The sequence below is a fragment of the Colias eurytheme genome, chromosome 21 (genome assembly GCF_061535395.1).
Source record: "Colias eurytheme isolate Ceu_HAF_F1 chromosome 21, ilColEury1 Martin Lab GWU primary, whole genome shotgun sequence".
Lineage (NCBI taxonomy): Eukaryota > Metazoa > Arthropoda > Insecta > Lepidoptera > Pieridae > Colias > Colias eurytheme.
In genome coordinates, this window is record NC_143000.1 from 7,510,228 (window position 1) to 7,626,599 (window position 116,372).

General features: G+C 34.3%; 10 protein-coding genes, 3 long non-coding RNA genes and 1 pseudogene across 14 annotated transcripts; 7 read left to right on the top strand and 7 right to left on the bottom strand.

Moving 5' to 3' along the window:
- The first annotated feature begins 536 nt into the window (after positions 1-536).
- On the top strand, positions 537-5,193 carry LOC149899277 (phosphatidylethanolamine-binding protein homolog F40A3.3-like). Its single transcript, XM_090114153.1, has 5 exons — positions 537-552; positions 1,498-1,577; positions 3,525-3,648; positions 4,336-4,549; positions 4,878-5,193. The coding sequence occupies exons 2-5, from the start codon at positions 1,503-1,505 to the stop codon at positions 5,014-5,016; spliced, it is 552 nt and encodes a 183-aa protein (XP_089970279.1). The 5' UTR covers positions 537-552; positions 1,498-1,502; the 3' UTR covers positions 5,017-5,193.
- Positions 5,194-5,322: 129 nt separating this feature from the next.
- LOC149899278 (protein D1-like) lies at positions 5,323-8,036 on the bottom strand. The gene is made up of 5 exons (XM_090114081.1): positions 7,982-8,036; positions 6,891-7,081; positions 6,476-6,614; positions 5,972-6,179; positions 5,323-5,712 (listed from the first exon to the last, which is right to left on the bottom strand). Exons 2-5 carry the CDS (start codon positions 7,065-7,067, stop codon positions 5,529-5,531), a joined length of 708 nt encoding a protein of 235 aa, XP_089970207.1. The 5' UTR covers positions 7,068-7,081; positions 7,982-8,036; the 3' UTR covers positions 5,323-5,528.
- Positions 8,037-10,793: 2,757 nt separating this feature from the next.
- Positions 10,794-11,723, top strand: LOC149899279 (uncharacterized). Its single transcript, XM_090114633.1, has one exon. It carries the CDS (start codon positions 10,794-10,796, stop codon positions 11,721-11,723), a length of 930 nt encoding a protein of 309 aa, XP_089970759.1.
- A 26,177-nt stretch (positions 11,724-37,900) lies between these two features.
- LOC149899280 (protein D2-like) lies at positions 37,901-42,275 on the bottom strand. The gene is made up of 5 exons (XM_090114725.1): positions 42,191-42,275; positions 41,498-41,686; positions 40,212-40,335; positions 39,632-39,842; positions 37,901-38,238 (listed from the first exon to the last, which is right to left on the bottom strand). Exons 2-5 carry the CDS (start codon positions 41,672-41,674, stop codon positions 38,121-38,123), a joined length of 630 nt encoding a protein of 209 aa, XP_089970851.1. The 5' UTR covers positions 41,675-41,686; positions 42,191-42,275; the 3' UTR covers positions 37,901-38,120.
- Positions 42,276-54,302: 12,027 nt separating this feature from the next.
- On the top strand, positions 54,303-55,789 carry LOC149899281 (gustatory receptor for sugar taste 43a-like). Its single transcript, XM_090114399.1, has 3 exons — positions 54,303-54,399; positions 55,081-55,245; positions 55,704-55,789. Exons 1-3 carry the CDS (start codon positions 54,388-54,390, stop codon positions 55,770-55,772), a joined length of 246 nt encoding a protein of 81 aa, XP_089970525.1. The 5' UTR covers positions 54,303-54,387; the 3' UTR covers positions 55,773-55,789.
- Positions 55,790-58,328: 2,539 nt separating this feature from the next.
- LOC149899282 (uncharacterized) lies at positions 58,329-61,323 on the top strand (annotated as a pseudogene). Its single transcript, XR_016457976.1, has 8 exons — positions 58,329-58,494; positions 58,699-58,898; positions 59,049-59,135; positions 59,239-59,413; positions 59,733-59,915; positions 60,239-60,348; positions 60,692-60,853; positions 61,263-61,323. The product of XR_016457976.1 is annotated as an uncharacterized LOC149899282 (transcript).
- A 955-nt stretch (positions 61,324-62,278) lies between these two features.
- On the top strand, positions 62,279-66,295 carry LOC149899283 (uncharacterized). Its single transcript, XM_090114635.1, has 8 exons — positions 62,279-62,444; positions 62,705-62,808; positions 62,880-63,015; positions 63,297-63,449; positions 63,918-64,097; positions 64,486-64,595; positions 65,011-65,172; positions 66,284-66,295. The coding sequence occupies exons 1-8, from the start codon at positions 62,279-62,281 to the stop codon at positions 66,293-66,295; spliced, it is 1,023 nt and encodes a 340-aa protein (XP_089970761.1).
- A 5,185-nt stretch (positions 66,296-71,480) lies between these two features.
- Positions 71,481-73,923, bottom strand: LOC149899284 (uncharacterized). Its single transcript, XM_090114636.1, has 8 exons — positions 73,812-73,923; positions 73,447-73,646; positions 73,149-73,278; positions 72,624-72,776; positions 72,307-72,489; positions 71,980-72,089; positions 71,636-71,797; positions 71,481-71,537 (listed from the first exon to the last, which is right to left on the bottom strand). The coding sequence occupies exons 1-8, from the start codon at positions 73,921-73,923 to the stop codon at positions 71,481-71,483; spliced, it is 1,107 nt and encodes a 368-aa protein (XP_089970762.1).
- A 6,808-nt stretch (positions 73,924-80,731) lies between these two features.
- LOC149899285 (uncharacterized) lies at positions 80,732-84,413 on the bottom strand. The gene is made up of 7 exons (XM_090114637.1): positions 84,267-84,413; positions 83,715-83,844; positions 83,332-83,484; positions 82,646-82,828; positions 82,419-82,531; positions 80,898-81,059; positions 80,732-80,809 (listed from the first exon to the last, which is right to left on the bottom strand). Exons 1-7 carry the CDS (start codon positions 84,411-84,413, stop codon positions 80,753-80,755), a joined length of 945 nt encoding a protein of 314 aa, XP_089970763.1. The 3' UTR covers positions 80,732-80,752.
- A 2,053-nt stretch (positions 84,414-86,466) lies between these two features.
- Positions 86,467-87,646, top strand: LOC149899286 (uncharacterized). Its single transcript, XR_016457997.1, has 2 exons — positions 86,467-86,733; positions 86,819-87,646. It is a non-coding gene; the product is annotated as an uncharacterized LOC149899286 (long non-coding RNA).
- Positions 87,647-88,879: 1,233 nt separating this feature from the next.
- Positions 88,880-89,879, bottom strand: LOC149899287 (uncharacterized). The gene is made up of 3 exons (XR_016457943.1): positions 89,778-89,879; positions 89,318-89,479; positions 88,880-88,998 (listed from the first exon to the last, which is right to left on the bottom strand). It is a non-coding gene; the product is annotated as an uncharacterized LOC149899287 (long non-coding RNA).
- A 3,965-nt stretch (positions 89,880-93,844) lies between these two features.
- Positions 93,845-95,334, bottom strand: LOC149899288 (uncharacterized). The gene is made up of 3 exons (XR_016457996.1): positions 94,941-95,334; positions 94,450-94,611; positions 93,845-94,322 (listed from the first exon to the last, which is right to left on the bottom strand). It is a non-coding gene; the product is annotated as an uncharacterized LOC149899288 (long non-coding RNA).
- On the bottom strand, positions 95,116-98,124 carry LOC149899289 (uncharacterized). The gene is made up of 6 exons (XM_090114639.1): positions 97,959-98,124; positions 97,600-97,799; positions 97,360-97,489; positions 96,160-96,312; positions 95,473-95,655; positions 95,116-95,261 (listed from the first exon to the last, which is right to left on the bottom strand). The coding sequence occupies exons 1-6, from the start codon at positions 98,122-98,124 to the stop codon at positions 95,116-95,118; spliced, it is 978 nt and encodes a 325-aa protein (XP_089970765.1).
- A 3,012-nt stretch (positions 98,125-101,136) lies between these two features.
- On the top strand, positions 101,137-104,228 carry LOC149899290 (uncharacterized). The gene is made up of 8 exons (XM_090114126.1): positions 101,137-101,248; positions 101,503-101,699; positions 101,917-102,043; positions 102,183-102,335; positions 102,409-102,594; positions 102,868-102,977; positions 103,515-103,676; positions 104,014-104,228. The coding sequence occupies exons 1-8, from the start codon at positions 101,137-101,139 to the stop codon at positions 104,080-104,082; spliced, it is 1,116 nt and encodes a 371-aa protein (XP_089970252.1). The 3' UTR covers positions 104,083-104,228.
- Positions 104,229-116,372: the final 12,144 nt, after the last annotated feature.

Below are 116,372 nucleotides of genomic sequence, written 5' to 3' on the forward strand. Positions count from 1 at the left end.
AAATATCAAACATGCTCAACGTTAATAATCAAGTTTTCACTTCTGCCGGCACTCCTGGAGTGCAACCCGTCTTTTTTTTAACAGTCTTTCTCAGACAAGATAATCCTCGACCATATAAATTACATACGTACATATACCCTTTAAAACGTATAGTATAACATAACAAGTATTACATTTTTTCTTATTAGCAGGGATAGTGTCCTGGAATCTGTCAAGACTCCGTTGTTCCTGAGATTAGTGCGTTCAAACCAACGACGTCATATTGGTACAAACTAAAAGAACAAACTTTTCAACTATAGTATAGTTTTTATAGACATTGGGAATAAACGAGGAAACCCGTCCCATAAATTCTAATCTCACACGTGTTCAAATAAATATTTAGATTTTTTTCACTTTTTTTTCAACTTAAAACATAATCAAAACCGCGAAGTTCAAGAACAAGGTGAACATTTATCGCACAATATCCATTGTTTGAGTAGATTTTTATCGCATGCGTTAAATTTTATAGATATTTCATTCTCGTCACTTGCGGTTTGGCTTCGAGCACATAAGGTATAATTTTTTGCACTTTAATAAATTAGGAATTAAATAAGTCTAGAATTTGCTAGAATAGGATCTCAATTTTGTTTTTAAAGATCAAATATCTTGAAGAATTAAATACGAGCTTTTGTTTTTTTAATTACAATAGGTATGTATTCTTGAAATATTTAATTGACAAGAAATTTGGTATATTAATAATTGTCGAAAAAAATAATAGCGCAATAAATATTTATGAATTTAAAAAAATTCGCCGGATTAGCGAGCGATTTTTTTACAAGTAAAATTTTAGTAATTTTTTAGATACATTTCTTATTTTTCTTCTTGACTATTAAATCAAAAAATTATTTTATCCATGTATCCTCGAGTGTGGAAATACAATCATAAATGTTATTTATAATTTATTCATTACTGTAAGTACTTACCTAAAAGGAAGTTCAGAAAATTGGTGCTCATATTAAGTTTGCACTTTTATTGTCAATGAAAGGTATAGAAATTATACTCGCATGACGATATTTTACAATTTCGTCCGACACCTAATCATAAATTTCTATAAATGAAATTAAGTAATTGAAATAAATTTATTTGTCCATTTATGTTTTAAAATTATACGACAGTGGGTCCCAAACTAAGTTAAATAAAACTTCTTCAAATTCTTCTTTTATCTCTACGAAAAGCATTTAGTCCCATAAGAAAAATATTTTCTTCATATATAAAATTTCAAATTGAAAGGCTCATGCACCTACCTACTACTTTGGTTGGTTCTTTATTTTAGTAATATTATTTTGTCCCTTAGACAAACTGAAAGAATTATAGAATAAATTCGATCGCTCTGTCGGGTCAAGGGTGGCTGAGTTGGTCAAGCGTCCGCCCCGGATTGGCGTGAAAGGATGCGGGTTCGTGTCCCGCCTCGTGATCGAATTTTTTCTATTCTTTATAAATTAATTTATTTTATTCTAGCAATCATGGCTTCTAGCGCATTTCAGTCCAGCAAAATTGTACCAGATGTTATCCCATCACCACCAGCTAAAACTATCACGGTAAGTTCCTCTTTTTAATAATTTAATCGATAGCAAGAATGCTTTAAATGAAACTATGAATATTTCTATGAACAGCAAAAGACATTAAAGTTTTCATTCCCCTGCTTGTCAATTACTATTTACTGCATTCTTTTATTTTTCCTCTTTTAACCAAAAATCATTAAAATCCGTTTAGCCGATCTTCAGTTGTAAATGGTATAACTAACACGACTTTCTTTTATAAGCCTTTACCCGACAGACGCAGTCCTATAAAGTTAAAGTAGTTAGCCGTTAAGTTTTCTCATTTTATTATTTTTATTTTTAACGTAAATTCTTCAGATTTCTTTCATAAGATCGATCTCCTGGTAATAACGTACAATACACCAAAAAAAGAATAATCGAAATCGGTCCATTTGTTCACGCATGATCGACCAATGGAAGTAGGGATTCATTTTTATATTATGTATATACATACTAGCTTTCCGCCCGCGGCTTCGCCCGCGTTTTCAAAGAAAATCCCGCATAGTTCCCGTTCCCGTGGGATTTCCGGGATAAAACCTATCCTATGTGTTAATCCATGTTACCATCTATATGTGTGCTAAATTTCATTGTAATCGGTTCAGTAATATCTGCGTGAAAGAGTAACAAACACACACATACACATCCTCACAAACTGTCGCATTTATAATATTAGTGTAGCCTGTAGGATTGAAAAAATAAATCTATATAGATATAGCATAGGTACGTGAAATGTCGTTTGATAATAATTAATATAATAGGTATAAATAAAACGTAAGGGCAACTGAAAAAGGCAGTTATAGCTTGAAACAATTGAAAATAAAACGCGCAATAGAAAACTCGTAAAAATTGATTGTTAAATAAAATGTTTTTTTACAAATGGGAATTTTGAGCACTATTAAGATTCTAATGATAAAATATGTGTCAGGATATGATTGATTTGTTCCGTTTTTCAATATATTTATACTAATTGTGATAATAGAACAAGATATTAAAATGCTTTGTCTTATCGTCGTACGTAGTTACGTAATTCATAAAAATTATATCGATTGAGTGTTTGATCTTAAATTTATAGCCTTGATAATTAATATATTATGATGACATGGCAGTTATATATTTACTATTAGGTACGATATAATATATCTTATCGTTTGAATTGCAAAAACAATGATTAGAATGTCTGAATTGTTAAAACAAATAATAATCTTAATCAACGTAGACTCGTAAATTGTAATCTCTAGTTATGTGGATATATCCGGTTTTTTATTATTTTTATATGATAAATAATAGTTATATATAAGTTTTTGCTCCAACCTTTCATATATAGAGCAATCGTATTTACATACAAATAATTTCTGGTAGTTAATAAAAATCAATTTAAAATTATCCCGCTCTTTTACTATGGAATTAGAGAGCTTCTTCTATATTTATAACTAGCTTCCACCGACGACTTTGTATGTGCATCCCCGATTTTCCCCATTTCCGCAAGAATTTCGGGAAATCCTTTCTTAGCGGATGCCCTACGTCCTAACATCTACCTGCATGCCAAATTTCAGCCCGATACGTCCAGTGGTTTGGGCTGTGCGTTGATAGATCACTATAGGTATCAGTCACCTTTGAGTTTTATCTTATATATAAAATTCTCGTGTCACAATGTTAGTCTGCATACTCCTCCGAAACGGGTGGACCGATTCTCATTAAATTTTCTGTGCATATCGGGTAAGTCGAGAATCGGCCAACATCTATTTTTCATATGTACCACGGGCGAAGCCGGGGCGGACCGCTAATATATATAGATTTTTCTATCATTGTGAATAGCATTAAATATTAGATATTTATTAAAATTAGTCATGTATTTCGCTAATTTTAATAATAAATTAATGGTATTCACAATCTGGGATTGTATGATAAAGTATTAATCTTTGTTATTCAAACAAATAAACATTTCAGCTGAAGTACCCGAGTGGTGCAGAGGCTCAGCTTGGTAACGAGCTGACTCCAACCCAAGTGAAGGATCAGCCTACAGTCTCGTACGAAGCAGACCCCAATGCGTACTACACCCTTGTATTTACAGGTAATAACAATTATCTCCTCACAGCATACTTGCATCCCGTAATGTAAGGTGAAAATCGATTTATCGATGCAGTTCTAACATTCCTTTTGATTGTAACTGGATGAAAAATAGTAAATGTTGGTTGTAAAATGCAGAGCTATAACAGTGAAGTCCCTTGTCCCCTCGTGGGGTTAGGGGCAGATGCATTATACATCTGTTTCACTGATCGATTTTCCTTAGGGACAAGTAGATGATCAGCCTTCTGTGTCCTACCAGACCAAGACATTTTTTTTTCTTTGTCTCCACCGGGAATCGAACCCAGGACCCCTCGGTGTTACGCTCACGCATCAACCACTGTATCGAGGAGGTGGTGGAAATGTAGAGCTATGCTTAAAGGCAAAGACGGACAAACAGACGATCTTTTTCTTTGCTAATAATAGGCAATATAGTAAGATGCAAATAGAAAATAATATATTATATAGTATATTAGTAATTCCTTCGTAATTTTTGATTTTATGTACCTAATTCACACGTATTACCAACGACGTATCTAACTTTAAAAACATCTTAGCATATTTGATATCCCCTATTCTTTTGAATTCCATAAAAATAGCTGTCTAATTTCGTATTTTATAATGTAACTCACACACACATAACTGCGTGAAACCTCATCAATATAAAGACAAACCAACGTCTATTCACTTCCAGACCCAGATAACTACGATGGCCCTGAACTAGTATACCGTGAATGGCACCATTGGTTAGTAGTGAACATTCCCGGCAGTGACGTAGCCTCTGGGGAGGTCCTCTCTGGTTACATCGGTTCTGGACCGCCAGAGGGCACCGGTATCCACCGATATGTCTACATTTTGTATAAGCAGCCGAAGAAATTGGTCTTCGATGAAAAGAGACTTAATAACAAGTAAGTTTTTGCTTGTTGGATGATATTATTATTGTTTATGGTATTTGGTTTAGAAGGAGCATGAGTACTGTTATAAATCAACAAAAATTAACACCTGGCAATTATATTAGCAAATTTAATTACCAACAAATATGTCCTGTCTTTTTTTAACTTGTACATCTTAAAATCTATTACAATATTAAGCATCAGTAAAAGTTTACTTCACGAAGATACACTTATAGGAGGCCCGTGTCTTAGCCGTGGGATTGAACATATATGGGCCGATGATGATGATGATGATGATAACAGACTCAAACAGAGTACATAATATTAAAATAATTGTTCACAGATCCATAGATGGCAGAGCTGCGTTCTCCACCAAGAAATTCGCAGAGAAGTACAATCTGGGAACCCCAGTAGCCGGCAACTTCTACCGTGCTCAGTTTGACGACTACGTGCCTCTTCTGTATAAGAGCTTGGGAGCATAAACTAGACATTTATTAAGAATATTTTGAAGAAATGATATCATATTTATTGTATGTATTGTGGTTAGATAATCTCAATGTAGGTATATTTTTTTACAATCTAACGTAGTACGCCATGTAAATACTCGTAATTTTATATGTATTTATTGAATTTATTTAAATATTTATTAATTTGTAATATGGTTGTGTTTTTTTTAAACCGTACATACCCCTTTAATTCGTGACCTATTTTATTATGATTATTTCACTAATAAATTAAAGCCACTCTCGAAGCATTGACGAAAAGAATGGAAAGAAAAGGCATTCTGCTTTCTGAAAGAATTTTATTTTTCAACATCTAGTAACTACCTCATAAGTATGTAGTTTGCGTATGTAAACGAAATATAAAAACTAAAATGTTCCAATCAATTTCATCCAATTTGTTTCAGTGGTTTAGAAGAAAAGAGACTGACTTTCGCCGTTATAGTAGGAAATAATAGTGATAAGTTCAAAATACCTCAATGATTGTTAATAGTTTAAAGAATTGATCTTATTCTATTAATAACGTCACGTAGATTAATTCTGTTACTAAACAAATTTTCTTGGCGACTTTCACACATCGTATATTGAGCGAGGAAGAAATTTCCGGCCATGGGTCCTGTTAAGTTATATTCTTTGGCGAAATTGACGACGGAAAATCTTTCACGATTTTTGGCTAACCTGCAAAATTAAATTAAAATTAATTTTATTATTTCTGTTGCCGTTTATTGAAGAAATTCAATGTTCCGTATATTTCAGTACTTTGTAGTAATAAATATTATCTATGCTTTATTTTAAAGAATTTTTCGCCCTAATTTATAATACATTTAATTGAATAATGATTGGTATCTGGTAAGTAATAACAGTTTTTCAATGTAGCCCAGTATTTTCAACTATATATAAAACTAAAACTAAAATAACATGCTAACTAGGTACTTACATAAACAGACTTGTTGTGTTAGGATTAATATTTCCTGATTGTCTATACACCAAGCTAACGTATCTATGGTACCCGCTGCCCGGCGTTGGCTGAGAAGCGACGTAGGGTACAACTATGTTCCCGCCCAGAAAATCGTCAAAAGGACAATTCAGGAATAGCCCTTGTATATACGCCCTTTTAGGATTTGAAGGCGAAGGCGCATCAATGTCTAAAGAAAAGATCATTTGGATTAGACGTAAAAATATCATGAAATGTTTCTATGGAAATAAAAAAATCTATTGATACTTCGATTCATCAATAGGTTCAATATAATGATGAAAAATGTGCACAGAAAGTGTTTTTATTAGAAACATTAAGCGCATTATTAGTCTAATGTAGTATTTAAAAAATCATAGCAGTAAGCTAAGTACGTATTCCAATGAAAACAATATATTATGTATGTGTTAATCTGAGGTGTTAATACATGTATGAATATAGTTAGGATAAATCAATATTTTATCTCACCCAGTAGGATTAAAGCATATCGTTGACCTTGAACTGCTTTCGGATACCTAACATATGTTTGTTCTCTCCCTGTGGGGTTGAAGGTCCTTGGAGGAGAAAACTTTGTTCCAAGTTGTATGTTCACTGAAATATAACCAGCCTGGAAAAAAATATCAAATTACGTCAATCTCAATCGTTGCTCTATTTTAATGGTAGGCGATAAAATTTAATATTTCGTTTTAATACATTAAATAGTTAAGAACATTTTTATCGGTAATGTACATAAATTATTGGGTTGTAAATTAATTTAACATATTATTGTTATCGGTGATTTATATTCTGTTGAAATAAATGTTTAAATAGTTACCACTTATAGAAGAGTAAAAACTGGAATTGTGTGAAATTTGGACATGGAGTAACTGAATTGTATATTTACCTCCAATAAATCCTGCGGAGGGACGGGTAGATAATCTTTTACTATTTTATACTTGATGAAAGCCATAGGAACGCTTAAATTATATGATGGTTGTACTGCATCTCCTATTTTATAGCACCCATCGGAAGCGTACACAGAGCTTAATGCTATTGAAATAACTGTTAGCAATAATAACATGTTGGTTGAGGAGGCTGTAAAAGAATAAATAATAAATAAAAAACAATCAAAACACTATTAAAGGGCTGTATTCATGCTTATGATCTTGTGCTTACAGGAAATAGTACGATGAAAAATTGACTTTACACAGACGCCTTTTAAATTTTAATTTAGAGAGCAGAAATTAACAAAACCAAATCATTTTCGTTTGTATTGCAACTTGCAAGGAAGTTAAATAAATAATTATTTTTAAAGTCTTTTGATAAACAATGAAGGATTTACTCGATTTTATCTCAACGAAGTGAGATGCTTCGGTGGCTCTTTTCCTATTGTATAAAAAATAGGTTAGGTGCTATTTTTTCAGATGTAATTTCTCTCTAAGTATCCATGGAAAGCTCTTTCATATGGATGTTGTTTTTTAAACTGTTTTCGAGAAAGCTTGTGTTAAACATGCATGGAGTTACATAATATAACTAGAATACTTTTAGTCTTGATAATTATTAAATAAAGTAGACTTAAAAAATCTGTTTCCGAAAAGGGAGAGCATTTTCAGGAATATATCAGGGTTTTATATTCCGGGGTCTGAGGCATTAATCTTAATGAAACACTAATTTTCGTAATGCAAATGTTTCCTATAACCTTAAAAAAATTAACTAATAAATTGCATGCTACCTACGACTTCAAATTTCAAGTTTATGTAGGTATTATCTAATCCTAAAATTAATATCCTCAACATGGACCACCGTAGGCGTTTACATCTTGCATCTCTTCTCTTCGATGTGATTAGTACCAAAGCCCCAGCGTATCTTAAATCTTTATAGTAAGCTGACATGGATGGGAAGTGCGAAGGGCATGACTACTTACTAGGGCGACCCTCGTCAAACTGGCAGTACAGTCATGGTCAAGGGGTTAAAGATAAAAAGCCATTGACTTACCTTGTCAAGCAGAAAATAATATAATAGGAAGAAGTTGTATGATCGGCTCTCTCTTAAACAATAATATATGAAACAATTTTTTATGGCTTTTATACGTGTTATCATAATAGTATTCATTAAAAAAGAACCAATTATACAATCTAATACAGAACTAATTTTAAAATAGACAAATAGCGAATGCAGAAGTAATAACTATGTATTTTTACACATAGATATAATTAATTTAATAAATTAGATAATAAATACATTTATTATAAAGTAATTGAGCGATAGTCTTTAATTTTTTTTTAGAGTAATTTCAATCGAAGGAGACTTTGAAGTTGGAGGGTAAAATACGCCTATACTTTTTAGGGTTACGTATCGAAAGGGTAAAACGGAACTTTATTACTAGACATCGGATTATATGCACTAACAAAATGCTAAAATATGCATGCAAATATGCACTAAAAAAGGCCGAAATATGCACTAAAAACGACTGATATGCCTAAAATATGCACAATACAAAATCAAAAAAACCTTTATTATTTTTATATATTAAAATCAAAGATTGTACAAAAACTAAAATTTTCTTGAAATTAAGTATAGTTTTTGTGCCAATAGGTATACAATTAAGCATTTTTACTAAATTTTCGAGCGCAAATTTGTGACGTTTGTCACCCGCGAGCCCAGTGTTGCCACCTTAGACCTTTCCGGGCTAAATCTAGCCCTTTTTTGGAATTCAACCCGTGTTTTAAGTTTTTAGCCCCAAAAAGGTAATCTAGCCCTATTTTGAATGGCTCAAAATTTACTTAAAATGGAGCCCATTTTGTAATTTTTTGCCATTTTACCATGCCAAAATAGGGTTTGTTTACTCGCTGAGCGTTCTGATTGGCTAATAAAGGTTAGTCGACCAATCAAAACTCCCGCTACTTAACGAAATATGCACGATTGGGGGAAAAGGCTAAAATATGCACTAACGCCGTAATTAGAGAGTTTTATGCATTTGCATATGCAAATATGCAAATGCATATAATCCGATGTCTATTTATTACTGAGCCTGGCTGGCTTTAAACTTTTCTGTTTGTCTATCTGTCCGTCTGACAATAGGTTGTATCACACGAAACGAGATAGTAAAACATTTTAAAAATTCAGTGATGATATTGCCGCTATAAGAACAATAACTGAAAACAGAATATAGTAAATATTTAAGGGTGCAAAAATACCGCAGATATCTACGGAATCTATCAGAAGTATAAAACAAGATGTACATATTTTATTTTAAAATTATTATTAATACGATAATATCTATTAAGAAATTAAAAGAGGTCATTAAAAAAATATTTGCATTGAACCCTAGTGTCGCCGGACCGAGTCGCAGTTATTCAATTTTAAATATTAAATAATATTATATCTGTCATAATATTTCGTCATATCTTTAAAGATATTTAGCATAACTATACTAAAAGGAAATTATACCACAATTATGAATATTGTCAAGAAAAATACTCTAAGATCCCTGAAACATTGGCACCACGAACTCGCTTTTATTGCACGCCTCATAAGCGAAGCGTTGAGGTGGGTACTACTGTCACTTCGCGCAAAACATCTGATTTTTCAAACTTAAAATGTCTTTATGTATCATACATTGCACTTGTAAGATAATACATACACACACATATTAAGAAAAAACACTATTTTTAACGTTCATGATATTTTTGATGTCATTTTTGTTATTTAAACTAGTTAAAAAACAGTTTAAAAAAGTTCTGTCTTGGACGTCCGTGTGTCTGTATGTTTTTTTTTTTTTTTTTTTTTTTTTTTTTGTGTGGTGTCTCTCAATGTTAGCCAGAAGGGCTTCTACATTTTAACGCGGACGCGGGGGTGAACTGAAGGTTCACCCTGGTAGCGACATGCACAAGGGCGTCCCCCCTTGACGGGGACCACGAACCTCGGCTTGAGCTGTCGCTTGAGTGGAGGAGGCCAGAAGGGCCCTAATCGGACGGGCGCTCACCCGGGTGGGCGCGGGAACGCGGAACAAGGGACCTCGTCTTCGCCGGCGAAGACGGTGTACGCTTTCTGCTGTGGTGTGTGCGGTGTCGCGGTTGGTTCGACGTTGGGCTTCAATCGCCGAGTCTAGCCGTGCGTTGGCTTTGGTAATGTCGTCGTCGGAGTCGTCCAAGACGTGTCTCGGCCGCCTGCGACGACGAGTGGGATCGGGATTCGCGACGTATGCGATGGCCTTTGTCACCAATGGGTTGGGGTGGTTTTTAGCCTTGTCGAAGTAGCGCTTAGACGCTTGCTTCATCCATTGGGCTATGGTGGGGAGTTCTAGGTCCCTATGTAGGTCCACGTTACGCACGAACCAGGGCGCTCCAGTCGCCGTTCTCATGAACCGCGACTGAATCGTCTGGAGCTTGTGTATGGAGCTGGGAGCGCAATGCGCGAAAACTACACTACTATACGTTCAACGGAACGTTCAACAGCTGTTTTCTGTTCTGCCTATTTTATTTTACATTTATATTTAATTTAAGTGAATCTAAGTATCAATCTTCTTTGAAAACATTTTTAAGTTCAATCTAAATAATAAAAATAAATAAAATGCAGTGCTCAGCGTGCTCACAACATAATAAAAAAAGACGAAGTCGTTTGTTCTAAGTGCAATGAGTGTTATCATCTGCTATGTATAAATATGAGTGTTACTTATTATAATATTCATTATAATAATTCCAATCGAAAATGGTTATGTCCAACTTGTTCTAATGTTACGCAACGTAGAAAAGGCGAAAATACACCTGTGAGGAGACTGCATGAACCAGGTATGGAGGACAGTATAATGTCTTGTGAGGACATGGCTCAGGATATGTCAATTACAAGTGTCCCTTTGGAACAAGCCTCTATCACACTAAACCAATTTTCTGCTTTACTTGAGTCTAAATTCGTCGATATGGAGACAAAACTTACCAGTAATTTTAAAACCGAAATTAACATGGCCATGAATGGTTTAAAGAAGGAATTAAATGAAACCACCGACTTCCTATTTTCACAATTAAAGGACCTCAAAAGTGAATTATCAACTTACCGTGAGCGCATAAATAACTTAGAATCCGAGAACACTTCATTGCATTTGAAACTGTCTCAACTATGTAAACAACAGCCCACTTCACAGGAGACCGTAAATATGCACACTACTATCAAACAATTACAACTAGAAATTAATCAACGCGATCAGGCGGGCCTACTTAATGATGTCGAAGTATCAGGTATACCGGAATTCGATGGAGAATCAGCCTCACATATAGCGATTACTTTAGCGAACAAACTCGGGATATCTTTAGATGAACGCGACATCGTGTCCGCGCGTCGTGTCGGCTCTAAACGCCGGCTGACAACTGATGGAACTAATTATGATTTAGATGTAAACAACCGTGTGCGCCCCCTGTGCATTAGTTTTTCAAGACGCTCGCTGCGTGATGATTTCTTAAAAAACGCTCGAGTACGGCGTGGCACTTCAACCACGGACCTTGGTCTTCCGAATCATGATGCAAGACGAGTCCATATTCACGAAAGGCTGACACCTAAAAATCGTGTCATTTTCGGTAAAGCCAGGTCTATGGGCAAAGCTTTGCAGTGGCGTTATATTTGGTCCCGTGAGGGCCGTGTTTTTGCAAGGCGTACAGATTCTAGTACAATAAATAGATTACAAACTGAAGAAGACATTGACCGTGTTTTTAAAATGCATTCTGATCCCCCCTCTAGCTCTTAATTTTTATGATAAATTTGTTTTAATTTTTTACACTTTCAGTTTACTTTGTTTCTACACAAACAACTACAAATTCATTGCAATGTGTAATATATTATATTATCTTTTAAAATGTTTCGTATCCAGTTCATGCTTCTGTTATATTATGTTAAAAATTACTCACCTAATTCTATTGTCTTACATAACTATTTTCTGGAAACATAGTTGTAATCAACATGAAGTTAGTATTGCATTTAAGTTTGAATATTATGATGCTAAACTCTTTTGTTTTATACAAACTTTTAATAATGTTTATTTTGTTTTAATTAAACTACATTTTTACTTTAATTGGATATCTATAGTTTATAAGAAATTACTGCCAGTGCACCGTGTTCTTATATTTATTATCTTTTTAAGTAATTGTAAATTAGCCTACGATTATTTATCATTTTATATTAAATATAAATATTATATAATGTTATTAGCTTATGTATGTATCTATTATATTCTTAATACGAATTATTTGCTTTTATATTTATTATTTAATTATCCTATTAAAGTAATCAATTTGCCTTATATATTTTTAATATTATATACTTATTTACCCATGTTTCTTTCCTACTTCATTTATTCAATTCTTTTGTTATGCATCATTAAGCTAATTTCCTATAAAAATGGTTAAGAATAAATTTCTAAAAATTGGTCTCTTTAAGGGCGCGTATAAAGTCAAATCACCAATCAACTTTTAGTTGATACGTGTAATATTCAAGACCAAATATAAAAAATAAAATATATGTAAAACTTGATGATATTTTCGATGATATTGTCAGATCAAAAACATAAAATATTGAAATTGACTCGATAGAAAAAATTCACGAAGTTACCTCTAAATTTCACAATTTTTCGTTTTTTACTGGACATGGTAATACTTATTATGATTTTTTTTTCATAAACAATTATATAAAAAAAATAGGCAAGATATTTGTCAGAGCATTTTGTGTAATTACTTTTAGTTTTGGTTTAATCACGATAAAACACTTTTGGCGCTTACTATATTTTTAATTACGCAAGAAATCATCTTCCATCGCACGTTCCGGGAGCTAAAAACATAATTCTATTCAGCGTTCCCAACCGTACGATAATTATCGTACAAATACGATAATTTGGTGCCTACGTACGATGTACGATAGCATGTTATTATCGTACGCTGATTTTACGATAATTTCTATCAGGCAAAATTCGAGAATTTATATTATTTCACCCATAAAAATATGAAATTTTGACGTGTTTCATATCGAACTTTCATGGGAACCTTATGGGAACAGTGAAATTTTGTCAGATTGAATTTTAAACTTGGCGCGTTTATTGAACATAAAGTGGAAATGGAATCGGTTCAGGTCTGTAGTCTGTACCACGCGTAAAACCAAAGAGTATAATGAATAATAAGGCACGTAAAACGTTTGGGTTTCAGTGTCCCGTTGATTTGACAGCGGTAGTTAAACAAAGATTAACTATAGAGAACTTGCATACTTATCAATATTACAATTTATATGATTTATTTATTTATAATTGACTTTATTCTAAAAAGTACGATAATTTCGAACCAAAAACGCCTAATGTACGATAATTTTACGCCCCTGGTACGATAATCAGCTCACTTCAGGTTGCTAACACTGATTCTATTTCATACATCAGACGCTATCGCTCCGTTGAGACGAGTAGACCACGCTAAAATTGCTGCGCCGTGTTTTATAATTACGCCGAATATTGATTTGTTGAAAATGGTAAACAACAAAATGAAAAGACTTAAGAAACGAGAACTAAAGAAGATTCAAATTGAAAAGATAACTAAATGTCGAAGGTTATAATAGTATTGTTATAATATTAATAAATAATAATTATAATATAAAAAGATAAGTCTTGATTTACCTATTTGAGAAAGTTTAGTTTCTGTAAAATAATTTCCGCGGGCTGAGTATTGACGCGATAGCAGCAGCAATTACTATAGATAGGTAAATAACATTCATATCCTTATTCTTACAGTCGCGGTGCAATCAATCAAGTCAAGAAAGATTTATAATATGTTTATTACTATAGGCAGATCCTATGTTCGCTCCAGTAAATAATAATATAAATAATATGTAAACCGGTTGTGAATAGTACATATATTATATTATATTTACAATCTGTATTAGATAATCATACATAACATCTATACATAGGTATAACAAATTCGTACGAAAGTCAAAACTGTACTTACATTGAATAGGTATTTTTTTATAATATACATATGTATATGTATATATATATATAATATATTCATAATCTGTATTACATAGTAATATGTAGTACATATCTATACATAAATATAGTTTTTAGAATTTTTGTATGTCTGTCTGTATGTATGTCTGGGCTCTAATTTTGGTGCAGATATAGCTTGAGACCTGAGAAAGGTCATAGGATGAGTTTTATCCCGTAAATAAAAAAAACTGTCTGTGTTTGTCTGTTTGTTTGTACACGCTAATCTCCGGAACTACTGGACGGATTTGAATGAAAGTTATTTTGTTGTGTAGGTACTATTATATTATCCGGGAAATATAAAATAATAATTTATTTTGAAAACTGAAACACCTGATGCAGAACCGCAACAGACCACCTAAACTATAGATTCATTTGAGAAAGTTTATCCAGGCGAGTTTGGATATTATTATTTGTGTAAATTCTGTAAATTCGTTTCCGCGAATTGAGTATTCATGCGACGATATTTATAGATACCTACATTCATAGTGGGTACCTACAATTTACAAAGACACTTTTTATACTTAGTTATGTAGGTACCTAATTCCTACGGTCGCCTTGCAAATGCAATCAATCAAATCGGGAATGTTTTATAATATTATTGTAGTAATACTATAATATATATATATATATATATACAGGGTGTCCCAAAAAGTAGTGATGAACGGAAGCTGGGAGGTAGAGGACCTAGAGAGCTATCCGAATCACCCCCATGTATGTTATGCGATTTTTCGTATTTTCGGAGTTATGACATTTTTTTCAATTTTTCATCTATCGCTGAGTACGATGAGATTTTTATTTATGGTGACGTGACTTATTGCGCTAGATGCTTGATTTTTTTTGTGTGGTAAGCTGAAAGATAGGCCAATTCAGTATGGTAACATTTACTATCGTTAGATCTTCGAATGGAATAAAAAAAGAATTAAATGCCAAGAAAGATAAAATTACCCAGTATGTTCACAACTTCAAGGGCCCATAAAAAAATAAAATCACATAAAAAAAGTTTTCCATTTGGCTTTTAAAAACTCGCTCTATCTATCAGGTAGCTACCCTAAAAATTTCATTTTATTATTCAGAAGGCTTCAATCGAAAAATTGAAATCTAAATGTGGTAAGTGCAAAAATTTTATTAACATGATGATCATTAAAACCAAATTAAAACCCATAAATAGGTGTTTAATTACCAGAAATTTTTAAAATAACCCCGCTGTTGCTCAATGCAAGTGCGACATCACCGTAAAAAGTTGTCTTTTAAATGTCTGAATGCCCTTTTATCATTTTTAATGGTTTCTTCTGCTACTATGAATTTCCGGGTTATTTCGTCCAAATTGTAGCATTCTCTCAAGTAGCCGAGGTCTTTTTAGTATCCCCATTGAAACAAATCAATGGGGTTTAGGTCGAGGGACCGTGGAGGCCAGGATTTAAGGCAGGCGTCACCAGCGCATGCGCAGGCTGCAACGACCAATCCATCTTTCAGGGTATCTTTGCCCTTTAGCCTGGCCTCGACGGTCCCCGGACATAAACCCTATTGATTTTTTTCCGTGGGGATACTACAAAGACGAGAGACTGCCACAATTTGAACGAAATAACCTGGAAATTCATAGTAGCAGAAGAAACCATTAAAAATGATAAAAGGGCATTCAGACATTTAAAAGACAACTTTTTACGGTGATGTCGCACTTGCACTGAGCAATAGCGGGGTCATTTTAAAAATTTCTTGTAATTAAACACCTTGTTATTGGTTTTAATTTGTTTTTATTAATCATCATGTTAATTCAATTTTTGCACTTACCTCATTTAGATTTCAATTTTTCGATTGAAGCCTTCTGAATAATAAAATGAAATTTTCAGGGTAGCTACCTGATAGATAGAGCAAGTTTTTAAAAGCCAAATGGAAAACTTTTTTTATGTGATTTTATTTTTTTACGGGCCCTTGAAGTGGAGAACATACTGGGTAATTTTATCTTTCTTGGCATTTTAATTCTTTTTTTTATTCCATTCAAAGATCTAACGATAGTAAATGTTACCATACTGAATTGGCCTATCTTTCAGCTTAGCACACAAAAAAAATCAAGCACCTTCCGCAATAATTGACGTCACCATGAGTGAAAATATCACCGTACTCGGCGATAGGTGAAAAATTGAAAAAAACGTCATAACTCCGAAAATACGAAAAATCGCATAACATACATGGGGGTGATTCGGATAGCCCTTTAGGTCCTCTACCTCCCAGCTTCCGTTCATCACTACTTTTTGGGACACCCTGTATATATATATATAGATTCCTATGTTTGCTCCAGTAAATAACCAATACAAGTTGTGAATAGTAACTACACATTATATATATTTACAATCTGTATTAGATAATAATATTACAATCACATAGGTATAAAAAAAATTGTACGAAAGTCAAAACTGTACATTGAATATTTTTACGGATACTTGGGGCGTGATTTTCAATCGATATAGGAGCCAAAAATATAGGTACATAGTTTATAGAATTTTTGTCTGTTTGTCTGTATGTATGTCTGGCTCTCTAAGCTCTAACTTTGATAGAGACTTTTAGCTTGAGACCTGAGAAAGGACATTGGATAGGTTTGTTCCCGTAAATCCTAAAAAAACTCTATGTGTCTGTTTGTTTGTACACGCCAATCTCCGGAACTATTGGACGGCTTTGAATGAAAGTTATTTTGTTGTGTAGGTATTATCTGGGCAATATAAATATACAAATTCGAAGATCTAGAATGTATGATGAGGGACCCTGAGATCACACTCTAACATTTATAGGAGTGACGTCAACAAAAATTGTTGCGTCTGATGGAAATTTTCTGTTGATTAAAAAAAATCAAAGATCTGGAACATCTGATATAGACCCATAAGAGCCCAGCTACACATTTATAAGAATGACGTTTTACAAAAATTTTTCAGTCTGATGATTCAGTCTAATTTCACAGAACAATTTTAAATTTGGAAAATGTGGACCCTCACTCTCAACCTGTGTCTACTGACTATTGCCACGCAGAAAAAAATACTCCAGAAAGGTACCTGCTAAAGTGACCAGCTCTCGATAAAATAATACGTAAATTTCGAAGAACTTTGTAATATTTTATAAAGGATAATTTTTATTTTTATTTTTAGAATAATTGCTGAGTCGAAAAATGTCGTACAATCTAATAGTCCATTGAATAAAAAGTTCTAGCCCTTAACACGGCAAGCCCTGAAATAATGTACCCAGATATGACCTGAATTGGTTTTAGTGATAGTTATTGATTAAAAAATACTATAGTAGAGAAAAAATAAAAAAAAATTTCCTGTAAGTAGGTTTTTCAGGATGTCCGTTAAAACGGCCTTTGCCAAGAACCCCGTCTTCATTGTTGTCTCAAAAAACGGACAACGCTGCCATACAGCTTATAAAATAAGTATGAAAAAAAATAAAATTCACTTAATATAACACAATTGAAAACAATTTCAAGTAGCATTTTATTGTTTTATTGTATCACAGTATTTTCACTATCTATTATAACAAAAAATTCTTCAATTTTAACTAAATACCTAACAAATGATAATTGAGCCCTCTCGAGCTCAATCACACTATTTAGTTGTGTGGAATGTTATATAACATTTATTATTTCGTGTCAAGTAACCGTTAGTTTCATTTAATACAAATAATAATGGTTTTTCTAAAATGTTAAGTGATATTTGGCCGATGATTAGGACATTTAGACGAAATGCATGTGGAGGTCGAGGAACTCCCGGTTCTACTGTAGACCCAACAGATTTAACTGGTCTTAGATTATATTCGTCATTTTGAACTTAATTAAAAATAATTCTAATAAACGTGATATTTTATTAAAGTACGAATCATGGCAACGTCCGTTTCTTGGGACATGCCAATGGGTTCTTAGTTACCTGTATCTACGGCACTGTCCTAAAAAACGGACCAGCTATATTTCGAATATTTTGTCATAGAATTATTTGAATATTTAATAATCTTTATAGCAAAACCAACAGTTTATCTCACCTGAAAGTTAAATCAATAGCAATCAAACATGGAAACTATTTCATTAAAGCTATTATTGACCAGAAACACAAACGATCACTAATTCCGGGATTCCCTAAATTCAACAGTCACCTAGCACACGAATTAAATGTTTTCTATAATTGGCATGTAGGAGAAAAATAAAGGATTGTTATCGTACTTTCTCCAACGTAGTCAATTTTCTAGATTTTTTGGAACGTTCAAGATTTACACGGCAATAAGTACATGTACTAAAAAAGTGACAGAAAAGCTTTAAGGGTTAAAGTGCGTGAGTTAGTAACGTAAGATGTTTCTTCGGAAACATGTCCAGAGTCCCTAGGTAATAAACATACTAAAACCCCGGGCCACTAGGAGGAGCCCCGGAGTGGGGGGAGGGGGAAAATGGGTCCATTTTTTCATTTTTCGCTTAAATCTCAAAAACGGTACATGTTAGAGAAAAACTTTCAAGGAAAAGTTGAAAGGCCATAAAATTATCTACAAGTTGTACCTGAATCATTTTTTCCTATATCCTACCGTTTCTGAGTTATACGCAGTAAAACATGATTTTGGCTCAAACAATTTCCACATCAATCGATCAAAAAATATTTCTTTCTTCCAAAAAACTCAAAAGTACAACTTGTGACCAGTACTGATAGATTGCTCTTAATTAGGTCTATAATTGGTAAAATAAACACATTCCTCCATGGAAGCCTTTAGGAGGAATCGATTGTCAAAATATTATATTATGGTAGTTTGAGTTACTGAACTTGATCTTTTTATTTTTTTCTTCCAAAAAACTCATAAGTGCAACTTGTGACCGGTACAGATAGATTGCTCATAATTGGGTCTATCATTGATAAAAATACCAGATTCCACCATGGAGGCCTTTAGGAGGTATTGAATTTTATTAGGGTAGTTACGATACATGAACTTTTTAACTAACTACCCTAATAAAATTCAATTCCCCGTAAACGCCTCCATGGTGGAATCTGGTATTTTTATCAATGATAGACCTAATTATGAGCAATCTATCTGTACCGGTCACAAGTTGCACTTTTGAGCTTTTTGGAAGAAAAAAAATAAAAAGTTCATGTATCGTAACTACCCTGATAAAATTCAATTCCCCGTAAACGCCTCCGTGGTGGAATCTGGTATTTTTAGCAATGATAGACCTAATTATGAGCAATCTATCTGTACCGGTCACAAGTTGCACTTTTGAGTTTTTTGGAAGAAAAAAATAAAAAGATCAAGTTCAGTAACTCAAACTGCCCTAATATAATATTTTTACAATCGATTCCTCCTAAAGGCTTCCATGGAGGAATGTGTTTATTTTACCAATTATAGACCTAATTCAGAGCAATCTATCAGTACTGGTCACAAGTTGCACATTTGAGTTTTTTGGAAGAAAGAAATATTTTTTGATCGATTGATGTTGAAATTGTTTGAGCCAAAATCATGTTTTACTGCGTATAACTCAGAAACGGTAGGATATAGGAAAAAATGATTCAGGTACAACTTGTAGATAATTTTATGGCCTTTCAATTTTTCCTTGAAAGTTTTTCTCTAACATGTACCGTTTTTGAGATTTAAGCGAAAAATGAAAAAATGGACCCATTTCCCCCCTCCCCCCACTCCGGGGCTCCTCCTAGTGGCCCGGGGTTTTAGTATGTTTATTACCTAGGGACTCTTGACATGTTTCCGAAGAAACATCTTACGTTACTAACTCACGCACTCTAGACCCCCCTTGGAGGGACTCATTCAATGGACTATAACCAAATTAATCAAAATAAAGTTCTGGAGGAATGTGTGTCGTCGACTGCGTATGTTTATTTAAAAATAGTATCTATACTCGCTATTTCGACAGACTTTTTTTACGGATTCGTGCTCTATACTGTTTCCCTAATATTGTTTTTTTTTTATATATTACATACAGACAGTTTTTTTATTGTTTTATAATATGTATAGATTATCATTAATAATTATAAACAAATGATAATAAAAAGACATATTACATCATTTGTGATGATTTCAACTTCACTGTTTTATACAATTATTTTAGACAACATACCTACTAACTACCGAAAATACGCGTTGAACGAGCGAAGAATATTGTGTATAATTTAGCGTGCGATGAACTTTACGTACGTTGGATGAGCCGGGTGTATGAGGGTATTGTGAGGGCGCGCGGCATGGTGCGTAATGGGCGAGGCTTAATCGTAGAATTATCTGGCTTTATACGCCCTCTTAACGCTGGGTCTATCTGCTCAAAACAAGATGAATTTCAAGTTGCATTCGAAAAACATAAGCCTGATATTTTAGCTATAAATGAGACATGGCTTCGTTCTGGTCAAGACGGTTGCGTTCCACGCATACCCAATTATACGTTTCGCCATATACCACGTCCTCCGGGTGCTCGCTCGCGAGGAGGTGGTGTGGGTTTTTTCATCAGACGTGACATGTCAGTTCGTACTTGTTCCCATCCGACCACCTATCCCTCAGTTGAGCAATTTTGGATTACAACCAATATCAACTGCAACAAAATCTTAATAGGTACAGCTTATCGACCGCCCTGGCAAAATGTTGATCTGTTTTTCGATTCCCTCACAGAATCAGTTTCTTTCTTTTCAGATTATGATTTTATTATCCTACTTGGTGACTTCAACATAAATACTTTAAATGAGAAGGATAATAAATGTAATAGACTTGCTGAATTCCTTCAGTGTTGTGGTCTAGTAAACCACATTAAGGAACCTACTCATTTCACATCTCATAGTGAATCATTAATTGATTTGCTATGCACCAATATGAATGTTACCTCCACTGCTGTACATCACATACCGGAACTTGGTGGCCATGCTATGATTTTCGCTGATTTCAAAATTAAAAAACCCAAACCTATTACTAAATTTTTAAGTTACCGACCCTTAAAAGATATAAATTGTGAAGCTTTCAATGCTGACCTTATTTCTATTCCATGGGACGATATTTGTCGCATAAAAAACGTCGACGATATGGTGAATACCTTTAATTCTAGTGTTTTGTCATTATTCGATAAACACGCTACTGTAAAGACTATTACTGTTAAAGAGAGGCAAACTCCGTGGTTGACATCTAATCTTCGTCTAATGATGTCGGTTCGCGATGAAGCTCATTTGAAATATCGTAATAGTAAATCAACTGAAGACAAATTGTATTATAAATCGCTAAAAACTTTTGTAAACGTATGTATGTATCAAGAAAAGTTGGCTTTTTATGATACTCACATTAATGCTCATATTCAGAATCCAAAGGTTTTATGGAAAAATTTAAAAAGTAAGGTTATACCCAGTTTTAATAACTGTACGGATCTACCTGATCATCTCGCTGACCCAAATGCTATTAATACCCACTTTCTTAATATACCTGGTACCGGTGATGCAGATGTAAGCACACTAAACTACTTCAAAAGCCATAAGTTTTGTCAAAATACTTTTAGGTTTAGTACTATCAATGAAAATATTGTAGGTAAACTTATAGTTTCTATTAAATCAAATGCGCGGGGCTCAGATGATATATCCAGAGACATGATTTTGCTCACTTTGCCATCTACACTAAAAGTAATAACATCTATTATAAATAAATCCCTGGAAACGTCAATTTTCCCATCACAGTGGAAATTGGCTCTTGTTCGCCCACTTCCTAAATCCAATAATCCCACAGACCTTAAAGATCTTAGGCCTATTAGTATTCTCCCGTATCTTTCCAAATTATTGGAAAAAATTGTATATAATCAGGTGGTTGAGTACTGTGAAAATAATAACATATTACCGGAACTCCAATCTGGCTTCAGAAAGTCTCGTAGTACTAGTACTGCTTTGCTGAAGGTAGTTGATGATATCCTGTCTACCCAGGATAGTGGCAGCGCATCTATACTTACACTCCTAGACTTTTCGCGTGCTTTTGACTCTCTAAATTTAACCCTCCTTACTAGTAAACTTTCCTATTATGGTTTTAGTGACTCGTCGGTTCAGTGGTTCGATAGTTACCTCAATCATCGCGCCCAGAAGGTTGTCGTCACAAAAAATGATGGTACATCTTCTTTTTCCTCGGTACTCCCAGTTACCCGCGGAGTTCCACAAGGTTCGATTCTTGGGCCCCTTCTCTTCACCATCTACGCCGCGGACATAACTGGGTGTATTAAATATTCAAACTATCACCTTTACGCGGATGATTTACAGGTATATGCGCCAATAAGTCATGTTAATGCCTCGGAGTGCTTAAATGGGTTGTCGCAGGACTTGGATCGCGTATCTACATGGGCTTCTAAGAACTCACTGATATTAAACCCCAACAAGTCCAAATTTATGGTAATTGGTTCGAAGCGGCAGGTGAGATCAATCAAAGATTTGAGTTTATCTGTATGTATAGACAATATTCCAATCGTTGAGGTGGATGAGGCTAAAAATTTAGGGCTACTTTTTGACAATAATCTTAATTTTGAAAGCCATGTGCTGGACATTGTTCGTAATTGTTTTTATCGTTTGAAAGTGATTTATAAACTGCGTCCTTTCATAACTACTGACCTTCGATTACTTTTATGTTGGTTGTTGGTTGGAAAGCACAATTGATTCACGAATCAATTGTGCTTTCCAAACTAAATTATTGTATAAACACTTACGGGCCATGCCTTCTTCAGCGATCACAACATTTGATTCAGAGAATTCAGAATGCTTGCATTAGATATTGTTTTAATGTCCCACCTAGATCTCACATCACACCTTTCCTAAACTCAGCAAATATTCTAAATATGAAAGGTAGACAAAAACTATTTATGGCTTGCTTTCTGTTCGACCTCTTGAAGACCAAACGCCCAGCTTACTTATTTGAGAAGCTTATGTGGCGAAAAGATGGTGGTCGTAACCCAGTAAGACTCGGAACCAACATTTTCTCTGTACCTAAACACAGAACTATGGCCTTCCGCGGCAGTTTCAAGTACTGTGCAACAAAATGTTGGAACGACATTCCTCCACCCATGCGCAACATTTGTAGTATGTTTTTTTTAATTAAGTTTATTTATTTTTCTGCCCTCTAGAGGCTTTGGCAGAATATCAGCGTCGGGGTTTTTCAATCCCGACATTCATGCTGAGCCAAGGCCTGTTTGTAGAACACTGTGCACATTAAATGTATCCGTTTCTTTTAATATACCGTGTGTTTTTGTTTCTGTTAATTGATTTTATGTTTTGTGTTTATATTATGTACCTGTAGGGCGATAGACCCAGTGATGGGCTGCGTGGCTAGTGTTGGAGGGATTTGTTATAAAATTAAACTAAAATGTTCACTAACTAATTTATTACTAAAATCACTGTTCTGCTTGTTTGTTACAAAACACTGTTATACTTTTACTTGCTAATGTTTTACTGTTAATGCTATTGTTAATAATTGTTAAATTATATATTTATTATTCTGTTAGATTTTTATGTTTTATGTTATGTTATAATATGTTTAATGTTAATGTTATGTACGCGTCGCGACGGTAATATGTTATTTGGTGGACTGTTGATTGTGGACTCAATTAATTTATGTTAAACGCCGCCCGCGATACCTAGTATTTGCTGACTAGGCTGTTCGGTGGTCATTGCACCGAACATGCTCCCGGGCGACAAAGATGAATATGAGATGAAAATGTTACAAAGATTGAAATGATACAAGTATAAGACGTATGAAATATGTTAAAATGTTTAAGATTGATGTTTGCTTAATCTAAAAGTAAAATAGTACTTAGACTTTAAAATATGATAAACTTAAAAATATTATGTTAAACTTTAAAGATCTAAAATGTTATAAATTGTTTGATCTAAAATAAAGTGTAAAATATGAAAACTTAAAATTCTAAATGTATGTTTGTTAAATCTAAAAGTAAAATGTTAAAAGCTTAGAGTCTCTAAGCACACGCTAACACACACTAACACTATCACTAACACTATGTTCTATGTCCATTCCATATTGTTCCGCGAATCGGCCGTCCAATACGCCGAATTTGCAACATAACCCACACCATTGATAAGGCCGCGCCGCTGTCTCGCGTGCCTGTCGCGTGCGCCTTGCTGTGCCTGATTCAGCAAGACGTCGTTGTAACATAATAATGTAGTTGTGTTAGAATCATATGATTTTTGCAAATATTTTGTAATCTTTTCGGATGCTTCTACTCCTTCCTAGTAGGGTGACATGTTGTACTTGCGGTAGTTAAGATATTTAACAATAATAAAAATGAAATTGCTAGGGATAAGAAACTTTGTGAGCCTTTTCGTGAACTGTTTTTAATTTGTTTTTGTGGATGTTGATCTTTGTCTTCTGTTATTGTTTTTCAGAGCTTACCGGTAAAAGTGATATTTTATTGCAGGGTCTTTTTACAAACCCATTTTTTGTTTTTAACGTGACTACTCTAACTAACCCATCGCCACCTGGATGTAACTCGACCACTCTTCCCATAGCCCATTTTCCTGCTGGTAAATTATCGTCATGAATTATCACTATATCATCAATTTTTATGTTATTTTGTTGTTTTTGCCATTTTGCTCTTGCTGATAATTGAATGAGGTATTCTGACTTCCATCTTTTCCAGATGTCATTAGAAAGTTTTGTTACCAGTTGCCATCTCGTTCTAGCGTCTTCTGCTGTTTCGATGACCGTAGTACCAGCTCGCCCATGAAGAAAGTGAGCTGGCGTAAGGCAATCTATGTCTTCCACACTCTCAGTTAGCGCGCAAAGCGGACGAGAATTTAAACACGATTCTATACGAGCTAGAAGCGTGCTGTACTCCTCAAATGTTAATTTTTGTTCACCGATAACTCTCTTCAAATGATGTTTAACACTACGTACTGCTCTTTCCCACAAACCTCCTGCTGTAGGCCAGGCTGGTGCGTTGAAATGCCACTCAATTTTCATATCTGTTATTTCTCTGTAGAAACTGTTGTTGAATATCGTTTGCAGCTGTTCGTATTCCTCTGACATGATGCGGTTAGCTTTTACGAAATTTGTACCATTGTCGCTATAGATATGTTTAGGTGTTCCTCTTCTAGCAGCCATTCGGCGTAGGGCTGATAAAAATGCTGAGCTAGTAAGCTCCGAGACGATTTCTAAATGTATGGCTTTTGTTACCATGCATACAAATACTACTATATAGCCCTTTGTTGTCCGTACAGATCTTCCTTGGCTGGCCTTCACGTCCACAAATCCTGTATAATCCACCCCTGTATGGTAGAATGGAGGGGCGGGGTTACAGCGTGAATCTGGTAGATCTCCCATAAGTTGGTTTCTTAACTCCGGATTCTGCTTACGACACGTCACACAGCTTCTTATCTGTTTCTTCGTTGTTTTGTATCCACCCAAAATCCAATATTTTCTTCTTAATGTATATAATGTTAATTTAGCGCCTCCATGGAATGTAAGACGATGAGCTTGATCAATTAATAAATATGTTAATCTATGATTATGCGGGATGATTATCGGATGTTTTGTGTCGTAAGGTATGATGCTATTCCTTAACCTTCCCCCGACACGTAAAATGTTGTCCTTATCTAAAAATGGATTAAAACTTAATAACTTGCTAGTTGAACTTAAACGATTATTTATCTGTAAATTATGTAGGTCATTATAAAATTCAGTCTGTTGTACGTGACGTATTATTCGTAATTTTGCTGTATTGCATTCTTGCAATGTAATATGTTTACATGTAGGTCGATGCTTGCTTTTCGGTGTCAATGCTCTCTGTATCCATGCTAATATTCTTGTTATTTTATTAATTGAATTATATTTTTCTAATAACTTGTTAATTATGCTTTCTTGAATTGTTGTTATAGGTACCGATACGTATGTTTTTGTTTCATGGTTGGTTTCGTAATTATTTTTACTAACTATATTTTCTAGATAATTATTTTGTGATAGCCACGATGGACCCTTCCACCATAGGGATTTATCCCTTAATTGTGAAACTGTTAGGCCTCTACTCGCCGCGTCAGCTGGGTTCTCTGCACTTTTCACATAACGCCAGCACTCCGGAAACATTACTTCTTTAATTTTCTTTACACGATTCGATACAAACGTATTCCAACGAGCTTCATCACCATATATCCATCCTAAAACAACCATAGAATCACACCATCCATACATCATAATTTTGTTTTCATTATAGCATGAAATAACTTTTAACATTAGCTTTGAAAGTAGCTGAGCTCCGCATAATTCGAGTCGCGGTAGTGAGACGGACTTGTTGTGTGGTACAAGTTTAGTTTTCGAAGCGATTAAAACAGTTGTATAATTATTTGTTCCCTTTGAAATCCTTCCATAAATTGTTGCTGCGTAAGCCTTTATTGATGCGTCACAGAAACCATGCAATTCGATGAGTCCACCCTTCGAACAGCCTATCCAACGTGGTATATTAATACTGTTGATGTTTTCAATATCCGCTTTTAACTTAATCCATTCACGTTGTATATAAGTTGGTATGACGTCATCCCAATTGAGCTTTTCTTGCCATACGGATTGAAATAATAATTTTAATTTCGTGACTACTGGGGCTAACCAGCCTAATGGGTCAAAAATTTTTGAAATTTCAGCCAGGAGTATTCTTTTCGTGATTTTATTTGTGTTATTGAATTTAATGTTGAAATTGAATGTAAACATGTCTTCTGACGAGTCCCATTGTAATCCTAACGTTTTAGTGATCCCTTCAGCTTTAAAGCTAAAAATGTTTGTGTCAGCATTTTGTTCGTTATTCAGGCTACTTAATAATTCAGATTCATTTGATGACCATTTCCTTAACGTAAATCCACCTGATTTCAACAATTGATTTAATTGGCAAATTTGTTTTTGACCCTCTTCAATAGTATGTGACCCATGGAGCAGGTCATCCATGTAAAATGACTCCATAACTATATCTGTTACTTCGGGAAATGATAACTTTTCATCTGTTGCTAACCTCCTTAACGTCATCATAGCCAAGAAAGGTGCTGATTTTGTGCCATATGTGACTGTTGTTAGTTGATGTTCTTGTAAACTTTGCTCCGATGAATCTCTCCATATAATTTTTTGAAATCGTTGATCCTCTTCGTGAATTTTGATTTGCCGGTACATTTTTTCGATGTCAGCAGTGTATGCGTATCGAAATTGACGCCATTTTAATATTAATTTTTGTAGATCTTGTTGTAAATTGGGCCCCTTACACATAATATCATTCAAGCTTTTCCCTGTTGTTGTTTTCGCTGAAGCGTTGAATACCACCCGAAGTTTTGTTGTGGTGGATTCTTGTCGTAGAACTGAGTGATGTGGTAAAAATATTTCACTTGGTAAATTACTTGTTGATCGACGCATATGATTTAATTGTTGATATTCGTGAATAAAATCTCTGTATTGTTGTGCTAGCTCTGGTTGTTTGTTAAATTTCTTCTCTAAATTTTTGAATTGTGCTATTGCTAATTCCTTTGTTGACCCCAATTTTTGTTCATACTGTTCAATAAATGGAATTCTTACTTCATATCTTCCATCTGCTAATCTTCTCGTTGTTTTGTTGTAAAAATCTATACATTTCTGATCGTCTGTTGATAATTCTTCTGTTTCCGTGATTTCCTCAATTTCCCAAAATTGTTTAATGTTGTCCATGTTTGTTAACACAATGTTGCATTGAAAAGTATGCACATTACCACATAAAATCCACCCTAAATGTGTTTGTTGAGCGAGTGGTTGTGTTGTGCAGCCTCCTCTGATCATCCCTTCTAAAACGATTGTTGAGTAAATATCTGCTCCAAGCAATAAGTCCACTGGTCTACTTACATGAAAGTCCGGATCTGCTAAATTTATTTTATTTATGTAATTCCATGTTGGTTTTTCAAATGTTAAACTTGGTAAATTTTTAATTAAATTGTTCATTATATATGCTTCTGTGTTGAATTCAAAGTTGTTGTATATCGACGCGCATTTAATGTTAATTTTTCCCTTGCAATTGTTTCTGTTTTGTCCAACCCCGAATATAACCCCATGACATGCTTCCCGTTTCAACCCCAATTGTTGTGCACCATTTTCTGTTATCAGTGATATTTGTGACCCCTGATCTATGAGTGCTCGCATAGTTATATATGTACCATTGCTGCTCCGTACCCTTAACATAGCTGTTGAAAGCAAAATTTCTGAAACATCATTTTGCGACACGTGTGACATGTTGGCCCCGTTTTTATTCGAAGAATTATTGCTTATTGTTTTGGACATTACTGGCCGTTCTGAGGTCGACGATCGCTGACTTATTGCGTCATGCAAAATCGTATTATGCGCTCGGTTGCATACCCGACACCGATGAAGTGATGAGCAAGGCTTTCCATTATGCGAAAATAGACAATTTATACAAATGTTTAATCTATTTAATGTTTTAAATTTAATTTCATTCGGTTGGTCTAAAAATGTCTTGCATTTGTATAATCCATGTTCTAAATTACAGAGAGGGCAAGTTATGTTAATCTTAGATGATAAGTGATATGTTTTCATAATAGGCTTTGGAGAGTGGCGATTTCCAGAGTAGTTTTGCTGGTTGATTTGATAATTGTTATTTCTCACATAATTTGGCAGACGATTGATTTCTTGAGAATATGTTGGATAGAAATTAGGCTTTATATACGAAGGTTTTTGAATGATAGGTTCTTGTTTTCTTCTAGATTGTTCTAACATGGTAAATTTACTCTCTAAATAATCCAAAAATTCTTGTAGGACCGGTAGCTCTCTTGGTTGTTTTAATGATTCCACATAATCGGAATGAGATTCGTTGTCTAATTTGAGCGCTAAAATATGTACTATAATGGGGTCCCAAGAGCTTATGTCGACGTCAAGGTTTTTAATTGCATTTAAGCTCTCCTTTGTGGCATCACACATTTTCTTTAGTTGTACTAGCGATTGAATTTGCATGTTTGGCAGGCCTAAAATCATATTCATATGTGATGCAAATATTAGTTTTTTGTTTTCATATCTATGATTCAAAATTTCCCAACATGTTATATAATTCTCCGAACTTATTTGTAGGTGCTGAATCAGGCGTTCAGCATCGCCCTTAATTTTGCTCTTTAAATATTGCATTTTCTGTGCATTGGATAAGGTGGGGTTGAGGTGTACTATTTCATTAAATAAATTTTTAAAGGAAACCCATTGCTGATAGTTGCCCGTGAATATTGGTATATCAACTTGTGGTGTAATATGTTCTCTGTGGGATACAGACCAAAGCTTGGTGTTGATTGCTTCTTTGAGTCGGTCAAAAATACCTTCGTGATGAGTGAAGGCATTTTCATACTCATGGTCTTGCCCATCTAAAATACTATCAATCTCCCAGTGTAGAGAGTCTATTACGCCCCATCGCGAGTTCAATTGCTGTAGTACATCCTCAAATTTCCATTTAGTTGTTATTTTTTCTAAATCAATGCTGTTCACTGTTCTCATTAAAGCTTTAAAATTAACTGCTTGCTTATGCAACATCTCTTTCAATTTACTTGACCCTATTGAAATGGGTGCGGGTGAAATTGCACCTTGTTCAGCCTGTTTATTTGTTTTGTAAATACCCTCCATCATGTTGTTAGTTAAAAAAATAATGGAACGAACTCACTTGTTCTGGAACTATCAACAGCTTTACACCTTAGACCCACTTAATTGTTCACTCACTGTTACTCGCAACACTAGCGCGTCAGCCCGGCGGCGCTGACTCTCAACGAGATACGAGAGGCGTAAATTCCCGAATCCCGTGATCCCGCTACGATAGCTCGAAGGACCAAGATGTAGGGCGATAGACCCAGTGATGGGCTGCGTGGCTAGTGTTGGAGGGATTTGTTATAAAATTAAACTAAAATGTTCACTAACTAATTTATTACTAAAATCACTGTTCTGCTTGTTTGTTACAAAACACTGTTATACTTTTACTTGCTAATGTTTTACTGTTAATGCTATTGTTAATAATTGTTAAATTATATATTTATTATTCTGTTAGATTTTTATGTTTTATGTTATGTTATAATATGTTTAATGTTAATGTTATGTACGCGTCGCGACGGTAATATGTTATTTGGTGGACTGTTGATTGTGGACTCAATTAATTTATGTTAAACGCCGCCCGCGATACCTAGTATTTGCTGACTAGGCTGTTCGGTGGTCATTGCACCGAACAGTACCTATATTTTTTGTGTTCTATGAATAAACGAGTTATCTATCTATCTATCTATCTATAAGTGAGGATTGGACGGACCACCGTTTTGTAAAGTGTCACCTTATGTCTAAGGGACATTTTACTGCGACTGTTTATAAGGTAATAGAGCCGGCTAAGAACATAGCTGGCTTTCTTACGGACTGCCTTAATGTGGGCTTTAAATGACATGTGTGCGTCTAGAGTGACGCCTAAGAATTTGGTGTGCTTTTGCCACGGAATGACTTGGCCATAGAGTTTGACACTATCTATGGCCTCGGGGCCGCCGCGCCTGAAGAGCACGGCGGCGCTCTTGTCAGGGTTCACAGTGATACCCCATTTGCGAAACCATTTGCCTAGTGCATCGGTCGCGGATTGTAGGAGTGGAGTTATTCTTTTGCGGTGTGGACTCGACACGTAGAGTGCCGTGTCGTCCGCGAAGAGGGATAGTTGCACTTTATCGTGCTTAGGGATGTCGCTAGTGTATAGCGCGAATAGGAGGGGCGACAAGACGGAGCCCTGAGGGACTCCGGCCTGTATGGGACGTGAAGACGAGAGCGTGCCGTCTAGTCTGTAGCGGAAGGACCGGTTAGACAAGTAGTCTCGTATGATGAACACGAGACTGTCTGGCACGCCGAGAGTGTACAGTTTGTAAATCAAACCGTTGTGCCAGACCTTGTCGAACGCCTTCGCTACGTCAAAGAAGACCGCTCCCGTTCTGTGGGGTGTGAGGCGGGTGAGGCCCGCGAGAATGTACTCCGTGATGCGGTGTACTTGGTGAGGACATGAGTGAGCTCGCCTAAAGCCGAATTGTTCGTCCGGGAGCAGCTTTTTGGCAATGACTGCGTCCCAGAGGCGTTTGGAGATGATTCTCTCATAGATTTTCCCCAGAGAGCTGAGGAGACTGATGGGACGGTAACTAGATGCCACGTTCCGGGGTTTGCCCGGTTTGTGGATCCCGATCACAATTGCTTCCTTCCACTTAGCGGGGAAGGTACAATTGGCCAGGAGACAATTAAAGGTGGCTACTAGGAGAGCGATAAGGGCGGGCGGCAGGCTTTTTAGAGCTCTATTGGGAATAGAGTCTCCGCCTGGGGACTTCCTATTGGCAAGTGACTTGATAAGTGATTTTACTTCGGTGGCCGTCGTTGGTGACAAGGGCTCGGCATCGATACGAGGGGTTTCGGTAAAACGTGCGATCTCTTGATTAACTACGTTAATGTGAGTCGAGTCGGTCATGTCGAGATTGGGGGAACATTGTTCCTCTAAACTGTCAGCTAAGCATTCGGCCTTCTCAAAATCGTCAAAAGCGGGAGGTTGGTCAGGGCGAATGAGCGGTGGCGTGGCGGCAATACCATCAGATTTGAGAGTCCTCGCAAGCCGCCAGTAGGCAGTGTGCGAGGGAGAGAGATCGCTAAGTAAAGAGTCCCACCGCTCGTTGCGTAATTCGTGAATTCGCTCTCTTACCTCTCTCTGTAAGGAACGAAGTATTCTACGGTTTTCGTCTGTCGGTGCTCGGTCGTAGGCGCGCGTCGCCGCGTTCTTATCGCCCACCAGCCTTCGTACGTCCGGAGGCAGATCCAACCGGTGGCCGAGGCCAACGGGGACCCGCCGGGACGCGTATTCAATCTTGGATTGAATGTGGCTGGTGACCGAGGAGACCGCGTCGAGCGCCTCTACGACCGTGTCGATTTTGTCAGGTACAGACTCCAGCTCTGGCGAGTCGACGGGCTGTAAGGCCTCGTGCAACTTTCGCCAGTCTACCTTCGTCATGTACTCTACGGTGGTGCTATCGGGGGGACCCAGTTCGAACAACACGGGCCTGTGATCAGAGTCGAGCTCGTGCAACGTTTCAACGGAGCGCAACTGTAGCGTCACGTTCCGCATCACCGCCACATCGAGCACGTCCTGTCTGTGTCCCGTGTTCTTCGGAAAATGAGTCGGTTCTAAGGGGCCTACAATCGTGACGTTAAGTAGGTCAGTCAGTCGGTCTAGTCGTTTGCCATTGGCATTCTCGTAGGAGCTATTCCAGTTCCAGTGCTTGCAGTTGAGGTCGCCGGCCAGAATGACCGAGTCGCCCAGTGCAAGCAAGGCTCTGAGATCGCTCTCCAAGATTGCCTTTGACGGTGAGAGATAGACCGAGGCGATTATGACGGGCTGATGACCGGTCATAGACACCTTGATCACTGTGGCTTCTAAATTAATTAGAGGCGGCGTGTCGATGGGCGTGCAGTGCAAGGCCCTTCTGTAATATATAAGTGTGCCGCCTAAGGGGCTGTTTTCGCGGTCGTTACGCACCAACATGTAGTTGGCGATACGCGGATTACGGTTAAATGGTTTAAGGAATGTCTCTTGCATTACTAGCACATCGACACGCCGTCTGGTGACAAAGTCCCTAACTAAGTTAGTCTGTTTGAGAAGGCCGTCCGCGTTAAAAGTAACTACGGAGATCGCTCTAGGTTTAATTCTACTTGTGGTAGCCATTAGGGAGTCTTGTTAAGTTTTATTACCAACTCCCTATGAGCTGCTAATATATGGATTCTCTCTAGGCCGCTTTTGGCATTCCTAAGTTGGTTTGCAACTAGATTTACCTCATCAAAGTTGATTTCATGAATAAAATTCGTTAAGTAAACGAGGTTTGCGATAGACTCGTCAGGCAAGTCTAATTCGGGTGTGTGCACTTTAGCTGAGGGCTTCGGTGCTATATGTATAGCGGGAGCCGCTGAAGGCGGCACCGCCACGCTCGACTGGGCCTGCGTCACTAGTGACGGAGGTTTCGTCCAAGCGTTTGTCTTGGGAGGTGGGGCCGGTATAAAGACCGGCTTTGGTTGTGGGGGTTGAGCCCCGGCGCGGGCGATCCCGCGAGGTTTGTTCGCCTTCTGGCGACCCCCCGCCCTGTGTTTGGGAGCCTTCGGGCAACCCCGGTAGTTCGCGGGGTGACCCGAAGTCTCACATAGTACGCAGGACGGTGGATCCTCATTAGGCAAATCTTTGGACCTCGTGCAATCCTCCGTGCCGTGGTCGCCTAAACATTTGACGCAGCGAGGCCGCGAGAAACAGTTACGAGCAGAGTGCCCGTAAAGTTGACAGCGATGACACTGTCTAATATAGCTGTGGGAGTCGGGTGTTTCCACCTTGAGCCCTGAAAGTTTGCAGCAATGCCGCATTTTAAAAATGTCTTTACCCTTCGGGGTACGATCTAGGACCGCGAGGACCATGTCATATGGTGCTTTAGTGATTCTATTGTGCATGCGGAAGCACTCCTGCACAGGGAAACCTTGGTCTTTCAAGTCATTGAAGACTTGATCGGCAGAGATCTCTTTGGGGATCCCTTTTATTACAACTCTTAAGGAGCGTTCCTCCGGAAGGGGGAACGAATGGCCGCCTATGTTTTGGGCTCTTAAATATGAAGTGAAAACCCTGTGATGGGTAGACGTTAACAACTGAACTCGAATGTTGTCCTTAGTTGGACGAGCTTTGAAGGGGATACCTTCATTGTCTAGGTAGGCTGAGATCTTCAGCCACGCGGACTTATCCCTCACGTAGACGGGGGGAGGGGAGGGCGGTTTACGCGTCGCGGCGTTGCCCGCGGTCGGGCTTTCGGGTGCCTGAGGGGCGGATGCCTGAGGGGCGGGGGGCGCACGGCTAGATTCGGCGCGCGCGGAATCGCGAACGGTCGCGTTCCGTTTGGCGGGCGGAGCAGCATTTTTTAATTTGCGTTTCTTTTTATTTGTAACGGTTTCGAAGCCGTCTGACGAATTTGAGGACTCCGCCTCCGAAGCTATCGACTCTGGAGCGCTCTCGCACTCCATAACGGTCGGGGCTTCGAACCCCGCTTCGACTGCCACTGGGGACAGCGGTGGGGACTCAGGAGAGTCCCTTAACGGTTGCGCAACGGGCGCGGCAAGTTTTTGAGCCCCGGCGGCGCTGTGTGCTTTAAATGCATCCAGCACCTCCGGGTTCTCCCTGACTAAGAAAGCCATAAAGGCTTTTATATCTAGGTCCTCCAACGAATCGGACATCCTAACGGTTTTTATTTTTCCTAATCGTCGTCCTAGCGGCCCTCCCCGCTTCCGGGCGGGGGGGGGGTTGTGTGCCTACACGTATGTATGTGTGTGTGGTGTGTTTGGTGCGTCCCGCTGGTGATAGCGGGGTGAGGTTGTCACTACCTAACAGTTCGCAGGGGTCTTGGAGTGACCCCCTGCGAAAGCGTGACGTGGACCCGTCAGGAGTAGTTTTCGGCCGAGTCCGGGCGCTAGCGAGCAGTTGGAGTACCTGCCCGCCGTGGCAGTGCCTACTAAGAGGACCCCGGACTCACAGTCACCGAAAAGCTCCCGAAGCGGTGAGGCTGTACGCCGTTTATACAAACGTGCGGTATCTGCGCCCCACAGATACTTCCACCGGATGGTGTTAATTTCTCCGAAGCCCGTTTGACACCGTTAGGTGGGCAACGGAGAAACCGCGACTGGCGCGTCGAGAAACAAGAAAGTTAGTTGTACGCTGCGAGTGCAGCTGCGGTTGCACCGCGACTGACCAGGTAGTAAACTACCTGAGCAGGCGGGGTGGGACCGGTCGCTATTGTTCACAACAAAGGCGCGGGTCACTTCCCGGAATTTGCCTTTCGGCGAATCTCAGGTAGCGGTCCCCCGTCTCTACGGAGAACAATAGACGGCAGGTAGGGCGCTCTTGCTAAGCACGAGTGCTCAGCTCGAGTGCCAAACCCGGTATGGTGTCTGTATGTGTGGATCCTTTTTCTTGTTAACACGATAGCGACCGAAATACTTTACTAATCGAGTCTTTTTTTTTCTCTTACGCTTGAGTATGCTCAGAAATAGAACCCTTTCATTTTTCAGGGTCTGATTCGATGTGGTTTAATTGTTATTAAATAAACAAAAATAATAATTAATAAATAATTATTAAAAAAAAATTATGAGGCGTGCACTTTTGGATTTTCCAAATTATTTTTACTATGCGATACAAGACTTACAATTTCTCATTACCATTCCTACCATTCATACATTCATATTAATTATTGTTGTTGTCTGTTGTGTCCCAATGCTGAGCAAAGGCCTCCCCAAAGCGCTTGTGCTATTGTAGACCATCGTCTCTATTATTATCCCATTCATTATCAAAATAAATTGGGAACGCATTTATACATTTAGAAAAGGTGTGTTAATGAAAAGTAAAGACATTTTAAAGAATTAGTCGGATACAATAGAATCGGTTAATTTCTAAATGTGCATCTAGAAATAGCAGCCCCATGAAGATTTATAGTAGACTGCCTAGCATTCACACACACTGAGCCAAGCCGTACCCATCCATGGACAAATCTGTCATCGTCGATATGCATCGCATCGCATCGCATCGCATTAATGCATTTACATCTAACAAACATACAACTAGATAGCTCTAACTAGAATGTTCTAGAATGTTCTTGCTCGAGCAAGAACATTCTTTCTCGTCTTAAAAAGGTGAAACTTCTTTGGCCAGATTCAAAGATACCAAAATTGTCTCCTTAATCCATGACGTGACGTTATTGCCATGACGCGACCTTCAAATTTTACTCTCAACGCGCCTAAAGCAGTTTCACTTGAAAAATTCTTAGTCATCATCCGTATTCCGTATCGTTTGTAATTTAAATATCTGTCTTGAGGGGAGCCTCTATAGCCTATTAAAGGAGTATAAGAGTAGGTATAATCATAAAAAATATCATAACTTCCAAACAACGAAAAATCGCTTATGGATTTATATTTAACTAGCTTCCGCTAACGTTAACAAACGACGACGACGACTTTGTACGTGCATCACATTCACGTACAAAGTCGTGGGCGGCCCGTTTTTCCCTGTTCCCGCAAGAATTTCGGGAAATCCTTTCTTAGCGGATGCCTACGTCCTAACATCTACCTGCATGCCTAATTTCAGCCCGATACGTCCAGTGGTTTGGGCTGTGCGTTGATAGATCACTATATCAGTCACCTTTGAGTTTTATATATATAGATTATGTTATAATAAAATTCTCACATTGGGAAAAAGTTAAGTAAAATAATTATAAGGCAACATACCATTTAAATACATATTATCTTCTCAAAGTATTAAAGCGAGGAAGTTAACAAATTTATTCAGATCCTACGCTGTTACCTATGGAGAACCATAGGGAAGTGTACTTGGTCCATCATTATTACTGCACATAAATCATCCAATCAAATCAATGTTATTGTAATATGACTTTATTTAATAGTCATGTGGAGTGTTGTGTTATCAATAACACTATTGTTAAAAGCATCCCTAAGTTTTTTGCTGATTCTTCTCTTTTAAAAATGATATTCAATAAAAAAACACTTTTTTTAATAATTATCGTATACTTAGATTACTTTGATTCATATTTTGAACTTATCAGGGAATATATACATACCTAAATATATATATATATATATATAGGTACTTATAATCACTACATAGTATAAAACAAAGTCGCTTTCTCTGTCCCTATGTCCCTATTGTATGCTTAAATCTTTAAAACTACGCAACGGATTTTGATGCGGTTTTTTTAATAAGTATACATATACATAGTGTCCTTTCAAGAGGAAGGTTTTAGTATATAATTTATTATGTTTTAGACAAAATGGGCGGAAAGCTAGTAAATAATAAAAACTTCATACAGCGCAGTAAAATTTAATTTGAAACATAAAAATAATAACAAGAAAAGTAAGCTCTTCTTATTGAAGGTAGTGAAAATTCTGTAAAATTGTATTTCTGTTTTCTTAAATCTTTTATTCTATTGTTCAATTTATAGATATGTATTTTTATACTTTTATACTATGGAAGCTTATCTATACTAATATTATAAAGAGGAAAAGTTTGTAAGTATGTATGTATGTATGTATGTATGTATGTATGGTTTTCACGCAAAAACTACTGGACCGATTTCAAAAATTCTTTCACCATTAGAAAGCTGCATCTTTACTGAGCAACATAGGCTATATTGCATTTTCAAAAAAATTAGAGATCCTTACCAAAAATGCAATAATGTAACCCAAGGTGTAAAAAAATCCTCAATAAAACTTCTGTCATCGCGTGCGCTGCGGAATCTATTGAAGATAGAACAAAAAAATGTTCTACGGTATTCAAGAATGGATCAATATCTACAAGAAAGTCCGCGATGCCATATGTCCATCTTTAGTAGTTATGTTACTACAACAACTTTTTTACGTTTTCAAAGTAAATAGAAGTGCCGACAGTAATCAAACCATGTTATCCATACACATATATTAATCCTTATCCCATTAAATGATGTTTTATTATAGACTGTTTCAATACCAGCAAAATACTTTTTAAATGAAAAGAATTGGATATTCCATTCAAAAGATATAACGAATTTTTAAAAGTGTCAATCTACAGAAAATAGTAGGTATACTGTTCGAGCAGGCCGTAGTGCGCGGGTCACGGAGGAATTCTACCAATATGCGTCTTGACGGAACACAGTGGGGTTTTGGTCGGTAGGAATCCGACATAACCCACGGCCCCTCCCCCGGAGGCCGTGGGTATCTATGAAAGATTTCCCCACTAAAACAAAAAAAAAGGCCGTAGTGCGGGACGGTGATTTTCATGTGATTAAAAATTAAACCTATAGTCCGACCTATAGTAGACTTTTCACTGTAACGATATCGCTATCTAAGCGGGTGAAACCGCAGGGCATTGCTAGTATACTTAATAAATGTTGAACAGAGGGCAGGCTTAAAGCGGTATTAATTCCAGTATGTGATGGCGCTAGAAGACTTTTATAGTCTTTTTTCCAGATTGGAAATAATACTGCATTATGGTAGGATCTTAGTAATTTTTTACAAAGTTTTGGTACTGTTGTAACAATTTCATGCTGCATTTAAGGATACGTTTTTAATCTTGAATTAATTTATATTCTTCCATTAACAATTTTCACACATAGTGTATTCGGCAAGGAAGAAGTTGCCAGCTTTTGGTCCCTCCAAATTGTTTACTGTAGCAAAATCCATTGCTGAAAAGCAGGTCCGCTGACGAGCCAGCCTGTAATAATAAAATATAAATTTATTAATACATTATTTTTTATAGAGAACAAGGGATTCAAAAGGCAGGCTGATTTTTATGGTAATTGTAGCAATATGACCAGTATTAAGAGAAATCAGTGCCGGCCACTGACACCCCGGGCGAAAATATTGTGGCGCCCACATGAGGTATTCTGAAGGTTTACACCAGGAGAGGCAAGAGACTCCAACTTCAGACCTTTGCGCCCCCCAGAATTTGTCACCCTGGGCCATCGCCCCCTCTCGCCCCCCCCCCCCTAACGCCGGCACTGAGAGAAATATCTTTGACATAATAATTAGAATTACTTTTATAGGTCGGTTCGATTCATCATATATTTGTTGAAATAATAATAATCATCTAAACAATTACTTTGTGACGAATAATAAATATTTCAGGACAATTTTCACACACGGCACGATCTGATACCATACTAAGTTTTCGATTGTGTTATGGAAACCAGATGGCTGATAAACATACATATATATAATTTTAAATAAATACTTATATAGATATTTAACACCCAGACACAGAGCAAACATCTATGTTCATCACAGAATATTTGCCCCGAGTGGGAATCGAACCCACGAACTCTGGCTTGGAAGGCAGCGTCACTACCAACCAAGCCAACCGGTCAGTTATTCAATAACTTTATATTTCAACGATTCATTTTATTAACATAATCTGTAACAGTTTCAAGAATTTTATTACCACTTAAACAGCTACTTAAGTTACTTTATTGTAGAGATTTCGTATGTTCAAAAATCATACATATCTTTGTTTGCTTTTCAAACTCAAACATTTTATTTAATCAATTAGACTTCTTCGAGAAGCACTTTTGAAACGTCATTACATATTTTTAACATTTAGGGTGCACTCACACACACCAGTCACCGTCACGGCACGTCACCGGACAGGATTAAAAAAAAATATGTATCAATAGTTCTAGTATGACTCTGTTCCCACACGACAGTCGCCGGCACGAAATCTATCAGTGACGTCACCGGTCAGGCACGTCAAATAATCTTTCCATACATGTATCATACTTTTATCCCCACTCACCCGGTGCCGTCACGTCTCAGTTCAGTCAGCGTCGTGCTACCGTCAATCATTGCTACATGTTCTCTAGCGTGACACACGTCTAATCACTGACTAACCTGATGTATGTGTTCAATGATTCAGTCAAACCGGCGACGTGACTGACGGACAACATGACGGTGACTGGTGTTTGTGGATACGTACACAAACCGTCACCGATCAGTCATCGGTGACTTGACGGTGACTGATGTGTGTGAGTGCACCCTTACTATCGATTCGGAAAATCAACAAGCAACAAACTACATATGTTATGTATATTAGCTTTAAATATTCAACTTACTGATAGTACATCGTCTGGTTAGGATTCAGATATTCTGATTGTTGGTATAACAAGCCGACATATCGATGGTATCCAGTTCCTGGCATAGGCTGAGCAGGCACATAGGGCACAATCTGGTCCCCTAGTAGCAAGTTACTCGCAGGACTGTTAAGGAACATACCATGAATGTATGCTGTAAATTCAGGATCATATCTCGTTCTTGCATCAATGTCTGGAAAGCGTGAATAAACTTTAATAGGATAAATCATAAATATCTGGAAAACAATAAATAAATAAAATAAATAAATAAAAATTCTTTATTGACATAATTATACATGTCAAAATAATGAATCCTTCGGCTCCCGAACTAGTTTAAAACTGTGTCTCAATAGAAACATTTCCAGATGTTTTGGCGCGTTTTCATGATTAATCATACAATTTTTCATTACTGAACAAATAGTCAATGGATAATAGATATAGAGATCTTCCTCTTGACTGGATTATCTTGTATGATATACTCAGTTAGGTACTACCAATTTGAAAAAGTAATTAATTAGTGGTGGAGCCAGATAAAGCAGCGAATATTGGTTAAGTATCTTACCTAACAGCATAACCGTATACATTTCATTCTCAGCTCCATTTGGATAATTAAGATAAACAGAGTCAATGGTTCTTACAGGAGAGAATTTGGTGCCAAGGCGTATCTCCACATCTGGGTAACCAGCCTGGGAAATTCAAATTAAAATAATATCAATTAAAGCCAGCTATTCACGTACCTGCCGCAGCTCAGGGGCAATATTGGAACCATCTCGGTTGCATGGCGGTCGGAGCAATTTCAGCTGTTCTCTAAATTGACCCTGCTTGACTATACACATGAAACATCACAATTAAGGAGCCAATTAAGGGTGCCATTCCAATATTGCCCCCGCTGCAGGTACGTGAGTAGTCGGTTTTAGCAACTCCATTATGAATAAATGCAGTATAATTTAAGAGTAGATGTTGTGTGATATTTATTTTGTATAGTAAGTTTTATGTCGGTAACATACTTTAATAATGATCACGGAAACGACTTGCTTATCAATACTTAGTGATTTTGTTCTTTAAATAATATTTTTATATGAAATTATTTTAATTGTGTGGTTATATCTGAATATAAACTGTCAGTAAATTATTATAATATCGTCTATAAACAATAGAATACTAACACAGATACTAATTAATTGAACAGCAAGTATCCTTGAGGCATCTACCTAAAGTACGTTCAACCTGTACGTTCAACATATTGTACGTTCAACCTGTGGCACGACATTTGTCACTACTAAATACCACAATTATTATTATAATATTTTTCATCTACACTAATATTATAAAGAGAAAAGCTTTGTTTGTTTGTTTGTTTGATTGTAATGAATAGGCTCATAAACTACTGGACCGATTTTGATGAAATTTGGCACACATAATCTTTAGACCCTAAGAAAGAACATAGGCTATCTTTTATTTCGAAATATGTACCACGGGCGAAGCCGGGGCGGACCACTAGTAAGCTATAAAATTATTACAAAAAATGTTTTGTGGTTTTATGAAAACACGGTAAAAGTGAAACTGTTCGAACGGTTCCGAACACTGCTTTGTGTAGCGCATGTCGCGTGACGGTCGGCTGCCGAGTAGGTATAGGTACCAACTCGGCAGCCGCGATACACGCGACATGCGCTACACAGACCAAAAAGTTTGAGCCGATGTAATAAAAGTTTCACTTTAATAAAAAAATGTCAGAAAATTCTTCTGGGATTACATTTCTATGTAAGTAACTTTAGTTAGAAACTGTTTTACGAATTGTTTGAAATGCGGTGTTTTTATTTTTAGCATTTACTGTATTAAATACATTACCACCAATAGATCATCTGGAGGGTTAAATATATATTCAGGCACTATTTTATACACCCTGAAAGCTTCTGAAACACTTAAATTTCCTTCTGGTTGTATCACATCGCCTATATCATAGCAGCCGTCAAATGTGTATACTGAGCTAATAAATATGCAAAAAACAGCTATGACGGTAATCATGTTGTTGTAAATCTGTAAATAAAAGTTATATACATATATATATACATACAATTTTTTTTAATAAAATTTTTAAAACAATTTTTTTTATAAAAAATATATTTAAATATGTATTTTGTATAGGTAATCAGCATGGACCAGATATTCTTGAACGAGTTAAGCAAAACATAACTGACTGAGATAAAAGCGTAAATGTTGAAATTAAATATGACGGAAATTTTATTGTTCCTAACGAACTTGCTTGGTCTGTATAGGCTATTAGCTGTGCCCTGCGGTTTCACCCGCAATGCTCCGCATCTGTTGGTCTTATCGTGATGATATAAAGCCTTCCTCGATAAATGGGCTATCTAACACCGAAGTAATTTTTCAAATCGGACCAGTTGTTCTTGAGATTAGCGCGTTAAAAAAAAACAGACAAAGTATTCAGTTTTCTAATATTATAAGTATGGAAGCTATAACGTACAAAAAATATACCAAAAGCGTAAAATTCAGTCAAAGTATTATTTAAATTTAACTTACATACTTAAGTCGAATAAGAAATATTACAATACGTAGTTGTTGTATAAACGACTCAATCTAATAAAATATATACGACTCATTATTTTCACGGCTTATATACGTGTTATCAGTGAGTAAACATTAAATAAACCCATCAAAATTATTAGCGAACTAATTTTCTATGTAATAAATATAGTTTTTTAGAACATGTACATTATATATTCTTTATTAATTATAATATAGGTATTTTTCAGTAAATAAAAATTTGTCTTTAGGTATTCAACCGGAAAAATAAAATCGAATTATTTTATCAAAATTCCCACTAGAAATTACACTAGAAAAGAGTTCGGAAATATCAACTTTTAACAGACTTCAGTAATTTATTGACCTCGAACGAAAAAAATATTCAATTGAAATAAACTGGTTGAAGGGATTTTAGTAATAAAACAGGATTATAATGTTTGGAATTTATTAATATAACACTCTTAACACAATATAACAGTCTGTGAATGAAATATGACAGAAATATTAGAGCAACATAAATTTTAGTGAAATCAACCTAGATTATAACAAAATTACTATAAACTGTTGTATGATACAGACTACACAACTTGTTCTAATAGTTAATATTATTTATTTATCATAATATTGAGATTCTTCACACAGAGAGTTTTCTGCTAGGAAGAAATTGCCAGCTATCGGCCCATCAAGATTGTATTTACAAGCAAAATCTTCTACAGAAAATCCTTGTCGATCACGAGCCAACCTGAAACAGTAATTTATGAAGTTATCGTCATTTCCTGAAGTTAATTAACAAGAATATGTACCTAAGTAATGATATTTAGGTACTAATTAATATTCGTCAATGTTCAGTTTGTTATCGGTTCACTTTTTAATTGTACCAATATTTTTTTTATTGTCTATATGAATTGTCTGTCACCTCCAACAAATTCAATTTTTTGTTACTTTACACCGACTGCTCACCTGCGGCAGTCGGAGCAATTTCAGCTGTTCTCTAAATTGCCCCTGCTTGCCTATACACATCACAATTAAGGAGCCAATTAAGGGTGCAATTCCAAATTGTAAATTCAAGATCGTTTTTAAATTTTACAGTACACACAGTACTTACAATAAAATTTCAGCACCAAAAATGTCCATATATGCATTTTGTCGATACATCAAAGCAACGTATCGATGCAGGCCAGTACGTAAGGCAGGATTCGCGGGAGTCAATGGGACTATAACATCTCCTTTAAATAGGTTTTGAGCAGGACAATTCACTATAATACCATTTATATATGCTCTACCACTTGGCTTTGAAGGTGATGGTGAATCGATATCTGAAAAAGATAAAGTAAGCCTTAGAAATTTACACTATTCAGGTAGAAACTAAAATCTTTAGGAGCTTAGGAACATCGCAAGATTTCAGACAGACATAAAAAAGGAGGAGCTTCCCAATTCCACCGTTTTTTTGGTTTTTTCAGAACTTTCGACCAGATGAATCTATTTTGATGATTCTTCTTTTATTCATAAGGTTGTGCGTGCCGTGTTGTTCCATTTAAATTTGGAGTAAAATAAAAATAAAATCTAAATAAGAATATTGAAAAGTCAGAAATTTTATTGAATAAATACCTACCAAGTAGCATTATTGTATAAAGTTCCCCTTCACACGCATTAGGGTAGTATATGTAAGGATAGTCCATGGTGTGCAGCGGAGATAGTATGGTACCTGGGGTCACCTCCACTGTTGAAAATCCAGCCTGTTGATAAATAAGTGAAGAATGAGGCTTTATTTCTGAAATAATTTAACATTAATAGGCGAATAATTGTTTTAATGATCCAGTCATTCGATCCCAAGACTCGTCGTTGGTCGTAGGGCTAAGTGTGAGTGTGATGGGAAAGTAATTTTAGTTAAAAAACATAATCATAATTGTATTGATTTTTTTATTCTTAAAATAAACAAAACATTTGCTTTCTGGCCTTGTGGTTACAACTGTGGTATAAAAGTGGTAAATTCTTTTCTTATTTCTAGTGTTATTTTGTTTTCTCTCGACAAATTATATATTGAAAATGTGTTCCAACGAAGTGAGGAGTGGGAGCCTAAACTAGGTAATTTTTATTACCTAGTTTAGGTACCAGCCTCACACTTATTTATATGTATTGAAAATGTGTAAACTTATTTATGTAACTGATGTGAGAAAATAAACTCTTTTTTATTTTTATTTTATTTATAACTAGCGGTCCGCCCCGGCTTCGCCCGTGGTACATATTTACGTTTTCTCTACATAAGAACCATCCTCGTACTTCAAGGAATATAATAGAAATAATCGAAATCGGTTCAGCCATTCACACGTGATGCCGTGACAACGCGAAACGGGTGCAGACCCGCCGCTTTATAGCTCCCGCCGCGCAGCGCGTCGAACGCGGCAACTGATACACAAAAATAATCCTTATGGCATGATTCTGTATTCACGCGCGATGACTTATAACGTATTTCATGTATAACTTTGGTGTTTCTACACCGATTTACATGATTCTTTTACTATAACCTGCCCAGGAGTATGAAGAATAATTGTGCCAAATTTAGTTAAAATCCGTCGGGTAGTTTTTGTTTCTATAACGAATATACAGACAGACAGACAGACAGACAGACAGACAGACAAAAATTTTACTGATGGCATTTTTGGCATCAGTAGCGATCCCTTATCACCCCTTCATAGTTTTTTTTTTAATATATTTCATGTACAGAATTGGCCTCTCTACAGATTTATTATAAGTATAGATAAAAAAAGAGTGACTGAAGACGTTACTGCTCCATGTCGAAAATTTTACAGAATATTATGAAGACGGATATTTTTGAAGTGAAACTTCTTTATCGGGAAAAAAATATACCTTATGATCTGCTTCGTCTTATTTCAACAATTTACAAGTTTGATTACCTTCAATAAATCAGTAGGCGGCTCTTTTATGTAATCGCCTACAATTTTGTATTCCTTGAACGCTTCTGCAACATTTAAATTCTTCTTTGGTCTGATGGGGTTTATTTTACAGCAGCTATTTGCATTTATTTCAGTTATAGAGAACAAGGTGACCGCAAACGTTAGAATATTTAACATGATGTCTGGTTGCAATAAATCTGAAAAAAAAAGGTTTTTCAGAGATGGAATAGGTTTGTTATTAGATGGAACATCCACTATATTTAATTATTTTTTTGTAAAATGATCTAATCAGTTAAGGTTTGTTAAAATATGTGAAGTAGAAGACAATATTCAATATTGTATAATTAATTGTATGTGTTGTTCTTATAGTATTGAGCCAAAAATGGAATTAATAAAATGCATTAAGTTATTTTGAACAAGATCAACTTGGTTTTTAGCAAAAAAATTTTAAACAAAAATCCATAAGAGCCTAATTAATAATTAAATGAAAATACCTGTGATGTTTGAACCGGAGTAAAAAAAGGACACGACCCTTTAATTTAAAATAATCCTTTTTATAACTTTTGGCATATCTTGCAATATGGAAATAAGTGCATGTAAATGATAAACAAAAATGCAATAGTGATACGGAAAAACTTGATATAAAATATGCATCCTGCGATATTATCTGCTTTTCGTTCATTATATTATTATGACTCCTAATTAAGTTTTTTTTTATAAATGCAGGTAAGGTACAAATAAAAATTATATGCATATTTTATATTATAATAATTAAATATTATATTTTTTTGCATTTGCATTATAATGATTATAAGGTTAAAACGAGAACAGATTTTTTATAAATTCTCATAGCCTTCAAGCTCAAACACAAACATTTATTTATTCAATTAAACATATTCGAAGAACTGAATCGTCATTTAAACATAGTTTTAACATTTACCACATTCAAATAATGCTGTATATGGGCTGATAACTTAGATCATTAAGTGATGAAGATGATGAATGAAGTAACAAAACTACATCTATAAAATTATTTGTATACGTATAGTTTATATTAATAATTATAAAATAGAATAACTACAATAAAACAGACACTTAAATTAGAAGGTATTTCATATTAACTCATTAATATTCAAACGGTAGTTATTTGAACAGTTGGATTACTTTTGACATAACTATTAAACGTATCTACATAATATCTATCTAACAATAAAACAAAATTGTTCTTAGTTGTGAAATTTTGAAATACTAATTTTGATCATCATCATCGTGAAATATTATTTTTTATCAATTTTGTATTCATAATATAATTTCTACAATTATTATAAAGTATTGAAGAATAAGATTTTGATGGGTTGATCGCGCTTATCTCATTATCAGGAACTACTGGTTCGAATTGAAACATTATTTTTAGCCAACTTCAAAAAACGGAGGAGGTTCTCAATTCAATTATTTTTTTCTGTTGAATCCTACTAATACATACATATTATTATAAAGGCGAAAGTTTGTATGGATGTTTGTTACTCTTTCACGCAAAAACTACTGAATGGATTTGAATGAAATTTTACCACAATATAGCTTATACATCAGAATAACACATAGGATAGGTTTTATCCCGGAAATCCCACGGGAACGGGAACTATGCGGGTTTTCCTTTGAAAACGCGGGCGAAGCCGCGGGCGGAAATCTAGTAGTATATATAATACATAACTTGATCAGCGATGAAACATTTCGCACCTAGGGAAAAAATATTCATTTTTATAGCTTCCATAGTTTATGTTATAGGTATCTACATGTCTAAAACAAATCTCAGATGATATTATATTAATAACATTTTCAAGTAATTTGTAGATTTAAGGATTTTATATATTCTTTAAAAAAATTAACTGTCAAAACATCTCATTTATCTGAATTTCTATAGCAAAATTAAATATTATCTAGTAGGTACAATTCGGATGTAATTGCAATTTTTATCAGCGATTCATTCATAAAAAATAAGTTATTCTGTAATTTGTCTATTTAATTTTTTCCCCGTGTACAGTTCATTGACGTTCTTTTTATCACTTCTAATTAAAAGTGTATAAATGCCATTAAAAATAAATTCAAATGGTGTGTTCGTTATTCAAATAATTATGCGGTTAAATATCGGTTAATTTAAATTATTTCAATGAATAAAAAACAAGTAACTAATTTTAATAACTTTAAATATATATGTTACAGTAACCTACTAGTAATTTACTACTTTATTGTCCCATCTCTTTTATTTCCATGAGTTTTAATCATATTACTTAATCAATATTATTCATTTGCCGGTTACTGCCGGTTTTAACTATAACCCATATATTTAGATAATACTAGATTTCCGCTCGCGGCTTCGCCCGCGTTTTCAAAGGAAAACCCGCATAGTTCCCGTTCCCGTGGGATTTCCGGGATAAAACCTATCCTATGTGTTAATCCAAGTTATCCTCTATATGTGTGCTAAATTTCATTGTAATCGGTTCAGTAGTTTTTACGTGAAAGAGTAACAAACATCCATACATCCTTACAAACTTTCGCCTTTATAATATTAGATAATATTTCAATTTATTGTACTAAAAGCATACAAACTAAAGTAATTTAAAGTTTAATAATAAATTAAACTCGTACTGTGCACATTCAAATTGATTAATATTGTCTTTATAGAGAAAGATTAAAAACTTGTTCTGAAAAGATATACATATTCCTAATATTATTTTTTACATTTATTTAGGAATATATTATCTGTATTTATTTGTTTGTAAGTCTTATTAAAATCTTAGCGTGATGGAATATTAGTCTATAACTGTCCTCAATAAAATGGATTTTCTAACTCTACCATATCTTTACATATTTAAAATGTTTAATTTGTATTTCTATTTATACTTTTAGAATAATTATATTTACACGACTGTATCTAAGCAAACATGGAAATAGTATGTCACACGTAACAAAATTAATTATGGTTGGCCCTCGCCCTCCATTTTTCATAAGGAAAAAACAAATAAAACTTCTCTGGTTAAACAGTCTCTTCATTCCTTCATTTGTTTATCAGGACATTATCGTTATTTTATTAATGTACTTTCTTCAATATTTATTACTAGTTAAGAAATCTCATATAAATGCCATTCAAAAATATAGGGTAGGTAAGCCCCGAACGCGGTTGATAACGTCATTTTTTTATTTAATAGCCAAAAAAATGGCTTACAAAGTGTATCCGGAGAAATATGAAAATAAAATGAATGGTCCGTTAACATTGCTGTTTAAAATATCTAGGACTTTAGGAGTAGCTCCCGTTGAATTCACTTCAAGAGGTCTGAAGATTTCCAGATCTTACATATTATATAGTAAAGTTGTGATATTTATTCTATGTAAGTATTTTATTCATTATTTTGTAAGGGATTAAATCAAAATCAGAAGAAATAACGGCTATGGAGATTGAAATACACTAATTCCTACGAGGAAGGGCTACTAGAACTTAATGAAGCAGACTTAGGCTTTACTCAATCAGAAGAATTTACTTGTTAGTCCTAAAGTCCCTGGTTAAAATAAAAATAAATTTTATTCAAAGATTGTATAAGACAAATTCTTGCCTATGGCATTTAAGCCATCTAATTAAGTAATGTTTTAGGGATGTTTTATTTATTTTTTCTTGTGAAAAATGGAGGGTGCGGGCCAACCACACCTAGGTAGGTTACTTTGATTTGTATATCAATGAGAATCAATTTTAAATATATTGTAATTAATTGCTACAGCATATTATAATAAATCAATTAGAACTATGAAACACATTCCACTCGGGGCTTTGAATTCGATTACTGGGTTGAATAAAAGTTTATAAGGTTAAATCTTATGTAAGCCTCTTTTATAACGTTTCCACGTTTAATTCTTTAAAAGCTATCTATATGTTTTATTCTTTACATTCTTATTTTTGCAGTTGCTATCATTTTAACTGGCTTTAGTATAGATTTCGTATATTCAAGTGTATCTCTCCGTGCAAATACTCCGTCTACCGCTCTCACTTGGATTGGCAATCTGTCAATGCTAATGACAACTACTGGAATAGGATGCTTTAGAGGGAAAGAACGGTTAACATGCATTATTAATGTGTTAAATCGTATAGAAAAGGTAAGATATTGTAGGATCTATGCTAATTAAAGAAGAAATATCAGGTCAGACAAATTTTTCAAAAGCAATCGTTTTGGAATAGAAAGAAATCGATGACGGAGGCGGGATAAATGCGGATTTTTTTTTCTATTCTTTATAGGATATTATCTGTTTTATGGATGAGTGTAATAAATGCATGCAATGAATGGAGCACATGCAGCCCCATGTAGCTATTGCTGTGGGTATGTGTCTTACAACGAAGTAGTGTTCTAATCTTTGACCAAATACCTACTACTAGTATATCTACAGACGTATAACGGTATAACTATATATATTGTATAGGTTTATGTAATATGCTTAATATAATAGATATTGCCCGAATCTAGGCAGAGGATATAAGCAATTTTTTGTAAAGAAAGTAAACTTGATACAAATATATAGTAAGAATATGTGAGTTAATGTGACGGAATTAAAGTACGTCTGTCACGCTATAAAGTCGTCATAGTAATGTCGTTTGGTAATAAAATTGATAATGTTGAAACATTACAGATAATTAGTACAACTTAACAATTTTTAAATATTGCTAATTAACTGTAACAAATGTCTTTACTTTGCAGATAAAATACAAAATGGGTGTAATTAAAAAAAAGGACACCACTATACATATTCAATATGCTATGATTTTCTCTTTTATTACTGTCTTAGTAACTTTAGAAGTGATCGATTATAACTCCTATATTGATGAGGCTTATCGTCATAATCTTAATAGTAAGTAACATTTATATTGTACTAGATTTCCGCCCGCGTCTTCACTCGCGATTTAAAAGAAAAACCCGTATAGTTCCTGTGGGATTTCCGGGTTAAAATATATAGCCTATGTCGTATTCTGGATTCTCAGCTACCGAATACCGAATTTCATTGTAATCGGTTCAGTACCTAGTATTTGCTTTTGCGTGAAAGGATATTAAGCCTTCCATCCTCACAAACTTTCGCGTTAGCAATATTAGTGGGATGGTTTTCATTGTCCATGCATTATTATAATACCATGACGTCTTAAAGCAGTATTAATTCCAGTGTGTAAAAATGACTGTGCTAACTAGCGTCTAGCGCCATCACCTCCATATAATGGAATAAATCCTGCTAAAAACATCATGGTAATTCCCAAGGTTGTAAAGCAAAGCCCTACTTCAGGACAGTAATATGTATAGTTTTCTGAGATATATGTAGATACAAAAAAATTTCTTATGTCGAATAGGCACATATGTATATGTGAAGTCCCGTGTCCCGTAGTGGGGTAAGGGGCAGATGCATTATGCATACACCTGTTTCACTGATCCATTATCTTTAGGGACAAGTAGGTGATCAGCCTTCTGTGTCCTGCCAGATCGAGATATTTTTTTTCTTCGTCTCCACCGGGAATCGAACCATGACCACTCGGTTCTACGTTCACGACATATGTATATGTGCCTATACATAAGTGGGATATGTATATTGTATATCTTTTATATGATTTCCCATTATTTATTATGCGAAACAGGGCTGGTATTAACCAGTCATGTTTGACGTAAGACAGCGCCTTAAATTAGTTAATTTAAGGCCATTTAAAATAACAAGGCAATAACGTCTTATACTGATAGTATTTCTTTACTTTTAATTTTCATTTTATCTATATTGCTAACAAGAAGAATATATATTATATTTAATTATTTTCACTAGCGAAATAATATTATAATTATGGAGCTTCGGATGAGGATCAGATTTTAAGGAAATTATGATTATAATGGCTAGCAAATTAATGTCAAATGTGTGTGAATTAATGTGATAGACCGGGAGATACTGACACAAAATTTCGAGTCATTTGTAACAGGATGGCGGTTCTACAGGGGTCTTAGTACGCAATGACAAAAAGAAAAACGATGGTGTGAACACTGGTACCGGCGGCTTAGTCGCGTGGGCGTTAGTCGAACTCGTCGTAAAAATAGCGAAAGTCAAACGATTTGTAACACAAAAATTTTAGAATTTACCGATAGCCCATAAAAAAGAAGTAGGCGGTAGTGTCATGCCATACTTTTCCGGTGTGACTTACAGCCCGCCATACCGACGCAAATGTGTTGATTTAAAAAAAAACAATTCAACCATTTGTACCAGGCTAACTTTTGCACAGGTAACCATCGTCGTGTAACCATTTACGAAAATCACCATACCATACTTTTCGGACGATTCCAAATGGTCGCCATACCGCCGAAAATCTGCAAAAATTTTTTTTTTTCGCCAAACTTTTTGTACCAGTATTGCATTTGGATTTTTGGAGAGTATTTGATAAAATGTGACCATTATTATATTTGCCATACATCTAGTAGGGGGAAAAAGTGCTGCCATACTTCATAAATAAATTTATTATTAATTTATAGATTTGAAGATTTCTACCACCTAGATCTTTGAAATTTTGTATTTATATTTGTTGAACCTCAAACTTATAGGAAAGATTAATGCCATACTGTTACAAATCGTTCAAAATACGAATAAAATCATACAATAAAAAAAAATCTTATACACATTCGCCACCTCCCACAGGTATGGCATTATCACACTTCTATTTATAATCATGCAGGAGTTGTTGAAAAAAAAATTAGGGTGTTACAAATGGTTCGGCGAAAAAAAAATTTGCAGATTTTCGGCGGTATGGCGACCATTTGGAATCGTCCGAAAAGTATGGCATGGCGATTTTCGTAAATGGCTGCACGACGATGGTTACCTGTGCAAAAGTTAGCCTGGTACAAATGGTTGAATTGTTTTTTTTTAAATCAACACATTCGCGTCGGTATGGCGGGCTGTAAGTCACACCGGAAAAGTATGGCATGACACTACCGCCTACTTCTTTTTTATGGGCTATCGGTAAATTCTAAAATTTTTGTGTTACAAATCGTTTGACTTCGCTATTTTTCCAACGAGTTCGACTAACGCCCACGCGACTAAGCCGCCGGTACCAGCGTTCACGCCATCGTTTTTCTTTTTGTCATTGCGTACTAAGACCCCTGCAGAACCGCCATCCTGTTACAAATGACTCGAAATTTTGTGTCAGTATCTCCCGGTCTATGAAATCTCATATGTTTCAGTAAAAACATATTATATGTATTCCCTGTTTTATGTGTTATTCATTATACAAGTACTTCTGGAGCTCCAGTTTTCATTAACAGCGATGCAATTGAGAAATATGTTAAAAACATGTAATGACGAGTTGGAAAACATATTATATAAGATAAGTATGTACAAGATCTCAACGCAAGATGTTTTTTAAAATTACATTTTTTGATTAACAAATTTGCCTTGATCAGATAGTTAAATATCAATTTAAAAGGATTATGAATTTAAAAAAGTAGGTATTTAGAATTTATGTTGCTATGATATGATAATATATTTCAAGATTTTCTCAAATACTGTTCAATTTACTATGATTTGTAAGTCTCTATGGAGATTTATCATTATCACAAGTTACTTGAGTGTTATTCTGTTTCAGCTTCAAAGGCAGAACGGAATGAAAAAATAAATAACGCAAACAAAAAGCCACCTGTGAGACATATTAACAAGGCTATCGATACCTTATACGCAAATTTTAAAAAATCAGGTGAATCTAAAATTTTTACTTATACCTATTAGGTATTCGTTATTAAATATTAATGGATATAAAAATAAAACAATTTCAATTAGAGCTCTTAATACTTTTTCCAAATAGCGCTAAATAATATTTATTTCTGGTTTGAAATTTTTATTTGAATTTCAAAATTCATAATATACATACTAGCTGTGCTCCGCGGTTTCATCCGCATTACTCCGCTCCTGTTGGTCTCAGCGTGATGATGTTGCTATGCTATAGGCTAAATATCATCACAGCCACAATCACAGCTCATTTGAGCTATCTAACACCGAAAGAATTTTTCAAATCGGACCATAGTTCCTGAGGTTAGCGCGTTCAAACAAACAAACTCTTCAGCTTTATAATATTAGATAAAGTACAGATTAAAAAAACTGATAAATATTGTACCATAATGAATAAATTATCTGTTACAGATACTGAAGATCATAAGAAAACAATTCGTGCTATAGCACAAATATATGAGGATATTTGTAAAGACGAACAAGATCTCAACAGAGTTTTTGGAAGCCTCCTCATAGTTGTACTCTTTTCTTTACTGTTGTACTTGATCATCACTCCTTATTATATAATCACTTATTTACGTAAGTTTTTAAGGGATACTAAAATATGAGTAATATAGATTACTAGCGGTCCGCCCCGGCTTCGCCCGTGGTACATAGTATTTACGTTTTCTCTACATAAGAACCATCCTCGTACTTCAAGGAATATAATAAAAAAAGAATTATCGAAATCGGTTCAGCCGTTCTCGAGTTATGCGCTTACCAACACATTTTGCGATTCATTTTTATATATAAGACTAGCGGTCCGCCCCGGCTTCGCCCGTGGTACATGTTTACGTTTTCTCTACATAAGAACCATCCTCGTACTTCAAGGAATATAATAAAAAAAGAATTATCGAAATCGGTTCAGCCGTTCTCGAGTTATGCGCTTACCAACACATTTTGCGATTCATTTTTATATATAAGATTACTAAATATGGTCGCTTGGATAAAGACTATAATTTTTAGTATAGATGATAATTTCTGGATTCAGTTTTATTTCGTTCCTAATGTTAGGTATTTCCTGTAAGTATCTAAAGAAAAAAAAGACGGGTTGCACTCCGGGAGTGCCGGCAGAAGTGAAAACTTGATTATTAACGTTGAGCATGTTTGATATCCATCCGTCTTACGCTTTTTCGATACGTGTTCTGACGCGAGTTTAAGATTTTATACCCAACGCCGCTAAAGAAGTTTTCACTTCAAAAAAACCACCTGGTCTTTTTCAAATACTTTAAGCAAGTTTCTCTTTCATGAAATTAATTGAGGTTTTCGGCTTTTGCTGTTATCGTTAGGAAAATAGACAAAATAAAATTAATGTAATAAATTTAAAGCTAAATCTAACTTATAAAATTTTTATTTTTACTAGATTACTCAATAGATCAAGCAGCGACTATTTTATTCCAAACAGCATGGCTTTCCTTCCATGCATTTAATTTACTGCTAATAACAGAACCGTGTCACTTCATGCAATTAGAGGTGAGTTAATATTGAAGTTTTATTTATTTACTAGCTTCCGCCCACGACTTTGTACGTGCAACCCCGTTTTCCCCCTTTCCCGCAAGAATTTCGGGAAATCCTTTCTTAGCGGATGCCTACGTCCTAACATCTACCTGCATGCCAAATTTTAGCCCGATACGTCCAGTGGTTTGGGCTGTGCGTTGATAGATCACTATATCAGTCACCTTTGAGTTTTTATATATATAGATTCTTTACTGTACATAAAACAAATCGGAGATATGCTAAACTATAATTAGATAAAATCAAAACACACGGCAAATACGTACAAAAAGGCGGCCTTATTGCTCAAAAGCCATCTCTTCCAGGCAACCCCGATTAGTAAGGAATGTAGACTTGTACACGAAGGCGCAAATGTTGAAGTTACATAATTATAAATAATTAATTAATATTATTGAATTCTACTGAAATGAGATAATTGATTTAAACAGGATTTATGTATTAATTGTTTTTTAACAAGTAACTAAACCAACAAATAGTCAGAGTTGGACACAATTTAAATGAAACCTACCGGAGCCTACCTACTTCCGAATAAAGAAGAATCGTCAAAATGGGTTGAAAATATCCAACTTAATTTAAACTAGAGAAGAATAAATATACTTAAGTAAAATTAATTTTTAATAAGTTAACTAATATTTTTAGGTATACAGAACTCGTGTTATAGTGAGCAAACTACTGCATCGATCTTGTTTCTTCAGTGACAGTCTATATGAAGATCTTCGTGTTTTTAGCCAGGTTTTGTTAATAAATAAATTTAATTATGCCCCTATTGGCATGTGCGTTCTTGAGCGACCACTTATTACTAAGGTAAGTCATCTTTCAAACATCTATACTAATATTATAAAGCTGAAGAATTTGTTTGTTTGTTTGAACGCGCTAATCTCAGAAACTACTAGTCCGAATTGAAAAATTCATCCGGTGTTAGATAGCCTATTTATCGAGGAAGGCTATAGGCTATATTATATCATCACGCTAAGACCAACGGGAGCGGAGCAATGCGGGTGAAACCGCGCGGCACAGCTAGTTAGGAATATAATAAGTCTTTCAGTAATTAATATGCTTATGAAGAATGTAGGCCAGCTGTTTAAAAAAAAGTTATTATAGGTTTTTGAACATCTCATCTCCATGCCTTTATTACATAGGTAATTATTATTCTTTGATTTCATAAAAAACGATAGCAAAGATCTAAATAATTGTTGATTAACTTAATGTGCATTTTTTTTTAATTTCTCGAAAATACAATTTACATTTTTATTTGTTTACAGATTTTAGGTGCTGTGACGACTTATTTAGTAATCCTTGTTCAATTTCGTGCAGGAAACAAGGATTGGTGAAAACAGAACATTTTAATACAAAAAATTCTTTCGGTGTTAGATAGCTTATTTATCGAGGAAGGCTATAAGCTATATATCATCACGCTACGACTAAACAGGAGTGGAGCCACGGGGGTGAAACCACGCGGAGCAGCTAGTATATTATAAGCAAACTTATCTAGCAATATGATACAATCATATGAAAAATCTTGCTGCTTTTTAGCAAAAAAATCTTTTAAAAATTGAATTGTATAGTTTTTAATTATTATTAAAAAAGGTATTCTTTGAATAAAAGAGTGACACATAAGAAACAGATTTTTATTTAACATCTTATAAAACTTAAAAACGAAAACCTTAAATTATAAATGTATAGAGCAATGAAACAGATGAATGAAGTAACACGATATTCCTTCATTAAAATCTGATAACAAATTGTAATGAAGCCATCCAAGTATTTCTCTATAATAACCCTTTCTACACACACATACGCAAAGTTGCGTATCTATTTAAAAGAAACAATTCTTTATTTTAACGATGTAGGCGAGATTTTAACAGTTAATTCGGTACCATTTAAAATACCAAAGTATTATTTTACAAGTTGAATTAAATTGTTATTTATTAGTTAACTATGATGGCTATTATGGTGTCTCTGAGAGTTATAAATGCCACATGGTCGTAGGCCTCTTTGTCATTTGGATGTGTTAGAGTATCTGTGAAGATAAATTAGAATGTTATGAAAAAGTATACGGAAAACACGGAGTTTTAGTCGCAGATCGCAGATGTGTCAAGTGGAATCTGTTTTTGTACTGATTTTGTATTCACAACTTTTACTAATTCAAAGATTTGTAATTCCCTTAAGATCACAAAGTGTTAGTCACAAAGTGTTAGTGTAAACATATTCAAACATTACCTACAATCCATAAGCCAAATCTAAAAATAGTTTTTTTTTTATAAATTTAAAAAATGTTTATAACTAAAATCATCATCAAAGTTTATATTGAAAAGACCATCCATCCAACCAATGAACAGACCATCTCATCCAACTCATTGACTATTTTATCAATCTACTCACATATTATTAACATCTTTTTTAATACCCCTCTCTACGATATACGGTCTGAAACTACTGATTCTCCTGGACCCACGAGGTACGAGTTTGGAGAAGTGTCCCATCACACAGTAATAATAATAAAACTTTTTATTAGCAGATAGGCAATATTAAAATTAACAATTTAAGTACTTACAATCTAAATCTAACAAGTAACAACCTAAATGCTAAAAGGATTGCCGCTCAGCATTTTACAATGAAAAGCACAGGCCTTCATTGTAGAGCTGATTTTCAGCGACACCTAATAATTATACAGCGATATCTATCAGTACATGGGCTGCTTGTAGAAGTTAGAACTCCCCACTGGTGGTGTTGACAATAATTGTGAAGTCCACGTCATTGATGTTCCAATTGGGACCTCCATTGGAGTCTAAAGCCATGTTCCAATCTATGAAGCCTACGTGGTTGTGCGTCAGATCCTAAGGGTTAGTGATTGAAAGTCATAATACGGTATGATGGAGATAAAAAAGTTAATAAGCTAGAATGACCATCAAAGTTTATATTGAAATGTAGGGTAGGAGTAACAACAAGAAGTTAATTTGTTTTGAACTAGAGGTCCGCCCCGGCTTCGCCCGTGGTACATATTTCGCAATAAAAGGTAGCTTATGTCCTTTCTCGGGTATCAAAATATCTCCATTCCAAATTTCATGCAAATTGGTTCAGTAGTTTAGGCGTGATTGAGTAACAGACAGACAGACAGAGTTACTTTCGCATTTATAATATTAGTATGGATTGTATGGTTTTTAAATTTTTAAAGACTTAATTACCGAAAATTATTAATGTATTAGAATTTTGCTTTAATAAAAATTATTATTTTAGTAATTCGATAAGTACATTCTTTGGAATACATGAGAAGGCTTTAGTACCTAATTATTATGAGAGGTATGATATTGCTCTATTCATGCTTGCTTTAATTTTTTACTTTACGCATACTAGTTATTATTCTGTGCTTTACTACGCCTGTTTTTTTTAGTAAGATGTATTCGCATAATTTATGGACTCAAGCCGTATTTAAAAGTTACTTTATAAATCATTAATAACTGACGTATGGATATAAATTGGAGGTCAATGATTACGTGAAGTATGTAATTCAACGTATGATGTGAATTCCTTTTACAGAGATATGGCGGTAATTACTATTTACACAGGTTGAATAATAGGTTTAGTGTAGTATGTCGGTAATATTGTTGAATATTATTACTGCTGATACTTTAATTTTGGATTCCATACTGTTAAAATATCACTGAATTACTTTCCATCATATTCGTATTAAATAAATAATCTATTCTATAAATAATCTATAATAGGGTGATGGTAGAATAATGTTTGTTATTGTTCAATAAAAGATTCAAAGCATTCCTCATATAGGTACCAAAATAAACGTAAGTATTTGGGTTTATTCCGTTTTAATGTTTCCCTTCATGAGTGTAGATACCTAAGACAAAAGTCAGTTATATTTTGCAGAGATCATGCGTCCCCAAAGCTGCACAGTGGGCGGGTCGCTGGCGCTAGTGCTGCGCATCATGCGAGTGCTCTCACTAGCGCCGCTCACCATCGCACGGGAGCGCGCCGGGTACCGCATTCGAGTCTGCAAACGTTATGCGTACGTGGGATATTTCTGCATCATATTATTGAGTAAGTGTCGTAAAATTCTCTCTCGCTCGGTCTATAACCTATTAAATTATATACTCGCTAAAACGTGCTAAAACCTTCCTCTTGAATTACTTTATATATTAAAACCGCATCAAAATAGTGATATCGATCACTTACTCTTACCTTCTAATAATATAAGGTACGTTTATTCCAAACTAAATTTTAATTGTAGTTATATTTTTTCAGATGTTATCCATGGTGTATGGGTTTTCGTTGATATGAATATATATTCAGACTATTATAGCGCACTGCATGCACATATACCTTTATTGTTGTTTTTAGTACTATCAAATATGTTGGTAGTGGCACTCATAACTTTGCAAGGATCATTGTTTAGTGTATCAAGAATGAACAAACTAATAGAACATGTGATCTATATGGAAAAGGTAAAGTTTGAAATATTAGTTTTAATTTCTTGATTATTTTCAACGGCATTTTTCTCATCTCATAGAGACAATATAATATGTATTGTGTGTGAACTAACTAACCAATTATTATAAAAATCAATCAAAGAAAGTTATTTTCTAATTTTACAGGCAATCCCTACGAATACAAAAGAAGTGTCTAATAAACACAAAAGACTATTAATATTTATGATAATTTTTAGAGTTTTTATAGACACAGTCAATTATATACGCATATTTCATATACGGGGATTACCTGGTAAGTTTACCAAGTTAAGTGTTAGTTAATAGTTAGAATTAAATAGATATACCTAGAATTGAGACATAAATTTGTATTTTGACAGAATTTAAAAATTATAACTACATTTTACGCCGCATAAAATATTTATTAGTATGTTCGATGCAAATGTATGTATTCATTATATACGAAGAAATTTTGTTCAAAATTCGTGTAGTTCGAGAAGAGTTACAGGATCTAGCAAACTTCTTAGAATTTGGTATGTAACTTCTTCATATTGTATAAATAGGTTATTTTTAACACGCTTATTACATTATACAAGTGTGTATATATGTTTGTAGAGTCACTAGAGTCAATATTGAGCCACTCAAAACAGACCGATTTAATTCAAAATAAATACATGTATCGTTTACATACATATATCGATCGGTGATAATACAATAATTCCAAAAGCACAAGCGTGTTTTATTTTTAAAACTATATTTATTTAATGGGGTTTCTGTAGTCTTCCAAAATAAGCTTTTTCTTATTAATTTAAATAACTCTTAGGTAATGTAAACGTAAAAAATATTTTTTAGAATACGTCCCATCGCCAGTGTTTACACAATCGGCTGATACAAAACTACAAAAGATTGGAGAGAAATTGGATTTCATGAGAAAAATATTTACGAAGATGAACCAATGCAACGAATATATTGTTTTCTTCCTTTACATATGCCTTGTTTCCCGCTTGATAGAAATGACATTCGAATTTGTTTCCTGTAAGAGTATCCCTTCATTTCAACTGCCGCCCAGACCCAGCGGAAAATAGTATCTATATGTATTGATTTGCATATTCGACTGCAGAACAAGAGATCCCAGACTCGATTCCCGAGTTGAAAGAATTTTTATTATAGAAATCATCAGTCTATATATTATGTTCCCACTGCTGGGAACTTTACTTATACTTACTTACTAAATAGCACTTAATAGTTACTGTACATTTTATCCAATGAGTATGTTTAGTTTAGTTCCAATGAGTCATGTTTTATTTAACGATATATTACAAAAATTCAAACCTTAATTGTAATAATTAATGTTGCAGTTCTTCATAAATCATCAGCGCTGAATACGATTATGTACTTATTTATAATTACGTACTATATATTTCTCCTGATAATATTAATTGAGCCCTTCAGAGGTATAGAACTTGAGGTAAGTGTCGTATACCGGGTGTAATCGTTAAGTGTGAAAAGGCGATTATTTCGTAACTATTACAGATTTCAAAAAACTTTAAACTGATATCGAAATTACATTACCGAATGAGTAAAATGACAATAATAAACTTTAAATATAAAACGGGATATATAAAAAAAATTTACATTTAATTTCCCAAATATTTTGTATTCAGCAAATGTTCGAAGTGACGTCCTCGTTTTGGGATACCATTGTATTGCATATCAAGTTCTATTTACAGTTTCTAATCATATTTCATGTTTGGGATAGTCATATCTCGTACTAAACGTATGGGAGGGTTTGATTTTATGTTGGATTCCAGATGCAAGCTATGCAGTTGCATGTGGGTCGCATCGCCACAACGGACTATGTAACCGACTCCATTCCAGCGCCACTTGAAATGATCTACGACGAGATATCCAATATGGATATGACGTTTTCTCCACTCGGCGTCTTCACTTTAAATCGGTCTTTATTAGCCAAGGTAGCTTACTAATTACTATGTGCATGCAGACGTAACGTAACGCTAATTACTATGGTCTATGACCATAGATAATCTTCCTACATGATTCCGGATAAAAAAAAAACTTTTCGATAATAGGGAGTTAAATAACCTTTTTCCGGTTATCTACCGACCGAACCTGATTGTGAGTTTTGTAATATGGAAATAAGTTTAAAAAGCAGCCGAACTATAGTTCACTATATTGAAAGAAAACTTCTTTAGGTGCGTTGTGAGTAAAATTTCAAGGTCGCGTCATGGCATGTAATGGAGACGCGACGATTTTGGTATCTTTCAATCTTGTCAAAGAAGTTTCACTTTTTACGTGTGCTCGGCACACACGCTCTTTTTTATAAGGTACGTCCATTTAACAAAAACATTTCAATTGTTACAGACCTTTGGTGCGGCGATATCCTATATCACTATTATTTTTCAATTCAGAACTTGAATACGGTGATAAATTTATAATCAGTAATTATTTATTTATAAGTGTTAAAAATTAAAATATATTCTTTCTTACCGCTTTACCTTCAAATGAAATGTGGTAAATATACCACATTTAACACACGTAAAAAGAGTTATAGCATCGAGCTTCCTTTTTAGTCGAAAAACATTGTATTGTCTATATTTAAGGGATAAATAAATATCGTTAGTATTAATTGTCACAAATTGTTATCAAAGATAAATAAATTCCTGAAAACCATGAATCTTTGTTTTAATTTGTAGATTGATAAGTTATGTTAAAAATATAGACCAAAATAGATTGATGCGTTGATATAATTATTATATTCTTACTATTTTTACATAATATAATTATTACTTGTTTCAAGAAATAAGTACGTTATAAAATGAAAAAAATACTCATCAATAAGTTCTACTAATGCTATGGTAATTATTTACTTGCATGTGACGTACCTACTTATAAATTATCAGCCAATGGAAATTATGTTTAGATAGATATGACTATAATTACGATTTCCAAAGATATGACTAATGTCCTTAGGTACTGCTTAAACTTTGTGACCTTGTTTTACAAGAGGAATAGCTTGATTATAACGTTATTTTATCACTACATAGTATAAAACAAAGTCTCTTTCTCTGTCCCTTTGTCCCTATGTATGCTTAAATCTTTAAAACTACGCAACGGATTTTGATGCGGTTTTTGAAGTGAAAACTTCTTTAGCGGCGTTGGGTATAAAATCTTAAACTCGCGTCAGGACACGTGACCTGATCGCAAAAGCGTAAGACGGATGGATATAAAACAACGTTAATAATCAAGTTTTCACTTCTGCCGGCACTCCCGGAGTGCAACCCGTCTTTTTTTAATAGAACGAGTGATTCAAAAGGAAGGTTTTAGTATATTAGGTTTTAGACAAAGCTGGCGAAGCTGCGGGCGGTATTACAGAGATCATGCGTCCCCAAAGCTGCACAGTGGGCGGGCCGCTGGCGCTAGTGCTGCGCATCATGCGAGTGCTCTCACTAGCGCCGCTTACCATCGCACGGGAGCGCGCCGGATACCGCATTCGGGTCTCCAAACGTTATGCATACGTGGGATATTTCTGCATTATATTGTTGAGTAAGTTTCGTAAAATTTGATTATTATGAAAGGGTTACACAAGGTTCACACTTGGGACCCCTACACTTTCTCCTATATATCGATGATATTTAATTCTTTTCTTCTTAATATATATAATATGATTTGAATGAATGTTAAACATAGTATTTTTTTAATTTTTCCAGATGTTTTACACGTTGTGTGCATGTGGATTCAAACGAATATACATAGAAAATATTACATCGAAAAGACTGCACAGATACCTTTATTCTTATTTGTAGTTCTAGTAAATGCATCCGTAGTTGCACTATCCACCTTATATGGATCATTGTTTAGTGTATCAAGAATGAACAAACTAATAGAACAGGTGTTCTATATGGAAAAGGTGAAAATATTTACATACCTTATTTATTGATTTATCACAGTAATTTTATTATCATTTTCAACAATTTGCAGGTAATTCCAGCGAATAAAAAGAATGAAGGTGCAAATAAAACCAAAAAGCTAATCGTATTTTTGTTTATGATTGTTCCCAGAGTTGTAATAGATGTAGCAAATTATATCTATTATGTTTATATCATGAAATATTCTGGTATGTTTATTGTTTATGTTTAAATACTGCATTATAAACTAAAATTAAAAAAGCTTAAACAAAATTCTCAAACATACGAATACAATTGTCTCGTGGCAGACTTTAGTTTAACCCAATACGAATCTATCAATTGCAATAAATATCTATTAAATATTTTTACACAAAACTATTGAACAAAGTCCTCCACATACGAGACCAAATGTTGATGTTTTTTTAAAGGGAAAGGGCAAAGGAAAGTCTCCTTCACTAGCAAAATAATAACTGAAATAATTTCTTGCCAGACATAATCATATACGGCTTTGTTTTAACCCGCATAAAATACACAATCGTGCATTTGATACAAGTGTATGTATTTATAATATACGAAGAAATGTTGTCCAAAATACGTATCGTTCGAGAAGAGATACAGGATTTGGCTGACTTGCTGGAATTTGGTATGAAACAACCTTTATATTATAGTAACAACATATTTTGTTCTACGACTTTTGATACTTTGTTAGATTTTATTTTCATACAAAAATAAATATTCATTTAATTTTCCATTTGAATATTATAAACTCTACGCGCATCCCAAAAATTACGTAAACAAGAAGCGAACGAGAGGGGCGTCGCGTCGTCATTTCGATAATGAATAGAATATAGACTTACAAATGGAGAATACAATAAAAGTTTAAAAATCATTTTTAAAAATAATTTATTTTGCCAAAAGTCGTAGAACAAAAATGTTGTTACTTATAATATTAATAGCTTTCTTGTCCTACGAGGTTGCTGGTGTTTTATAAGTCACCCTGAATAAAAAAATTAAACGTATTACTCTCTAAGAAGTTGGAGAATATATTACTTAGAATAAGGTGTCAGATAACAAGACCAGCAAAATAATTATTATAATATTATGATTGTAGAATTTGTCCCAACATCGGCATTTACGGCAGCCGATGTGAGTCTTCGAAAGATCGGAGAAAAATTGGATTTTGTAAGTGAAATGTTTAAAAAAATGAACCAATGCAATGAACATACAGCTTTTTTCGTTTACATATGCATTGTTTCCTGGATAATTCAAACGGCATTTGGTTTAGTTTCGAGTAAGTTCTGCCTCTTTAACCATTCACCAACTTAGGGTTATCTTGTTTATATCAAATAGATACTAAATTAATACAATTGCGATATTATATCAGTATACTTATATTTTCAACTACAACTATAAAAATTTCATTCGCGCGACCAAATGTAGTCTTTAAGCTTTTTTCTCCTCCTCCTATATTTTCCTACCTAGTTGTATGAAAATAGGGTCAGCATAATATTATTGGGGCCTCCATCTTAGCTCTTAGATGGTATTTGCATATTCAGAATCGCATATTATTGACCACACAGACCTTTTAACGCTATAAAAGGTATATCTGGCCTTGTCAGGCATTAATCATCCATTAACTTCAGATTAAGAAATCAATAATCCATAACTTCACGTTCTAGTTCAACCAGGATATGTATCTGCAAGCAGTTCTTTGGACGTCTTAGTTGTTATGCATATTTCGTTTACCCTAGTAGTATTAATTGAGCCCTTCCGAGGAATTGAACTAGAGGTTAGTAATGTAGTTGTTACGGAGATTCTAGAGTGCTTAATAACATTCTGATTTTTTTTCTTTATGGTAGATAAGTAATAATCTTAACTTAATCTTAATACTATTATAAAGGCGAAAGTTTGTAAGTATGGATGTATGGATGTTTGTTACTCTTTCACGTAAAAACTACTGAACCGATTACAATGAAATTTAGCACACATATAGAGGGTAACTTGGATTAACACATAGGATAAGTTTTATCTCGGAAATCCCACGGGAACAGGAACTATGCGGGTTTTCCTTTGAAAACGCGGGCGAAGCCGCGGGCGGAAATCTAGTAAGTAATAAGCATTACTATGAAGAAAAATTAAATATGTTTTTTACTGTACGTGTTAATTATTATTAATATGTTTATAATAATTATGTTGAATTTCAGATGCAAACAATAAAGTTGCAAGTGGGTCGCATCGCCACAACGGACTACGTAACCGACTCCATTCCAGCGCCACTTGAAATGCTCTACGACGAGTTATCTACTATGGATATGACGTTTTCGCCGCTCGGCGTCTTCTCTATGAATCGATCTTTGTTTACTAAGGTAGGTTTATTTGAATAACATCAAATTCCTAATTCTGCAAAGGAATACTGTAAAAAACCATTTTTTTTAATAATTTTATAAACAAACAATTTCCCATTGTTTCAGACTTTTGGAGCTGTTGTTACTTATCTTATTATTATTGTTCAATTCAAAGTTACTTAATAAAATAACAAAATACAACTTTTCATTCTGGCTTTGTGTAATCTTTTATATAACTAGATGAATTTTAGTTCTGTAAGCCACATGTATTTAGGTATATTAAAGTCTCAAGTAATATTGTTATTAAAATACGAGTACATTTCCTAAAAGTGACTTGTTTTTAAGCTATTGCATAGCTTCTATCGCGGGACCGAATCCAGAATTTCCGTAACGAAAAAACCTCACGCTCCCCACTCCGACGGGCACGTAGGTGTGGCTTGAAGGCATAGCATGCAATAGCTTTACCGCGGCAGTCCCCGAGTGCCACATGTCTTTTTTGATGTCATTTCTTTTGAAGGAATTATACACAAAGAGGAAGAAACCACAAGGAAATTAGTGGGAAGATAAAAGGAAACGAAACAAGAAAATAATTCCATATTCTTATCGTGTTTTAAATGTTTGTATAAGTAGTTTCGAAGAATGAATAAATAAATAATATATAAACACTAATTTTTTACGTCTGAAAAATTAAATGATATCAAAGAAAGTGCAACAATTGAAATGTTGTACTATGAATACCAATTATAAAGTTCACATTCTTTCTCAACTTTTAAAAATGGTGTTGAAATCATAGAGAAAATAATATGTACTATGGTTGAAATAATAATATTCGATAATATTATTCATATTAACACTGTTTAATTGTTGGTTTAATTACTTCTTTGACATCTTTTGTCTTCACGATAGTTTTGAAGAAATTAGTCTTAGTTTTTGTCTTCACAGATTTAAATAAATTTTATATTTTAAGTCATAGAATTTGAGTCTCAACCACGTCTCGACATGGCAAAAATTAAAACGATATAAAGGAGTTCAAATATTTGTTTATTCCTGCAGGGGCAACTTTTGTTAATCATCATTGAAGGCTTATTAATTACTTTCAGCACATAAAACTACGTAGGTCCTTTTTTTCCAGGTAGTAAATTAGGCATTTTAAATTGAAGAACAATAGCGAGATAGGAAAGTGCTGCACCCAGAGTCTGAAAAAAATGAAATCGCTATGTAATAATTCGTATTTTAAATTGATTTTTTTTTACTACTATAGTTCAAAAAAAAAGAGATCATTGCAAGGTGTAAGAATTAACGATGAGCAATCACAAAGAGTTTGTTTTCATGGACTGCACTTTCATATAAGAGTTAAGACAGCATTATAGACACATTCTAGCTGTTCCCCACGGTTTAGATAGCATTTGATACTTATGTAAAAACAGGCTAGGGACTAAAAAATCTATAAATATTATCATTAAAGAAATTATTTAATTTAGTACTTATTTAAATAGTACGTAAAGGAAACCTTGTCTAATAGAGATCGGCGTATAGTGAAGACGCCGAGCGGAGATAATGTCATATCCATAGTGGATAACTCGTCGTAGAGCATTTCAAGGGGCGCCGGAATGGAGTCGGTTACGTAGTCCGTTGTGGCGATGCGGCCCACTTGCAACTTTATTATTTGTATCTGGAAAAAAAAATTACTTTTCCATAAAATATATTAAAAACATGTAAAGTTTCTGTTTTTGTATGTTTGTTGAAATCTTTTAAGTACTGATACTTCCATGAAAAATCTTTCACTAACAGAAAGCTACGCTATTCAGAAGTGGTCCTTAAAATGTTACGATGGGCGGAAGAAGTCAGCGGACAAAATGAGTATGCAGACTTTAGTTTGTCTGGGCCTTTAATAATTATAGCAATTATTATCAATATTATCATAGAAAATACTCACGGAACTCACCTCGAGTTCTATTCCATGGAAAGGCTGAATAAACAGCAATAGGGAAAGTACATGATGCAAGACGAAAAATAAGCGAAAAATAATCGCTGCAGTTAAACCTTCGGTACCAACTGTAACATGAATAAAATTACACTCTTTGTAATATAATTAAGAATATATGCAACTAAGGATAAAAATATTTCTAACCCAAATAAGAAAACTTTTACTTCTCTTGATTAGAGCAGTGTAAATCAGCGCTATCTGTTAATAACCTAAGTACCTAATTTTTAGATTACATTTTAAATACGGACGTGTTTAGGGTTCCGTAGCTCAAAAGGAAACAATGACCCTTATATGATTACTTTGCTGTCGCTATATCCGCGGTACATAATACATGTGGTAAAGGATACACATATGGTACATTTAAAGGCAATTTTACATAGGTTTCGCCATACTAGATTTCAAGCCAAACACTTACTCCGAGAAACATCGTACGCAGATTGTATTGAACGGGTAACAATGCTGACATAAATAAAAAACGCAGTAAACTGATTGCACGTATTCATCTTCCCGAACATTTTATGTAAAAATACCATTTTTTCTCCAATTTTTCGTATCCTTATATTTGCTGATTCCGTAAATGCTGTCGATGTTGAAATGTTTACTAGAATCAGATTATTTTTATTACTATATGCGCCTTTTATTTTTCATAACGTTTTGATTGAAAAATAAGATTTGCCTGCCGGAGATATAAATAAAGAATTCCCTTACCAAATTGCAATAGGTCTGCCAGATCCTGTAACTCTTCTCGAACGATACGTATTTTTGACAAAATTTCTTCGTATATTGCAAATACATATGTTAGCACCGCACATATTAGTACATATTTTGTCCGACTTAATAAGAAGCCATAAATGCCTATATCTGGGAAAATTATTTAAATGGTTATATTGCTGCGTGAAGAGTTCATCCGTGAATGATTTTAAAAGTACTACTTTTCTTATTAAAAATTTAATTTCTTGTTCAAATGATTGGAATTTAATGTTTGCCTCAAAGAAGGTAGGTCAAAATCCATTTTCTCCATAAGAAAATTAAGGCATTGGAAGCAATTAAGATGTTTTTAAGGCAGATTACTCATAAATAACATAAATGTCTTTATTCTGACCTAATTGGCTGCTTAATAGATTACGTATAAAATTGAACACATCTAACAACAATCTGAAGATAATCATAAATAGTATAATTGCTTTGTTTTTACTGTCCATTTCTTTTCGTCTGTGCGCAGGTATTTCCTGTAATATGTCCAATTGTTATGAATACAAAGGAACTGTATTTACTATGAATTTCGATAATTATAGAAAACCATCATGCTTTGTTTTACACCACAATTAAGATCTTCAAGACGCGACGATGATAAAATGGAAAGATCAATTGCAATAACCAACATTACCTGTTCCATATAATTAGACCTGTTCTATTACATTGTTCATTCTTGATATACTGAACAATGATCCAAATCCGGAGATTATTGCCCCCAACGACACATCTAACAGTTTCAAAAGCCATAATAACGGTAAGGGTTCGGTAATTCTGGTATATTTGCTTTTTAAATTTACCTCCAACCAGAAGTATATAGCATGCGAAATATCTGGAAAATCACATGAGAAACTTACACTATTAATTTAAAAGATCAAATATCAGATGAAAATACATAACTGTTAATTTTTTTCAGTAACAAGAGAGAATCAATAGTGCGTATTAGCCAAGTAAAGTTAGATTGAAAAATTAAGCAAATATAATTTTTTTACTAATAAATTTATATGTATAAAGGACAAAATGAAGAGGCCCTTAATGTGAACCTTGTGTAACCTATAATAATAATGAGCCAAATACGGAACTTACTCAATAAAACAATGCAGATGTATCCCGCGTACGCATAACGTTTGGAGACTCGAATGCGGTACCCGGCACGCTCCCGTGCGATGGTGAGCGGCGCTAGTGAGAGCACTCGCATGATGCGCAGAACTAGTGCCAGCGGCCCGCACACAGTGCAGCTTTGGGGACCCATTATCTGCTATGTTTGTTAACATATTGTCAGTAATATAAGCTTAATTTTACAATTGTTTACATGTGCGATAGAATGACTAGAACAATTTGTTATTTCCCGTATTAGAAATCGTTTCTACCTCAAAGGAATTGTAAATTTAATCACACTAAAGGAGACATTTCTAGTTGTTTGTTTGCAAAGGTGTAACTCAAAAAGTACTGAATGGATTTAAAAAATTTTTATTTTATTTAATTTTTATCCCAAAATTTATTATTTTATGTAAATTAAAAGTCACCTGTTCTTGTTCAACTTCAAATAATAATCACGTATTATACACATGTACAGTAATGCTTCTAGAAATATGTCGATATCTACGCTTAATCAACTATTTAACCTGTTTAAATAGTTATTATAGTCATATCTGTCTAAAACGAATTCCCATCAATATCAATTTTTATATTTTTAGCTTTCACTAAAGTATATATTATACCTAATTGTCACAAAAAGGTACACAGTTTTACGAAAATTGCGGTGGCGGAGGACTATGAAATTTGGCATACTTGAAAGTTATTAAGTAACTTTCAAGTATGCCAAAAAAAGTAGTTTAAAGTAAATTAAGGTATCTTTCTAAAAATGTAATTTAATCAAATAAAATCTTCGAAGGTCGTAGTGTCGCAGCACTAGCGCCAGCGGCGCGCCCACTGTGCAACTTTGGGGACGCATTATCTGCTATATTAATTATTGTTTATGATATACTTTGTATTATATAATTGCTTCATTGGTATATTTTCTATGATTCATATGAATTGAAGAGTATTTGCAAAAATTTCCGTGAGTAACGCTATGTATAATAGGTTCCCAAAAATCAGTATTTGCGATAAGACCGCCTGTTGTGTTAAAAATTGTGCATTTTTATTTTTATTGTCTCTGTGGTGCACAATACAGAATTTTTTGTTGTTGTTGTTGTTGTTGTTTAAAAGTAATGTAGCATCTTAAAAAATAATGTCGCCAAATTGATAAATTTTAAGTTTTGTTGTTTCAAGATTCTACTAGTATTTAGGAAATAAGTCAAGCGATTTCTATTAGCTTAGAAGATACTTGTTAAGGCATAATTTTTTGTTTTGAATTTACCTATCAATTGACTAACCGGTTGGCTTGGTTGGTAGTGGCCCGACTGCCTTCAAAGCTCGTGGGTTCGATTCCCACCCGGGGCAAATATTTGTATGATGAACATAGATGTTTTCTCTGTGTCTGGGTGTTAATTATCTATATAAGTATTTATTTAAAATTATGTATGTATGTTTATCTGCCATCTGGTTTCCATAACATAAGCGAAAGCTTAGTATGGGCACAGTATGGGATCAGATCGTGCCGTGTGTGAAAATTGTCCTGAATTACATACCTTATCCATAGTTAAATAAGAATTTCTGATTGCGACTGTTCTTGTTTTACTACAATGAATCAAAAGTATGCTAATGTACAATAATATATGTAATTACAGACCGGTTTTGTAAACAATTCAATATCTTTGCTGAATCTAGAATTTGACCCGAGAGTAGTAATTACTGTCATATCTATTAGGAATCAGAAAATGTGTAGTTACTTACGTACAATGTACATTGCCCTTTATTACTAACTGTTTTACGTGTGCATTATTTTTATTATAGCTAGCAAACATATTTTTACTAATTGAACATTGAAACAATGTGGGGGTTGTTGAAAGATTTATTTTTCATAAAAATATTAGATACATAAGAGAATATTTTATTCTCTTCTACTTCGTTTCCTTTTTGTTTTCCTGCTGAGTTCCTTCCTCCTGATCTTCTGTTTAGGTTTATATATCGGTGTATTCATTAACTATGAAGGATATCACATGTATGTTATCATTGAGATCAGACACATCACACAGCAGACTTTCCTATGCCCCAAAACACAGGAGTAAAAGCTACATAAGCCGTAGCGTTCTTTGGATAGGTCTTTTTTATACAGGAGAGTGGGCAAACGAGCACGTGGATCGCCTGTCCGTGGATGCTCTTTAGACGGGTACCCATCTATACCATCTGTACCCACTAAAGAGCATCTTCAGAGGTCCGAAGTTGTGTAGCCAACATTAGATGCATGTAAATCAAGCATTAAATATAAATATTTAACGGTCAATTAAAACAATTTATTTATTAATGGATCTTTGTGATGTAAAAGTGAAGAAATCATTTTTAAATGACACTAGTGAAGTTATTTTTAATAATGCAAAATAAGCTATTGTGTGTCACGACTCATTAGCACTATTAGCTTACAAAACCTCTATAAATCTAGAAATTAAGGTGAAGACAGAAGTAATACGATGCATCAGCTCTTCGATTAGTTAACTCTGAATTGAAGAACAATAAGGAGATAAGTAATTGCAGCTCCAAGAGTCTGAAACAATTTGAAACATAAGTTTTATTACAATTGTTGTTTTTTTTTTGTGTGAGGCCTTTCAGGCTTAAAATTTTATGGTATTCCAACAAAACTACCTTCACTAACAAAGACCGATTCATAGTGAAGACACCAAGCGGCGAAAACGTCATATCCATGTTGGATAACTCGTCGTAGAGCATTTCAAGTGGCGCTGGAATGGAGTCGGTTACGTAGTCCGTTGTGGCGATGCGGCCTACTTGCAATTTCATAGCTTGCATCTGGAATTCAACACAAAAATATATTATACAAGTATTTTTGAACAAATATTTTTGGTATGTTATATCATAAACCATGACCATCGTATGCTTTAGTTTTACATTGTTCTCATTATCATAACGTCCATAAGAACGAAGTCGTGGCCACTAGCTAGTATATAACATTAACAATACATAATACTAACCTCAAGATCAATTCCTCTGAAGGGCTCAATTGTGAGAACCATCATTAACGTTATATGCATAGCAATTAAGATGTCCAAAAATATAACTACTGGAAGATCCTGCGGTCTAACTATGAGATAAAGTTAGAAAAATTAATATCAGTTATTGTAACAAAAAATATAACTAATAAATAATTATATATTTTGATATAACATAATTTTTGTGTTTAATTTAATTAAAATTAAGTGATGTTAAGTTTATTTAATCTTATAGTCTAAAATGCAGGTTCAGCAAGAGTTAACAATACAAAGTGATTCTTATATATATAATAGATAAAATATACTCACAATAAATAAAATCAAATGCGGTTTGTATTATCCAAGAAACCATACATATATACATAAAAAATGCAATATATTCGTTGCATTGGTTCATCTTCGTAAATAATTCTTTTATAAAATCCAATTTTTCTCCAATTTTTATAAGACTCATATTGGCTGATTCATTAAAAGCTGATGTTGGGACAAATCCTACAATCATGAGTTTTTTTTTATTCCGCTGGTCTTAAACTACTACTACTTGAGACCTTATTCTCTTTCAAAAATCTCCAAATTTTGGTGAAGTAAATAGAGCTTGGTTTACTTAAAAAGTCAATTTTCCATACCAAATTCCAGCAAGTCTGCCAGATCCTGTAATTCTTCGCGAACGATGCGTATTTTGGTCAAAATTGCTTCGTATATAATAAAAACATATATTTGTAACAAACGCACCACTGCATATTTAAAGCGGGTTAGAACCAAGCCGATGACGATGACGTCTGTCGAGAAATTATTTTGAGTAATTATTCTGCGAATAAAGAACAAAAAATTTGCTCTTATTCATCGTCCTATGCATTTTCATCTAAGATTTTATACACTTTACGGATCAACTATGACTTAAGTTTGGGCTTTCCTAGATGTGATATCAATGTATAATATTATGTTAGTTTATCATCATTAAGCAAAATTGCATGTGGCCCCAGTTTACGAATCACAGTGACTATTCAAAATATATAGATTACTAATTATTAGCATCAACAATTTAAAGAAGCCCGATGTTATCAATACGTTAAAAGTAACATTCGAATAGCTTAAAATGCTTTCTGCTTCTTAACAGTAGTAAATAAAAGTATTAATATGGAGAAACATACCAGGATACCGCATATTAAAAACGTAGTGAAAAAAATTTATTCCATCTATTACAAATTTACAAGTAAAGATAAATATGATCCCTTTTTTGGATTTATTAGAACTTTCTCTGTCTTTGCTCGCAGGGATTACCTGTCAAATGATAAAATATTATTCTTTGAGTATGATCTGCGTTTTTTTTTATTATAGGCTGTCCTAACAACGGTGTACTACGCTCAACGGAACTTATAGTTTTGCATAGTTCCGTACGTCCTACAAAATGACGTTGAAAATATTCAAAGGGTGAAAATTTCAGTTTACCTTTTCCATATAGTACACCTGTTCTATAACATTCTTCATCCTTGATACACTAAACAATGATCCTTGTAAGGTGATGATTGCCACTACCGATATATTCAACAGCATAACAAAAATCAATAAAGGTATCTGTGTGGAAATTTCTGTATAATATTTTTTGTTTAAATTCAATTCAAACCACATGCACATACTGTGAAAAACATCTGAAAGAAATTATAAACACTATTAGATGTAGCTCGATAAATGTACCACATAATATTACGAAGTAATGAATTCGAAGTGATTGATATATAAGACGAAATGAATGGGCCCCAAATACGAACCTTGTGTAACCCGATTGTAATGAGCACTTTTTTAACGATACTTACTTATTAAAATCATAAAGAAATATCCCGCGTAGGCATAACGTTTGCAGACCCGAATGCGGTATCCGGCGCGCTCCCGTGTGATGGTGAGCGGCGCTAGTGAGAGCACTCGCATGATGCGCAGCACTAGCGCCAGTGGCTCGCCCACTGTGCAGCTTTGGGGGTGCATGATCTGCTATAATATTATGTTTATTATATATATCTTCCTTTCCTTCTTATCTTTGTTATATACCAAGAATGATCTAAAGGAAGTGAGTAGTATATTTTTTAAGTTTTAGTTATTAATCAAACATGTATTTTTTATAACTAAAAATCATTCGTAATTTTGTAAAGTCTAAATGTATTACTAACATAGTTTCTAAGATTAATGTATACCTACTAACACAAATATCGATAAATATCTGAAAATAAAATATATTATTAATTTATTATTATTAAATGCACTCTGAACATTTCCTTTTTTAAAAGAGAAATTGTTATAATTATAAATATCACAATTTGTTTATAAAGTATAAATAATAGTCACGTTTCATATCTATCTAAAAAGTAATTCTTATCAACAGAAAATGTAGAAGTAAGCTATCACATGAAAGTAAATTATTACTGTCACATTATAATAATAATGCATATGAGTATCATTCTATTCAATTATACTTGCCACTTGGTTAATAAATTTCTAGACTTGTTTTGTGTCCCTAAACATACCTACATTATTTGTATTCCGAGTAATCTTATATATAAAAACTAGGTTTCAGCCCGCGGCTTCGCCCGCGCAGTCAAAGAAAAACCCGCATAGTTCCCGTTCCTGTGGGATTTTCGAGATTACGTCATTTTCCCGGGATAAAAAGTAGCCTATGTCCTTTCTCGGGTATCAAAATATCTCCATACCAAATTTCATGAAAATTGGTTCAGTAGTTTAGGCGTGATTGAGTAACAGACAGACAGACAGAGTTACTTTCGCATTTATAATCTTCTTCTTCTTATATATAAAAATGAATCGCAAAATGTGTTGGTAAGCGCATAACTCGAGAACGGCTGAACCGATTTCGATAATTCTTTTTTTATTATATTCCTTGAAGTACGAGGATGGTTCTTATGTAGAGAAAACGTAAACATGTACCACGGGCGAAGCCGGGGCGGACCGCTAGTTTTTTAATAAATTTATTTGGGGATTACGCTGCTTATGACGTTGAATATAATTACTGAAATGACTCAGGGTGCAATCCTAAATCTAATTGAAACACAAAAACGTACTAATGTTATTATTACCCAACATGTAATACATAATACATTAAAGCTATAGACTAATATCCTCATCACGGCACATAATCAATCAAATTTCGTATGCATTAGGTAAACTTGATATAAATCAGTACTTAATGTAAACTTAAATATAATAATTATAATAATTCATTTATTTATTGTAACATCAGTGGTCCACTTGTTAGTAACAATATTCTTATAACTATGTTAGTAACAATACATAAAATTTTATTCTAGTCAATATGTCAACTTAATTTTCATTACATAAAATATTTTATTCATTAACATTATAATCACGAAACATAAAAAATTAAAAAAGCACAATACTATTAATGATAAATTAGAATTTTACGGAAATGTTCCAATATTGGCGAGTCAAACTTATCGCACAACACTTTCAGAATGCTGTTGCTGCTGCCACGAAGTCTTTTTAGCAAGGATGCAGTCTTTTTTCTAAGGAGCGCGGGAAAGCTGTCAGTTTGCGCTTGAGCGAACATATTCGAAGCTGAGCAATATCGCGGCAGACGCAACAGCATTCTAAATCCATTATTGTATTGCACTCTAATAGCCCTAAGAGCTTTATCTGTATAGTTGCACCACAGACTGCCCGTGTAGAGAGTTTGGCAATACGCCTTAAATAAAGATATTTTAGCCTCCTCACCACAGCGAGCAAATCTGTGAGCAAGCATGTTACAGCGCGCCGCCAGCGCTCTACGTTCTCGCTCAATGTCTAACCGATCTTGTTGGTCCTCAGTAACATAGTGCCCGAGATATTTAAATTCCGACACCCTTTTTAGTATTTTCCCATTTAGGGTAATTACGGGGTCGTATTTGACGCATTTACGAGGAGCTTTAAATATGAGGTATTCACATTTAGCCACATTGTATATGAGTCCATGCCTAGCCGCATATTTCTCGCAACAATGCAGCAGCTCCCGTATAGAACCAGCAGAAGGACCCAGTAACACCATATCGTCGGCGTAGCTGATATTATTTACACTAACACCATCTACCCAACAACCCACTGGTTTACTGCTTAGCTCCGCAATCAGCTCATTCACATACAAATTGAAGAGCTTTGGGGAGGTCAGTCCACCCTGTCTAACACCACACTGCAGCTTATACGGCTCAGATAGCTTGTTCCCCCATTTGACGTTGTTCACTTGGCTCTCATACCAGAACTGCATAGTAAGAAGAAGCTCACGTTGCACGCCCGCTCTCTCCATCTTCTCCCATAAGAGGTCATAAGAAACTAAATCAAAAGCTTTAGAAAGATCGAGAAAGCAAGCGTACACCGGAGTATTTTTCGACGTGTAATATTTTACGGTCTGCTTTAGGCTTAAAATAGCTGTTTCTGTAGACAGCCCTGGCTGAAAACCAAATTGTGCATCATGAAATTTTAGTGTTTTGTTGAGCTCCTCATTAAGCAAACTATCCAAGATTTTCGCTATAATGGTGGCGAGCGAGATAGGTCTATAGTTGGTGTGGTCGGAGATATCACCCGTTTTATTTTTAATAATAGGAACCACTATAGTTTTCGTCCATGTCCATCTTTATAGTGTCCTGATGCTTCTGACACCATCTCAGTCGACTCCTGAATATCTTTTGGCTGAGACACATATCCTCATAAATCCTACCTGCTTTCGGCTTATTATGCGACAGCCAAGTATAATACTTCAACCGAGCATCACAGTGCGCGCTACGAACGTGCTTATTCCAACCAACTATATGACCCTTAGAGCTTTTATTAGCCATATGAGTAGCAGCTGCAGCATGGGAAAGAACTTTAACAATTTTGATATACATATCGTCGAGTATACATTTATGAGCAGAATTTGTACACATTTTTCCACTACAAGATACAAGTGATTCTGGAAACGAAATGTTTCTAAGCTGACTATGACATATCTCATGATATTCATCTATTTGCCTAGTACATCTATTACCCCATTGGGTAGTATTGTGACCGACATATACATCCGGTACTATTTTTGGGACAACTAAATTAAGATCGCACCTGACAATGAGAGGTAAATGATCAGACCAGAAGACATCACGAGTTACGTTAACATCAAGTACTGTTTTCCAAGCCGATTGTGATACAATACAATGGTCCAACCATCTCAAACTGCCATTAATATCACTTTTATAGGTGAAAATGTTTGAATTTAAACCCAGTTTTTGTACATCAGCACAAACCCAGGATTCATCCGAACAAAAATCAACAAGTTCGTTCCAGAAGGGTTGATTAGGATGAGAATTAAAATCACCTAACATATAAATGTTTTCAACGTTATTACTTTCAATTATAGCTTTAATCTCACTCAAACAATTCGTAAATTCAAACAAATTCTCCATTGCATCTGTTGGCATGTAAATACTAAACACAATGATATCAGAATTATCATACAAACTGGCTTTTATGGCACTTATTCTTGAGCTTGAACAATCAATGGTCTTTACTGATTTAAAAATACCTTTTCTCCATAATATGGCAACTCCACCATACGGTCTCCCCCTCAATAACCCCTGAGATAAATCTACGGCTGACTTTCCAGTGTACTCAAAATGTTTACTTATGGTTCCGAGAAAAGGAAGATCGTACGGGAGAAGCCATGTTTCCTGGAGCGCTAAAATATCTGAAGATGAACATAATTCTCTGACATTATCTATTGATCTTTTAACAGATTTACAATTAAAACTGACAAATGTACATACTTGATTATCCATAACTTATTTTTTTATTACTATCTTCAAATCCGTGTCTACTTATATTTTTAATCAATACAAATCGTCTAAAAGAAATGCCTTCCGGCCAGATGTCACTATTCATAAATATATCTAATTTATGTCTATCCACATATAGTTTAAAAGAGTTATAATTTCTCTCCCGCTTACCGTTTATTTTTTCCAATAACACTGACTCATTTGTTTTATTAAATATATAGTCCTTAATGTCTTTTTCACTTGTATTCTTACATACGTTAGATATATAAAGGGGCACTTTATTTGAGGCGGCTTTAAACTTCAAATCACAATTAGCACGACCCGTTTTACTTTTAAACCTATCCTTTAAGATTGGCTTCTTTTTCTTTTGCACAACTGTCCACTCACTATTAGAATTATGGCTATTATTATTCACATTTTGTGTGCACACCGGTTGCGCGCGTACCACTTCGGCTATAGACCGACTACGTAAGTCCACATTATTTTTATTTATAAACTCGTCATTTGCACCTATTGTCCGGCTAACGCTCGATGCGCCCGCGTTGCGTTCGGCGGGAAAGATATTGCACGAAACCGCGGTGGCCTCCACGTGCGATTGCTGCGGCGTCGTCTCTTTCTCGCATACCTGCAAGTTGGACGCAATGCAACCCTCCCTTTCTTGCAAAGCAGAAACCGCGGTTTGGGCCTCAACGGCGGCCGTTGACTCGTACGTGTGACCTTGGGCTGTGTTCGTTGCTGTATCTAGGGGCGATAACGACCGGCAGTTAAATGAATTGTCATTATCAAAATGCAGCCCCATAGGTCCGCTATCACAATTTAAGCTATTTCTCGCAAAAGCTCCCCGTTTTCTATTTATGTAATCAATAGACTTATCATGCTGTGTATTTAAAATGTTTTTCAGTTGATTCTGTGTAATATAACCATTTTTTATTTCGGATACCTCACTTTGCAGCTGATTAACATCTCTTAGCAACCGTGTCACGTCAATATGGTCAAAGGTCACAGGCGGCAATCTGTGCAGGTCCCTGGCCACAAAAATAGGAAGACGTTCTGGATCCGTAGCGTCAGTATTTTTTTAATAGCGCTATTATATCTTCCATGTCTCTTACCGATCTATCTTGTTTTTTGCGAATTTTAATCTTCTGTGATTGCACCGCCTCAAACAGCAGTTTTTTTGCTTCCAAAATTTCATCTGACGTAAATGCTGTTAGGCAAATCCTTGATAGGCCATCCTCGTCCATAATTTTCATTTTGTTATGAACAAATGCAAGTACTTCATTAATTACTATATTGCACACGGCACACTTCAAAACGTTAGAGGTCATTGTCCTCTCACTTCACTTGTGTCAACGACCGTGCGCTAGCGCGATCAGCTGATGACTCACACAAATATGTTTTTGTATATGAAAAAAAATCCTTTGAATGTTTTTTTATCACCAGTTACAAATTAATACAGAATAATAAAAAAAGCATCGTTACTAGAATCTTAGAGAGGAGATATTTATTAACGAAGAATCCTTTTTCAAGGATTTAGATAAGTTATTCAATAGACTGTGTTATATATATGAACTAACATAGAAAAGAAAGGAAATAATTTGGCATTATTTTGACAAAAATAAACAAAAAATTCCTTGAGGAGACCTTTAGTCTTGAATCTGTCCAATTACTAGATTAAACCCATTTTTTTAAATAGCTTTGATTAAAATATGCCTGTAATTACTTGCCAATCGAATAGGTTTTATGGTCGTTTTTAGGGCCGATTTTTCAATCGCGAGATAAACAGTCTAATAAATACCCATCGAATAGATTTATTCAATTATTTATCTAACTCATTACGGCTCGCCTATTTTTCAATCGTGATTTATTTGATGAATAACTATCTGACCAAATATTTCCATATTGGCAGCACTGCTCTCGGAGTGGCGAAACAAACATATTAAATTAGTCAAGTTAGAGCGGGATAGAGTCAAATCTTGCAATTTGTCAACAACCGTCATTATGACTCACGTCAGGAGTGCACTTGTCTTCTATGATTGTTGATTGTTGTTTTGATTCGAGTAAAGAGTTTGGTTAAATTTGTGTTTCAATTTATATATTTTACGATGGAAACGACATACTTAAAGGCAGCGTTCGGCAAATTTTCAATGGCATGGTCATCAGTACTATCAAAAACACCAATTTCAATATGATTTTAATTGATAATAATTATATAGAAAGAGGTTTAATTGTTAATAATTCTACGCTCTATGTTATGACATACGAAAATATCTCAAATTTGACGCGTCAGTTGTCAACTCAAACGCCTAACAGTCGAATAGCGCGCTATCTGGCCGTTGGAGCGGCAAATAGATTTATTCCTCAAATAACGTAGTTATTGGATAGATAAGTCCTATTCGTCTATTGAAAAATTGAATATTTTGTTAACTGAAGAATAAAGTCTATCTAGCTGTTTATCTGGGCATTGAAAAATCGGCCCTTAATAAAATTAATTTTATACTATAAATAAATTTTGTTTTCATCACCTCTAGTTTTAGGTTTACCAAACAACAAATCCATACTAATATTATAAATGCGAAAGTAACTCTGTCTGTCTGTCTGTTACTCAATCACGCCTAAACTACTGAACCAATTTGCATGAAATTTGGTATGGAGATATTTTGATACCCGAGAAAGGACATAGGCTACTTTTTATAGCGAGATATGTACCACGGGCGAAGCCGGGGCGGACCGCTAGTAGTTAATATAGAGAATATGCATCAGGCTAACTACGGCTCTCTCACTAAAGGGATTGTCATAGAAAACTTTAATTTAATAATTCTATTCAGTGAATAAAACAAAAGTCACAGATCTTAAGACATTAATTAATTTTTGATAAGAATAAATAAGGAAGGAAATATTTTTTATACTAATACACTAAGCTTATACAGAAAAGGTATATCTATTCATTTAATCCATTAGTTATCGTTGAATTGGATAACAATAGTGAGATAGTACACCGTAACACCTAGTGTCTGAAACAAAAAGAGATGATTTGTAAAGATGTAATTAAAAAATAATAATAAAAACATTCACGAAAATATCATATATGTACTAAACTACCTTAGCCAATAAAGAACGGTTCACAGTGAAGACACCGAGGGGAGAAAACGACAAATCTATAGCTGATAACACGTCGTAGAGCATTTCAAGTGGCGCTGGAATGGAGTCGGTTACGTAGTCCGTTGTGGCGATGCGGCCCACCTGCAACTTCATAGTCTGCATCTGAAATTCAATATAAAATTATAATATGCTCCCTGATAAAATATGAAACGTTGCACGAGAGAACCACATTTTTGAAGTGAAAACTTCTTTAGCGGCGTTGAGCACTTTTTCTGTAATGGGTATAAAATCTTAAACTCGCGTCAGGACATGTGACCTGCCCCCCTATGCAAGTGGCTTTCTGTTATAGACTGGGGTGGAAGCCTTTAAAAATAATGAAAAGATAAAAAAAATCGCAGTCGGATGAAACCCATTAGAAAAGGAGGGGAACATGATGAAAATAAAAGAAAAAATAAATAACGGTCAATCCGAGTTCGGGAAGTGGGAGGGGGAAAGCTTCTTACTAGCTTTTAAGAGAAAAAAATGGTTTCTCTCGATTTCCGACAAAACTACTGTAGCTGTAGATTTAAACGTATCTACAGCTTACGTCAATCTCATACATTCGTAGTCTATTCTATTGAACGCTACGCTAATAGAAATCCACTTGCATAGGGGGGATGATCGAAAAAGCGCAAGACGGATACCATTCCAAAATATCAAAATTGCTCAACGTTAATAATCAAGTTTTCACTTCTGCCGGCACTCCCGGAGTTACACTTTTTTTTATATCGTACTTGCTTAATGCTTATTTCACAATATAATTGACATTGTAGTATTTAGTACGTTAGCACCAGAATATAACAAGCAGAGCGAGCTGTCGTCATATTATGGCCGTCATACGGCCGCCAAAGTCCCAATATCGTATCTATCTTCGGTTTGACCCTACTAAAGATAGAAAATGCTATATCTTTTGTTTCGGCGTCCCAATAAGCTTACTAGCTATAAACTAACCTATCTCTGATCGCTATCTATCGTCTGGAGGACTAACTGCTTACTAGAGGTATATTTTTCTCTTCGAATTGTCTATTTGAGCGTCCCAATAACGTTTTGACAGCTGTCAGCCAGTAATGGCCGTTCCCAATATCGTATCTATCTTACGATAGATAGAACCTTACTAGCTTACGGTCGGATAGCTGTCTATCTATAACCGTGGTTTATATTTATGTCACGTATAGAGCATAAAAAGCAGTATCTTTTATCGATAAAAGTGAAGTCCCGTGTCCCCAATTGGCGTAAGGAGCAGATGCATTATGCATACATCTGTTTCACTGATTGATTTCCTTTAGGAACAAGTACCTAGGTGAGAACTTCTGTGTCCTGCCAGACCGAAATTTTTTTTTCATCGTTTGCACCGGGAATCGAACCAACCAAGGAGGCGGTCTCTTAGTACATGTCGAGTATCTTACTACGTAGTACGAGTTAATTTGGTGCATATTTTATAATCATACTGTTCTTCTACTTACTTATACATACAACACTTACCTCAATCTCTATTTCTTGGAACGGATCAATTAATATTATGAGGAGAAGCGTATATGACACAACAACTAAGATGGACATAATATTCACGATCGCAGAGGGCTCTTTGAGGTTCACTTCAACAATATAATATTAGTTTTAATCGTTGTTGCATACCATTAAATAAACTATTAGGTACCCATTGGATAACATAAATAAGAGGTACAACATATGAGAAAGGATACACTTACATGAAATAAATTCGAATAACGTATGTATTATGCGGGAAATAATGCCTATGTAAACAAAAACAACTGCATATTCGTTGCTTTGGTTCACCCGCTTAAATATATCTATTAAAAACTCCAACTTTTCTCCAATATTTTGTAGCCTTGTATCGGCCGATTGGGTAAACTCTGGTAATGGATCGTATCCTTAAATAAAAAAAAAGTATTATTATTCTTTTTTTCTTAAGACTTTAATAAGTCACAAGTAAAAAATAATATACAGGGTGTCTCACTATCGGTATACTAAGCGCGAAGGGGCTCTTAGTTTTGCATACACTGATCACGTATAAAATACTTAAGCAACAACATTACGTCAACAACTTTTTGCTAAAAATTTTCCTTGAAATCCATGTTATCTTCGCTAGCTTCGCGCAGCCGGCATATACCGCTTCGCTAATGTGAGCATTTTGTCTAGAAAACATAATCTTAAACGATATTTCACGTGCGGTAGGCAAAGTTGGGCGGGTTGCTTGTTAGGGGTATATACATAGTGTTTTAAGAATTAATCTATTTGAAAAAAAAATGCGGCCGGAATTTTATAAGTATTTTTTACGTACTCAGATTATGTAAAACTAGAACTTCCTTTGACCTTAGTATACCGACGGTGGGCACACTGTATATTGACAAAACAATATAAAGCAGTTTCATACTAAATTCCAGCAAGTCAGCCAGACCCTGAAGTTCTTCTCGAACGATACGAATTTTGGACAAAACTTCTTCGTACATAATGAATACATATATTTGCACTGAACACATCAAGTGATATTTTATGCGGCGTATAATGTAGTCGATCATTCTAAATTCTGTCAAAAAAAATAATTATAAATTTGTAATAGTTCATTGTGTTAATAATTCATTCTTCAAAATATTAGAATGAGTTTTAAGCTCGATTTACGAACTATTACTTTTTTCTCTATAAATTTAATCTTTATAAAACTTAAATGTGTCAGTCGGGCATAAACAAGCTGTGTATTTTCTACTGGCACAAAAATTTTCAGCTAGTAGCTTAGTAAAATAGTACCTAACAACTTACTAGCAAATCCTACAATATAACCATAACGTATAAAATTTGTCACATCCATGAAAATTCTACATAAAATCAGAAGTATTATTACTCTTTTGTTTTTATTATCAACTTCTTTCTTATTATTCCCAGGAACTGCCTGTGAAATATTAAAAATGTCATGCTTTCTATAGATTTGGACAGAAGAATGCTAAAAATTGAAAACAGTACTTCAACCTTTTCCATACAGAACACCTGCTCTATTACATTATTCATTCTGGATACACTAAAAAATGATCCATAAAAGGTGATGATTGTTACTGCGAACATACTCAACATTATAACAAAAAGCAATAAAGGTATCTGTGTGCGAAGTTCACTATAGTATCCATTGATTACATTTAATTCAAACCAAACGCACAGACCATGCAAGCCATCTGAAAGGAGCAAAAACTAAAATAAAAATTTAGTTATATAAAAATTTATAATAGGACATAAAGAAGAGGTCCCAAATGTGAACCTTGTGCAACCCTATCATAATGAGGCCTTTTTACAACACATACTAAGCATAATAACGCCGACGTATCCGATAATAGCATAAAGTTTGGAGACTCGAATGCGGTACCCGGCGCGCTCCCGTGTGATGGTGAGCGGCGCTAGTGAGAGCACTCGCATGATGCGCAGCACTAGCGCCAGCGGCCCGCCCACTGTGCAGCTTTGGGGACGCATGATCTCTGTAATATTTGCTTATTATACATATTATATTTATATATTGTTAGTGTATGTTTTAGTTGTTAATGGTACATGCTAATAAACATATTTTTTTAGTACACACCAAGTGGTTCGTAAGTTAGTTGAAAAATGTTTATAAGCACTAGCTTATTCTGATTCAAATTCAGGATTCTTTATATTATAATGAAGAATTTATAAATATAATAAATTTATATGTATATAATCATACCTAATCAACACTACAGAATGTTATTAACTACTCAACTCACGTCTATGTTGATGTAATGGCGATGAAAACCAAAACACTAAAAGAATTACTAATATCTTACACTTTCATGTCTCTAATTCCTATGAAAATAAAATATAGAGGTACCTACGTCACATGTAGGTAAATCATTACCATCACATTAGTATTCTATATACATATATATACATATATTCACATTAGTATGTGATGACTATCTATTCAGCATTACTTACTTATTTGTATAATTATGTACAAATGCACCACACGAGAATTTCGTTCCTTATTTTTTAGAGTTATTATTCATTATATGTATTATCTAAAGAATATAGATGCGCCCCGCGGTTTCACCCGCGTGTCTCCGCTCCTGTTGGTCTTAGCGTCATGACTCATGATATATTATAGCCTGTAGCCTTCCTCGATCAATAGGCTTTCTAACGCTGAAAGAATTTTTCAAATCGGACCAGTAGTTCCTGAGATTAGCCCGTTCAAACAAACAAAGTCTCCAGCTTTATAATATTAGTATAGATAATCCCATTGCAAGCATTATAAAACTGCAATCTTCATGATTGTTAGGTACCTACGTTATCAATCAATCAAACTTTATTTGCTTCAGCTTTAATGTATTAAAGGTAATTATGTTTGTATAGGACTTTAGACTTTATTACACGCTTTATATTAGCTTCACCTGTATGTTTGTAACCGACTTCTTTGGGCGCGATTTTGACCCACTTTAAACGGCCAGATTTCGTTCAAACTTTGTAGATTTATTGAGGAACGATGGCAATACAATAATTTGATAAAATTTTCTATTTTTTAGTTCGGTTTTCTATGAAAAGCGTATTTTTTAGTTTTTTTAAACTACATATTATTATTTTTCCTACTGAAATAATACACTCCGACACACAGAAATGCGTTTCTTGAAATTAAATGATAATTTGTCAGAATTGTGGTTACAAAGTTTTTATGATAAATTTCACATCCGCACGATTCGCCAACAAATTGGCATACAAATATTTATATTATATTTTATCTTTCAAAAATACTTAGTAACTACTTTGTTCAGACGGATTTCAGCTCATTACAAATGAACCATGAGTTTCCCGATGTAAAACGTAGTATAGAATTTTCTATTTTAGAAAAGTATGACATAATTTTTTTGGATAAACTCTACATGGATAATACACTGAGAAAATTTTGCTTTAGCAAAGTACCAATTTAGCTCGGTTAAAAATTATTCTGCTGCATTCAATCAAGACATATTTAAAATGTGCATTAAAGTAAAGCTTTGCTAGTATTATACAAGCAAGTATTGCTAAATATTCTTAGCTATTATTAAAAAAGTACTTATTTATTTCAAAATTAACGACTCGGTCAATATTACCTTTACCGAATTAGGTTCAAAATAGACAAGCTTACGTTATTATTTAATGATAAGTAAGTTATTTATTTTTAGACTTAACTATAGTTGGCTACTATTTACACAGAGTTCGGTTAAAAATAAACAAGCTTACATTATCATTGAATGACAAGTAAATCATTTAAATTTAGACATAATATTATTTGGCTAAAATTAAATCACTTGCTATGAAGCATATAACCGTGTTTCTTACTTAAAAACAAACAAGTAACTTATCTATTGGTACATAAGCATAGCTCGGCAATTAACAATGGAGCGAATACTATTTTTGACCGAGTAACTTGATAAAAATTAAACAAGGAATTGGCTGCGTAGCCTGCAAAGTCGGCCATTTCTATCAAATCATAGTCGAGTGACGAACGTGTCTGTTGAAGCGCCGCGCGCCGCCTCAGCACCTACAAGGCAGATTCAAATTTACATTAAAAACAATAATTTTTCATCATCATTTTGAATTTTAATCAAACTATTATAGAAGAGCAAGATGCAGAAGACAAACTATTATGGCTCAAAAACTCCTCTGAGCCATGGACAGCCGTAGAACTAAAGTGGCAAGAAACTACAGAGACGAGGCTAATTCCTGCAAAAGAGTTAACCTCCAATACCTCAATACAATGAATATGCTGCTCTTAAAAAAACCCAAAGGATATCTTCTGGTGAGTTAAGTTTTTTAGAATTTTTTGTCTACTTTAGTTTAATTACTTTTGTATACTTACTTACGTTTTTTTTATTTGTTTACAGCTAGAAAAAGATATGAAAAGCAAAGGACAATATACCGAAATCACTGAAAGCTTCCCCACAATCAAACCAAAAATAAATTTGAATTAAGTAAGTTACTTCTGATCAAGCATCATATTGTCATATACCTATTACTTTAATATGTAAATTACATAAGGTAGGTACGATATAGTTCCGATATGATATCTGCATATCTACACATCAAATTTGTAACGAGGTTCAACCAGAATATTTTATAATAGAAAACGAACAATATGTAAAGAGCTTATTGTACTTAAATTTTTTTTGGTGCAAAAAATGTTTAAGTTTTAGCATTTATGATCATTTTCCCGAAGACGAATGTGAATTATGTTTCAATGAGAATTAATTCAAATGTTTAAAAAAATGACGGATTTACTTGTCGAGTTGTAATAAAATTATTAGATCAAAAAGATAACTTATTCTCCTAGCTTATTCTATGGTTTTTGCCTAAACTTTTGACTTATCAAATACATTTATAAGTACAATTTAGGTAGATTAACTTGCTTACATTACCATAATGGTTGTTTGTTTTTATGTAAACAAACCTAAACCACTTTCATTAGAGAACAAACTCCAACATCGCGAAATAAAATCAGCTGTTCCGTAGATTTTGGCATAGTAGATAATTCCACTTTTGTATATTATGAAACAGCTGATATTTCTTTTACGATGTTGGATTTGGTCCTATACCTAATTAAAGTTGTTCAGGTTTAGTCTGAGTCATTCCTTAAAAGTTTGCTCATGATTTATATTTCACCCTCTTATTGTGAAAATTAAAACACAGAACTCCAGTATCGTTTCTTGACATTGTGAATTGTGTACTATTTTTAAAAGTAGTAGTATTTAAGTGTAAGTAATAGATATGTTACTTGAAATGATTGTATCATGTACTGAATAAAGCTAATTTCATTAATGTGCATAATTTTCTTTCAGTTTCTTCTAAGTTTTTGGTGTGTCGGCAAAATTAGTGTTGTTTTCCTACATGAACGTTTCATTGGCTTTTTTTCCGACATGCCAAAATTTTTCCCACTGCATTAATAATGGTACAAATGACAACATATCGAACTAGATAAATATTTTCAGTATGAGCTGACCTCACATTGTTTACAGGGTGTAACAGAAAGGGGGTACACATCTAAGCAGGGCGTGATGTACTGATGAAACTGAACAGTACATCACGCCCTGTTCGGATGTGTATATCCCCTTACACCTTGTATAGGTTTTACGAACATTCACAGGTCAGCTTATACTGAAAATATATAGCTTAATATGTGTCGTTTGAATTATTACTTGCAACCAAGTATTTTAGCTATGGTAACCTAATAAACCCGCCTAAGAATTCAAAGTAACTTGGCTAAATATACCAATCTTAATTGACTAGAAAGAACAGAGTATATTTAGTTATAGTTAACCAATGAACACGATTGACAGTACCCAGTAACTTGGCTACGTATACAAATTTTTAATTGAGTAGAAGTAACAAAGTAGATTGGCTGTCCCTACCCAATAAATATGATTAACATTATTGTGTTACTTAGCTAGTTTTACAAAGCAACATATTTGAAATCACTGAATTACTTTGCTAAAAACAACAGAGCACGTTGGGTATTGTTAACAGAGTAACACGATTGACTATAGTAAATAGGTTTGTTAAGTTTACTGAGTGAATAGGTTAAAAGCAACAAACCCTTAATACGTATTTTTTAACCACCTTAGTGGGCTTATATTACCAACATACGTTAACAAAGTTGACTTGTATAATTTTAGCAACAAACTTTGCAGGCTCCCTCCGAAGCAAGTTACTCGGTTGTAAATAGCAGCAACTTGATTATTTATAGCCGTTACGTTTTCTCAGTGTAATGCTACATGCATGCAAGGAATTTTATAGTTTAGATACTTGGAAAATGTTTTTGTTTACCAATATTTATTTATATTTCGTATCTTACTATAGGTAGGTACCGTACCTTTACCACAGCTTTAACCACATATAAAACGTTATTCATTTGTCCATAAATTAAAAAGAACGAAATAAATTCTTAAAATTTCAAATTATCAAGAAAACAGTGTGATGAAGCCAAATATTTTATATTTAATCTATTGATCCATTAGTTCACTTTGAATTGAACAACAATAATGAGATGAGCAAGGACGGCACCAAGGGTCTGAAACAATTTCAAAAGTTCATATTATTATTGATATATCATATATTATATTTTTCGGAACCATTTGTTGAGTATTGCAGTGATATTTAAATACAATCCGCAAGACGTGAGCTTTGCATATGAGTGAGTGACCACTAACCGTCAACAGTACAGCAAGAAACTGGTGACTTTTCTTAGACAGAAAAGAGTATAAACTGTTATAAGCCAAGCAAAGGATCCTCCGCGCTCTATCTATCTACGCCGTCATCTTATCTACACTATCTACGTACTCTCATATCGGCAAAGCTCAGAATAGGCCTCATGAAGTGTAGTAAATTACCTTAGCTAATAAAAACCGATTCATAGTGAAGACGCCGAGCGGAGAAAACGCCATCTCCATAGTGGATAACTCGTCGTAGAGCATTTCAAGTGGAACTGGAATGGAGTCGGTTACGTAGTCCGTTGTGGCGATACGACCCACTTGCAACTTAATAGCTTGCATCTGGAATTCAACATAAAATGTCTGTAAATGTATCATTGGACGCTCGTCCAGGCAGCAAGCACCATCACTCTCCCACAATGGAAATAATACTGATTTCAGACATCATGGTAACCACCCAGCAAGAAGCTTTATTAATAAACTGTTTATCTCGAGAATAATTTTATTAAAGACGGGACCTAAACCATAAGCTTCTTGCCTAAACCCAAGCCTAAACCTAATACTATGACGTGTAATGATGTTTCCCGAATCAATTTTAGTGCATAAATAAAAACTATTTGCTTGCTTATTTGAAACTTACCTCAAGATCTATACCTCGGAAAGGTTCTATAATTACTATAAGGACAAGAGTATAGTATGTCAAACTTGTGATATACAAAATATTCACAAAAAAATCTTCACGTTCAACTGTAATATTAAGTAAAAATTAGGTGTTGCTTAGAGTAGATATTTAAATAAATTGATGTATTTAAATAATTTGAATAGAACTGAAACTAGGTACTACACATAAATAGTGGCATTTGTTACTTTGCACACCAAAACCAAAAAAAGTCATAATAGTTGTTTTTAAATAATAGTTGTTTTTAAATTGAATCGTTTCAATTTCATATCTGGAAAACCAAAGTGTACTTAGGTAATATTGTATGCTGAATATTTGATGTATATTTTGATAATAAAAAGTTAAAAACCCTTAAAAAACTACGACAAAAAACGGCGCTGAAAAATTATTAAACAAGATTTTCAGAATACTGAACTGAACAAAGTTGTTAATGTAGTTGCAAGTAAATGGACACAGTAGACTCTACCAAGATGCCTTCGTTGTAAATTCACAATAATGTCATACAATACTAATCTGAAGTATGCAATATTCCACTATGTAGAGATCAATTTTCATGTTTGGAAAACCGCAGTCACACGTTGTCAAAGTGCTACGGTAGATAGGTTTATGTAACGTGTGACTACGCCTTTCCAAACATGAAAATTTATCTCTTATAGACTACAAGCCGGCATAGGAAAAAAATATGGGTCAATTGAACCACCAGGGGACATATCATATATCTAAAATTTACCGAGTCTACCTGTACTTTTGAATTCTCATCTGCACTCAGTTGGACAGCTTACAAGTGACGGCATAGTGATGAATCTTATTATGTATTTTATGCTCTTCTATCGTTCTTGATATGTCCCCTGGTGGTTCAATTGACCCATATTTTTTTCCTATACCGGCTTGTAGTCTATAATATATATATGTCCTTTTGTCGAATTCTGATGAGTTTAGAAGTTACGAGGGAAGAGATGAACATACATACATAATTACATAGCCTGTCAAAATAATAACCTTCGTTTTCCTTTGCCGTAGTCGGGTAAAGGTACATACATACTTACGCGAAACAAATTCGAATGCAATTTCTGTTAGGCGAGCTGTAAGGCATATGTATATAAAGAAAACTATATATTCGTTGCGTCGGTTCATCTTCGTAAACATTTTTCGTAAAAAAAACAATTTTTGCTCAATATCTTGTAGCCTCTTATTGGCTGATTGAGTAAACGCCGCGGCCGATGATGGGATATATTCTAAAATAGGAACATATGGTATTAGGTACCTACTATAATAGACCTGCCAGTTTTGGAGATCAGAGGAGTTACCATGATTTCATAAAACAGTATTATTTCCAGTGTGGGAAAGTGATGGCACTAGATGATCTATAGCTCTGTCCTTTTTCCACACTGGAATTGTTACTGATTTAAAACATCATCGTAAACCCCCTGGAAACTAATAGGTAGATATTTAAATATTCCTTTTCATTAATCAGTCAAATATTAATATGAATGGTATTTTACTTTCTTCAGACAAATTTAAAATTGCTTGATATCATAACGTAAAGAAGTTCCATACCGAATTCCAGCAAGTCAGCCGTGTCCTGTAGCTCTTCTCGAACGATACGTATTTTGGACATAATTTCCTCGTATACAATGAATACATACGTCTGCACTGAACACACTAGTATATAGTTCATTTGTCGTATAATAATGTTATATAAGACTATTCCTGTGAATGCTGTGAAACATCTTTTATTTATTTAGACTCTAAAGGAATACTTTTAAACTCAAAAATTGAATTCAAAATTTCATAACTACGTAATAAATCTTATGAGGGATTTTATATTAAAAGCGTACTACCATTGAACAGATATTGAAAGCACCATTAATTTGTGATTGTATAGAATTGTTGCAGGCTCTGCTTACTTGGATGATGATCATAATATTTTGTCGCATAATTTTTGAAGTACGTAAGTAGTTTCGGGCTAGGCGAATGAAAAAAGTTTCATTCGCTCGTAATAAGACTGGTTAGATAACTAAGATAACTTACCAGAATATCCTACAATGTAAATGTAGCGTATAAAACTTACTACATCTTGAAAAACTCTAGAAATAATCATAAATATGATTATTTTTCTGTCTTTAATATCAATATCTTTTTTCTCGTTCGCAGAAATAGTCTGTAAAATGCTGATAATGTAATTTCTACGTATATTTGTTTGGATACATCAGCAGAAAGTGACATTTAAATTACAATTTTAACCTTTTCTGTATAGAAAACTTGTTCAATTACATTGTTCATTCTTGATACACTAAACAATGAACCGTGCAAGGTGATGATTGTCACAAGTGACGTATTTAAAAGGTCCAAAAATAAGAATAAAGGACTTTTTGTAAAAATTACATCCCAATATTTTATATTTGAATACATATCAATCCAAATGAAGAGACCACGCAAAAAATCTGAAAGAATAGTACATTTATTACAACTAAATTAGAAGTAGGTATACAAATAAATGTTTAAGTAGCACGACATTGATAAAACAAATAAAGAGGTCCAAAATGTAATCCTTGTTAGGCTATTTGCGATATTTAAAGTTTTAACGACACTTACTCAATAAAATAACGCAAAAGTATCCCACATACGCATAAAGTGTGCAGACTCGAATGCGGTACCCGGCGCGCTCTCGTGTGATGGTGAGCGGCGCTAGTGAGAGCACTCGCATGATGCGCAGCACTAGCGCTAGCGGCTCGCCCACTGTGCAGCTTTGGGGACGCATGATCTCTGTAATATTTGCTAATTATATAATGTTTATATATAGGCCTGCGTATATTGGCATGTTTAAGTCAGATTTAGGATTTATATATTGATTAAGTTATTAAAATAACATAAGTAATATGTATAGCGAGAGGAGTGTACAATCATACCTTAATATTATTATCAACAGTAAAGTTGATGTTGTTGATTAGTGTAGTCTTTGTTGATGTTTAATAACATAATATGACAATGTAAACCAAAACAGTAAAAGCATTACTAATATATTTTAGAAATAGTAATTACTGTCGTATCTCTCTAAACTAATTCTTATCAACAGAAAATATAGAGGTACGTCACATGAAGGTAAATCATTAACATCACATTAGTATAAATATGTGATGTCTATCTATTCAGCATTACTTACTTCTTCGTATAATTATGTACAAATGCACCGCACGAGAATTTCGTCATTTTTTTCGAGTTTTTATTCACTAAGTATTTGTATAAATCTAGAGATAAACCCATAAACAGAGATTCATGTTAGGTAATAATATAATCTTAGCGTTCAAGAAATAGATTTATTACGTAGAACTCACGGCACGTAAGTTTAGCGCTCACCTTGAAGCGGAGGGGATCTATTTGAACGAAATAAAGGCGAACTTGCCGTAAAACATTTCACCGATAGACTTACGTGCCGCGACTACTACGTAATAAATCAATTTCTTATTTTATATAACTTAACGTAAAGTCAATTATGTTTATGTATATTGTATATTCTGCATCAGAAAAAAAAGACGGGTTGCACTCCGGGAGTGCCGGCAGAAGTGAAAACTTTATTATTAACGTTGAGCATGTTTGATATCCATCCGTCTTACGCTTTTTCGATCAGGTCACGTGTCCTGACGCGAGTTTAAGATTTTATACCCAACGCCGCTAAAGAAGTTTTCACTTCAAAAATGTGAATGTATTGACGAAAATATGATTTTCTTTTCCAGCTCCTTAATGTACGTATAAAAATGTCACTTGTCCACATTACATGTGAAAAAGAATTTATTTTCCGTGAACTATTATATTATACTATATATAGTATGTCCTATAAGTTGGTTTGAAACAAATCATAGGACACACTATAATGTTCTTGGATTGTTTGGAAATCATTTGTTTATGGATATGAATACGTAGCGTCGAATTTAACAGTTTACTTTACAAATTTTAGGTAAGCAATAAATTACTCTCATTTCGCTATAATTTTGCAATATTTTTATGTTCATAAATTAAAACAATAGAAGAAGGGTTCAAACGTTTATTTTTTTTTTATAAAATTACTTGACAAAATAAAATAAAACTTGTAAAAGGTACAATAGGTAATCATTTCATAAAAATGATCAGAACGTTTATATGGCGCCTTTCTTACCGTCTTCGTTCCGTCCATTAATTTACTTGTTGTCTGTTGAGATAGGAAACATTTTTAATCAATGGCACAAAATATTTCTATAACATCAAAAGCCACATCTTATTGATCTCTATTAAACGTGGAAACAATGATCGCATGTTTATTAATTTTTCCATTTATTTCTTGCATTCGTTTATTCATTTTTCCAAGCTTGAAATTTCAAATTCATCAGAAAATTTATTAGCAAGAAAAAAATATACATGCAGCCAGAACGAAATATATTTTAATTTCGTCTATTGAATTTGTCCATTAGTTCACTTTGTGGACGCAAATTGAACAACAATAATGAGATTAGCAAGGACAGCGCCAAGGGTCTGAAACAATTTAAAAAATATTATATTCTTATTGATATATGTATTAAAAATATACACACATTTCTCGGGACCAATTGTTCTCTCACACAAACGCACAGCTTATGCCTCATGGACTGTAGTAAATTACCTTAGCCAATAAAAACCGATTCAAAGTGAAGACGCCGAGCGGAGAAAACGCCATCTCCATACTGGATAACTCGTCGTAGAGCATTTCAAGTGGCGCTGGAATGGAGTCGGTTACGTAGTCCGTTGTGGCGATGCGACCCACTTGTAACTTCATGGCTTGCATCTGGGATTCAACATACAATTATTCTAAAACGATCATTATGTTCTTGTATGCGCTTGTATGAATTATAGATAAGAGTAATTTGCCTTTCATTTATTTAGATACCTATAAATAGGCAAATAGCATGACTTATGGTAGCTAGCTATCGCCACGGTACTCTGAAATTCTGGATACATGTCCAGGGGAGTCATGATGTTTTGTTTTTGATACATTGATGTTTATTAAACTAGTTAGTTAACTATAAGGACGTGCTTAAACCTATACTGTGTGTAATGTTTTTTAGCGGTATTGGTGCATGAATTTGCTTTACATTTGCTTGCTGTTACACTCACCTCAAGATCTATACCTCGGAAAGGTTCTATAATTAGTACAAGTACAGCAGTATAGTACATCAAACTTATGACGTACAAAATAGTCACAGTAAAATATTCACTGGCAACTGAAAAGTTAAGAAAAAATTAGGAATTGTAAATTGTTCTTAGTCAAATTATACTTTATGGACCCTCTTCACAATGAGTAGTGTTGGCTGTGTTGGCCCAACAAATGATCGTCGATGTTTGCCGCCACAACAGAAAATGACGGTCGATCATAAACATTTAGGCCCTCTACATCTACACCATCATGATTGCCCCTAGGTACTTGCCCAGCGCTACCTATTGTAAAGAGGGCTCATTAACTAAATTGGACAACATTTTAGCAAGATGAGAATTCATGTATCTTTTACATTTTAACAAAAAACGAACACCTTAACTAACTGACTAAATAAAATTTAAAATGGTACAACTAAAGTTCTGAGGTAACAAACCCAAAAATATACAGTGTTTTCCTCATATTTTTGAAGTCGGTTGAAAAGAAAACACTTACGCCAAAAAAATACGAATGCAATTTCTATGATGCGAGCTATAAGGCATATGTATATAAAGAAAACTGTATACTCGTTGCATTGGTTCATCTTCGTAAACATTTCTCGTAAAAAAATCAAATTTTGTCCAACATCTTGTAGCCTCGTATTGGCTGAATGAGTAAACGCCGGTGATGAGATATATTCTAAAATAGGAACATATTGTAGTATTAAAATTTTTATTGTCATTAATGGACCTGCCAGTTTTGGAGATGGGCGATGGCGCTAGACGATCTATATAGTTCATTTTTCCACACTGAAATTAATACATAATTATTAAAAACATCATCGTACCCCATACCCCTGGAAACTCATAGCACAGATAATATAATCTATACTAATATTATAAAGCTGAAGAGTTTGTTTGTTTGTTTGAACGCACTAAACTCAGGAACTACTGGGCCGATTTGAAAAATTCTTTCGGTGTTAGATAGCCCAGTCCATCCATTAGGCTATACATGTATATATGTATAATTATATATCATCACGCTAAGACCAAGAGGAGCGGCGCCACGCGGGTGAAACCGCGGAGTGTAGCTAAGTACCTGATAAGTTGAAATATTGTTTTTCTTTAATCAGTTAAATTGTACTTTCCTTAGTTCAGACAAATTTAAAATTGCTTGATGTCATAATGTAAAGAAGTTCCATACCGAATTCGAGCAAGTCAGCCGTGTCCTGTAGCTCTTCTCGAACGATACGTATTTTGGACATAATTTCCTCGTATACAATGAATACATACGCCTGCACTGAACACACTAGTATATAGTTCATTTGTCGTATAATAACGTTGTATAAGGCTGTGCCTGTGAATGCAGTGAATCATCTTTCATTTATTTTGACAAAACCTGTACTGACTGACTGACTGTAGCGTGTATGTACATTACATAACTAACTACGTAATTCATTTTATACTAAACTAGCGGTCCGCCCCGGCTTCGCCCGTGGTACATATTTACGTTTTCTCTACATAAGAACCATCCTCGTACTTCAAGGAATATAATAAAAAAAAAGAATTATCGAAATCGGTTCAGCCGTTCTCATGTTATGCGCTTACCAACACATTTTGGGATTCATTTTTATATTATGCTAGGCGTCCATTAGAGGCGGATCGGGCCGGGCCGCATCGCAACGGGCCGTCTCTAATGGACGCGCTGTTTGCTCCTGCGTCCACCTGTACGGGGCGCGGCGGACCGCCTAGGCGGATTTTATCTAACAGACGCTCGCCGCTTACATCCACCTGCCTGCGTCCACTAGACGGGTCGGGGCGGGCCGGGCCGCAGCGCACCGCCGGCAGAAATCCGCCTGCGAAGCGATATCCGCCAATGCGTTGCGGCCCGCCCCGGCCCGATCCGTCGCTAATGGACGATGTTTCATACAAGACATAGGCCGGCGTATTTTTGCGTTGCGATGCGGCCCGGCCCGATCCGCCTAGTGGACGCCAGCCATATAGAAGTGTGCTAGCTACACAATGAGCAGGTATTATATAAAATAATACTAAACTAATGTAAAATTTTAAATAATCAAAATAAAAAAAGAGAGGGGTGTCACTCCGGGAGTGCCGGCAGAAGTGAAAACTTTATTATTAACGTTGAGCATGTTTGATATCCATCCGTCTTACGCTTTTTCGATCAGGTCACGTGTCCTGACGCGAGGTTAAGATTTTATACCCAACGCCGCTAAAGAAGTTTTCACTTCAATAAAACTGGCCAAAATTGAATTGTTGGGAGCTCTGCTATAAACATTTGTCGCAAAATTTAGGGAAGTAATTTCACAATGTTCGTAGGAGTTTTGAACTCGATGTTTTTTCATTAGCTCACAACAAGACTAGTTAGATAACTAAGATGACTTACCAGAATATCCCAAGATGTAAATGTAACGTATAAAATTTAGTATATCTTGAATAACTCTAGAAATAATCATAAATATGATTATATTTTTGTTTTTTGTGTCTGAACCTTTTGTTTTATTCGCAGGAATAGTCTGTAAAATATTAAAAATGTGATTTATTTATTAATATGTTATTTTCATTTTGATACATCACAATTGTTATTTTAAACAGAAACGAAAGTGAAATTACACTAAAAAAATACCTTTTCCATACAAAAAACTTGCAAAATTACATTGTTCATTCTTGATACACTAAACAATGATCCGTTCAAAGTGATAATCGTCACAAGTGACGTAATTGAAAGGTCCAAGTAAAAGAACAAAGGGGCATATCTAAAAATTACATTATAATAGTTTTTGTTTGAATTTATATCAAGCCATATAAAGAGGGCCCGAAAAAAATCTGAAAAAAAAAATCTTTAAATGAAGAGAAAATGCTTTAAATGAAGATAATTTTAATTACACAAAGAAATGATTCGCAAAAGATTGATAAAACAAATGAAGAGCTCTAAAAAGTGATCCTTGTTTAACGATTATAATGAGTTATTTTAAAGACACTTACTCAACAATATAACGCAGAAGTATCCCACGTACGCATAACATTTGCAGACCCGAATGCGGTATCCGGCGCGCTCCCGTGTGATGGTGAGCGGCGCTAGTGAGAGCACTCGCATTATGCGCAGCACTAGCGCCAGCGGCCCGCCCACTGTGCAGCTTTGGGGACGCATGATTGGCTGTATTTTTTTATTATAATATCAGATGTGATTAATTGTTTTATTTTTCAGGGAACTGACTGTAGCGTGTAAATATATATAAATCGTAACTTGTCGACTCGTTGAAACATCGAATCATACCTATAAAATATCACCTCACTTAGTTTTTTTTCAAAGCAAACAGTAAGGAATTAATATCGGGGGTATATATCGTAATTGCAGCAGGAATTTCTTTAAAACAATATCAACAGATAGTATGTTGAACACTAACATAACTAATTACTGTTACATTGCAACTACGTATGATTTAGTCGGTAACTTATAACCGGGTCCAGAGTAATTGATTTGGTCTAGGAAACCACGCGCAATTTTCATCGGCCAAATAACGTCCAAACAGACCGAGCTGCCTCGCGCGGAAAATGCTTCCCGAGGCTTTTAGCTCTGTGTGGACCCGCCTATTGCACGCCTCATAAGCGAAGCGTTGAGGTGGGTACTACTGTCACTTCGCGAAAAACATCTGATTTTTCAAACTTAAAATGTCTTTATGTATCATACATTGCACTTGTAAGATAATACATACACACACATATTAAGAAAAAACACTATTTTTAACGTTCATGATATTTTTGATGTCATTTTTGTTATTTAAACTAGTTAAAAAACAGTTTAAAAAAGTTCTGTCTTGGACGTCCGTGTGTCTGTATGTGCGGATCCTTTTTCTTGTTAACACGATAGCGACCGAAATACTTTACTAATCGAGTCTTTTTTTTCTCTTACGCTTGAGTATGCTCAGGAATAGAACCCTTTCATTTTTCAGGGTCTGATTCGATGTGGTTTAATTGTTATTAAATAAACAAAAATAATAATTAATAAATATTTATTAAAAAAAAATTATGAGGCGTGCACTTTTGGATTTTCCAAATTATTTTTAATATTATCTACTTCTTTATATGTCATAATATAATTAATTATCCATTATGGTTGAGCCAATTTAATAGGCAACATTTGACGTCTATCAATTTTATCTTCGAAGAGAGGTAACCTGCTTAAACACATCGACTAAAGTAAATTAATCGATACGGACTTGAAACATTTGTCAATCGAACTTGAAACACATGTCAATGTTAAGGCTTCATCAGGCAAATCCCTGTCCCAGTACATAATATACTTTCTTTCGTAAATTTAGGGAGCAAAATAAGCCAAGTATAATACATTATTAAAAAAACACAATGCATTTATTAAGTTATGGTGATTTTTATTCACAAGTAAACCATGCATTCGATTCTATGTCAGATTTAGATTTTTAGAGTAACGTCTCTGGTATTTAACAATAAAAAGGTTTATTTACACAAAATTTTAACGACGTCAGTTCTTTAAATCAGAAATTGTTTGTTATGTTGAGAATGGTTTATCAGTAAAATCAAATCTTAAAATTACTTGTATTGGTCATTATTATTATAAATATGTATTCGTACATAATTGAAAAAAATGTTGTGTGGTTTTATGAAACCACGGTAAAAGTGAAACTGTTCGAACGGTTCCGAACACTGCTTTGTGTAGCGCATGTCGCGTGACGGTCGGCTGCCGAGTAGGTATACCTACTCGGCAGCCGCGATACACGCGACATGCGCTACACAGACCAAAAAGTTTGAGACGATGTAATAAAAGTTTCACTTTAAAAGTTAAACAAATGTGTAGTTCTAACAAAACGAAATATAATGTTATTCTATGTCGTCGTTACTAGGTTACGTTGTTGAATTTTGTTGAACTGTCAATGTTGCCTATTAAAATGGCTCTACTATAAAATATTGTTTCCTATATTCAAATATCATATTTTTTGACATCTCTCTGTACCATATTTAAGCAAATAAATATTATTATTTTTTATATTTTTTTTATTTAAAATAGATATATTATAACTAACAAAGAATAGTTTTTTGTTTTTAAAAACAATTTTTATTCTATATCTCTGCATAACATTTTCAAACCTATCGTTAACCGTATAATATATTAAAAGTTATTTCTAAAAGCGTAGTAACACTTGTACGTTATTATTAATTTTGAGAAATACATAATTGGAAATAATGAATTCATACAAACCGTATCACATATTTATAACAAAATGATACCAAATTACCTATATTATTGACGTCAATGTAACGTAAAGTATAGGAATATTCTGTAGATATGAATACGTTTGATGGAGATATGAAAGTAATTACTATTTATATAGGTTAAATATGAGATTTAGAATAGATATTGGATTATTTTTAAAAGCATTACTGGTTATATATCGTAACCACATTATCTTGATTCAGTGTGGGTAAACCAGAAAAGGCGCGAGTATACTTTTATATTATACTATGTAATATAAAACATAATAAAAATGCCTCTCTATTGCTAGTTGAACCAAAACCACCCTTTTATTCTTAAGTCACTTGAAATACAAAGATTGCTAATACCTACAGTGCAATTAGTTAGTCTGACACCATTGATACATATTAGGCTCATATCGTATAGGAGGTAGCAACGTTGACAAGAGAGAATTTTAGAATACTTACTTGGTTCTTTGATATACTGTTTCTCTTCCTATTTCGGTTAGAGTCTGGGCTGTCTGGCTGGCCACAGTGGTTGCGTTTATTAGTGCGCATCTTATCTGCACAGGAAAATATTCTTAATTTAAAGTCATTTTTAATTTTTTGCCATAATTTTTTTATTGCAAGACGTTTTTTTCGTTGTTCAATAGGTGCCATATGCAATTTTTTATTTCAAAATAATTAAAATGGCATCGAAATAAATGATTTTAAAGTTAAGTATATATTCCTGTGCGCACTAATAAACGCAACCACTACCGCCACCCTGACAGCCCGGACTCTTACCGAAATAGCAAGAGAAAAAGTATATCAAAAACCCAACTATACTAAAATGACTTTTTTTAAAACGTTGCTAGCTCCCGTACCAATATTGCAGATCATGCGTCCCCAAAGCTGCACAGTGGGCGAGCCGCTGGCGCTAGTGCTGCGCATCATGCGAGTGCTCTCACTAGCGCCGCTCACCATCACACGAGAGCGCGCCGGGTACCGCATTCGAGTCTGCAAACGTTATGCGTACGCGGGATACTTCTGCGCTATTTTCCTGAGTATGTGTCGTTAGAGTTAAGATTGGACTAACAGATTCAATTAAATTTTAGGACAGCTTTTCCAAACTCAAAACAATTCATCTCTTCTTATTCTATATTGATTAACCCCCACTGATTATCTTATTGCTATATCTAGTTATTTTAACAACTCGACATATTATATCCTGCCAAATAATAAACACAGTTGTATACCTGAAATAGGTATTAAATTAATATTAACTATAACAACTACTTGCTGATGTGATTTTTTTTAGATGTCTTCCACGTTTACATCTCATCGTTGGAGACAGATTCCAAAAACGAATATGTCGAAACAATAAAAAATTTGCCCTTACTGTGGCTTTTAAAAATTTTAGATGTGTCACTGGGGACAATTATCACTGGGCTTGGAGCATTTTTCAGTATATCAAGAATGAACAATGTTATAGAACAGGTCTTTTATATGGAACAGGTAATGTTGGTGAATGATTGAGAGAGGTGAATATCACAAGACTTGTACACTGCACAGTCATACGGCCTACCATCGGTATATGTGTACCTACCACGCCAAAATTATGGCGTCGTTTGTTTGTGTCGTATTTTTACGTGCTCTGTGTATGCAAAATTATAAGATCTTTAAAGATTAGTAAACCAACGGTGTATATTCATAGCAATTGGTTGTGTTGCAGGTGTTCCCCGCACACAGACGAAAAGAAGTGAATAATAAAAACAAAAGGCTTATCCTATTTATGATTATTTCGAGAATTTTATTAGATGGACCTCATTTGGTATATACGGGTTTTGTCGATAAAATAGGTCAGAAGAAACATATTGATCTTATTTATAAGACGTAAACTGTCTAAAAAATTTTACCAAACCTTCTTAGGGCAAACATCATTAAGAATTTTAATATTCTTCATTCGGAGATCAAAGTATTAAAATAGTTTTTTTATAGAAATAGGCTGGTTCGGCTTTTTCTGTAGTCGCCTAAAATTCACAGTAGTATGTGCGGTGCAAGCATATGTATTTGCGTTGTATGAAGAAATGTTATCTAAAATACGTATCGTTCGAGAAGAACTACAGGATCTGGCAGACCTATTGGAATTTGGTAGGAAATTTTTCATTTTGTTTACGTAAATCTCTATGAGCTTAATAAAATACTAAATCGGTTTTCATTTTAGAATACATCCCATCATCGGTCGCATTTACGGAATCAGCAAATATAAGGTTACGAAAGATTGAAGAAAAAATTGATTTTTTAAAAAAAATATTTGGCAAGATGAATCAAAGCAACCAATATACTGTCTTTTTTATTTACATCAACATTATTACCCGGTTAATAGAAACTGCGTTCGATCTTTTAAGGTGTAAGTTAAGTGTTGCTTTCAAATATAATGGCTATGGTATACCACACAGGTCCACCTGTACAGAACAGGTAAACTGTAACATGTGTGGTAATAGATCAGTTTATTTTTATATTTAGCCCATGTTCGCTTAACCTGCGCAGATATATTTATAGCCTTGGCGTGTACCTATAGCTTACGTAATACGGCGACCTAATCAATAAAATATAAATTTTCCTTCCATGGCCCTACGAGTACGGCCCTAGTAATAGTAGATAATTTTCATTCATTTTACAGTTGGTCCCGAAGGTCTAACCGTGATTTTCGCGTTTCGTTTTTTATTCTTGTTGCACCATAATTTTGTCCTGGTAATATTTACTGAGCCTTTCCATGGAATAAAGATCGAGGTGAGGATCATCTTATTCCGTTTTAATATTGCTCTTAGTATATACCCCTATATATCATAAATTGAACAAAATAAGCATGTTATTTCTTCTGGCTTCAAATTTTAGGACTTTAATAATGTTATAAAAGATCTCGATTATCGAAACAATAATTGACCCCCGAAAACTAACCTTTTTTATTTTAAAACTAGATTTCCGCCCGCGGCTTCGCCCGCGTTTTCAAAGGAAAACCCGCATAGTTCCCGTTCCCGTGGGATTTCCGGGATAAAACCTATCCTATGTATAAATCCAAGTTACCCTCTATATGTGTGCTAAATTTCATTGTAATCGGTTCAGTAGTTTTTACGTGAAAGAGTAACAAACATCCATACATCCATACATCCTTACAAACTTTCGCCTTTATAATAGTATTAAGATTAAACCTAGCCTGGGTGACGATACAACCTACCTACTTACATATTCTCAGTTGCCACTTATTACTAAACAATATAATGATACATATTATACATGGTTAGTTAATAATTTCATGTTGATATCCAGATACAAGCCTTAAAGTTGCAAGCGAGTCGCATCGCCACAACGGACTACGTAACCGACTCCATTCCATCGCCACTTGAAATGCTCTACGACGAGTTATCCACAATGGATATGACGTTTTCTCCGCTTGGAATAATTACAATAGATCGATCTCTACTGGCCAAGGTTTCCATTCTATTCTGATTTTAATTATAAATCTTCAATCAAGAACTATATTTTAAATCTTATGAACAAAAGATATTTTTTTTAAGAAATAGAAAAAAATCGATCACTAGGCGGGATTCGAACCCGCGTCTTTCGCCATACCGAGGCCACACTTGATCCCTCGGCCACCCGTGATCCCGCCAGAGCAATCGAATTTATTCTACGCTTTCGGATTTATGTGTCAGGTACACTACGCCGTCTTTTGATCCCTCTTTAAGAATTTTGTCTTTTCCGTAAAAAAATCTCATATATAAAGCTATACAACAAATTATCTTATCAAGTTTTATAATTGTTTCAGACCCTGGGTGCTACAATTTCCTATCTCGTTATTGTTCTTCAGTTCAAAGTTGACTCAGGGAAGATCTAGCTTTCTCATAACTGTAATTCCTGGAAAAGAGAAGATCTGTTACTACATATTGTCACATTGTGATAAAGTTGATATTGTCTATATATTTAAATACCTATCTTTCTTTAACCTTCTTTAACAAGCATAACCTTGAATAAATGTTTGAAAGCTTCTAATTTCGTTTTTAATTTCTTAGTCCATTGAAGTTCTAAGTACATTTTAGAAGACGCAATATTACTTTTTTTATTTTGATAATACATATATCTCTTAAACTACATATATATACATATATCTGACTAGCTGCTCCGCGCCGTTTCAGCCCCGTGGCTCGACCACTCCTGTTGGTACCTCTAGCCATCTACTGACACAAAACTCTTTTGCAAAATTATTGCCGACGTTCCTGCGTCTTACTAGATTTCTTATTATTTTTTTTTAATTCGAAAAGCTTTCAACCCCCAAAGCAATATTTTAATTTCACTTTTTAATACTTATTATAATCTTACTATATAGCTGCGCTTCGCGGCTTCACCCACGTGGCCCCGCTCCTGTTGGTCTTAGCGTGAGAGTCATGACCATATCATGACTGTATCTCGTCTATTTCCTCTAATCTTTTAATTTGTACTTTTGTTTTCAGTTATCTTGAATGCGTGAAGACTCTGTAAAAATTATATACACCATAATATACATTTAGTATAAAATGGCAAGGTATTTTTATGAATATCCAGATGCAAACAATAAAATTGCAAGTGGGGCCACAACGGACTACGTAACCGACTCCATTCCAGCGCCACTTGAAATGCTCTACGAGTTATCCATTGGTTATCCACCTATATTACTTGCTCTGTGTTATCCGCTGTGGATATGACGTTTTCAAGTAAAGGTAGCTTTTCTAACTCATATTGATATCAACGAAAAACGCAATATGAATATGTATTATAGCGCCCTCTAGTGTAAAGTTTAAAATTTAAAATAAGGTTTAAATTATTTTTAAAGTGAAACCACAAGTGAAACTTTTATTACATCGTCTCAAACTTTTTGGTCTGTGTAGCGCATGTCGCGTGACGGCCCAACCGTACGATAATTATTATCGTACAAATACGATAATTTTGTGCCTAAGTTTCACTTTTACCGCGGTTTCATAAAACCACACAACATTTTTTTTAAGTTAATTTAAAGGCAAACAAATCGGAAAATAAGATTAATCTCTTCGAATATACATTAGACAAATATATAACCAATGCTAATTGCTAACATAGCAAAATTTGTATGTTTAAGATATTTTCATAGCAGGTATAATTAGTATGTTTCTTTCACACAACGCCACCTAGTTTAAAAAACTGCAAAGCTTGTTATACAATAGTTCTCAATTAAAATGTTCTAAAAAGGTTCTAAAATTATTGTTTATTCATTCATTAAAATTTCATCTTGTTTCAGGCATTGGTTGCTGCTATTTCTTATCTTGCTATTAACGTCCAATTCAAAGTACCTCTTAAAATATTGAAATATGTATCCTTTACACTTCACCAAATTAATTTAAACACATTCCTAACAAACACCTTCATCGAAAATAAATAAATATTCACACATTTTCAATGACAAATCAAATTACACTTTATTAATTAGAATATTTTTATGTAGTTTTAAAAGCAAAGCAATTAATTATTAATTTTCTATAAAAAAGCAATACTACACTCACCGGCACGGAATCTTGGCCACTTACAAATTTGCCGATAAAAAAAGCTTGAAGTGTTTTTCACGATTTTTTTGTATGCAGATATGTTAACATATTATTTGTTAAATTTTATGGTAAGAAATCATTAAGTTTGAGAATAATATTTTACCACTTTTTAAGAGTTACTCGAAATTTGTGTTTTGTGCGGTTAAGCCGAAGTTACGAATTGTTCGTTTTAAACTTTTTTCGATATCGTTTATGCCGTTTTAAGATATTGTTATTGTTGTACTGTAGTCAATGATCATAACAAACAATAAAAAATTCCTTTAACATCTGAACAACCTGCTCAGGCCATCATAATGTTAGACCAATGACTTCCGCAATGTAAAGTACCTAATGTACAGTACGTACCACGTTCAGCGATGCACTATGTATGGAGAAGATACCAGGAGACTGGCAGCTACACGTGCAGACCAGGAAATGAAGGCGTGAGGTGCACATCAGCTCGAGAAGACCCGTTCATTGTTCAAGAGATACTCAGAAATGGCTTTCTGACAGTTTTTGAGATACGCCACCGGCTCTAAAACACCAGGATCATAAATGTGAGTGAGCAATCGGTGAGAAGACTAATGAAGGAAGTTAATTAGAAGGTTTGCAGACCAGCACGCCGTCCAGAACTCCTCAGACATCACAGAGAAGCACGTCTTCCTTTTGCACGAGAACATGAAAACTGGACCCACAGCCAGTGCGCTCGTGAGGTATTCACAGATGACTGCTAAGGCACTTTACGAGCTTCTGATAGCCAAGAGTCAGTATAGAGGAGACGAGAAGAGAGGTTTTTACCCATCACCACACTTAAACTGCGATTTTTCATGGAGGCTCAAAAATGGTATGGGGAGGTATAAGTTCCGATGCTCGCACGGAGTAAGTTATCGTAGATAATGGCTTAAATTTGATCAGGTACATCGAGGAAATTCTCCAGGAACATGTTCAGCCCTATTACAGGTTTATCAGTGAAGAAAATTTGCTACTAATACACTATAACGCACGTCCGCGTGACGTACGATGCGTATAAGAGTACCTTCAAGAGGTTATTATTGAAAAATTGGAGTGGCCAGCTCGTAGCCCGGATCTTAATCCAATAGAACACATCTGGGACATGCTTAAAAGAAACATAAAGTTCGATTCCAACCCAGCACCAATGTTAAATGAGCTTAGAAATACAGCTGGGGCCGTTTGGTACACTATAGCTCAAGTGGACATCAAAAATGTCTTCTGGAGTATGTCAGACTGGATGCAAACAGTGTTAAAGGCAAGAGAAGGAAACACCCTATATTAAAAGGTTCAATTTTTTTTTATGGAAACGTTCTTTCTAATTTTTGTGCATTTTTTAAGAAATCATTAAAATTTCACAGGAAAAGCGTAAATTCTTGTTTAATTCATATCTACGTGGTAGTACTTCTTATAAACTTCCAATTATTACTAAAAGTTAGTAAAAACAATAAAGTAACTAGTTTTGATTAAATTTTTTATTGAATTTTGTAGTAGAAAAGAAATAGTGTTATTTTACGCAAAAATTTGCAGTGGCCAAGATTCCGTGCCGGTGAGTGTATTATTTAAAAATTAACACCTGAAACACTGCAAAGGAACCTTCATAGAACCATCATAGAACTTCAGTTGTTACTTACTGAACGGATTTTTGCCTTCACTGATGTAGAGAGCTGGTGAACAGGTACCTTCTAGTGAAGCATGCTCCATCCTAGACTACATACAATATAGCAGATTAGATTGAGGTCAGGTGAAAATGAAAAATTATTTATTTCAGCAAAAAACACAATAACAATAACAAGGTGATGCCTTTTTTGTTCATAAAAAATATTGTAAAATTTAAGATATTATCAGTAAAAAATAATAACAATGAAGACAAAGGAAACTATGATTGGATGCTATAATTATCTTAATGTACTTTCTAGTCTGGCCCTTACTCGGAGCAATTGCTTGTTAATTGCTCCGAGAGCCCTTATTTTAAGATATGTTGTATTCTATTATCTATGTGCCTATAAGCTAGTTGTCTTTCCAGTTCCCACATTAACAAGCCTTCACTCAGGCTTCTTCTCAAACTTCTGCAAATAAATCTGTGTTAAATATTGATACTTTTTTATTTAATATGGCAACTTAGAATCTGCAATTATAAAAAAACAACTTTGTTTAAATTTTTCCATTTCATAATTGCAATCAATTGTTATATAATCCTTAAACAGGTAAACTCCATTTCCAATTTGAGCTCTTAATATTTATTTTCTTTATTATTATTGAAACCTACACTTACAGAATAAACACCTTCAAAGCTTCAACATAATGTACGCTATTCACCATGCCCTTCATATAAAATTTGCGAATCGGAATGTTATTTAACCATACCTACCAACACTTTTAAAATTCACTTAATTTTAAATATGTACCTACATGCTGCCGGCTGCGTGATTGAGTAATTAAAAACTTGCGTAATCTTAATTACGCATTAAAAATAAACCGCGTTGACTGTCGAAGTCACATCGAAGTAAATAAAAAAAATGTTCAATACATTAATCATTAATATATTTTATTTTTAAAGAAATAAATGTCATATTAAGTATTTTCCAATTGCTACAAATTAATAAAAAAAATCTGTATCCCAAAATAATTCAAAACACAAAACATATGTTTATTGTTTATTGACAATCAGTACAACAATCCCGTATATATTTATATTACTCAGACAACAATCAAATTCATGACAAATGACATGAGTTCGGATATTACCACATTACATAGCAAATAACAGCTGAGATGATTGTTGCCAGATTTCATCATAGTTTTATTCGTTCATGAATGAAAAATAAGATTTATAAATTATATTATCAAAGTTTTAATTCATAATATTTTATACATATCGCTATACGAATTTATTAATTATTTCAAAGAAGCACAGACCTTAATATAATTTCTACGTTCTAAAATGTTCATTTCTAAGGCGAGTGACTTACGATCAAGAGCGAGGGTGACTAAATTATTCCTAACTTTTTACATTACAGTATTTTACACTGTTTTTTTTTTTAAAACTGTGCTTTAAAAATAAATTATTTCATTGACATTTTGCGTAACATGACAGAATTGTTACGTTACTGGCAGCCCTGATGTTTTCTCTTGTTCCGTCCGATGGTTTTGCTTTTAAAAAGTGATAAGAAAATTAAATGTAGTAATTCTCAGTGATTAATTTACGTATAGTCAAATTAGTTTCTTGGATTTCCTCGCTTGTTCCCGATACCAGCGGAGTACAAGGAGGTAAGTGTTATTGCGCATTCGTTTTATCCTTATTGAGTAATGACAATCTTTGCACCAATTGTACAAAATCTTTATCAACCTTGAGTTGAGATTCGTGTATCGTGTCTTGATCGTAAATAAATACCATTATTAAGTTTATTTACCCAATACGCTGCAAACAAAACTCAACAAACTCATATTTTCAACTCTGTTAATGGAATTTGAATAAAAATCGTGTCATTCTACGTTGTCACCTGTTTTCAAGTTTACTGCCTTTGTTTATCATAATTCGTGTAAACGCGGAAGTTAATAGCCCAAAACCAAGTTGTTGCAAACATAATATGTGAGGGTAGAGCATAAAACATGTGCAGTTCCATATCCTACCTCCTAATTTCAAGATAATATATCCTTATTTAATGATGTAATTAGTTCTCTATTGTACAATAATTTGAAGCCAAGTAGACCCCAAAAATCAAACAGGTGATAATGATAATATAAAACTATCATATTGTATTGTCACAAATGTTATAACAATCAGATGTATGATGTAGCATAAAATATATCATTGTTTATTCATAAATTTTAAAATTTTAGAAAATTCCTACTTACTTTAACCCATTGAGCCCCAAAGGCCAGATCCGACCGCGACACAATAGATTTTCTATTGTGTCTGTGATTCCGGGGCCTGATGGATTACTAAGATTTTCAGAGTTAAAGTGTCTATAAGTTAAAATCTTTTACAGCAATGCAGTCTGTTGGACACAGAAACAAAAATAACAAATCCTTAAATTATTATTATCTATAAATTTGAAATGGTGATTATTTCTTTGTATTAAATAAACAAGGGTTATGTTATCTAAAGATAATTAATACTTACAACATTCAGTAGTATCTATGTACTAATATTATAAAACTAAGTTTACTTGTGTCACAAGAACACGCTAATCTCAGGAACCATGGGTCTGATTTTAAAAATTACATGGTTAGAGAGTCCATCTATCGAGACAGACATATATCATCACGTTAAGACTAATAGGAGTGGAGCAATGTGGGTAAAACCGCAAGGCACAGCTAGTTTATACAAATAATAAACTGAATTGTTTACATTAGAATCAATTGAACTATCAGATGCCGTCATAACAAATAAACAGATGTTTAATTTTTCTGAGTCCTTGGCTCATGACCTTTTATAATGGGAAAGTTGTATAGATGATATTTTTAAGTGTTTTCATTTGTTTAATTTATTTGTTATTGTCAACTTGTTTCGTATAGAATAGATATGACAATAAAGCAGTTATTAATTGGCAATTGAAAAGGTTGTTTCCATTAACTTTCAAAATATGATGATATAAGATTTTACATTATATATACCTATTTTGTGTTAATTTATTGTATTGACATCTAAATATGTGCAGTATAATAATTTTATACCAAACTAGCGGTCCGCCCCGGCTTCGCCCGTGGTACATATTTACGTTTTTTCTACATAAAAACCATCCTCGTACTTCAAGGAATATAATAAAAAAAGTATTATCGAAATCGGTTCAGCCGTTTACATGTGATGCCGTGACAACGTGAAACGGGTTTCATTTTTATATAATAGAAGACTAGCGGTCCGCCCCGGCTTCGCCCGTGGTACATATTTACGTTTTCTCTACATAAAAACCATCCTCGTACTTCAAGGAATATAATAAAAAAAGAATTATCGAAATCGGTTCAGCCGTTCTCGAGTTATGCGCTTACCAACACATTTTGCGATTCATTTTTATATATAAGATATATAGACTCCCGCGTGGCTCCGCTCCTGATGTACTTAGCGTGATGATAATATATTATATAGCCTATAGCCTTCCTCGATAAATGGGCTATCGAACACCGAAAGAATTTTTCATATCGGAATAGTAGTTCCCGAGATTAGCGCGTTCAAACAAACATACTCTTCAGCTTTATAATATTAGTATTGATAAAAGCCTTAGCGAGTCGTTTAGTTTTTCTTGTTTATATTGTAGGATTAAATAAACAACAAATAAGCATACCAAACATTTTATTGGAAATTATAATCCACAATTTTAATCTGTACTATTGGGATTCTAGTTTTTTCTAGTTTCTTGTTCAGCCCTTTTAAATTTTGTCCAGTTCTGAAATCATTTTTAATTAGTGTAACTTATTGACTATTTAGCTTAATCAAATCCATACTAATAATATAAAACTAAAGTTTAATATAAAAAAAAATTCTTTCACTGTTGGATATGTATGCGATCACTGAGTGTTATAATTATGCTTTATAATATGTATGACGGGAAAATCCGGGGCGGACTGTTAGTTTACATATTCATAGGAGATGAAAAATAATTTATTATGTGTTTAATAAACGAAATTGAATAGACCAATAATAATGCGTTTCCAGTAAAGGATAACACACACAATCGTTTCATATGTAAACACTAAACACTATCCCTATCGCTACATATAACCAGATAAAATATCAACAAAGGTGCCGCGGCCAATCTGCGTAATGCCCGTCCTTGGGCGCAACAAGGTCACGTCTCAAGGGCGTCTGGATGTCATGTTATTTGTTCCTCGATGTAGGGAATATCGAATTTCTGCTTTTTGCTATTACCACATTGTGATTAGCGCGTTTTTTATGCTTTGTGGTTTGTTGTGAAATTGATATTGTCGGATTGCATTGTGATTAGGTTAATATTTTTGACCATGGTGGTGTCATGAGTAAATTTCGATTTTAAATCCGCGGTTCGTTTTTTACAGTAATAATTGTGGAAACTATGAAGTTGAGAAATAAATAAATAAACCAAGAGGTTACTTATGTTTTGAAAATGTTAATCTTAGACCTTAGTTGATACGGCTCTATAATCCAACTTTGTAAGATAATTAGTATGTATTTACGAAGACAAAATTATAACTCGTCATGAGAGGCGATTTGACCTCTCAATGTTATCTGTTTATGCTTTTTATCTATGGATACATAAAAAATCTTTAAACAAACCGATATAGAATTATATCTTTTGTGTTCATTCAGTTAATGAAGTTATCGTCAGACATCAATGAATAGGTCTAAGTAATCAAACTACTAATTGTTGTGATATGTATTAGTGCTGTAATTGAAAATCAATTATTGACATTAATTCGACGATAATTTAGTTCTAGAGACTTATAATAGATGTTTTTTTTTGTGTGGTGTCTCTCAATGTTAGCCAGAAGGGCTTCTACATTTTAACGCGGACGCGTTATAATAGATGTGTACAAGGGCATAATATAGTCGAAAGTCGAAAGACTTTTAATCTTATGGATGTGCGTTTCGTACGAGTCTTGGGGTTTTTTTTATATTATGATGAATAGTGAATTATTATCTTGATCACGTATAGAGAGATTTTCCTTATTACCCATGGTGTATGGGGTAGTTGCATTAGGTACACATTCGAGTCACGAATGAATGTAAAAGAAAGAACTGGTGATACCTATCTAACGACACCTTAAATGTTAGCCTATTTATTTATACATATTATTCACATTTAAGTAATATTCGTTTAATTTGTGTGAATAAAAGGTAGATAATAATCTAATTAGTGTAAATTTTAAACAAAAAAAATGCAATGTAAACAAACAAACCGCGTATTTTATCACCGTCAAGTTAAATGTAAACAAAATACCTATTTGTTTTGCGGTCAGTTAAATATATCCCAGGCTTAATTTAGCACACGGTGTATTTAAAATATTTTTATAAAACCGGCCAGCCTCTGTATCTCTCTAATTGAAATATGGTTTACATGTAATGGTATTTCTTGGGTATTTCCATATGGTAGAAAGTTACCTTGACAAGTTAAAAAGTAATCATTTCAGCGATATTGGCGAATATTACCTATTGCAATAAACTGTTGAATTGAAGAGTCAATAAATAAACATGAAATGAAAATACATTGTAATAATTAATATGTACCTACATTAAAAACTCCCATGTGTGTATGGCGCAAATGCATAGGTTTTATTACCTACATATATACCTAAATTAAGTTTCTTCTACGCACAGCAGAATCTTGCTTGAAAAGATACTTTATAGTTTACTAGCTTTCCGCCCGCGGCTTCGCCCGCGTTTTCAAAGAAAAACCCGTTCCCGTAGGATTTCCGGGATAAAACCTATCCTATGTCCTTTCTCGGGTATCAAAATATCTCTTTATCAAATTTCATGCAAATTGGTTCAGTAGTTAAGGCGTGATTGAGTAACAGACAGACAGAGTTACTTTCGCATTTATAATATAAGCATGGACTAATAAATATATAGGACTGATGAACGTCATACTAAAGATCGTACCCCGTAATTTCAGCTTATTGCTAGATGGCGCTCTCATTTGAGCTTATTATTTAATTTGCAGTTATAAAAGCGCCACCTAGTGACCAATTTTAGAACTAAGGAAACAGCAAACTATCGATTTTCAATTATTACATCTAGAGGGCGTTGTTTTAAAAACTCCGGTGTTTTTGAATTATTATTTTAGTTTTTAGGGCATCTAAGGAAGTGAGTACCTTTAATACGATTTCGACACCCGCTACAAACATTCGACATAGTGATCAGAGTACTGTATATAATATAATTATATTATATATATTCTTTATTTTCTGTTAAAAAAAATTTCTATATCTCTTTTCTTCTTAAGTATTCCCTTCTAATTTGTAAACAGTATTATTTATATGACCATAAAATAGGGGAAAAGAAAAAAAAATGTGGATGTACAGCGATGATTTGAACCAGCATCTATCGATTTTAATGTACGAGACTCAGTCAACACAGCTACAGGCACTTATACGTCTTACATTGAAAGGAGATTGCCCAAGTGACTATGGCACTTGGTATCGCAATCAAACTTATTGTGTCAAGATGAAATATAGTTCAATTTAAAGCTTGATGTTAGTACTTTTAGAAACGATTAAAGTTTTTATGTAAATAAGCCGCAGTTCACGACAATAAAAATAAAACAATAGTTTTATTCAACGCTTCAAAAAAATACTTTATCGAGTTTATACTAACGATGAACGTTAAGTTTTACATTTATTACATAGGTAATATTTTAATTTACAAGACAAATGTGAAAAGTAAATCGTAATAAACATTATTTCAAAATAAATAACGTCGAACAATGCGTCGAACACATTCATTCAACTATGACATATGACGCAGGACGCTTGCAAGAGAGATAGATATATATGTGTCAAAACAGAAACTTTTACTTTTATTTCTATTTATTCGTTATAATTACGACTTAATAGTGATAAATATGATCATTATAAATACAAATAGGAATTAACAATATCACGAACACGTGACACAACTAGTATTTTACCGATTCCATACGTGGTCATACATGTTTCAAAAGAATAACTTTTACTATTATTTCAATTTATCCGGTATAATTAAGACTTAATATTGATACATATGATCATTATAAATACAAATAGGAATTAACAATATCACGAATACGTGGCACAACTAAAATTTTACCGATACCACCCGTGGTCATTCTCCTTTATGCTCTAATTGTTCGAGTATTTCTTTGATAAATACAGTTCATAGCAACGCGGTGGTGGAGCATCATAGAGTAACTTATATAGGATTGTGGAGCATCTTAAGGAAGAGAGTACCTTTAATAAGATTTCGACACCCACTACAAACATTCGATATAGTGATCAGAGTAGTGTATATAATATATATTATATTTATATATATTCTTTATTTTCTGTTAAAAAAAATGTCTATATCTTTTTTCTTCTTAATTATTCCCAGGTTGTAAACAGTATTATTTATATGACAATAAAATACGGGAAAAGAAAAAAAAATGTGGATGTACGGCAATGATTTGAACCAGCATCTATCGGTTTTTAAGTACGAGACTCATCAATACAGCTACGGGCACCTATACATCTTACGTTGAAATTTATGCTCTAATTGTTCGAGTAATTCTTTGACAAAAACAGTTCATAGCAACGTGGTCCATGGTCTTAGATCATTAAGTAATGGATGGAGTACGCTGGCAAATGTTCTAACTAAACTTTCTGCTGATTTTGGTGCGGGGAAGGTAACTCACACTATTGAAACACAATCACACATTCACAAAAATAATTTGTGTCACGAAAATCGTAAAAATTTATGACCTTTTAAGCGACGAGTTTTTAAATTCAACTCTATCCCTAAGTTCATAAAGATTAAATTTGTATTTCATTCCAAGTTGTCTCATGGGGAGTGCGGTTCAATATCGCGTTCTAAATTCAACTTTATAACTTAGATCATAAAGATTAAATTTGTATTTCTTTAATGCCTCAGCCCCCGGAATCACAGACACAATAGAAAATCTATTGTGTCGTGGGCCGTGGTCCGATCGGGCCGCTCGGTGGTCAAGGGGCTAAAAGATAGACTCGTAAGGAATGCGGTTCATTATCGCGTTTTAAATTCAACTTTATCTTTTAGTTCATAAAGATTAAATTTGTATATTTTCTTTCCATGATAGTCTCGTGGGGCCGCATCAATGATCGAGTAAACGACTCGATTATTTGTCTTGATCATATCGCTAAACGATACATCGACGATTATTAGAAATTGCATTTAATTAGAAATGTACGTTAAAAAAATATACACAAATGAAAGGTTATTCCATCTTTTTTAATATTCGACATGTTTGAATTGCTTCTGCAAGGCTTGACAGTGCAAAACGGCATTTTTAGCGGAGCACTCGAAGACGTCCTTTCGATGTTTTAGCCTAGGAAAACGCAGAGTGTTTGTAATCGATTACGCAAGTAGTTTTTATGAAAGCATAAGATTTTTCGATTCGAATAATCTTATACCTCGACAAAAGGGGAAACACCTGCGAGTGTTATCGATTACTTAATGATCTAAGTCCATGGTGGTCACAAAGTCACTCTCGAACAGCGATGAACGAAGTGACAAAAATAGGCGGTCCATCCTAAGGAGCGCTGGTGCAGTGAACTCCCATAAATAATTATAATAAAGTTGTGCTCATTCATTTAACAATTAATATATCTTTAATTTTAAATTAAATTTATCGTATACCTAAACTCCAATACGAATATCAAATGCCTAAATACGGAATCCAATAATTTTCAGTCCTTCGCGAAACAAAAGATCACGTAAACATAGCGCAATATGAGCGCAATCCATTTTATAGATCATCTTCATACTTGATAGTATTATTTTTTTATATTTTTATTGAAATTGATTCCAGAAGATTACTGGGAACTTTAAAAATTCATTTTGTTACTTTTATTAGTAGGTACGATCCTTATAAGTATTTTAGTGTATTCAACCAACTTA

Bases quoted from the DNA above. Each gene is read 5' to 3' on its own strand.
- LOC149899277 (XM_090114153.1), top strand. From the start codon at position 1,503: ATGGCTTCTAGCGCATTTCAGTCCAGCAAAATTGTACCAGATGTTATC. The intron at 3,649-4,335 runs GTAATAACAATT...ATTCACTTCCAG, and splicing joins CTACACCCTTGTATTTACAG to ACCCAGATAACTACGATGGC. The intron at 4,550-4,877 runs GTAAGTTTTTGC...AATTGTTCACAG, and splicing joins GAAAAGAGACTTAATAACAA to ATCCATAGATGGCAGAGCTG.
- LOC149899278 (XM_090114081.1), bottom strand. From the start codon at position 7,067: ATGTTATTATTGCTAACAGTTATTTCAATAGCATTAAGCTCTGTGTAC. The intron at 6,615-6,890 runs GTAAATATACAA...ATTTTTTTCCAG, and splicing joins CTCCGCAGGATTTATTGGAG to GCTGGTTATATTTCAGTGAA. The intron at 6,180-6,475 runs GTGAGATAAAAT...TCTTTTCTTTAG, and splicing joins ATATGCTTTAATCCTACTGG to ACATTGATGCGCCTTCGCCT.
- LOC149899279 (XM_090114633.1), top strand. From the start codon at position 10,794: ATGTCTTGTGAGGACATGGCTCAGGATATGTCAATTACAAGTGTCCCT.
- LOC149899280 (XM_090114725.1), bottom strand. From the start codon at position 41,674: ATGATTACCGTCATAGCTGTTTTTTGCATATTTATTAGCTCAGTATAC. The intron at 39,843-40,211 runs GTAAGATACTTA...CACGCTTTCCAG, and splicing joins GTATACGGTTATGCTGTTAG to ACATTGATGCAAGAACGAGA. The intron at 38,239-39,631 runs GTAAGTTGAATA...TTATTATTACAG, and splicing joins AACCAGACGATGTACTATCA to GCTGGCTCGTCAGCGGACCT.
- LOC149899281 (XM_090114399.1), top strand. The intron at 55,246-55,703 runs GTAAGTCATCTT...ATTTGTTTACAG, and splicing joins AGCGACCACTTATTACTAAG to ATTTTAGGTGCTGTGACGAC.
- LOC149899283 (XM_090114635.1), top strand. From the start codon at position 62,279: ATGCGTCCCCAAAGCTGCACAGTGGGCGGGCCGCTGGCGCTAGTGCTG. The intron at 62,809-62,879 runs GTGAAAATATTT...AACAATTTGCAG, and splicing joins AGGTGTTCTATATGGAAAAG to GTAATTCCAGCGAATAAAAA. The intron at 63,450-63,917 runs GTATGAAACAAC...TTATGATTGTAG, and splicing joins GGCTGACTTGCTGGAATTTG to AATTTGTCCCAACATCGGCA.
- LOC149899284 (XM_090114636.1), bottom strand. From the start codon at position 73,923: ATGCGAGTGCTCTCACTAGCGCCGCTCACCATCACACGGGAGCGCGCC. The intron at 72,090-72,306 runs GTGAGTATATTT...TTTATCTCATAG, and splicing joins CGCATTTGATTTTATTTATT to TTAGACCGCAGGATCTTCCA. The intron at 71,538-71,635 runs GTAGTTTTGTTG...AAATTGTTTCAG, and splicing joins ATCGGTCTTTGTTAGTGAAG to ACTCTTGGAGCTGCAATTAC.
- LOC149899285 (XM_090114637.1), bottom strand. From the start codon at position 84,413: ATGCGTCCCCAAAGCTGCACAGTGGGCGGGCCGCTGGCGCTAGTGCTG. The intron at 83,845-84,266 runs GTCGGCGTTATT...AATATTTCACAG, and splicing joins TTTATGCTATTATCGGATAC to GCAGTTCCTGGGAATAATAA. The intron at 81,060-82,418 runs GTAAGTGTTGTA...ATTGAATTTCAG, and splicing joins TCCAAGAAATAGAGATTGAG to ATGCAGACTATGAAGTTGCA.
- LOC149899289 (XM_090114639.1), bottom strand. From the start codon at position 98,124: ATGCGTCCCCAAAGCTGCACAGTGGGCGGGCCGCTGGCGCTAGTGCTG. The intron at 97,800-97,958 runs GTAAGTGTCTTT...TTTTTTTTTCAG, and splicing joins CTTCTGCGTTATATTGTTGA to ATTTTTTTCGGGCCCTCTTT. The intron at 96,313-97,359 runs GTAAGTCATCTT...CTGCATTCACAG, and splicing joins TTACATCTTGGGATATTCTG to GCACAGCCTTATACAACGTT.
- LOC149899290 (XM_090114126.1), top strand. From the start codon at position 101,137: ATGCGAGTGCTCTCACTAGCGCCGCTCACCATCACACGAGAGCGCGCC. The intron at 102,044-102,182 runs GTCAGAAGAAAC...GTTTTTTTATAG, and splicing joins GGGTTTTGTCGATAAAATAG to AAATAGGCTGGTTCGGCTTT. The intron at 102,595-102,867 runs GTAAGTTAAGTG...TTCATTTTACAG, and splicing joins TGCGTTCGATCTTTTAAGGT to TTGGTCCCGAAGGTCTAACC.